Source organism: Ursus americanus, chromosome 27 (genome assembly GCF_024610735.1).
Source record: "Ursus americanus isolate L20-20 chromosome 27, mUrsAme1.1.p, whole genome shotgun sequence".
In the NCBI taxonomy this organism is placed as follows: Eukaryota; Metazoa; Chordata; class Mammalia; order Carnivora; family Ursidae; genus Ursus; species Ursus americanus.
In genome coordinates this window covers 35,782,926-35,927,104 of record NC_142153.1, presented here as the reverse complement: position 1 = coordinate 35,927,104, position 144,179 = coordinate 35,782,926, and positions in this window count along the sequence as shown.

The following is a 144,179-nucleotide window of genomic DNA, read 5'->3' as shown; positions in this document are numbered from 1 at the left end:
CCTTCCAAAATTTCTTAAATTACATTTACAGTTACGTTTGCTTTCAAACTCTTAAGCAATTATCCAAGTAAAAGTAAAAATTGAGAAACCTTTTTGCTGTTTACACGTATAAAGCCAATTTCAGAGATTTTTTTCTAGGAAGAGAGCCCTCTGTTACAGCTGAGTTGACAATCTTGTCTCCTATAGACATTTAGTGGGCAAAACATTCCGCACCTTAACAAGTCCCTAATGCAAACATAAAGAAGACTGATGTCTCAGCAATAACAATAGCACACCATTATGCTCTTTTTTAACACATTTACCGCGTATGATATTGACAGATAAGAGCTTTATGGTTTAGAGCACGCTCCTTGGGGTTCATCTTCTTCAAACGACTTGCCCTTCGGGATTTCACCACTTTCTAAAAGGATAGATTAGATATTTGGGTAATACGGATATACTTTTGTTTACTGGTCTGGTATCACAAACCTTTAAAAAAAAAATGTAACTTGCTTCTCAGCATCATGTCAATGTATATTGTGTAGTTCAATGTGCCTCAAGTTGAGCAGAAGTCATCTGTCAACTGTAGGACTAAAACTGCATAAATTGTTCCCTATAATAATTGATATGCATAAAAGCTCCAGAGGCTTGCTGCATACAGGGTAGGCCTGTCACTCATTTTCTTTACCAACATCTTGTCTGATTGTTTCAGAGTAAAATCTTCCCAGGTGGCCCACTACGCGATGGGGAAAGTACAGTCACCTTTCACATCTGTAAATGAAATCACCTCTCTTAATGAGTCAGGCCAGAAGTGAGCATGAGTTAGATGGCATCCTCATCCATGCATATAAAACTGCAATCTAGAACCAGAAACGCTGCCTCAAAAATACAACAAAAACACTCAAACTGAAGATGATTTCACTAAAGCATTTTAAAAAGGTACACCGTACCTACCTGCCCAAGATTTACAGTAGCTACCAGACGCCCTCAGGCAACACCCTTCAGGAAATAAAAATATAATAAACAGATTTTCTAGAATTAGGACACACATTGAATTGTACGCAAATCATGGAGAATTGCCAAACCGAAAACAAATTAAAAAGGAAATTGTATTTACCCTGGTTCTTAATGCAGATTTACAAATCTGACCTATACAGGTGAGCAATGTTTTAACTAAGATTTCCAATCTGTTTGTGACATACTTCATGCCACAGAACAGTAATTTTACATTTCATTATGCTTATCTTCCAGATGTTTAAAATGTATATTTAATAAAATCATAAAAATCAAAATGTTATGTTTAAATATATTGCCATCAAACTTGTCAAAGCACTGACTATAAAAGAAGGGTTTAATTGTTAGAATTTTGTGAGATCAAAGATGGCATAATATTTGGTCCATCTAAAGACATACTAAACAATTTTATATTAGCTTAAAGGTGCTCTCACCCACCTTTACTCTTTTCCTGAATCTGTTTGTTTGGGTTACTTCCTGCCCAGTAATTTATGTTTACAAAGATACTCTAACAGCAGCACAATAGACACTAACCCATTAAATCCATTCATCGTCTAGCTATTGAGTATCGTCTTGATAACCAGTAGTTAAATGAACAATTGATACAGAGCTGATGAAGCTGCATGGGAGTTCAAAAAGCTCACAGCATAATGCGTAGATACACATACACAAAAATCAAGGATTGTAACACAGTGCTAGGACTAGGCTACCAGCTTATGGTAGACTAGGTGGAACACAACTCAAAGGCTTAGGAGAAATTGCCAAGACAATGGTATACAGAAGGTGACTACGCTTATAGCTGAAGGAAAACAACTTGGCAAAGCATAAGCTGGGGGAGAGCAAGACACATTTTTTGGAATATAAGTCCCTCCATATGCCTGGAACATTTATGCCTATAGTGAAGAGACAGGACATGAAGACCAGGACCAGAAGTTCCTCATGTCTTGGACTACATGCTAAAGAGCTTAAGTTTTAGTCTGAAAGCAGTAGGAGGCCAACTGCAAGAAGATCTTAAGTCGAGTTGTAACTATTTTGTGTTACTAAGAGTTCTGCTTATAGTGTAGATGACAGATTTCGGATCATCATAATTGAAGACAGAGGATATACGTGAGATAATTTGTAACTACTGAACATCAACAGATGTTTATGAGATAACATCAGTTTACCAGGATGTGAAGACCGATCTTTTGTTAGCTTTATTTGTGGTTCTTTTTTTGGGGGGGGAGAAGAGAGGAAAAAAAGAAGTTTAATTGTAAAATGTATTCTCATTGTAAAATAACCCAGGCAATTGAAGTTATAAAAAGAAAGTTCACCATAATCTTACTACTCAATGTTATCATTTTTATCCTTCCACGTTTTCCAATTAATTAATGAAATTTATATTTTTTGTTATATACAAATAACCATTTCATCAATTGAAAGGTATTTAATGTAAAATAATTGGTGTAAGTTTGACAGATTGCCATAGTATCATTAACTTAGTTTTTGAACCTACAAATTTTTACTGATTCTTCTGTTCAATTTATCTGCTTGATTTAACTTATATCCTATGCAGCACTGTAATGTCTGGCAAACTATTTCCACCACAGATGAAATGAACGTTAAATCTAGCAGCAATTCAATTGCTTATATGCATAGACTAGTTTACGTTATTATCAGATAAACAAAGCTGAGCCAACGGTAAATTCAAGTATTTTAAAATGTATTTCAATGTTCCAAACCTAATTTAAAGTTCTAAAGTTTCCTAATAACGTATTTATTCATGTTAATGAAATACAGGATTAAGATATATATTCAGGAAGAGTATGCTTTTGATAGCGCTAAATATTAATGGATTTATGGCAACGGATTGATTTGTAGAGAGCTAATCAAAACTGGACTTAAATTGGACAGTAGGTCATAAATAGGGGGTTATACAAGGGAGAAGGGAAACTCATATAATACTGTAGAAAGATGAAGTTCGGGCTAACACATGGCAAGGAATGATGATGAAACATGCAAATCACAAAGATGACTTCCTGACTGTATCCAGGATAAAGTATCTTCTAGAACAGGAGAGGATCATGAAAATACATTTCCTAATGGGCTGACAAAAATATTGCTTTAAGGCCATGAATTGAGAAATGAAATGAAACAGGTTTTATCTGTTTGAAATTAGACCTTTTCTTTCCACTCAGTTTATGGAGACTATGCTATTTTCTCACTGTAAATTCACTTTCACAGAACCATCTTTTTGAACTAAAACTGATCCTGACTGGGAAGTGAGCATATGTGTTTGTTCAATCAATTAAATTTTTTGGACCCAGAATTGGTAATGCAGAGAGGAAGAGAAGAAGAACACGCTAGTTAGAGGGTTTGTGTGTGTGTGTGTGTGTGTGTGTGTGTGTGTGTGTTTGGTGGTGGTGCTTGTTTTTAATGTGCAATAGAAAAATATATATTAATGTAGAATAAAAACATGGTCTTTTAAATACTAGCTATAAGAAACATTTCTGAGTATATATATGTGTGTATATTTGCAGTTATGTACATATGAACATAAGGGCAAAGAGTATCTTCTGTATTATAAAATCACGTCCTTCTGTAGATGAGTGAGAATTATGTATATTTCCAGGACATGCTTGTTATCATCTGATCAATGCTGCCAGACAAGCTAGAAGATCAGAACCAATTTAGTACAAAGCAGATATTTTTCATTCATTAATTTGCCAATTTTAAGTCAACACTCTGTTTCAAAAACTATTCTAGGCTAGTAACACAGTAGGAAGCAAAACATAAAAAACGTCTCTTTACCTTCCTAACTTTCTTTCTAGTGGACAGGGAACACAATAATCAATAAATCCATTAATATATCAGGTGATAATAAAGGTATGTGAAAAATGTAAAGGAAGATAATGAAGTAAGAATGTTCCAAGTATAAGGGAAAAGTGTTATTTATGGGGCGCCTGGGTGGCTCAGTCGTTTAGCATCTGCCTTCAGCTCAGGTCATGATCCCAGGTTCTGGGATCGAGCCCCACATCGGGCTCCACGGGAAGTCTGCTTCTCCCTCTCACACTCCCCTTGCTGTGTTCCCTCTCTCACTGTCTCTCTCTGTCAAATAAATAAACAAAATCTTAAAAAAAAAAAAAAAAAGTGTTATTTAGGTAAGGTATCTGGGGCAGCCTCTGTGGTGAAGTGACATTTGAGCAAAACGTGAAGGGAACTGGGGAATGATCTTTGTAGGTATGAGGAAAGGGTACTATAAGCAAGGAGATCTGCAAAAGCAAATAACTCTGATGTAGGAGAATGCTTTTAGGCAGTACGCTTTATAAAAAGTTCATGGGATTCAGTATATAAGTGAGAAGTGTGTGTGTGAGGGAAGCAGGAAGAAGAGGAACTCAAGTGCATGCCAGAGAGTGGGGCAGATCATGGAGGGGCTTATAGGCAGGAAGCTGGGAGACCCTGTTTAAATCCATCAAGTGACATGATATGAATGTCCCCTTCCACTATGAACAGTGTCCTAGTTTGGATGGTAAATAATATGGTCCTCTAATAACCTCTTACTACAGTGATTGTAGCTTTTTTTTCTGAGAGTGAAAAAGAAAGGCCATTGGAAGACTTCTATCAGAAATATGCCAACTCTTAAATGTTAAAGGATTACTGGCTGGTGTACTAAGCATACACTGTAGTAGTGACATGGGAAACAAAGGCAGAAGAAAAAATATTCTATTTCCTTACTACCTACAGTCCACTGACAAATCCTTGAAACAGGAAGAATGACATTCCTCTAGGGACTCAACTGCCTCCATGTTAATACTTTGCTAAGGGCAAAAGGCAACCTTAGCTCGATGCCAAGGACCCTGTGAGTCTACTTTAACATATAAAGATTCCTTTATCTCTATCCCCCAAGATACATGTTGGCAATCATCCCCCAAGCATATGGCCCACTGATATACATCTGAAGGGTCTCAAGACTAAAGATGTTATTAGACGGTAATAAATGACCTTTTCCCAACAATAGCTAGCCCGCTCAAGGTCCTGGAAACCTTGCTTCCAAAATTCTCTAGAGAGTTACACCATCCCTAACCCTCTCCCAACTTGAAAATGCATAATGGGCCACTCCTCATGATCCCAGTGCAATTCTTTCTGCCCACAGGTCCTTTCCTGTGCTTTAATAAAACCACCTTTTTGCACCAAAGATGTCTCAAGAATTCTTTCTTGGCCCTTAGCTTTGAATGCTATCGTCTTTTCTACATCAGTAGCACAAAGGAACCTAACTAGTTATAGGAGAATAATGGTATAACCCAGGTAAGATTTTTGTGGTGGGCTGGACAAGATAATTTTTGTTGAACATGGGGAGAACTGGTGGGATTCTGGATATAGTCTGGCAGACTGGATGTGGGGTACTTGAGAAAGAGAGGAGCCCAGGGTAACTCCAAGGGTTTCAGCCTTAGGATGAAGTTGTCATTTATTAAGATAGGGAAGGATTCATAAGGTTCACATTTTGTGACTGGAATAAGTCAGGAGTTTGATTTAGTTGTGTTATATTTGCAATGTCTGTTAGACATCCAAATAAAACTGGATATGTCGGTCTAGCGTTGGGGGTGAGGGGTGGGGAGCAGGGAGGGGAGGCTGAAGTTGGAGATGTGGGTCTGGAGGACAGTATATGAAGGCCTAAGTCTGGATGACATCACACAGAGGTTACCTAGATAGTAATGGACAAGAACTCAATGGAAGACACTTCAATTTTGCAAAGGTAGGGGGATGAACAGAAACTAGCAAAGGAATATGAAAAAATGTGAACTTTAAGGGCAGGGGAGCTAAAAAGTCAATGAAGCACCAAAAGCCATGTAAGCCTTTTTAAGAAAGTGTGAACAAAGTGTCAAAAGAGGATAGAAAATTAGCCAATTTTTGAAGTTTAGAACATTAGTAACCTTAATACTGCTAATTCTGGTGGGGTTATTTTAAGAGCTACTCCAAAGGAACGGTGCACAGTGACCACAGACAACCGTTTTAAGGAGTTCTGGGTGTAATCTGGCAGCAGAGAAATGAAGTAGTATCTGGAAAGGGACATGAGATCAAGGCAGAGTTTTTCCATTTAAGGTAGATTTTATCACAGTTTTATACGGTGGTGAGAACAATCCAGCAGAGAAAGAATTGACATATGATATGGAAGGAAGGTAATTGTTCAAAATTGTCATTAGATACAACAGAAAGAGGAGATAGCACATATAGGAAGGCAGAGTGTTGATCTACGGAAATGGAAGGTAGAAGAAAAATGAACAGAGTTAGGGTTTGTGGTGACTGGAACAATGTACAGGTTCTCCTCTTAATGCATTCTCTCGGTTCATGGGAAGAAAGGTCATCAGCAGATGGGGGAGGATAGGGAAAAAGAGCAGGATTTATATACTGTCAAGGTATGACATAATGGATGTGGGAGAGTAAAAATCCACTAATACTATTGAGGATCTGCCAAACATTTGGGCCTGGACGTCATAATTTTAAAGAAAAAAAATGCATCTTCAGCTGTATGAGAACTGGAAGAAATTGTAATTGAAAAACCACATAGGGGGCGCCTGGGTGGCACAGCGGTTAAGCGTCTGCCTTCGGCTCAGGGCGTGATCCCGGCGTTCTGGGATCGAGCCCCGCATCAGGCTCCTCTGCTAGGAGCCTGCTTCTTCCTCTCCCACTCCCCCTGCTTGTGTTCCCTCTCTCGCTGGCTGTCTCTATCTCTGTCAAATAAATAAATAAAATCTTTAAAAAAAAAAAAAAGAAAAAAGAAAAACCACATAGAATTTTAAACCTACAAAGGAGAGTGCAAGGGGCCAAGGGGTTGGTGTAAATAGGGGATTCCCTATTTACAGAGGGCACAGTTGGAAGGACTTTGGTATCATGTGAGGAGATGAAATATCAGATTAAGGGACAGCAGAGTCCCAGGAGTAGGAGGTCAGCATGATGGGAAAGGTCCTGGGTGGATGTGGGTTTTTGTTTTTTGGGTTTGTTGTTGTTGTTGTTGTTGTTGTTTTTCTTTGTTTGTTTTTTGTTTTTTTTGGGGGGGGTTTTGTTTTGTTTTTTTGAGGGGCAACTGATTTAGACAGTGCTAAACACATGGTGGAACTGGCCATGGTGATACTGAAGTTTCCTGTAGTGGTAAGACAGTACTTGGGAGAAGGCAGGCACAGGGATGCTACTAGAATTCCAGTATCTCTGAGCGTTGTCATTACTACTCTCTACTTCTCAGAGGGAACAGTGAAGGAAGTTGGTACTCAAATGATGGATCCTTAGTCTTAGGGATGGAAGCACATCTGAAACACAGTAACCAAGGGGAGTGACAGAAGCATCATCTGCTGCACTTAATGATTAATACAAGGAGATAAATAGTCCAGAGGCTTTCAAACTGGTCTACAGAAGCTTGGAGAAACAAGTTTCTCAGAGCCACCCTGTGGGACAAGTGAAAGAAAAACATGTAACCCTGCGTCCCCCACTTCCACTTTAATCAGAGAAGCTCTATTCTTGTTGTCAAACAAATACATGGAGGTCTATGTGATTTTTTAAAATGTTGTTATTAAAAACAAGTGAACAAAAAGACCCTTGAAAATCATAGGCCTGCTCTAAACCCATGTTTTAAATCTTGCTTGAGATTATACTGCTAAAACATGTCGAAGTCTGTATTTAACACAAAACATGTTTACTTACAAAACTTAGGCTATTTCCTCATACTTTAGTTCTATACAGCTTCAATTCCCATAGGTATGTAGGGTCCAAGGAAAAGCTGCCCTAAGAGGGGCCACTTTAGAGTTGAAAGTAATAAGAATCCAGCAGATGAGGAAAAGCTCTGTGCCTCCCCCTCAACTGTCTAAGTTACATACTGTGAATATCCCCAATATTTACACTGGTGAAGTAGAGAGCTATTAACAGAGACTCTCCTTTACTTAAGAAAAGTATCTGCATAGTAGGGCAACCTTTGTTTTTTTTTTTTTTTTTTTTTAAAGATTTTATTTATTTATTTGACAGAGATAGAGACAGCCAGCGAGAGAGGGAACACAAGCAGGGGGAGTGGGAGAGGAAGAAACAGGCTCACAGCGGAGGAGCCCGATGTGGGGCTCGATCCCGCAACGCCAGGACCACGCCCTGAGCGGAAGGCAGATGCTTTAACCACTGTGCCACCCAGGCGCCTTTATAACCTTTGTTTTTTAAATCATCTCCTTTCGCCTTCCTGCCAATGGCCTTCCCCTCTTTGGATCCTCAGACCCCACTCCTCTCCTTAGCTCAAGTAAGTTTCCTATTGACTCATTGTCTTTTGGAATCTCATGTCTGTGGGTATTCCCTGTACTGAAGCCTATTAAATTTGATTATCTCCTGTTAATCTTCTCATGGCAATTTGTTCTAAGTCCTGCTAGAAGATCAGAGAGCAGAGGAAGTTCTTTGTCCTGGACAGTTTTATTCTACTATTTCATTGGTTACATTACATTGGTGATCTGGCCAAAAGTTATACTAGAAATCACAAGTGCATTCTTCATGTAAAAGGTCAATTAAGATACTCAAAAAATCTAATTTTATTTAGAAAAATCCATGCTTTGTGAGTTTTTTAGTTGTTTGTTTTTGGTTTTTGTTTTGTTTTTCCTAAGTACCAGGAATCACACTAAGAGTTGTGAAACTTAATACTGGCCTCTTGCCTCTCCCTCTCCGGAGTTAAAAGGCCTAAAAAAAAAAAAAAAAAAAAAAAAAAGGCCTGGAGGAGTCCCTCACAATTCTTAAGTGGCACCCACAAAAAATATGAATTACTAACAAGCTTCTTAGACCTAGACAGAATACCATTCTTGAGAATAGGACCTTATAGTCATCAAGACATGATACCACAGAAGATTGCTAGATTGGAAGAAAAAACACCAGGGTCACTCTTAAAATGTAAATAGTAATGCCGATTGTTTTTAAGGTAACCACCTTCAGAATATCACAGTGAAGTCTGTGAAAGGAACCAGTTGCTTAACAAGTCACTGGGGGAATACTTTGGAATTGAAGTGCTAACATCACAACTAGACATAGTGTAGTATTTATATAAACACCTTGTCAAATATAAGTACATTTTTTTTTCCCCAGTAGACACAGCGGGAACTCTAGTTCACTCCTGATCATTTCGAATAGAGAAAGGAACTAAACAGATCCTAGATTAACAATTTTTGGGAAAACGGCTCTCTTAACACCGAGTCTTACAAAATAATGCCAGCATCCTGATGACAGAATTAGGTAGAAAATGAAATAACAGTGTAACAAAAGATCAGTAGGGAATTAGTGATAAAATCAGCAGGAAATCCATAGTGCTCCTAACAACAGTTCAACCAGCTGACTAATTGCTAAACAGGGTCTGGGGGTGGGGGGAGCCAAGCACAGTGATTCAGAGCAGCAGTAAAATGGGGAGCATCAGCAGGAAACAATGGAAGCTGATGGGGGTCCACTGAAAAGTTAATTGAAGTAACAAAGCTGAGAGCCCTTTAAGTGGGAGAGCAAACTCATGGAGACAGATGGAGAAGTGCAGCAAGCAGGAACAGAAATACCAAGAAGGAAGAGAAAGCAGAGAGTGGAACAGGTGAAGAAACATCAATCTGAGCCAAGCCTCGAATAATTCTTGGTCATTCACATGGGCCACAGAGACAAATGTAGCAGCTAGCTAACAGAGAAAATAGACAATCATATATTAGATGTAGTGTAAAATATGCCTTCGAATGATATGCTAAGACATTTGTAGTCTTATTTGTTTTAATGCTCCATTTAAATTGAATTCATTCAAAGCCCAAACCACAAGTCCAACAAATTATTTTGAGCTGCTACAATTCAGAAAATTATGGTACCCCATGCAATTAATAAATTATGGACACCTGAAATTTTAGACATTGTGTTTGGAAGACACAATTATGTGGGTCAACAAGAAATAGGAGCTTTTCTTCTCACAGGTTCTAGTAAGAAGCCAACTTTATATACAAGTTGCTCATACTCTGCAAATACTGTGGAACTCACTTGTTGACATACAAGTCATGCTTTTGTATATTTTATACAGTGAGACACAGGTGGCATTAGAGTTATGCCAGGTCGGTCTCCAAAGAGGCGGGGGGAAAAAAGAAACCTTAAAGAACCACTCCATTTTTTGGTTCCCACTACAGAAATTCCACATTATAGAGGCAGAAAGGAATACCCAGGCAAAACCAGTTGAGATTACTTCTCTTTCAAATACAATTATTCAGAAATGGAGGTTACTGCAAAATACATTAAAGGATATGGACGTCATTTCATTCTCAGTGCTGAGTTTGGAGACTCATTTCTTTTGTTATAAAGTGTGTTTTCTGACAGGTAAACATGAAACTCCTTTCACTATTAGCATTTCTACAAAATACATGCAATTTGAGAGATACACATGATTTATCTTCAATAAATTTAAGTGTATAAAAAGATCCTGATCATTTAAAAAAGTGTTCACCTATTGTTTTGAAATTTCTATCAAAAATTTAAGAAGTGCTCAAGTCACAGTGTATTTACTTACTGACAAAAGAATTAAGAAACAAAGTCAATCAGGGTAAGTTAATTAAGAATGAATGGCATTTTGAGCAAGTGGAGAGAATAATTTCACAAAATAAACATAGTAGAATCAGCAATTAGATGTGGAAACTTATTTCATTCCTCAAAGAATATTCATCTTAATATGAATTATTTAGTGTGGGTATAGTATGAAAATTTTGAGTACAAAGTAACTTAATGTCAATTTTACCAGAAAACTCAAAACACAGAATTGTAGATCCTATTGAATTCAGATATAACACTGTTAATGGTACCTTAAGATATAAGGCCGATAAAAGTAATTTGATGAAAGACTGAACAGTGCATGAGAGAGCATCCTTTCTCATAGAATAGACTAATTCCCCAAGAGTATAAGCTTTTGAGTACTTTGGTTCACACCATCAGAAATGAGTTGTGTGTAATCTATATGGAATCTGATCTTTAATTTACATTTATGTTAAGCTGATTTAAACGGATTTTTAAAAAGCATGTAAATACCAAACAGTGTACAAAGATGAAAAGAATCCTCTATTTTGAATCATCCTCTTACGTTTTTTATTTGAACTTGACTCTTGTATTGTCATTTCCTGGGATTGTCATTTTGTTTTTGAAGATAGGATTTATTGAATGTTATTTGTCAGATAGTGTGATTTTATATACACAATTGCATTTATTCCTTGTTGTGGGTACTGTCTCCACTTTATAAATGAGGAAGAGTTTAAGGATTAGACATTACATACAGTGAATATCTCCAATATTCACATTGGCGAAGTAAAAAGACATTGATGTACGTCATGTAACTAGGAATCTCATGGCGTCATTTAAGCTATTTTCCGTCTGAACTAAGTTTATAGTATTAGAAAGCGTCTTTAAAACGTACCTCTGGAAAAATCCTAGAGAAGAAATCTGCATTATATACAAAGGATACAGTATCTGTGAAAAGCTTACGTACATGTTTTACCTTTGGATTGTATTCTTATCACCATTTATCCATTTTTTGAAGCTCTGATAAATTCGAAGACAAAGGAAGGGGGAGAAAAGGTCTCTAATAATTATTAGCCATGAGAAACAGTTAAAGAGAACCAGAGTGTGCATCAGAAGACCTGGTTTAGAAATCTAGCCCTTTCAGTTCTCAAATTTTGAGCAAGTCAAATAATCTTCTCAAACGTCAACATCCTTCTCTGAAAAACAGGGTAACACTGAACTCTACACCAGTAACAATTTTAAGAGGTATCAAATGATATCTTGCTGCTTAATTTGCAAAATTAGAAGTTACTATATCATATAAACCTCAGTTTAATTACCATCAGTGTCCTGGATCATCGTACATACTCATTTGCAAATCTAACCTGCTTTTTTAGTTTTTATTCAAAATATCTGCATCACATTATAGAACATGTTCCTGTATGCCAGAAAAGATGGGAAGAAAAAAATTGTGTAGTGAATAGAAATAGCTCTTATTTTGATTTCTATTTCTAACTTTTAAGAAATTGAGCAGCGAACATTTTAGAAAATACAAAAGCTTTTAAGCCTCCTGTGAAATGCTTGCTGCTGGAAGGAAAGGTCTTTGAATATGTACAAAGGAAGAAAACATGGTCCTCTGCACTCCGCTTGCCTCAGAGCTTAATGGTCATACATATAAAAGCATCAAGGAAATTTAGCATGCACATTTTGTAAACTCCTCAAATATATGTTTATGCCATGAATGAGAAGGCTAAATAAATGGATAGAGAATAGAAGTGATAAAATAAACATTTCTACCAGTGCTTGGTGAAAATATAAAGAAATACCTTTTAAAACTCAAATATATTACCTTATGTTTCTTAACATTATAAACACCCACGGTCCAAGGTTATTTTCTCACTAACTGCTACAGTAGTTGTATTAGCAATACAGCTCCGCAAATATTTTTCTCATCCTAAACATATTCCAAATCTAGTTGTTCAGAAAATCTTGAAGGTTTTACATATAATATTGATCGCACATTAAAACCACCTCTCTCACATAGTTTGAATGGTTATACCGAAACATAATGTTATGTCCAAGCCTTCCAAGGTATCATCCTGAAAACAAGTACTTATTTAAAAGGTGTTGATTAAATTTTATCTTGAAACATTTAATAATCCACATAGTCCTTTTTTATTGCAATTAATCAAATGAAAGGGAGGTTTCCTATTAAAAAGCCAACTGCCCCTTTGTCTTTTTGGTCTTTTAGCACTAGTATGCAACTCAAAACCTACACAAGACTTTTGGACCACATTCGCTTGGCAATGAAATGCCATTAACTATTAATGAAGAAGCAAGTGAGAGCCAAAGAACCGGCAGTGAACTCCCAGTACATTTAAGACATTATTATAGAACTGGGCATATGCAAATCATTAACATGGATTCTGCTCTTGAGGATTAAGGAGTATATACATGAGTAAAGGAAATACTTAAATAAGCATTATGAAAGGCAAAGAATATAAGGGAAGCAAAAGAGAAACATGTTTCCTGAGAGCCACTGGAAATACTCATGGGGATGTAGAGGTTTTAGCAAGAAGCTGCAGGTTAAAGAGGATTTATTGCAATCCTGAGAAAGGGGTGGCATCTAGGAAAGGAACAGAAATCTAGGTATAAAAATATGATAACCAAGAGAAGAGCAATTACAAAGAATTTAGAAAATAGGATTACCTGCTGTCACCAGAGGAAAGATGATTCACTACTGCTAGGCAGGCGGGCAGAGGCAGGAGTGCACCCTACCTTAAGGGTAGGAAGGATGGGACTGACTGATCATATTGATGAGGGAACAGAAAGCAAGCTGAGGACAAAGCAGAAACTGACACCCTGCAAACACACCCCCCCCCCCCCCGCCCATGGGACTCCTGGCTGCCCTAAAGGAAAAAGATAGTTAACCTATAGAGACCACAATCCTGCAAGATTTGAGTCTCCCTCAGTTTACAAATGTCTTAGCAGTCTACTAGAGCAAAGCATTTCTATCAATAACCTAGCTTCCAAAAGGAAATGTAAATACAATTGAATGTCTTTGTAACCTGCAGGCATAGACAGATACTTGAAGCAGGCAGTGTAATGTTCCTCCAGGAAGTTCCCAACTATCTTCATGTTAATGTCTTTCTAGAGGGGTAAACAAACTTAATTTGACAATTGCAAGGCCTCTGGTATCCTGAGTGTCTTCTTTAACATACGAAAGTACTGTTCTGAAACCTGCCTTTTTCCTTACCTCCCCCAACCCCATAGTATATAATCAGCCACCCCTCACAACCCAGGGCAGCCGCTCTTTCTGCCCACAAGTCCTGTCCCTGTGCTTTAATAAACCACCATTTTGCACCAAAGGCGTCTCAAGAAGTCTCTCTCGGTCGTCGGCTCCGGACTCCACCCCACAGAATCTCACCTATATCCCACAACCTAATCACTATGTGAGCAGGGACTAGAGAACAGCGAAGCCAAAATGAGGGAAAGGGGCTAGAAATTTTAGTCAGGGCAGACTACACAAAGGGCTCAGTGCAAAATGAAAAGGAAGGGCTCTTTTTTTCAAGCGGGAAAACCAATCTGTTTCTTTCTTCAGTCTTCCTTTTGAAAAGTCATGATTTTTTTCCCCAGTCCATGCCATGTTCCCTTACTTCTTCAGACTTCACTTATGTAACAACTCAGAGACATAAAGAATTTTAAGACATGATCTCAGAGCATCAAAACCAAGTCCATGGCCTTTCTGTGCATGAGGCTCTGTGACAGGACAAAGCTGGTGCTGCCAACAGCCCTGATGTTAAATATCAAAAGCTTAGAGGAAGACACCATGAGTTGAAATGGTAATGTGCACAGAGGAAAGTGTATCTCGAGTATAAAGGTACATCCAGATTGATGCACCCCTTTGATGTGCATTCTAATACATGGTTTTAATACAAGTTTACTAGAGGAATAATGTTATATACCCAGGAAAAACTCCAGAAGGAAAATATGATGCTTGTGAAGGAAGGAGAGGATAGATTTAAGGCCAGTTTGCTTTAACACGGCTGCTGAATATAAGTGAAGGGGTTAAAAAGACTCACAGAAATATATGATCTTGATCCTGGTTGTAAGAATATACATTTGGCAATCGTTAACATAGACTTAACAGTACAAACAGCAGTGAGTGAAGACGGGAGACACAGAATATTCTGGTCTAGGAACTGGTGCCCATCTAGGAGGGGGCAACACAGTTTTCTCAATTTTGAAGAAAAAATGGTTACTCAATAAATCTTTGCAACTAGTATAACATGACTCAGCTACGTTCTGAACTCAGTCCCTACCTTCTCTAATATATTAGTGAAAGAATACAGTTATCAGGCAAAAAACCAATATGAAACAAAATCCGTGGAAGGAGACTCTGTAAGAAGTTTTCACTAGGGTGGCTGAAGAAACAAGGAAGCATATACAGACAATGAAGCCAAGATCAAGGTAAGCACAATTTTGTATTTTGCTGATTTCAATATATAAACCCAGTTAAGCACCCAGGTAACTAATGGATTCATTTAGAATGGTAATTCACAGGTTTTATTGATTTTGAGAATCTGAAAGTAATAGCAATAATTCAAGTTATCTTCCTTATGATTATGAACATTTAAAGTCAGGTTTTCTTGTCCACATATAAAATACGAACTTGGGGCATTGTCAGTAGGACACTGCAGTGGTCATAGCTATTTTCCCACAATTTCACATTCTAACTGTGCCTATCCACACACCCCATACATTCCTCAGATTTTTAACACTCTATTAATAAACTGGTTGGCTATAGGTTGATTTATGATTGCATTAGATATAGAATACATGTCTCTAAGAAACCTATTTTAACAATTTAATACAAGTATGTATGCATGCATGTTTTCTTAAGTGAATATAAACATTAATGTGTATGTATTTTCAGTTTTACATATATAATAGTGTTTATATACAACTATGTATATGATGTGCATATATATTCATGTGTAAAAATTATATATATATTTATAAATGCAAGATATTCTTTATTTAAAAAAAAAACAGAGCATAAAGTAATGTTAGTCCGTCCGCTTTATCATTATGTCCATGTCATAGGCTAATTATTGAGAAAGGCACTCTAATGAAATCACGGCTGGTCTATTGTGAATGTTCTCCCTTTAAAACAGCAGGATTTCTTCTATACCGTATGTGCCATATAATTACTTCACTTGAATGCAATACTTTAATGAAGACCGGTTTAATTAAATTAAATTTCTCCCTTGTGGTAACTCCATCAAAATGCATCATACCCTCATTATAATATTATCTGTAGGAGTCCAACACTATAAGTGCTATAAGGAGGGTTTATTTTAATGAGGGCAGCAATAATAAACTACTTTATCAAGTTACACAATACAATATTGTAGCTGAAAATCTAGTATTAAGGTTCACAGCGTATGCATTTTAGTTCCTAATTAGTTTAGCCTGCTTATGTAGCTTTATTAGCAGTAATGCCATTCAAATAATTATCTTTTGTTTGAGTACTATTTATGACAAGTCTCTAAACTGGTATAATTAAATTTATATAAGAAATTAAACAATTTCTTTCCATTTCAGTGGTTAGCGTCATAGGCTTGGTTTAAACACAAGTCATCTCTATTTCAGAGAGATTTTTTGTTTTTGTTTTTGTTTTGTTTCTGAATTTTTTTGAGCCCAACGTGGGGCTTGAACTCAGGACCCTGAGATAAAAACCTGAGCTGATATTGAGAGGTACTTAACTGATTGAGCCACTCAGGTGCCCCATATTTCAGAGAGTTCTAATTGGACTGAAGATATTGCAACTTCAAAGACTTCCAGCTACACTTTAAGGGCTCAAGTTGGGTTCAAGATCTTCAATAAAGTCCATGAACTAAGTGATTTAAGTGGGATTCAGTGTGGTTACATGTAACTAGAAGTATTCTGAGTGAGCCCAAATTGCTTATGCCTTTGATGGGATGTAAAATGATACCATGCTAAATTATGATTAGGTCTTTTAAGTACACTTAATTGGAAGGATAAATGGATGTACCTTCAATGTATGTATTCCTTAGACAAAATGCTTGAAAAATATAATTTGTTTTCATTTTATAGTTTTATAGCTTGATTTTCATCAAATAATTATCCTCCAGATTTCTGCTGCATACTGCTTTAAAACCTAAGATACAGCACAGTGCAGAGAGGATTCTAGAATCAATTTGTCTGTTTGCTGGTCTCCCTACAAAGAGCTCAGATCCATCCTACTTTCCAACTCTTTTCCTTTCCTCTTGGGATTCAGTTGGCCATTGGGCTCTATTGATCATACCACCTACTTATCATTCTGAATCTGTCCACCCCTTCACCTGTACTGCCACTCTCCCCTTTCTGGTTGACTGGAATATTGAAGTAGATCCTTGGTCTTTATGCATTCAGACTCAGCCCCTTCCACACCATATCTCATATTGCTTCCAGATTAACTTTCAGAGACCAAAGAGACTACACAGTTTCATTCCAAGGTTACACTAACCAAGAGGTAGCCCTACTTTGGACTCTGCCCTTTAAAGGACCTTAGTCTTTATTTCCTCCATCCAGATCGCTCCTGAAGGTGCAAGAAATACACAGAGCAAACAATATGTGGCCATCCAGAGCCCACCACATCTTTGTTACAAGACCTTAAAGCCTCAGCATCATTGATAAAGCTTCTAAGACCTCCTCGAACCTCTTCCCTAGGTCCTCCTTCCTAGGATTGAGAAGTGGCTCAAAGGCATCTGTCTGGGGAGCAAGAAGACAGAATTTGGACCCATGGGCTGGGCTCAAGTTGTTGGAACTGGGGTGGGAAGGGGCAGACCAACTGCCATATTGTCATATGGAACTGAGTAAGCATAAATAGAGTCATAAGATCTCCACAGACATCATTCTATTTGCATTGGTGTGTATATGAGTGCATTGATGTGTGTGAGATAAAATTGTGCATGTGTAATTCAAGGAGAGGGCCTAAGATTCAAATTCATTTTTATGTTTTAATTTAGAGATATTATATACACAGAGGCTGAGGTGAAATGCTCCATAAACAGTATTCATTTGCTTGAAACAAGAGCTCGAAATTTGAGGTGACCACACACTAAGTGCACAGATATTTGCAGAAATTTCAGGGTGGGCATTAGTTTATCTAACCGTCCCAAATTTCAAGTCAATTACTGTTGATAACCATAGGGCTGAGGTGATCCCAGAGGATATTTCAGTTTTATAATGTAGTTATTACTAATAACTATATTCATGGAAATAGAAGGTCCAGATCTAAATGGAGCAAATCCCTTCAACTATAGCCTTGGTTTCCTTGCTTGTAAAATGTTATTTATTGATAGAAAATATATATATTATGACTTGCCTAGTATATAACTGATATTGAATAAATATTTCAGAATTTGATTCTGGATGCTAAATTATTCATTTAAATTAGAGAATATATATAATTCAATTTTTCCTAGGCAAACAAAATTCCTACCGGAAATTCAGTAAGAAAACAAAAGTTCTATGCCTGGATTTCCCAGACTGTTCAATAGAAATGAAGAAATACGAACAGGTAACACTTGTGAACTTTGTATTCTTCCTGAAATTTTACACATGTACATCCATGTCCATCTTTCTGGGAAGTATGGATGGTTGCAAAAATTCCTTGTGTGTCCAGAGAAATGACCAAACTGAGGACCACCCTGTTTTTGTGTACTCCCACCTGTACACTTCCCCAATTCCTCAGATTAAGACTCAATCCCATCCTTCTTCATGACTCCCCTGTAGCCTAAAAAACCCCACACTTCCTTCCTTTTAAGCTATTTCCCATTAATGAACATTCTTCCAAATGCAAAAGATTATATCACGTCATCTCCTTAGTTAGCTGGTGCACTTTTTTTTGCTTGAAATTCAGTCTTTATACATCTTTATACACTTGTTCTGTGTCAGGGTAAAGAGTCCAATACCATTCTTCAATGACTAAGTAGTGGTTATCCATTACTGCACTGAGAACAAGGTGCAAAAAGCAAAAGAAAACTAAAATAGTATGTTCTTTTCTCAATCACAACAGTTTTGGTGCTGCCCCTTCTCAAGGGAAAACATGCTGTTTTAGAAAATACTCATATAGTTTATTGCACTGTTTGTTAACAGAGTAGCCACTAGCTACATGTGGTTATTAAGTTAAGATTACCTGGAATTTAAAATTTGACTCCTCAGTTGCACTAGACATACTTCAAATACTCATCAGCCAATTACGGCTAGTGACCACCACATGGGACAGGCAGATATAGAAGAGTTCCATGACTGTAGAAAGTGCTCACTGGGGGCGCCTGGGTGGCACAGCGGTTAAGCGTCTGCCTTCGGCTCAGGGCGTGATCCCGGCGTTATGGGATCGAGCCCCACATCAGGCTCTTCCGCTATGAGCCTGCTTCTTCCTGTCCCACTCCCCCTGCTTGTGTTCCCTCTCTCACTGGCTGTCTCTATCTCTGTCGGATAAATAAATAGAATCTTTAAAAAAAAAAAAAAAAACAGAAAGTGCTCACTGAAAGTGCTGGTATAGAGCTTCTGGTACTGAAAACTATTAAAGGCATATATTAAGCAAAAGGTACCATGGAAAGAGAAATATATTGGTAGATAAACTACCCAGATCTATCTTCAAATTCTGATTAATTTCAGAAATAGTTTTCTGTATCTATCTTCTTCAAATGAGGAATTTAGACTGCATGATCCCCTCCAACTCAAAGAATCTTACGGTCAACATTGAGTTTTCTACTACTACTGGTGTTTACACCAAACATAAACTCAGGAGGTTAGAGGCATTTTTTTCCTACTCAGAAATAAAACTGAGTGAGTTATAAAACAGAAATAGCTGTAGTATGAAATATCTGATACTATAAAAATAACGCTAATTCTGATTAGGGCTATATGGTGAAGGCTTTCTGGAAGAGACTGGTGAACATGGATGTGAGGGGTGGATGGCGTGTTCACAACAGAAGTAGAAACAAGAGAGTGTATGCTAAATAAACACAAAGAAACCGTGACTGAGAAGTGCAACAAGTGCTAAGAGATTTCTGTGGCTGAAACACGTGTATAAAAAAAGTGTGATGTGTAAGAAATGTGGGGGGGAGGGGAAGCTGATGGCAACAGATCGTAAGAGGACACTGAATTCCTAAATAGGTGTTTGGGATTCTACCTCAGGCCTGTCTGTACCTTGGTCTGCACCTTCTGAGAATAACTTTGTCTACAGTTTGAAGGATAAGACAGGGTAGATAATAAAAAAGACCCCTGATGGCTTTGTAACCAGGCCTGGAAATAAAGTTCTAGCAACAAATAGGGATGGTGAGGTAGTTCTTAAGACTATTTCTGGACTCCACATACCAGAATTGGCAAGTAATTGAGAAAATAAAGGACTGTTCTATAAAGACTCAAATTATATCACAAAGTGAAACTAGAATATATTATGACTCTCCAGTGAAAGCGTTCTTTACTGCCAAATGACTGTGTATGCAGTTCAGGCAATTAAACATGCTCGCACCAGCCAAGAATAGGTAATAGGATCAATTGTAAATTCTCCCTACTTTTCCTAATGACTCAACTTTACCTTCAATCAACATTTATTGACTTCCTACTCTGTATGGTGCTCTAATTGTCTCCAGAGTCACAAAAGATGAATGACAGAAAGTCCCTAACCTCAGAAAATATTTTATGGCTAGAGATAAACATGAGCATGTCATAGGACATATTAAAACCATCTGCTAAGGCAAAAGCACATCTGGAGTGCTCAAAGAGCACTGGTGACAAGCATCTACCCCACAGGAGAACATCAGGATTTGTTTTGCAGAAGAAGGAATGCATACTCTGCTAGGCTTCTCTTCAATGGATGAGTAACTTGGGGGAAAAAAATCTGTAAGAAAGCAAATAGTTCATGAATTTCAGTGACAAAACAAAACAAAACAAAACCATAAAACCATGGGCAAATGCATGCATTCATTGGATGGTGAGAAATGCTAAAAAAGGCACATGTAGGGGTTTGGGGCAGGAGAACTGCTTAGAAACTCTGGCTCTTCTGTAAACATGGAGAGAAGTTTCTACCACTGATCACAGTAATATTCAAAATAAATTACTGTAGCTGCCGTATGGAGGATGGGGAGAGTTTGAGGCATTGGATAGCGATGCCACTGGCATAAATCAAAGATAGTATCAACTATTTCTGGTTACCTCCCATGTATTGTTACTTCAGTTTCTCTGAAATTTACTGCTGATCTGCAGTGCACTATGGCACCATGTCCTCACAATTCTTGTAGCTCTCATGGAAGCGTGACTCCATTTTGTTAGAACTTAAAGGTGACCATTCTTCATATTGGGGAAACAACCACTCATTTTCTGTTGATAAATTTCTCAGTGTATCAAGGGTCTTGTCTAACAGACCTGGTGCTGTCAACCATTTCTATTGAGGATTAGTTTATAATATCCCTTTTTAGGAAGGTGTTCTTTCTTTTTACAAAATATATTTTTTATTTATTTGAGAGAGAGAGAGAGAAAGAGAGCATGCATGAGCAGGGGAGGGGCAGAGGGAGAGGCAGACTCCCCGCTGGGATAAGGACCCTCGGATCATGACCTGAACCAAAGGCAGACACTTAACCGACTGAACCACCCAGGACCCTCAGGAAGGTGTTCTTTCTTGTGTCATTTTATGTAACTTACTTCCTTGCCGTTATCTGTTCACAGATTGCCTCGTCATGTGTTCGCCATGCACAAAGGGAAAGTTTCTCTACAAGCCAGTAATGATGGTTCAAGCCTGTCCACTGTGCGTACTTTGAAGCCATACTTAGTACAAACCCATCTTCACAAACATGAACTAGATACAGACATTTTTTATCAAAAGGTTTCATGGGGTGTCAAGAGAAAAAGACTCATTTATCCACACAGTGTAAACTCAATCAAGTTCTCCACAAGACATCTGTATATCCCTCCCCCCACCCACGAAGTTCCTCTCCAGGGCTTGGTGCATTACTGAAACTCTCTTCCTTTACGCAGGGTCTAAAAATCATTTCTATTACCTAGAACTATTCAGCCACTGCCTTTAGCTAAAACAAACCACTCAGCAAAAAATAAAGTACTTAAGTAAATACAGTCCCAAACCATCTGCTATTCAAGCATGAGCCTCAAGGAATCACCCACACAAACAGGTCCTTCGTCAGGGAGGTGAGGAACATTCTGCTTCTAATAAGAATCTTCACATATGGTCAGAGGCACAGATTCAGTCCTTACTCAAATTCTTCGGTAATTTGGTGTTTGCAAACGGACATTCTGCCTGACAGAAAGGTTTCCCAAAAGAAACCTATTCCTGTTTTGGATAACCAGACATAAAATCAAGTTTGAGCAGTGAAATGATATAGGTTTTCTAGGGGAACGTTTATAAAGATATCTAAAGAGAAACAGAACTAGAAATAGTGATACAGATGGGTTTATAACTGTGCTCTCAAGTTACTTGCAAGCTCTTCAATTATATAAACTCCACATCAAACTTCGGACTTGATGTTTTCATCATTTTTTGTCTTCACATAATTTACCTCTCTCACCTGAGAACATCCTTTGGACTATCTTAACCACTATCAATTTTCAGACACAGAAAGTACTCTCTGCCTCAGATTTCCAGGCTATTTTTAACTGGTTTCAAACTGTAGATATTTTTTCATTAATAACTCACTTAATTTGGGGGTTGTTTTACTGTCTATTTTAATGCTTACTGTCTCATTTTTTTTTTTTTGGTCTAGGTCATTTTGATTTTTTAAGTAAATCTGAAAACATAAGGGATAATAGAAGGTTATAATAATACCATCAACAATACAAGGGAGAGAGAGAATATCTACAAACTTCATCAGTTTGGTGTCTCTATATAGAATCCCAGAAACCCATTTCAGGCTTTACTAGTAGACAGAGTGGTCTACTTCAACTAGCAGTCCAAGAGAAAATTTTTAAATATGGCATTTATTTTGCAATGTACTTGTAAAGAAATGTGCTTATTTTAAATATATTCAGGCATGCATGTAATAAAGAGATATGATCTAAGATCTTTAGTTCAACTGGGTTGTTGAAAGTACACAAAATTAAAACGTGGCCTCAATTCTCAAGGAGCTCGCATGGTAGTAGAAATAAGCCACACAAATTTGTAGTCCTCCCCAGCTAAACTGGGTTGGTGAGGAAAGGGTGAGGGGTGTCAGAAATAACCAGAGATAAAGTTTAAAGAAAACACTAGATAAGCTCAATTTTCTATGTGGATTAACATTTTGAAGTCTTGTAACAAGTGTGTGTTAAATGGGACCCTGAGTCCTAGTCCTGATCTTAACACTTTACTGGTAACATTAAGAGCTGCCTGATTCTAGGGAAGTACACGGTTTCTTTTCAGGATCAGCATATTAGGGCTACCCAATTTCCATGTGAGTCCAACTACAGCCAGGTAAATGTAGTATCAGAGCCAGATGTGATTAATCACAAAGTGAATTGATACTGGAGGATTGCCTGTTTAGCATATGTTAAAAATGTACAGCCAGCTATGTGTATGTGCTAATAGCAAGTACATGCTAATTATATCTGGGATCAATAAACTAAGGGTTCAATAAACTAAGGGTTCTGGGATCAATAAACTAAGGGCATTCAGTTAATACCCAAGCTTCCCTAATCCAATGGTCCTTCCTCTTATGACAAGAGTGCCTGTGTCCCTCCATCTCTGAACACTTATAGAATTAATCTTTGTTTGGGAGCTCTGGGCTTTAAAATGGAGAAAGCACTCATTATTTTTGGCCCAATCCACAGGGAAGACCTTCTAGAGGTGAAGGACTGTGGACTTCCATACTGACCCCAAAGAAATACTCTCAGGAAGGTTTGCTTAAGTTAGATTTCATACTGGATAATATTTTATAGTAGGTAACCTTTTGAAATCGAGCCATTCCCTTATGAATATATACAAGTTGAAAAGCTTGCATTTTGTCCTTCTGCCATACTTTCATCAGTCAGCAGAGGGACTGCAGTGTGGTGACAAGTCTCACCAGGGTTCTGGAATTTGCTCGGCTCTCCCCAGTGCTGGACCACTAATGAGGCAGTTGGTGAATATTTCTTTGCTCTTGTCCCTCACTCCCCCTAGAGAAATGAGGCCAAACCACAGGCTGTGGACAGGAAAACCAAACAGGCTTCCGGACTGGCACTCAAGATCCAACGAGATATTTGTTTTCCAGCATTTTTTCCATGCTTCTCTCCATCCCCAGGGGATTCTGAATATTAATGCTCATCAAATACTGCCAAATGGTACTCTAAGGGAGATGGGCCAGATCATGCTGTTTTGATTGAAGTTAAAATGTAAGATTTCTAATACACCCTGGGTAACTACAGTCTGTAAACCTATCTTTAAGTGATAGGAAAATGCTGGTAAACCCAAGCCAACGACCAGACACTGCAAGCCTTCAGAAATGTAACATACTGGGGCATTTAGGGATCCGAGACACACGTTACACCCCATGGAGGGAACCACTAGTTGGGGGATTTTTAGTTTCGTCATTAGAGGACAGCAATCCCTCCTCTGAAGTGATCAGGAATGGAGCTCATCCAGGAGCCCCGTGGGACACAGCCTTGGACTTGGAACACCTGTTTTGTGTCTGGGGCATCAGCCTGCAGGATCAATGCTGATTTCTCTAAGAGAAATATAATATAAACAATTCAGTGAGCAGGGAAGGGTTCTTGATATCTGACCTAGACCTACATGAAAACAAAGGATTTCAAAGATCAGGCAGTGAAGGGAGAAAATTCTAGGAAAAAGCTCCTCAAACGTTCAAGAAGCTAGAAGCAGTTTAAAAGAGCAAAGGAAATAAATTAGCATAAGTACTAGACATCTTTGAAAGTCTGGCAAAGGTTTTAGGCTTCATTTATGTAGTTCTGTAAGGAGAATTACCAGCAGATGGGATTAAGGAATTCAAGAAGAAGCTACAAGAAAATAGGAGATAAAGATGATAAAACAGAGATCTAAGGTTGAAAAGTAGTGGTGATGGAAAACAAGTGACTTACGACTTATTTGACAGAAGCGCTAGATAATCAAGAGAAGCAGATGTGTATTAAAATATGTAAGTCAAATGAGTTTTTCAATTAATAACTACAAATGAAAGCCCTACATATACCGCATTATTATAAATAAACCCAAATCTTTAAAAAAATCCTTAAAAAAATGCCTTTTCTGACAGGAGAATTAAGAAACTCACAATGATTTGAAAACTTAAGTATAATGAGGCTGAGAAAAACCAGATAAAGCTTGTCGACGACGTGACTTAGTATTAACTTCATAGTTTGATTTCTTAAAGTATTAATTTCAAGTTAAAATATTCTTCTAGCCCCTTTCCCAAGGGAAAACCTGTAATTTAAATATCAACCCTTTTATTGAAAAAATAAGACCATGTGGTAATGGAATTGAAATACACAAGTTTATGATACAAAATCTGCATCAACAAACACACGTGTTGGTTTTATAACAGCAACAAAAAATGCTTGTAAAGGAATATTAAGACAAAGTCTTGGGGTACCTGGGTGGCTCAGTTGGTGAAGCAGCTGCCTTCGGGGCAGGTCATGATCCCAGGGTCCTGGGATTGAGCCCCACATGGGGGCTCCCTGCTACATGGAGAGTCTGCTTCTCCCTCTCTCTCTGCCCCTCCCCCTGCTTGTGTGCATGCCTGCTCTCTCTTTCTCTCACAAATACATAAATAAAATCTTCTTAAAAAAAGACAAAGTCTGCCATTTATTTTAATTTTACCTTTTTATGTACTTCATCTGGGAAACTATTCTTTATACAGTTCTTACATTAATTATATCAACTATGACATCACTAGGTCCTTCCATTCAAACAATTTTTCCATCATTTAGACTATACTTAGGATGCCCACCTCCACCTAGCACAGGGGTCCTGTTGAGGTGAGTACGGTTTCCTTGTGACACAGACACTCAGCTGGTCAGGTCCTGTCGAGATCTGCCAGCTTTGCCACCACATCAGCAGAGCTGAGTCATGCAACAGAGACTCTATACCCCAAAGGCTAAAATATTACTATGAGCCTCTCCAGAGAGGAAGTTTGTGAACCACTGACAAAAATTTTAACATTTCTGGAAGTCTGAGGGAGCCCCAAAATGAAGGGATGCCCAATTTCTCATTTTGTAAGATTATTCTGTTAATAGCATTAAACAATCATTATGGTGCTAATTTTAAATACTGTTTTCTCACTGGACAGTATTTTTGCCATCTGAGAAAATCATAAGGCTTCTCTGTCAGAACATACTACTTTATGGCACAAAGCTGTTCGTCTTACCTTTTTGCAAATCATTATGTTTTTAAGACTTTTAGGGGCCTAGTGCTAATTGAGAATCATTTTCAATAGCGGATTATATTAATTTTCTTTAAGAAATCTCACAAATAGAATGTGGAAGCACAAAGACATAAATGTATTCCTAACATTTTCTGTCCTTAGATTTCTAAGGAAATGATCGCGTTTGTATTGACAACACTTATGAAGGATCTCTCAGAACTTCTACAAGTATGAAACTCCTTAGAGAGAATATAAGGCCACTTGCTTTGTGCTATTTCCCACTCCAACACTCAGAGAAGAGAGCTGTAAGAGGGTCCCTATGCATGCATAGATACTATTCACGTTCAGAAAAATAACCAACCTTTAAAATTAAAAGTGTACAGATAAAAAACATTCTTGCTATTCTTACTGGAAGCTGATGAATAAATATTGCCATAACTAGATTCCCTACACAAAACAGTGAGAAATCCAGGGTATTCTGAGGAAATATATATTCATTTTCAAAAAGAAGTACAGAGAATATTAAAGACTTAAAATGATACTGGGATATAATCTTATTCTTTCTGTATAACCAAACAAACAAACCAAAAACCTCTACAGAAAGTTTCTCAAGCAAGCTCCATGCCCAGCATGGAGCCCAACACAGGGCCTGAACTCACAACCCTGAGCTCAAGACCTGAGCTAAAATCAAGAGTCGGGTGCTTAACCGACTGAGCCACCCGGGTGCCCTGCCTGAGTTTTCTATTATAATTTAAGGCTCAGGACAAGGAGAGAATGCTTTTATCACATTCACTGTTACCTTCTCTCTGCATAAAATATTTGGCAAATAACAGATCATTCAGTATTTATCAAGTAAATGAGTGAATGGGCAAATGCATGGGTGGATGTTCATATAAAAGAGATTTTATTCACATTTAACATGGTTTCCTTTGACTTATAAAGAGCCTTTGGTGGTCACAGCATAGACTCCAGTGACCAGGGTATGTCCTTGTTTAAACTGAAGTGAAGGAAAAAGTTGAACCACTGCCTTAGTTTTATATGAATTCCACTATAAAGTGAGATTTGCTGAATTCCTAAGTAATTATTTTGTATAGCTGCAACATTTGTCATTATATAGTTTAACCTACGAGACTGATGTGAAAATTAGAAACAGTTTTCCTAGTCAGTAAATAAGTATCATTACCATAGAGAGAGTTTATTCCATTTACAAAGTCATTACATGTTTCAATTTTCGGATAATACATACTGGCAGTTAAGAGCTTGGACTCATGAATCAGAACTGGGTTTTTTACTTTACTTACTCAGTCTTTAACTTCAAGAACATACCTATATCGGGAGGCCTGGGTGGCTCAGTGGGTTAACCACCTGCCTTTGGCTCAGGTCACGATCCCAGTGTCCTGGGATCAAGTCCTGCACAGGGCTCCCCGCTCAGCGGGGAGTCTCCTTCTCCCTCTGCCTTGGCCCCTCCCCCCAACTCGTGTTCTCTGTCTTGCCCTCTCTCTCAAATAAATAAATAAAATCTTAAAAAAAGAGAGAGAGAAAACATAGCTATATCTCAATTTTCACATGACTTACCTGCAAGTTTCCTTAAGGAGTAGTTATAAAGCTTAAAGGAGATGAAGAAAAAAGTGAAGAGGGGAGGATGGAAAGAAGGGAGGAAAAACAAAGGTACTCAAAGGAGCAAAGCAATACCTGAAGCAGAGATATTAAGTACCTTAATATCTAGGATTGCCAGATGGAATACTGTCTCAACAGCAAAGGGTAAGATAATGTGTATTGTATACCCTAAAAAAAAAAAAAAAAAGGTAAGCTTAATGAAAATATTTTAATTCCAAGTGAATCAGTAGTGGAAATTTTAAGGTAAAATATAAAATATTAATGATGCTAAGTAAAATTGATTTTAAATATATGAAAATCTGGTTCTTAGCCAGATGCCCCTGAATATGAGGAAGGGCATAAAGAAAAGACTTGAGCTAATTAGAAAGACACTCAATAAGATGTACTTTTGAGATATAAATATACCAGAGGTGAAAAGCGATCAATATTAATTGTAAGGGAGCAATGAAGAGAAAGCACAGGAAACCCAGAAAATGAAAATCCACAGGCATGGCATGACCTAACACAAGTCATATAAAATTGAAGCAAATACAAAAAGAAAAAGTTCAAGGAAGTCAAGATTAAAGATGAAAGGTAAATTGCATAGAATATGAAGACAAATAATTAGATCCCTGACAGAGATAAGCTTCTATAATAAACCCTTTGAGAAATTTTAAACAGTAAAAACAGTTAAAGATATTTTCACTAATTTAATTATTATTGCATGCTAGCTTTGACAAAGGGTAAGTGGTTGCCACACAAATTTTAGGATGGGATTACAACTTTTAAAATCATAGTTAGCAGACAATGTTGTATTATTTTCAGGTATACAACACAGTGATTATAGACTACTCTACATGTTACTCAATGTGCAAAGTGTGGTCCCCATATGTTTTTAAGAATGAATGATATTACACAGTCCTTAGCATTCAGGTAAGATACCACTGTGGTTCATTTTTTGTTATGTATAGAAAAGTTAAAAGGGGCGCCTGGGTGGCGCAGTCATTAAGCGTCTGCCTTCGGCTCAGGGCATGATCCCAGCGTTCTGGGATCGAGCCCCACATCAGGCTCCTCCGCTATGAGCCTGCTTCTTCCTCTCCCACTCCCCCTGCTTGTGTTCCCTTTCTCGCTGGCTGTCTCTTTATGTCAAATTAATAAAGAAAATCTTAAAAAAAAAAAAAAAAAGAAAAGTTAAAAGAGAAAAGATCTTATTTCTTGATCCTTTTATAATGGGGGAAATATAAAAACACTGAGAAATAAATTTTTAAGAAATCAACTTTCTCCTTCCGGCTGTCAGTGAGTAACAGGTACAGGACTAGCACTCCTGCCAAAACCAGCTCTCAAACCGGAAACACAGGAAGCAAATGTGTGCACGTTTTGGCAAAGAGGTAGTACAGGACTTGCTGAGGAAGAGGAAGCAATGAAGTGAGTTCCCACTATCACGCAGGCTTTCTGCCTACAGGCACTCTCCAGATTTCACTGTACGCAAGTGATCCCAAGAAGAGCACAGAAGGCTCCCTAAGCAGAGGGTGAAGTGATCAGAATTGGGTGGGGGGGGGGGTTGCTGAAGCTGAGGGAATCTTGGAGGCATTGCTGGAGAAGTGAGTTACATAAAGGAAAACCTCCAGAATTCTGCAGAGTGGCCTTCTTAGGAATTCTTCAGCCAAATGCTCAACTTTGCATGGGCAGGTTTAGAGGCCCAGCAGAAAAGAGAGAGAGAGAAAGGGAGAAAAGGAGAAGAAAAGAAAAGAAAAGAAAAGAAAAGAAAAGAAAAGAAAAGAAAAGAAAAGAAAAGAAAAGGGAAAAGAAAGAAGGAAGGAAGGAAGGAAGGAAGGAAGGAAGGAAGGAAGGAAGGAAGGAAGGACGGACGGATGACTGAGAAGGTCTGTGCTAAATTCAAGTGAGTCAGTGAGCTACCTTATCAGCAAAAAACATTCTTGGATGTTGAGTATTTCACAACGCATTGGGCACAAATAAAAAGACCTTGAAACTTTCCAGAAGGGTCTCCATCATCTGGACAGCAGAGAAGCAGGGATCTGATGGTGGTGAGAACATCTGCTGCAATCGTCACTACTGTTTAGCTTTATTGATCTATAATCGGCATATAATATTGTCCAAGTTTAATCATTGTACAACACTGATTTGATGGGGGTAAATATTGCAAGAGGAATCCCCAGGAACGTGAGTTAACACATCCATCACCTCGCACTGTTAATTGTGGTGTGCATGAGAACTTTTAAATCTACTCTCTGCAACATTCAAATATGGAATACAATATTTTTAGTACATGCACCACACTGTACATTAATTCCCAGAACTTCTTCCTCTTCCAACTGTCAGTCTGTACCCTTTGCTCACCTTGACCCTACTTCCAATTGCAACTAAGTTTTTCTCCTCCCCCTCTCTTAAAATCTTCCCTCTTTCTGAAGATTCTCTAAGGACTGTTCTCTCTTTGTCTACACCCATGTTGGTCTGTAAGTGAGACCAATCAATGGGAGATGAAGGAAGAGAAGCGAAGACACTTAGTGAAGACGCCAGGTCTGCTTTCTAGGTCCCAGGGCACCTGCTTACGGAAGAGGCTTTCAAGCAGAAATATTCCAATATTGACTAAAATTAAAATAGAGAGGCACAGGCTGTCAAACTAGCAAGACTTTGGAGGGACCACATATTCCCTTCCTTGCAATGGTACTTACTCTCTCAAAGTCCTAGTCCCCCAAATTGTGCTCTATGGCTCTGTTTATTTTAAAATTCTATTAATTTGCCAACATTTAATTTTTTTTCTAAAATATTATTCCTTCAGGTCTTACCATTTAGGAATTTTATTGTTTATTATCTTAATTTTTTCCACCTAGAAATTATTTTATTCTCTCTTTTTTCTTATAAATGTAGCTTCTTTTGAAATATAATTAGCAATCGTTCTAGTCTGTCCTTATTACAGACAGTCATTTAACAAAAAAGTTAATGTCAGGTGACAATCAAATACAATAGATATACCAGGTATAGCTTGTTATAAATATAAATTAATGTGATAAGCAAATAACTACAGAAAAATGAAGCCACGGTGGGTACAGTTGCAGTAAATATAAATTCTATTTCAGGATAATACATATTACCCTTTTAAAGTTTCTTGTAATATTTAATCTTTTTATTCATCTCTTTGTAGACTTCACTGTGTTGAAAAGATCTAAACATTTTTACTTTAAATGCAGAAAACTGTTGTTGATGGAGTTGACAGGTTTTTTAAAGCTGGTATTATTTAACTTTGGCTTTATCTAACTTTGAACAGGTTTTATTTTTTGTTCTAAGCCAAATAATTTTGAGGACTATGCTTCAAAAATGGCATGTAGCAAGGTTTGCAGCTAGTCAGGCCTTATATCACACTTCCATTATCACACAAAGAGTTTGGAAGTTTAAGAGAAGATTTTTAAAAATACTGCTGTTTTAAAATCTTTTATCACAGGAGATTCGGTTTCAATAAAAACTAATTCTTAAGGTTTTCTTTAGCACAAAAGAAGATACTGTGACACAAAATGAAATGAAGTAATGATTTGGGCAAGTGCATAGAAATATCCAGATGACTCACGTGTTAAAAAAAAAATAACCTATTTTCTAAAAGCAATTTTAAAAAGTCTGACAATACTTTATAAAACCTACAGATAGTTTACTCTTTGTCAGCTGTAGATATTGCAAAGTTTGATGAGCTGCCCTATATTCTTGTTGTTCAGTGTCCTTCCTAGACCACATCCTGTGAAAAAGTCCATTGCTTTGCTTTCTTATTCTCCATCTCAATGCTTTCTTCACTACTACAGCTTTGTAAATTGATTGTACAAATGGCCCCAGTTTTTCATGCCTCCCTGTATCCATGTGCTTTGCCTGTGTCTTCCCACATGTACTCAGATTTGGCCATGTCAGCAACCATTAGAATCGTAAATATTATTTTCAGCCTTGCAGTAACACCTACTTAACACAACGGCCCTTATCAGGTCTAACTTTACAGCTTCAGAGGGAGGCAGAGCTCAGAAAACTCTAGAACATGAGTCAATTTGGTTTTCTCCAACTGTATTTGTACCCATCCCTAAATTTTACTCATTATACCAGAGTATATCATCAATATGAGCATTCTAATTAAATAATCCAAAATCCCCTATTACTTTGAATTCAATTAGTTTCTCTTGAGTCCTTGTTTAGAGAGATTCATAGCTTGTAGTATAAGTGGGAAAAAGAAGAGCAACAATCTTCCTTTTCTCCTGTTTCTTCAAAGATAGCCCTGTGCTCCTCTCGGGAAAGCAGTTTGGGAGGGTGGCTCTTCAGGCTTCAAATCTTAGGAAGGTAAAGAAGTTGCAGAATAAAGATTTTTTCTGGAAGTATGGAATTCCCAGTAGTGGTATGGAGCAGGGTAAGAGTTGTATCCTGAAAGACCAGTGCTAACTAACTTCAAGTGACCAGAAAAGGCAGCAGATAGATGAAAAACATGAGCAAATGCACAGGAGAACAATGCCTGTAAGCAAAGTTAGAGAGCCTTTATGCCAGAGAGTGACACCAGAGGCTTGGTAGGCCTTGGGACAGGAAGATTCCTGGTCCTCACTTGTTCTGAGAGATCTGGAACTGTCCTCACACAGGACTTCAAGAGAAAAAGTCACGTGGTAGGATCACAGTTGCAATTTTCCCATTTTGCAACTAATCTCTTCTTATAATACTTTTCCTAAAACGTGTTGCTTCTTGCTAGCACGCTCAAGTGCTATAATGCTAAAATGACGGGGCTAAGCTGAAACCTCAGATATGTTTCATTACGTACCCCTATGTACTTTGTGTCTTCTTGCAGGTCAATTCCTACATTTGAGTCATCTCTATGCATTCTGGACTCCTGTCCCAATCACGAATTAATTCAGCTAGATTAACTCGGATCAGTGAGTCTAAGCAGCTTACTGAGACCAATGGTGATGGATATGCCCAAATGAAACTTCAGGAGAAGGAGGCAAAGATCAGAGAAAGTTTTCTACTAAATAAATGACTCATTCAACTAACAGATTCATGGCGATTTAAAAGTACATATACACATCCAGGGGATGCTAAACACCCTACATACAATACTGTTGAAAAAAATTATGGCACAATCTTAATTAATGTCTAGGACTAAGACATCCACTTTGCTCAGTTACAAAAGGTGATTGTTTTTGAAGACTTAAATGATATTTAAACAGACCTAGATCTCAAAGTTCCAAGTGGATAGAATGTCCTATCCTTAATATAGGCCTCTTTTCAGGATTTTTTGTTAATCACTTGGCATCACAATTAAAAGTCAATGGAATTTAGTAACCTATGTTTTCTAAGTGACTCTTAGTTTATTTTCCCATACCTTGCATGGTTAAAAATAACCAACATCCTACCTCTCCGAGTTGCTAATAAACACCAAATTATTTCTCAATTTAGCTAAAGAGTAGGGCCATTACATTATTCCATAATCTCATGTAATTTCGAAGTAACAGAATTGCCCATTTAGCTGATAATTGTTTTTATTCACTCACTTTTACATAGTACTGTATTCCGCAAAAACCTACAATTACACTTTTATTGCAGTAGCGCAATGGGGCTCTCCTGTTCTACTCAAATGAAGTCATAAAATGTCACAAAGAGAAAAAAAAACCCTCATTTTTTTTAACCTTGATATTCCACAGAGTACCTATTGTCTTCTGCGTTATGCAGTTCAGATAGATTGCAATTACCTTCAGACCACTTGCTTTGTTGGGGAAAACACCCAACCAAGTAGGCTGTCTAGTTGGCCATGATCCAGCACTAGCCAGGTCCCTTGGAAGAGCTCTTCTGCAGATCCTACCTTCTGTAAGGGCCACTCTGAGATGGTTTCTATAGCTAATGTTACTAAGAGCAGTTATCACCTAGCTTTAGGAATTATACTTTTCTTGGTTATAAGGTTATCTTACAGTATCCTTATTGCTGGCTCTCCAATAATGGATATTTCTCAGAAGGTAGGTTTTCTAAGAAGGTATATATATTTATATAGGAACAGTTATGAATTTATCAAATGATTCAAATTTATAATATTAGCCAACATTTGTTTGTGTGCTTTTTAAAGATTTTATTTATTTATTTGAGAGAGAGAGAGAGAAAAGAGAGAGAGCACAAGCAGGTGGAGGGCCAGAAGGACAAGCAGAATCCCCACTGAAGTCGGAGCCCGAGGCAGGACTTGGTCCCAGGACCCTGAGATCATCACCTGAGCTGAAGTCAGATGCATAACCAACTGAACCACCCAGGCGCCCCTCAACATTTGTGTGTTTGTGTGAAATTAACTGCTTTACGTGATATGACCCTCATAATCGTCCTACGTAGCAGGCAGTACATTATTGCCATTTTACAGGTAAGAAACAAGACACAGAAATATTAACTTGCTTAAAGCCATTTACCTAGACATGGCAACATCAGGATTTGAATTCAGGTCATCAGGATTCATCCAGCCATATAACATAGTGGAAAATTTCTTGAACTTAAAACTCCTAATTTTAGGTTTTAATTTTTTTTGTAAAGATTTTACTTATCTGAGAGAGTGAGCAAATGAGAGAGAGCATAAACAGGGGAGAGAGGCAGAGAGAGAGAAGGAGAAGCAGACTCCCCGCTGAGCAGGGAGTCCTCGGGGCTCGATCCCAGGACCCTGGGATCATGACCTGAGCCAAAGGCAGACACTTAACCAACTGAGCCACCCAGGTGCCCCTAATTTTAGGTTTTAAACCAGGCAAATGGCAATAAGCTCCGTGGCTCTTTGGGCAGACACCACTGATGAACCTGTTTCCTCAGCTATAAAATAAGGAAACTGGGGTAGGTAAGTGTATTTTAGAGCACTAGAATTTCCTCATTTGCTCTGCAAATTTGAGACAAGAGATCTTTTGCACATTTTTGAAAAACGCCTGCTTGAGTGTAATTTTCTTCTGCTTCAAGGAAATGCTGTATACTTGACACAAATGCCAGATGCAACCAACATGTTTGTTTTTTTTCCCAAACTCAGGTTTTTATTTCCACTTTCAGAAAGTATAGTGGACATCATTAGATGGCTAATATTTGAAACTTCAAACAGGTAAATTTCCAAGACTTAAAGATCTAAAATACTGCCTGGATCCTGACTACACTGCCCATGTGGTTATGGTCCCACAGTCAAGACCACTTCTTGATGCTGCCCCGAATGTTTCACCTCGTGCTGACATAGACCTGAACCAAAGGTAAACTGTCCCCACAAATCAGTATTCTCTGCCTATCTCTAAATCATTAGTACTCAGATTGGGTATAAAGCCAAAGAGGAAGCTTTCTGCTTCTGCTCGCCTCTTAAGCAAAGTCTAGGGTTGAAGCAGGTTGCAGCCATTTACATCACCTGGAGAGGGAAGGCGTGTGCACCTGTTAGTGGAGGGAATAAAAGGGCATAACCATTTGGGAGTCTAAGAATTCTTACTATCATGGAGGTGACATACGTACTGGGCTTGAGAGATCAGAGGAAAGAACACGATAGGAGTTACAACATGGCTGGTTGGAACCCAGAAATCTAGACCCAGACGAGAACACAGACCACTGACTCTGCAGGTGTCCGTATACACGTAATTATGTTATTTTAGTATACTTCTTATCATGTACACTTCACAGTCAAATGGATCATGCTTTTGCTCAGTTACTCGACATCAGTGAGCGTGCATCTTCTAAAAACTGTAAAGACGTCATCAGTTATCTCAGATCATCTTCAATTATGTCAATGTTTTTAGCTCTTCATCTTAACAATTTCTTGGTTCTGTTTTGTTTGCTTGACTGGGCCCAGACTGGTTTAATTTATATTTATGACTAAGTGCAGAGTCCCCAGTGCTGCATTTTCCATGGGCTCACTACAGATTGTCATTATAACCCACAAATAGATGTGGAATATTTGTATAGGGGTCCCAGGTTTGGTCATTTTAGTTCCTATCTAATTCATACTTTGTTTTAGGGACATTAAAACCTCAAAATTTCAGAAGATTACCAAATAAAAATTTCTACTTATTTATTTTCACAACTTTCTGAGAAACTTTAAGACTTGGATTATTTTTAGTTCTGTTCAGCCAATAGAATCCTAGAAAGCTGTGTTTATTTATTTTTTTTTATGTTCAATTAGCCAACATATAGTAAAAGCTGTGTTTAGATAGGCATTGTTTTTGCATCAAATGCTAATAAAATTGTATTCAACAGTTGGGTGGCAACATTACAGAGATGAAATAAAGGTTGCAATAAATTCGAGTTATAAATATTACCAAATTAAGATACTATTTTATGAATTTGGAGGGAGAAAAAAGCTAACCTCTTAACAGAGAAAATAAGCATAGAATCACCTATTAACTTGTGGTTAGGTTCATGAAAATGGCATTTGAGGGGCACTTGGGTGGATCAGTTGGTTAAGTGTCGGTCTCTTGATTTTGGCTGTGGTCCAAATCTCACGGTCATGGGATTGAGCCCCACCTCAGGCTCTGAGCTCAGTGGGGCGTCTGCTCGAGATTCTCTCACTCTGTCCCTCCCCCGTCTCTCTCTCTCAAATACTTTTTTAAAAAACTATGTTCGGTTTGCCAGCGTACCATACATCTTAAGTTTTTGATGTAGTGTTCAATGATTCATTAGTTACGTATAACACCCACTGCTCATCACAACATGTGCCCTCCTTAGTACCCATCACCCAGTTACCCCATCCCCCCCACACCCTCCCCTCCTTAACCCTCAGACCCACCATTTTGCATCCACATGAATGGACCTGGAGGGCAGTATGCTAAGTGAGAGACTCTGGACTCTGGGGAAAGAAATACCTTTTCAAAAAAGAAAGAAAAATGGCATCTGAACTTTTTTTAAAGAGCAGTGTCTTTCATTTCCTCTTCATTTTTTCTTTAAGATAGATTGATTGATTGATTTATGAGAGAGAGAGAGAGAGAGAACGAGCAGGGGGAGCGGCAGGCAGAGGGACAAGCAGGCTCCCCGCCAAGCAAGGAGCCTGATGTAGGACTCAACTCCAGGACCCTGGGATCATGACCCTGAGCAGATGCTTAACCAAGTGAGCTTCCCAGGCGTCCCGATTTCCACTTTGTTTTGGAGTGAAAACTTTCTGCCCCCCCGCACCTTAAAAAAATTAATATATTTTCAGAGAAAGTCTTTTTACTTGTAAAAACTATAGCGCATTTGTGAAACTCCAAGATCCTGGACGAATGCAATACAGAGAAGACATCAGCAATCAAGTATTTGAAGAGGATAAAAGATTTAAAAAATGCGTGAGACTGTTTAATGTTTAACATTTCTTTTAAATCTTGCAGACTGATGTCTGCCATATTTTTATTTCCAGATTTTGTAAGTTACTTATGTTAACTCATAACGTAAGTTTATGTGCTGCATATTTAAGAATCACTAATTGTCCAAAGAAATAGAACGTTTCTCGTCCAAAGAAAAAGACCGTTGAAATGTGTAGGTAAAATGAAACTTAAGTCTTAGCTAAAAATCCCAATTCTTACCTAGCAACGTTTGCCCTGTGCTAGATAGAAGAATGAAAGTAAAACTGATAGGTTTATGTTATGTTCCAACAATTTAACACCATTTGTTATTTTGTACAGAATCTAAGAATAAAACGCATACCTGAGCAAGGTCAGACCTCTCCTTGCTTCTCCTACTTACCAACTGTTTCTCTGAAATTATTAGAAAAGCTTGATTTGGGGTAATACCTGATTTGCCTGAGTCTGATTTGCCAACCAATTTTTTAAAAGTTGAAATATACATGACATACATTACTTTAGTTTCAGGTGTACGACATAGTGATTTGACCTTTACATACATTATGCAATGGTCCCACAAAAAGTGTAGTTACCATCTGTAAACATACAGTTAGTAACATATTATTAACTACATTTTCTCTATGTTGTACATTACATAGAGACTATTTATAATTGGAAATTTGCACCTCTTAATCCCCTAGGCTGTGTCTCTCATCCCTCCACCCCCTCCCCTCTAGTAACCGTGAAAGTTTGTTCTCTATGAGTCTGTTTAGGTTTTCTTGTTTGTTCATTTGTTTTAACAATCGAACCTTAACCTAACCTTTTGTGTCAATTCACACTATTACCCACTGATAGACTGAAAAGGCTCCACATTGTGGTCTCCACAGGGAAGCTTTTTACTCTCAGTAGCACTTCTCAAGAGGAGAACTGAGAAAAAGGATTAGCAAAGTTTTAGAAAACGTGACTTGGCACGAAGGCCAGTTGACTTCAGGTGTTTAAAGTTAAGAATATACAAGAAAACATTGATTTCAAAGGCTGTATCTAGTTGATTCCCAGATTACTCCCCCTTGGTCTATAAATTAAAAACATTAAGAAGAAAGCAAAAAAATAGACTTGGGTTTAATTTCTACTTAGAGGAAGAAAAAAATAATGAGACTATCTCAAGGAACAGTCAAAATCAGAGTCAAAGCCAACTTATCATGCAGTCTGTTTAGAGTACTCCTATCATTTTTCATACCCACAGTAATGTTCTTTTTAATCAAAATAAGATTTCTATGTTTCAAGCCAATTCTTGAGAAAAGAACACATGCATTTAAATTGTCATTGTACATAACATTTGGATTTCAATTATAAAAGCCTCTCATTATATCTTCATAGACTTTTGATGAATATCCCATTAGGATAACGATACAGTCAGCTGCAATACTGTTTATAATTTTAAAGCCTTTTAGGCTACAAAGAAAGAGCAATAATTTTGTTTCATTTGAGAGAGAAAAGTTCTGAAATAACTTCAGAATATTCAAGAAAGAGACAGTCCTGTTTTTCTCCTCCATGTGCATTTCGTCACACAAATTAGGTTTTATTAGTCTATTCTACCAAATCGCTTCCCTGAAACAACTTATATTAATGTGAAAGATGCCCTGGCCAGCTGTTCCTACTTACTATAGTTACATGCATTCACCGTGCAGGGAAGCCGGGGGCTAATGCCAACACACTATTCCTCAGCACCAGAACCCTGACCCAAAAGAGTTAGCCAGGTCTTCTGAATGCCTTGGTCTTTCCAGCTATACAACAGCTTGAACAATTATGAATAAGAGAACTTTCTAAATTCTCTAAGACTATTTTTTTCTTAAAGATTTTATTTATTTGACAGAGACAGCCAACGAGAGAGGGAACACAAGCAGAGGGAGTGGGAGAGGAAGAAGTAGGCTCCTAGCGGAGAAGCCTGATGTGGGGCTCCATCCCAGAACTCCGGGATCACGCCCTAAGCCAAAGGCAGACGCTTAACAACTGCGCCACCCAGGCGCCCCTAAATTCTCTAAGACTGTTAATGCTGATGAGAGAGAGTCCACTTGTCTGAAAGTTAGCAGATTTGGTTTCATTTAAAATTTCACCAATACTCTGAAGTTTGCAAAATACAGCAGTTAACAACAATACATATATACCAGTCACCCTAATGGGGAGATAACTGAAGAGCATATATTGTTCACTAAAAGACACAACTGATAGGAGACAGACAGGAGTGTGTCTTACAGTGTGAAAATTTCAAGCCTGATTTCTCTCTCTGGTATAGACAGAAATAGCAGAAGTACCAGAAAAAGAGCTCACACTTGTCTTCAAAAATCAACACCGAGCCCATTAAATATTCAATGAAGTACTGTTTAAACACAGAACTAGTGCCCAGTCAAATTTTAAAGTGAACCAACCATGAATAATCTGGGATGGGTCAATGAAGTATCAAGGCCTGGTCTGCTCATGCCCATTTCAGGACAACGTGAAAAGCAGCCTCAGAATGCCTTTGCCATCAGCTGATTCCTTGTTTTGACTTTGTCATAGCTCAGCTTCTCTCCCTGAGGGATCTTGCTCCCTTCTCTCCTCCTCCCCCTCCACCACCTCAGGTCTCAGGTGTGGAGGCTGATCCACTAAGCTTTCTGCACGCTAATCTCAGAGTCCACTTTCCAGGGAACTTGACCAGCAACCCTTGTGAAAGTTCACGTGAAATGGCAAGTCTCTGAAATCCTCATAGTTTCCAGACTATTTCATAGATATCCAAATAACTGTAGCGTAATGGAAAGTGTAATGAACAACTCAAGAGAGTCTGCAGCATTTTCCAAGGCAACTTTCTAAAGGTATTTTCAAAACGATAGGCATAGAGCAGTAAAATCAGAATTATTTCCAGATGTTGGCAACTAAGAATAGCATGATTATCAGTTTGGTATGATGCCAAATTTCATTAACTTTAAAAGGTAAAGGAAAACGTCATGGAGATGTGGAGATACATTGAGAAGTTTTCTTAGTATGGCAAATGGGTAAAAGCAATCACTTCTCAATGCTCTGATTAAGTTAAACCTCAGAAATAATAATGATTATACTGCTGGCATTATCTGGGTACACAAAAATATTAAGTATAGTAGTTGGTGTTATATAATCAAAACTGGATAGAGAACAAGCTAAATAATTGATGATTTCGTTAAAAATTCTGGCAAATCCAAGTTCTAAGGAAGATATCATTATACCATAAAACAAAAGATTCTCAGGACACCTGGGTGAGTCAGTCGGTTAAGCGTCCAACTCTTGAATTCAGCTCAGGTCATGCTCTCAGGGTCTTGGGATTGAACCCAGCACTGGGCTCCCCGTTCAGCAGGGAGTCTACTTGTCTTCCTCTCTTTCTGCCCCTCTACTCCCCCTGTGCGCATGCAAGCGCTCACTTTCTCTCTCTCAAATAAATAAATCTTTAAAAAAAAAAAAGACTCTCCATAAATTTCTGTTAGCTAGAGGGGTCCTAGTCAATAGGAAGTGGCCTCAGGGGACCTGATCCTAATGATGAGTGGTATTGAAAACCACTTAAAATAAAATGAGATATTCACCTTGCCATTATTCACTTGCTACACTAGATTTATGAAGAGTTTTTGAAAATACTTTATTCACGTATCCATTCATTCTTTAGCATGTGGCCAGGAGTATTAGTGTTGTAGAGGACATAAACCAAATACGACACCCTTAGTTCTTAACACTTGTTTGCATAATGAGAAATATGGTGATCATAATAACAATCTCTATAACCACTATAGACACCATTTACTAAATGCCAGTATTTGCCAGCCACTGGGCTTGTATGATTTATGTACATTACTTTTAATTCACATCAACCCTAAGAAGTAGATGCTATTTACCCTGCTTAATAAATGATGAACTACAGGCATGAAAGTAGAGGCATCTGCTTTGTAATGTTTCCTAGAAAATCACTAGCAGCTTTGGGATTTGAAATTAAGTACCTACGACCCCAAATTCCAATTTTTCATTTGCTACCATTCCAATCTAACTCATGACATTTTAAAAAGTAACACAAAAAAATATTAGATTTCAAAATGATTGTTAAGAATAACAAGGACTCAAGGAGTTAAAACAGAAATAAGACAGATATTGAGAAAAGGTTTATCTATTTATTTTTTTGCTTTTTTTCCTTAGGAAAGTCTTGACTTCATCTTTGAGCCAAAAATTAACATAATTACATTAATATACATTATATTATATATTAATACATAATTATATTTCTCTATGCAAAGGAAAAGCAAAGATGAGGTTCCTGGTTTAGGACATTAAGAAAACTAAAATACAGGGTAAAATAGAAATTTATTGGTTTTATTTTATTTTTAAAGATTTTATTTATTTATTTGAGAGAGAGAGGCTGTGAGCATGAGCAGGGAGAGGAGCAGAAGGGGAGGGAGAGGGATAGGAAAGAATCTCAAGCAGACTCCATACTGAGCACAGGGCCTGATGTGGGGCTCAATCCCAGGACCCTGAGATCATGGCCTAAGTGAAACCAAGAGTCAGACGCTCAATGGACTGAGCCCCTAAATTTACTGGTTTTAGAAAACAAGTGTTCTCAGAAGATAAGTGTACATATGTGTGTATGTTGTTGCCCAGAAATGTGCTCACAGGATTATAAATTGTTATTAGCTGAAAGGTGGCAGGGGGGCGTAAATTCACCTTATGCTGTGACAGAAGCTTAAAGGGTCCAGACAAGATAAATAAGCAACCTGACCTACTGTGCTGCATCTTTACAAATAGTGATATTCAATACTGAATAATTACTATTTCGGAAAATGTACTGTGAATTGTTGGGTTCTAATATGGTACATTGGAGAAGGGAAACAACTCAGAGCCAAATATACAGAGAGAGGCTTAAGGATGTTTTCTGTCTGGGGGTGCCTGGGTGGAGCAGTCATTAAACGTCTGCCTTCGGCTCAGGGCGTGATCCCGGCGTTCTGGGATCGAGCCCCACATCAGGCTCCTCCACTAGGAGCCTGCTTCTTCCTCTCCCACTCCCCCTGCTTGTGTTCCCTCTCTCACTGGCTGTCTCTCTCTCTGTCAAATAAATAAATAAAATCTTAAAAAAAAAAAAAAAAGGATGTTTTCTGTCTGATCTAATAAGATCGTCACCTCTTTCTCTCCCATTCCACATGGAAATCAGGTATAGAGACAAATGAGACTTGACCTTTGGCTGGTGTACAGCTAGGCCAAAGCAATCTCCCTCTGCAAAGAGAACAGTCTCATATATCAAATGATGAATATTTTTATCATCAAAATGATAAAAGCCTAGTTATTCTACCATATAGAAGCCCTTACACAAGAGAGAGCTCTCAAGTGACTTCGAAGAGATATAACCATGTCAGATTCTGCTAAGCTGGGACAGAAAGGTGGCAAAGTTACCCAGGACTGGTAAGATAATATCAACTTAACTGTCTTCAATAATATCAAAATCAGCTAAAGCCCCTAACAAAGCTAACTCTTCTGCAAAACCATGGATTTGGATTCTAAATCCCACAAACAGGACCTACAATACTCATATCAACTAAACACTAGCCTGTAAAGATCTCACACGGAGGATCAATGATCATAAGGCTGGGCTTTATACAGGGACACGACAAATCACCGGGGGCAAAAAGTAAGATTCCAAGTCTCAGCTTCTCCATTCCACTTCTGTGGGGGAGCACTGCTTGGTATGGACTGATGACAGGCAGAACCCTTGTTGTATAAATAGAAAAAGGTAAGTGAGACACCTTCTTAACTTATCTCGGGGGAACTAATGTTTCCAGGTATGTTATTGTTATAGTATGAAGATTAAGTGTGTAAAATTTTATAAATGAGATTAGACATAACTCTTTAATTAATCGATGCAATTATAATTATGTAATTGAGAAAAAGACAATTCAAGTGACTAGGACATACTTCTGAGGTATGAAATCAACTATATTTTCTCATCCATTAATAACTGACATGGCTGAATCTATTAACAACTACTTCTTTAGTTAAATTTTATCACAGAAGCTAAATTGAGAGTCTTCTGATTTTTATCTGCATCCAAATATTGCAACCCACAAAACATAGTGGAGAAGCAATTGCTTACTTCACTATAAATAATAATAAACCACAAAAGTTTTCTTAAGAAACTTTATAAATGATATTATTAATCACAGAAAATTTTATTCATTTTAAATTCGCTTAATGAAGCCCTAAGAGAGGGCTATAATGTTAGACCTGATGATAATTTCTGGCATTTACATTTCTGAAATAATGACACTGGAGTGTTCACTAGAAATAATACCATTTTTCTAAATAGGCAGGCTAATTAAAAAGCAGACAGCAGATATTGACAATATTTTTCTTCCCTTTCCTTTCCTTCCCTTCCCTCCCTCTTTCCTTTCCTTTCCTTTCCTTTCCTTTCCTTTCCTTTCCTTTCCTTTCCTTTCCTTTCCTTTCCTTTCCTTCCCTTTCCTTTCCCTTTCTTTTCTTTTTTTCTTTCCTTCCTTCCTTCTCTTTCTCTCTTCCTTCCTTTCTTTCTCTCTGTCTTCCTTCCTTTTCTTCCTTCCTTCCTCTCCTTTTCTCTTTCTCTCTCTCTCCCTTTCTCACTTTCTTCATTCCTTCTTTTCTCTCTCTCTTTCTCTCTTTCTTTCCAGTTCTTCTCTCTTGCCAGGCAGTCACTCAAAGGAAAAAAGGAGTAAAGGTAACATTCAGCGAGGCCCCTTTAATGATATTTCCCCATATGTTTCATTTTCTCTCAAATGTCACTGAATAATTCAGTCTCAGATATCCCTAGTGATAAATGGTTTCTTTAACAATGGCTGTTAGGACTCCATGACCACTTCGCTTATACCTCCAATTTAATAGATTAGAAACCAGAGCCAATGAGGGTTGAGCCTGAGCGGTTACAGCTGCCTCAGAGCCCCCCATGGAGTTGACCAGGCTTTGCTGGGCCTGGGTCCGTTTTGGACTCCTCTGTCCACCCAGGGCTTCAATACGTGTTGATTCCTAATCAGTACTCTGCATGCCTATTAAATGCACTATTTGCCTCAGCATTTGCTTCCGAAGGTCCCAACCTGCAACACTGTAAAACACTTTCACCTAAACTACAGTCCATATTCCAATTTTCTCAACGATATCCTTCATAGTGTTTTTCTTTCCCTCTCGAGTACAAGATTCAAGTTTAGAATCACATATTACATGAACTTATCCTTTGTTTCTACTCTTTTGATCTGCAACAGTCTCTCAGTCCTTCTTTGTCTTTCATGGTATCTGTGTTGGCTTTGGGTTCTTTGTTTCTCGTTTGTTTAAATAGAGGCGAGTTATCTCATAGGATAGGACGTTCCTCAATTTAGGTTTGATCGATATGTCATCATGATTACATTCAGATAATGTATCACCATCCAGTTGAAAGCCTTCCGATTCTTTCTTTTGAAAAACTCAAGCCAATGGGGCGCTTGGATGGCTCAGTTGGTTAAGCTCAGGTCTTGATCTCAGGCTCAGGTCTTATCTCAGGGCCCTGGATGGAGCCTCGCATAGCATCACATGAGGTTCCCTGCTCACCAGGAGTCTGCTTCTCCCTCTCCCTCTGCCCCTCCTCCTACTTGTGCTCTCTCTCTCAAGTAAATTAATAAAAATTTTAAAAAAGAAAAAAAAAAAGAAAAACCCAAGCCAATGGTTGGTTTCTGCCTGGCTCCCAACCAAAGAGCACTAAGTGCCTATGCAGATACTTTGGAACAATTTAGCTCGGGATTTGGTTCTTAAGATACGGATATATTAGAGATCTCCATGTTGACAATCTGAATGTACCATATCATTTTGGGCTAGTTTTGGGCTTTTCAATTCAGTTAAAGGTCACTAATTTGTCCCTACTTCTAGATAATGGTTTTAGTTCTCTTAGTTCTCTTTAGTTCTCTTCTCTTATACCTTAATTTTTCAGAGCCAGTTGAACAGGAGCACCACTGCGGGCTTGCTGGGGGTGTGCGATACCATAAGCTATCACAGAGAAAGAAATATTCTATTCTTGTCATTTTATATATTTCCAATTATCCATTATTTAAAACCAAACAGTATAAACTAGTGTGCATTCTTGGAGTCTCAAAAACCCACCTAGTATAATTGCTTACAAGACTTTTTTCAAGAGCGGAACGCTCAGGGACGGAATGATTAGTTTGTTAGCACTGTGAGCTTCAGCGAGAGGGGCTGTGAGCTAATGAAGGATGAATCACTCCAAATCGTGAAATACACACACATATTTCTTCCACTTTTTTCATTTTTGCTAGAAATCAGCACCTCTAGAGTAATAATTTCTTGGATTTTTCTACAAACATCTGAAGACATAAACCCTAGTTCTTCCATAGACTCCAAGGTCACTGACCTCTGGCCTTGGGACATGCGTGCTACTTCCTTGGTCTGAAATCTCGATACTCTTGCTGTGGACACCCATTTCCATCTTTCGGGTTTCAGCCCACATATCACATCCCATAGAGGATTTTCCTTGTTGTCCCTTCCTTATTCTCTCACTGCTCTTTCTAATTTGTTTGGTCACAACGCAGTCTTTACAAGTTTTCACTACACATTTCTTTCTTTCTTTTTTCCTTCTCTTCCTCCCTAGATTGCAAGCTCTGTGAGGACAGGGAGTCTTGCCTCCCCTCTGCACTGCACTCCTTGTACACACTGCATACACAGCAGAGAGTAGAAAATCAGTAAACGTTCTGAATGAAGACGTCACCAGGAGAGGTAATACATCTCATTAAGGGTGATTTCTTTCCTGGGAAAATGGCAATTACTCCTGCCTTTACTTTAGGACTATATATTTCTTTTTTGTTTGTTTGTTTTTAAAGATTTTATTTATTTATTTGAGAGAGAGAGAGATTGAGAGAATGAGTAGGTGCAGAGGGAGCAGATCCCCCCCCACACACACAAAGCAGGGAGCCCAGTGTGGGACTCGATCCCACGACCCTAGGAATATGACCTGAGCCAGAGGCAGATGCTTAACCGTGTGAACCACCCAGGTACCCCTGGACTATATACTTCTTGACAAAGCAAAAGTAAAAACCTTCACCCAATTCACCCAATGAATTAGATCGATATTCCAAGTTTGTTTAGTTTTGTCTTTTGTTTTGTTTTTTTGCTTCTGATCACAAGAACTTCCTCAAAAAACCACATAGCTGCAGTTAACTTTGGTTTTAATTTTTAAATTAAAAATTTTATATATATGAAAAATGCTTGTCATTTCAAAATATTCAATTGTGATAGTACCTTTCACACTATTTGATAATTGCTGGTGTCTCTTAATAATGTATAAGCTCCATGACATAGGAGCCTTCTCTTCTTCACAGATGTCTTCTCAGGGTATAATCCACTAACTAATTTTTTCTCTGAATAAAGGAGATAACTTTATTTTTATATACTTAAATTAAGCTTTGGCCTTAAAGGTATACCTTTTACTCTAAAATGACAATAGTTACAATAATACAAATATAATTTAACAAGGTCTCATTGATTTCTACTTTTAGAAAAGTTCATATAATTATGTACTTCCTTTTATTATGATTCAATATATGCTGACAGAATGAACTGTCTCTGAAATAACTAAAGAAACCTAATCGAAATAAACCCATTTTGTCATATTTGTAATTATTGGCTATGCAGCTAACATCTAGGAATTGATTCGTAAAAATTAGTATAAAGTGACACATTTCAAAGATGTGTCATAGTGATTACTTAAATAAACACTTTACTAAAAATATTTCTAATTATTGAGGGGAATTAAAATAATATTGTTCTCACTTGTAGGTAGGCATGGAATCTAAAGTCTTTTTGATTTTCCTAAATGAAAGATATTTTTGAGAGAAACTGAGTAAATTTTGTTGGTTATTCCACACTTTACAAAAACTCTGATTATGTCTTGTTAACCTGGTAGGATAAAAAAGCAAACCAAAACGTCTCAATATTTCCTGTGGATTTGTATTCCTACAATTATTACATCTGAGTCTCATTTAACTTTCTCTGAGACAAATCAGCATACTCACAAAAACTGTAATAAAACTAAAGTTCTCAGGGATTATACTTATTTCATGTTAAATGAACTGAGATCAGAAATCCTCCAAGGACTCCTCCCCCTGAATATTTTTTTCTTTTTCTTTTTTTTTTTAAGATTTTATTTATTTATTTGACAGAGATAGACAGACAGTGAGAGAGGGAACACAAGCAGGGGGAGTGGGAGAGGAAGAAGCAGGCTCCCAGCGGAGGAGCCTGATGTGGGGCTCGATCCCAGGACTCTGGGATCACGCCCTGAGCCGAAGGCAGACGCTTAAGGACTGAGCCACCCAGGCGCCGCCCCCCCTGAATATTTTCATTTTCAAGTTGATCCAGTATGATCACATATTATACTGGTATACTGGCCACGAGCTTTTACTTCTTGGCCTGACTACCCCTTCAACCATATTTCCCAATGTCTGTTTTGTGGTGATTTTCACTGAAAAGGGTGCCATACAGCAATAAATTTGGGGAACAATACCTTAGCATAAGGGGAATTCTACATTTAAGACAAAATAACTGTTCAACTTTATTGACCACAGAATCTTTTGTTTTCTTTTCTTTATTTATTTTTTAAGTAATGCCCATGAGCATCTTAGGCAACTAATTTTAAATGAAAATGTTGTGTTGTTTTTTGTTTTTGAGGGAGAGAGAGTGTGCATGGGAGCAAGCAGGGGAGGGGCAGAGAGAGGGAGAGAATCTTAAGCAGGCTTCACACTGGGCTTGATCTCACAACCCTGAGATGATGACCTGAGCAGACATCAAGAGTCAGACACCTAACAGACTGAGCCACCCAGGTGCCCCTGAAATGCATTAAAAAAACAAAACAAAACAAAACACTGTGCTAGAATCATGCTTTCTGTATCGTTCGCATCTCTACCTAATTTCAGTGGTGAACTTAATTTGAATGTGAATCTCTACAATACGGTGACAGGTTTTTTTCACAGTGACATTCTTTATTCAATGACACTACATTCTCAAATTCCATCTCTGATTAAGCTCAATTATAGCATTTAGATATAAAGATGGAAACTCTTACAGTAATTTTATGGATGTTGCATTTGTCATTTTAACCATTTCCCCTCTGTGATCTGCTGCTGTGATTAGAACTACAAGTTTTACTACAAACTCGAATGACTGATAGAGCCGCATTAATTCCTCATCTCACTCACATCAGCTCTTCTGGTAGCTTTTGACATCCAACTACCTCCACTTTTAAACTTTGCCTCTTTAGCTTCTGTAAAGAAAATCTTTTCTCAGTTGCTTCTTTCTCTAATTTTTAAACTCTTTTCCCGAGCGCACTTCCTCCCATGATTTCTGAACACTGAACATGGTTATGTGCTCAGTTCCACCTTCTCTGCATCCATTTTGCTTTATTTGTTCATTATTCATTCTAAGCTTGAGGTTTACTCTCACTTTATAGACCCAAGGACAGTGATCGATAGCCTGTATTTCCTCAACCGCACCAACACGAAGCACATTTAGGGGTCAAGGCCTGGAACCCTGCAGTCGGCCACACCTGGTTTACCCTGCTTCCCCTTAGTCATGTGCAAAATGATGACAAGAGAGGTTTTTCCAGGAATTAAATGAGACAATGATTATGATCAGAGAATGCAGGGAGAAATAAGTCTCTGATGTTTAAAACAGCATCTGTTCAATAAATATTTATTGAATTAATATTAACTTTATTCTAAACTGTACATGTCCAACTAAAACAAGCTATTCCCTAGTGTATGTTTATATGTTCTTGGGATATAAGCATTAACTTTATAAACAGCTCATCTCATCTCAAATTTTTTTTAATGTAAACAGATATTAAAACATCAAAGGGTGCATTATAAATCATTTTATGAGCTGATTTTCTCTGTTCCTAACACTTAGAGAGTACTGGTCTACATAAATTGTTAATATAATCTGCACTGAATAAATTTGTACATGGTTAATGCAAGTGATAAGAAAAAATTACCAACTTTCTCCTAAATCTTTAATTACTTTAAATCAGTGTTTTATCTATCATCATTTAATCTTAGTTGTGTGAATTTACTAATTTATCCTAATGCTTTATACTTTGAATCCAAAACTTTTTTCAAATAATGTGTATTTTTTCTTTGTTTCTAAAACAATGTTGGCTGATATAAAAGAAGAAATTATTTGTTTATACTCATCTTTCAAACAAAATGAAAGAGAACAATTGTATAGTAATAACCAAAGGGCAGGAATCTTTTTTGTTTTACTTTGTTTTGTTTTCTTTAACTTGAGGAAGAAACTACAGAGGGAGAAAAAAAAGAGAACCACTGCTTCTTTCTAGACTTGTCTAAATTTTATTCTTTCTCTTTAATCCCGCTATTATGAAAACAGAGACCTCAATTAAGCATCTGTGTAAAACATCCATTCAGAATAATCTTGGACTGCCACAGAATATAACTAGGGTTCAGGCAAACAGAGGTGACTTTCATCATGGGCTTCATTGTAAACATCCTTGCACCAATCAGAAGACATTTGCTCAATTTCTTTACTGAAACATTCTAAGTGTTTCCATTTCTTTCAGGTAAATGCTCTAGCTGATTTTATGGTACTATCTATCTGACAGCTGACTTGTTAAAATAGCAGTCATAATAGCTTGCAAATTCAGATTTTAAAAATCCCTGCTTTCTAAAAAAATACTGTCTTTCAAACAAGTTACAAGATACAGAGAACATACTTTTAACAAAACATGATGAAACAACTTAAAGACTTCAAATCGAGATATAAAGTAATTTGACCACTTACTCACTTCTTAATATTTTTAAGTATGTCCCATTTGTCAGGCAGTATGTCAGAGTTGGAGAATAAAAAGATAAATTGAAGACTGTTCTTTCCTACAAGGTCACAATATAGGAGAGAGACAATGGTGTGACAGATCGTCAAGTCACTGGAGCAGAGTTATGTATATTCCTTCAAAAAGAGGTATGTATATTGCAGGGGGAGCACAGAAAATATCACACACACACATACAGATTTTAAAAAGGCAAAGACAGGAGACTTTCAAGGGTAAATTATCTTTTATAATTGGGTACTTAAGAAGAAGTTTGGGATGCACAAGTCACTCCTAGACAAGAAGGTCAGGACATACAAGCCAGGGGAGCAACAACTTCAATGACAAGGACATGCAGAAGGTCATAGTGCAGTCCAGGAACAAACGTACAAAAATGCATTACATTTATATGACTTAAGTGAAATAAATATGGAGGGGTGGATGTTACCCAGAATTTTAAGCAATTCATTTACTCTTGCATGAGAGGCTTGAGGAAACATAGACATTCCTCAAATGACCATTTTATTTAGTCTTTGGCAAACAACAAATTTTCTCTCTTCTCTGGCAACATCATTCAAAGAATTCTGCAAGGAGTAAGACAGTCCTCTGATGTTTGAAAACAAAGTTCTTTGGATGAATTTGCTAATTCAATGGGAATAAACTTTATCATGCTAAGATGAAACAAAGCTGACAAGGAAATTTTTTATTTTAATTTTTTAGGATGTGATGATTTGAATAGGAATATTTTGAGGAAAATGAAGTAGTTGATATTACTTAAAAGAAGTTTAAATTTAAATAACTATCTTTGGAGGATTAAATCAATGAAAGAACCACACATTAGACAGGGTAGAATGTAACCCTTCATTAAGTCCTATAAAAAGACGGAACAACACAAATTTTTAGGACAGCACCATCTTTCTGCCCCTCCCTTCCATTCTTCAAGTCCAAGACACCTTTCTCAAAAATAGACCGCCTTAATGGAGATACTGATTATCTATTGTTTTTCTTTCTAGTTTCAGAGACTTGTATGAGGAAGTCACAGATATTTGTGAAACCGGACTGAATATATTGCCAGCATATATTTTAGAGGCAAATGACCATGTTGCAGATGAATTTTTCACTAGATATTACCTACAAAAACAAACTTTAGAAACAGTCTCCTTTTATATCTCACCCAGGTCACTGTGGTGTAGTGGAAAAAGCAAAGGACCTATATTAAGATAAGAAGGGGATCTGAGTCCTATGTGAGCTAAGGCCTGACACTTTGTATTTCTCTCTCTCAATGGAAATGACAGTACTGAGTTGCCAGGTATCAGGGAAATACACAACTGGTGGACATAGGGAGATATGGGAACAGTGATGCTGAAAAAGTAAGTAGAAGAGAAAAAAACACTGAAGAGCATGCAATGCTCTTCTCTTTAGATTAAAAATTCTATACACATTAGGTTCCAAAGAGAGTTAGAAAATTTATATTTAATTTTGAAAGAAGGACATGCTAAGGCACTACATACATAAAAGAAATAAAAATGAAATTTCTATGGGTTTCTTTCATCATAGAAGGTAAAATACTGTTTTATTTTAATTATACTCCACAAAGAGATGTGTTTCTAATTGGTATTCTACACATATACAGCTTTGAATAGGAAACAGATGAGCGTTCAAGAAACCAAACTTTGCATATATCGAATCACATTTCAAAGGTGAGCTACTAATAAAGTACAAAGCAGCTTAAGAAAATTCATTTTCGCTATTTAAATCCAGGCACACAAAAAAAGTAATTTACACTGAGCAAATTCATGTTATATTTCTCCAAAGTCACAAAAGAAAACGGGGAAAGGTTAGAAACTGAATACCATTCATTAAAAATTATCAGTTATATTAATTACTGCCATTAATTTAAAACTTTATAAATTCTAAAACTTTATTTTAAATACATTTTGATTTGGCAGAATATGTAATCTGTCCTGTTCTATTGTGTTGCCTACACACACACACACACACACAGATATCAGAACCATTCAATTATATTTTATTTGAAAGATTTCCAAATGACATTATCGTACATACATATACATACATACTCTCTCTGCCAAAAATATTCACATTATCAATGTGCTTAGAACTGTTCTTTATTTATCATAACTTACATTAACATATATTATACAGCCAAGAATCACAGGCGTAAGTGAAAAGATTTCATAAAGAGAGGTACTATTTGCCTGGTACACCTACTCAAGATAATAAAATCTTTTTAAGAAGTCTTATTACCTCAAAATAATTAAATTCAACAAAAAATGATGAATAATTTTTAGGTTTTCATTCATAAGTATCTATATCCTCCCAGATCATATTCATTACTTAATAAATCTGTTAATCTGATACTCTCTCTTATTCCACCCACATAATGACTCTAAAGTTCCTCTAAGAAGCTAAGTCAAGAAACTGACTGAAGTAGAAATGACACGGAACTTGCAGATATGGAGATATGGGAAATGCTTTCTTTTTAGTCTTGAAATACAAGAGTCAAAATTCAGTTTGAGATTTGGATATTTTTATCATACTACTCTATGAAAACCAATGTAATTTTTAATTATTAAGGATACTGTATAGTTTATTGTAGATTGAGCTACACTTTTGGAAGATGGCACAATTCTTTCCAATGGGATATAGATTTTATTTAAAATAATAATAATATGTTTTTCAATATTAATTTTATGTATTATGCTGTTCCATGTTCTTACAGTTGAAAAAAAACTTTGAATTCACATTGTTCTCTTAATTGGAATAACTGTCTTCCTTTTTGAAAACCAGTACAATATTTGTACATTTTGTGCTACTAATATGATCATCAAAGAGTGTGTTGATGACATCTTTAAGATTCATCAAGTTTTCTAACCATAAAATGTTTTGATCAGTTATTACATTCTAGAAACTACCCATGAAGTATGGAATTCAATCACTGCAACCAATGTCATTCTAAGCGAGCCAGAGAAACAGGACTTTATCATCGCACACAAAGCAGTTTTCTCCTAGAACACCACTGAGCTCTAACATTCTCATAAAATCCTTCCCTTTTGTATTCCAGATTAACAGCCTCTGTGGGTGTCCCTTCAGAGCAAGCATCAGCTGGTGAAGCTTGTGCCTCAGAAGTTAAACTCCTGGTCATGAGAACCCAGACCTGTTCTTTTTGTCTCTCAGTTTTTGTTTACTTTGATGAGATGGTCATTGAATCCCTTTACAATGGTGATGTTATTATTACTTCGTTAAGAGACAGAAATGGAGTAACATTTTATTTATTTTTCCAATTAACAACTTTTTAATGAAATAAAAACAAAATAAATGCTTTTATATTAATTCATTTCTCTTGGCATGAACTAATTGCACAATAGAATTTACATACATTTGAAAACCATACTAAACTCTTTCAAGTTACTAGCTTCTACTCAAAGCAATGGTTTAATAAGCTCAGTGTGGACAAATTATATAATGGGACAAATACATAAGAAATCCTTTTATATAGGTTTTTCTCCATAATAAAAAGTATATTAAATTAACATTTCTTGTCTGTGCATTATATATTTCTTAATTCCTAAGTTTCTAATTTTTTTAATGTTTTTTTATTATGTTATGTTAGTCACCATACAGTACATCCCTGGTTTCTGATGTAAAGTTCGATGATTCATTAGTTGCGTATAACACCCAGTGCACCATGCAATATGTGCCCTCCTTACTACCCATCACCTAAGTTCCTAATTTTAGCCATAATTTGTCAGGAATTTATCAGGTATAAATATCATATTATTGTAATTTATATTTTCAATATTTGGCATGCCTATCTTATTTAAACTTGGAAAATTGGCAGTAAGTTTAAATTCTAACTAAATTTCAATTCCCAATGTTGCATTCATTAATCAGTGATAATTTACACTAATATAAGTTCATTGATCTTATTCTTCAGGCTCTCCCTTGTGAGTAATTTCATCCTTTAGAAGACATTATTAGATACATTAAGCTGTGGTATTCTATTCCAACAAATGAGCCTGGCTTGACTGCTGGAGAAACACCCAATTAATAATGACATATAAAGTGATTTGTATAATTTTTCATATTGTAACATCTAATTTATCGCAATTCTGGAAAAAAATCCATGTGTAGCCATTCAAAGATAAATTATACATCATCAGAAATTGTATATCACTAGACTATTGATTAAATCAATTGAGACCTACATGTATTTCTCATGTGTTTTCCTTTAAATGTGCTGAGCCTGGAACTGTTGCTTTCTTAAGTATATCTTGAACATCTAAAAATGCTTTGGACCTAAACTTTCAATTTATTAATGCAAATTTGACTTTTTTTTACTCTAGAAAGTTTTTTTTTGTTTTGTTTTGTTTTTAAAGATTTTATTTATTTATTTGACGGAGAGAGAGACAGCCAGTGAGAGAGGGAACACGGGCAGGCGGAGTGGGAGAGGAAGAAGCAGGCTCCCAGTGGAGGAGCCTGATGTGGGGCTCGATCCCAGGACTCTGGGATCACGCCCTGAGCCGAAGGCAGACGTTTGACGACTGAGCCACCCAGGCGCCCCGACTCTAGAGAGTTTTGACGGAAATTATTAGCCTTGAAAGTAAGGCTCTTCCAAGAAAGAAAGAAAGAAAGAAAGAAAGAAAAGCACACACACACACAAAAAAACAAGAAAACAAAAAAACTACTTAATGTCTTGTATTGCCAAGAATTGTTTGCTTTTAACCTAACACAAATCATGACCACAGGGGAAGAAAACATCATGGTGTCGGGATCTATCCACGTGGTTTCATGTTTTTAAATAAGAACTTAAATACTGTGACTACTATTCCTACTACTACTAGAAAACCAGCACCTTAAATAGATACTATTATTTGAATCTAAAAACTACTCTATAAGGAGCACAGGAGATAATATTCTGAGATACCATGTTTCACTCCTCTTTTTATATTTCTTTATACTCTGTCGCCTTCCACCCATTTATTCAGTAGCATTCATCACCTCAACAAAGAAAGAGATAAAAGATAGAAAAAAAATATTTCAAACTTGAAAATTTAGGCTTTCGTTATGCTAAAGTCCTGACAGTAGACTAGATACAGACAAAACTCCAGACTTGATAAAAGACCCAGAGCAGGGAGCAGAGACAGAGGTAAAACAGAGAGCAGAGGCATGGAGGAAGACAAGAGGAAAGAAAACCCTACCCTGCAGAGAAGCCACACATCAAGCAGGCTCCCAAAAACCCCACATCTGGCATGATACAGGTGGAGAAGATACCCTGATTCAGCAGGAAGACAGCTGTGAGTCACCTTTCAGACCCAGCTCAAAAGGATTTAGAAAGAGCATCATGATTCTAGGACAGTCAAGAGAACTGAGGGTCCCACCGCTGGGAGAGAGGTTATTACAATGGCCTTTGTGAATTGGTCATCGAAAAACTGATGGACACAGGAGTATCTCAGCAAATCCTCCTGTGAATTCATTAATTCGTTAACATACTGAATACTTTTTCAACTGCACGCACCACTCGAGATAGTGAGGTTATATCAGTGATAAGAGAAACAAACAAACAAAAAAATGTCTGTTTACCCTTTTCTTATGAATTTCCCCAGAAAGAAGAACTGCCAGAATCTTGGAGAAACTCTTCCCAGGTAGGGTAGATTACTCCAAGAATCAGACGGATCTGAGCAGATCAACAAGTGGCACCACTGTATACGATGGAGCCTCCTCAATCTCTTCATCTGAGCCAATGCACTTGCCTCCTCACCTGCTACAAATGTCAGCCTCTGATCACACACAACTGTGTCCCTCACTCGGGAATAGTTCCCAGTTGCAGAGAACCACCTGTCCCAGTATGACAGCGCTCCCACGGGTGGCCAGTGGCCAATGACCAGCCAACACAGAGTTACTCAGCCTCACAGCCCCAATTTGTGCCAACACTGAGATTCCATCCTAGCTGCAGAGTTCCCTAAAGAATTAGTTGCAATCACCTTGAGAGAAGCTTTTCCTTCTGCCTGCTTGCCTTTTGTACTTCCTTACAGATCTGGAGATCTGGCTCCTGAAAGCACTCCCCAAGGACAACTCCCCTTCTGCATGCAACTCACCATTTCAGTCTGTTTTTAGGGAATTCAATCAAAAACACAAAGATAAATGGTAAAATCAGTTTAGTCCTGAGGACCCCAAGGCAGCTATGAATATTACTGGAAGGGAAGAAAAGGAGTCTTGCTAAGAAAAAAGATTTCTGAGCTCTTACTCCCATCCTGATGGCAAAGTGTACCATTTTTCAGTTTTACTCTAGCTCCTGGGAAGTCTCTCCACCTCTGCTTATGTGCTCTGCAGAGAAGCCACAAGAACTAGCCCTATTCATTCCTTCAACCGGCTGGCCCCATGCGCTCCACGTTTTAGATATAATCCTGGCAGAACAGACATGGCATGAATCCCTGAGTTTTTGATATGAAGGTTCTAACATCCATGGTACTGGGAGATTACATTAGAAAATAACTATTATTCTAGAAGAATAGAGAAACTTATTTTTTAAATATCTCATCTGTTGACTGAAAGGTGTGCCAGTTACAAAAAATGGATATTGATCATTCTGCATATGAAGAAAAACTTCTGTATATATGTAATTTACACAAGTTCATCTTGATTAAAAGTGTCAGAGAAAGATGTGAACCCAGGCCTATTTCATTCAGTCCTCGTTCCTATCACATCACTAGGTGGTATCAAACAGCTGTAAATCGTTATTTCCATTACCTAAAACGGTTTTTATAATTATCTTTAGTTTTCTATGATTTCCCAGGATTTAAAAGTATATATATAACCAACGTTTTCTCACATAACACATGAGCAATATTCTCCAAATGACATTTTTATTTAAATATTTTCTTGCACATGTAGTTTTTAGATTTAGAGCAGGGTAGGGTTAAAAATTCCAAATGTCTTTTTATAGGTTTTTAAGTCTTTCAAGGATCAGATATACTTTGGCTGCTTTAATTTTTTTTTAATTTTACTTTGATTCTGCATAAATGGAAGAGTTTAGCTGTGTCTACTTTCTTCAATCATTTCATCCCCAAACAAGTCTCCTTGAGAGAGGATGTATGAAGGTATCATCCTATTTATATTTAATAATATTAATAATATTTAATATTTCTTCTTCAAATCAAAAGTTTAATAAAAAGAGTAAAAAACAAGACTTTTGAACTTAAAAGTTTGAGAATTTCTCAAACAGCAAGCTGAGAAAATATTACCATATCTAACCAAAGGATATCATACCTAACCCTATGAACTACAGCAACCTGAAAGAATTGGGGGACCTTCTTCTTTTAGGAAAAACAAAGAAACACATCTCACCAATGACTATTGTACAGATAACACTTGTATTTTCTTATTAAACATACCAGGTAACTGACATTTGTTTCTCTTTTATCAGAATCTGATATGAATCTTTAATTTCTTAATACATTCTTTCATAAAAGTATTCATCACAGAATGTTCATGAATTTGGCTTCTAACATATTTCCAAGGTTTATTAAGATAACCCTTGAATGACAGCTTTTTAAAATTTATTTTCTTTTTTTAACCACAGAGAAAGCTACGTAGATATGTAACAGTACTTTGATATTAAAACCACTAGTCACACTGCACTAATACATAAAGGTCTGTCTCTTTGTGTGTATATGTACATACATCATCTCCTTAGCAGAGAATGCTAAATATTATACTAAATATTGAATAATTTATGGCATATTCACCATATTCACTTTATTAAGTACAAAGTAATGTATCTGTGCTTTGAAGAATATAATGGAAGATTAACAACATTCAAAGAAGTCAAACCATGTGATGCCTTTTATATCCTGTGTATTAACTTACTTGCCAAGAATGATGCCCTAGAGTATATTTGTGATTATTTCAATTTATACTTTGGAATTAAAAATCTAGTTTTTGCTTATTAGTGTGTTACCTAATGTTAGGTTACAGTTTATGCCTAATTGTTAAAAAAATATAAATTATTTCAAATGTGTACAGAAAAAATAAATTGATTTATTTAAAAGTTTAAGATTATACTAAAATTAGTATAAGGTTAAAAAATTAATAAACCAAAGGGCCATAATAAAAAAGATGGACTTTTGAACAAAATGAAAATGATACTGCTGCAACTTCCAATTATGATAACAGTGTGGGTCAACTCTGAACATTCTGGGAGGTGAAGAGTAGTCAGAGTTTGGTCAAGCTTACATTTAGTATAGGAGAGATGAATTTGTATTCTTCTTCCTTGCCTTTTTTTTTTCCTGTTCATTTTAACTAGAGATAAAGAGAAGGAGGGGATGAAAAGGAGAAGATGGTTATAACTTCCTAAGAACACACCAGAAGTATTTCTCTCTGTCTATGAGAAACAAACTGAGGGCCTCAGAGGGGAGGGGGGTGGGGGAATGGGATAGGCCGGTGATGGGTAGTAAGGAGGGCACGTATTGCATGGTGCACTGGGTGTTATACGCAACTAATGAATCATCGAGCCTTACATCGGAAACCGGGGATGTACTGTATGGTGACTAACATAATAAAATAAAAAATCATTATAAAAAAAAAAAAGAAGTATTTCTTTCTGGGATTTCAGGATGAGCAGAAGGAATGCTAAAATGGAGAAGTGTGCTAGATTAAGGACCAAAGAAGCAATACCTAAGGGAGCAGGAGTATTACAATGATGAAACCGCAAATAAACAAATATTTGGAACTGAGTCCTCTGAGGACGAAAACAGAATAAAACCATCTATTTCCTTGACTACTCAAGTCTGCAAGGGTTTTTGAACCATGAAATTCTAAAGCAATTTATATCTCTGAAATTTCTGAAACTGAAGGATAGATTCAGGGTTCTTAGAAGACTAATAGTAACTAGCAGTCTGGTGAGAGCAACGGAATTTTAGAAGCAGCAAGGCAATTTAAGTTCAAGATCTACTTTAGTAAGGTAGTACTTTCATGATCGTTCATTTTTTTTAAATTTTTATTTTGTTATATTAGTCACCATACAGTACATCCCCAGTTTTTGATGCAATGTTCCATGATTCATTATTTGCGTATAACACCCAGTGCACCATGCAGTACATGCCCTCCTTAATTCCCATCACAGGCCTATCCCATTTCCCCACTCCCCTCCCCTCTGAAGCCCTCAGTTTATTTCCCAGAATCCACAGTCTCTCATGGTTCATTCCCCCTTCTGTTTACCCCCCTTTGTTCTTCCCTTCCTTCTCCTACCGAGCTTCCTATTTCTTAGGTTCCATAAATGAATGAAACCATATGATAATTGTCTTTCTCTGCTTCACTTATTTTGCTTGCATTATCTCCTCCAGTCCCGTCCATGTTGCTGCAAATGTTGAGAAATCGTTCTTTCTGATGGCTGAGTAATATTCCATTGTATATATGGACCACATCTTCTTAATCCAGTCATCTGTTGAAGGGCATCTTGGCTCCTTCCATGATTTAGCTATTGTGCATGACCATTCATTTTTATATATATCATATCAAAGGTCTATATCATTATATGTATAAAATAATCACAGATTTATATAGACCTATGAATATATACATTTTACATATAGGCATAAGTATATGTGTATATATTCATATGTATTCATATATTCGTGTGTGTGTGTGTGTGTGTGTGTGTGTGTGTGAATAAGATGTAGTTCTTTGACACAAACCAAAAGAACTGGTTACCTTTGTGTACATGAGTAATTAAGATCTGGAGAAATGTTTAGATTTATTTTAATAATTTAAAATTTTGCTTAAACAGAGACAAAAGCCAAATAAATGTTTACGAAATATTCAGAATGGCTACATCCAACTCACTCACCTTATACAATGAAGTAAATATCTAATTATCAAAGCAGACATATTCATCACCCCACTTAATTTCCCATTCTCATATTGTCTTAGTTATTCAGACCAGTTAACAAATCTAGAACTTGGAGCTGTCTTTGACTCTTTTCATTGTTGTTGTTGTTGTTCTCATTGTTGTAAATCTCCTAAAGATAATCAAGCCCATGATTCTGTGGGCTCTTCCTTAAAAATAAATATCAATTTTTCCTGTTTTCAGTGTGTCCATTGCTAACAGTCTTATTCCAACTTTTCTTATCTATTTACATTGGATTATTATAAGAAGCTGAATTTGTAGCCTTTAGTCATTCATTATTTCAACCTGCACACCATTATGAAATTAATATTTTAGAACATTGAAGACACTCACAATATATATTTCTCTCTGGTTCTCAGATCACCATATATACTGTGCACCCTATTGTGGTAAGAAAGATGAAAGTAAAAGAAATTATGTAAGATAGATGATACCAAGAGATATATATGCACATGTATATGTGTGCATACACACATTAATCAACTCAGAAAATTTGGTGATCATTTGATCAGAACCACTTAACATATTAGCCATGATAATATTCTGTGGAAATCTTAAACCAAGCAATTTGAAAGAAATCATTGTGAACTTGTACCTAGACTCCATTATACATCATAGCATCGTCCATTCAACCTGGGGAAAAATTGATATATTTAATGAGAAATCAGGATAATATAGGTACGTAGGTAGGTAGATAGATGCACAGATACACAGATACATGAGAAATACTATAAAGTGGAATAAGGAAAACTTTTACACTTGCTTGTTTTTATAAAGTCAACCTTAATTAATCATTCCCATGAAAGGAAAAAGAGAATGGAAAGGATATTTTGGTAGGAAATAGCAGTTGACTTAGAAATATAAGGTCTACGGGGGTAATGGGAGTTTTGGCCTCAACTGCAGCTCTTTTCAAAGTCTGTGGAATAACCTCCCTATTGAAATAAGAATTCCCATTTCATGGATCATTAATTTCTTTTTCAAGTGATTAAGGATATATTACAGAAGAAAGTCCTACTCAGACCGAGAAACAGGACATTATAAAGTCGCCTTTTCTATCTATTAGGTCCCCAAAGGTTTTATCTTGTCTGCTCTTGACCATCTCCAGTTGCTCATGTCTACAGGGAAGAATATTCTTTCTAGTTGTTCTTAGTGACAGAAACATTTTTCATAATACTTACATTTTTATCTTTTTAAAACTTAAGATCATTATTCCTTGTTCTAAGACCTTAGCCAGATTAAATAAATCTTCCTTCTCTTTTATAGCATACCATGTTATCGTATTTCCTCATTTGTCTTCCTATCTCTTAATCATTCATATTAAACATTCTTAATTTTTATTATTAGATCATCAGCCTTTTTTTCCTTTTATCGCCATCCTTTAAGCTGACTCAATTTTTTTCAATGTGTCTTTTAGGTTAAAGAAGAGATAAGAGAGAAAAGAAAACAGGAGAGAAGTATTTAAAAGATACATATTTTCGTTATAAAAGACACAGCTCTTACATGGTTTCTTCGTAACTCAACTGATTTTCAATGGGAACACGAAAAATTTATATCTAACCATCAACTTGTATTAACAGTGAAAAAATTTAGTCAAGGGTTTCAGGAGTTTTATACCTGCATACGACTTACTATCCAAGAAGACCCTAAGAAATCATTAATAAATACCGGATTAACAGCATGATCCAAAATGTAAAAAGAGAATGTGGCTGTGTAACCAGGGATTCCATCATACTGCGATTCTCCTATTTTCAATGTCTGGGTTTTGGGGGTGTGTGTGCATGCGTGTGTATGCCCGTGGATGTGCACGTGGTTTAGTAGTTGCAGTTCTGTGGTTATGGTATTGTAATGACAGTTACAGCCATTGTTACACCCATTGTTACAGCCATTACAGTATTTCGTCAACTTAGTTTGCGGAATTTTTATGTAGAAAAAACCCCGACCAGAATAAACTTCTTTGGAGGTGGATAAGGACTGTAAAAATATAGACATTTTTACTATCATATCCCAGGAAATGATGGCGAGAACTACCTCTCTTAATTCTCATTAACCTATTGTCATGCGTCAGCCCTGATTTTCTTTTCAAAACAAAATAGAACTAGAAACCATAGAGAAACCTTTCTTTTGAACCCTCATTGAACACAACTTCATTCCATGTTTCCTAACATGTGGTCGGGTGCTTCCACATTATCCGACAACTTTGACCATATTGCTCTCTCATTCTGGAAAGTTTTTTTCCCCTCTATTTCTGTTTCTTTAGGCCTTTCAGGTCCAATTGCACTATCTCCTCCCTTACGTAGGCCTTTTTGGTGTTCTCAGCTCCTTCATTTCAACACGTTCTGAGCACACCCAGGACAATTTTCATTTGACAGATATTTATGGCATATTACTGCATTCCGACAAAGAGTTAAGCATTTCACTACTTACAGAAAATACAATGATGAGAAGATGTTATCTGCTCTTATAATGCTTATATTCTAACAGTAAAGATTGCAGTCCATCAGATAATCACACAAACATATATTAAGGATTAAACATGATAGATGTTATGAAGGAAAATGAGCTCCCTGCTGCCTGCTCTTTTTATGGTTCCTGCCACATTTCAGCAGCTGGAAATGGGTCTATGCAGTTGCTTCATTGAATCTGGAAGCACTTTAAGAACAGGGATCAGGTCTTCCACTTCTTTACAGCCTTCATGGTGTCTAGTGGACAGTCTATAGCAGGTACTCAATAAATACATGTGAAATTCAGTGCAGGTGTGCTCACTGGAGGGTTTTTTTTTTTTTTTTTTTTTTTTTTTTTTACAGTAGCAAAGCAGTTTGTAGACCGTCTGTGTTAGGTGCTCATTAAAATGCAAACACCTCTGAGACCTTTGAATCAGAATCTTTGGTGGAAACTGAAAATCTAAAATTTCAATTAAGCCCCCAAGTGATTTTCTTGCACACTATTGTTTTGGGAATCACTGGAGCAGAAGATACAGAGCACATGTTTAGAGAATAATTCAATGCTTGAAAAAAATATATTTAATACACTTTGTCCACATACTATGAAAGTAAAAGACTTTTTTGGTATTTATTTGTGTTATTCTTGAAGCTGTTTTATAGGCATACTATATTACAGATCATGTGTTTTCCCAAGGCTCTCAATGAGATTTTCCTATCATGTGTCTATAAGTGAAATAGCAAATATTCCTAATTGCCTACTTAACATTCCTTCTCTCTGTCTTTCTCACTAATTGAGTGCTGATTTTTACACTGGGTGACAAAGTGCTTCAAAAGTAATAATCTCTCCTGGCTACTTTGCAGCAAGAAGTATGCATGTGACCTGGTTGTGTCCAACTGTGTAAGCAGTTGTCCCTCAGTAGGATTTCTGGGAAACATTTTTTAAAGGCATATCTTTTTGCCCTTTTTTCTTGTCTTTCTTTTCTCCTGGGAATGCAGATATACTGGACAGATGTGAAAGTCATGCACCTTGGAAAATTGTGAAGCAGGGAGAAAAAAGGTACGTGGAAGGTTGATAACAATGTGCAACACATGTCAGATTTCCCATCTCCAGACTTATTGTTATGTAACATGTATGTGGACCTTTCTTACCTCAACCACCATGTTGGAATTATGTCCCTGCATTTTTATTAGATATCCCCAGACAAGACAGTGGTGGCAGGCAGCGCAATGATCTCCCCAAAATGTCTCCATCCTAATCCTCAGAACCTGTGAATAGGTCTTGTTACATTGAGGTTATAGATGGAATGAAGGTCAGTGATTAGCTGATAGGAGATTATCCTGGTTATCAGGAGTGGGACCAATGTGATCATAAGAGTCATTAAAAAGCGAGAGGGAGGCAGAAGCAGCACTGTCAGAATGAGGTGATGTGAGAAAAACCTGAGCAGCCATTGGTGTTTTAATGACAGAAAGGAGCCAGGTGCCAAGGGAGGCCAGCAGCCTCTAGAGGCTGGGAAATAAAGGAAATGCATTCTCACCTATAGTCTCTAGAAGGGACACAGACACCTTGGTTTTTGCCTAGTGAGACCCATTTAGACTTCCAACCTCCAAAACTATATGCAAGACAAAACTTTGTGTTGCTCTGGACAACTGAATTTGTGGAAAATGTTATAACTGCAATCAGAATCTAATACAACATCTAATAAAATAAGATAACCTAATCACTATTTAGACTTTAAGAAATATGATACTAACTAACATTTAAAAAATAATATGCTCAGGGTTAACTTATCTATACATATTAAAGTGCAAGGCAGCTGAAGAGTATCATGAATAAAGACTATTCTACTGTAAAACGATTCTTTGCTAAAGGAACACAAATTATTGCTCTACATGTGATAATACGTTCTCTACATAAAGATAGAGGCAATATAATTAAAGTGTTCTGTATCAAATTAATTAGATATTGTTGACTCATTTCTCAATTACAAGCTGGGAGGTAAGATGGAGCTGAGTGGTTCAGCCCTACATGGCCCCAAATCACCAGGGCCTAATTATCAGCTTTATTAACACAGAGTAGAGTTAGCCAGAGTTTCAGTTCTCAGGAAATGCAGGACTGACTTTGTGAAGACCAGCCATCATTCAGAAACTCTGACTTATCCTCATCTTGTCAAAGACGCTTGACTCTCCTGACATCTTTCTACCTGATTATTTTGAGTAACCTCGGAGGGTAATCAGTCTTTCCTATTACTGGTAAAGCTCTTTTTCTTTTCTTTTTTTTTCCCCAGACACATCTAGCTTATTTGAAATTCTCTCCTTGTCCAAGCCAGCTCAGTTTTTTTCTTTAGAGACTAATTTATGAGAGAGAGAGACAGAGAGAGAGAGAGAGAGAGAGAGAGAGAGAGAGAGAGTCTTAAGCAGACTCTGTGCTAAGCACAGAGCCCATCATGAGGCTCCATCTCAGGACCCTGAGATCATGACCTGAGCTGAAACCAAGAGTCAGATGTTTAACCAACTGCACCACCCAGGTGCCCCTAACCCACCTCTATTTAAACAACTGTAGACAAATGCATCTGCACTCTGTGTACAGATACTGACTTAAAAGAGGAAACAGTGCACTTCCATATATACAACACTTACATCCACACTGTCTAGAATTTAACTTGCGCTAGATAAAACAATTATATTCACCAAACTAAGGTAGTCCCCTGGTTATTTCTAATTTTTTTTTTAAGATTTTATTTATTTATTTAACAGAGATAGCAAGCGAGAGAGGGAACACAAGCAGGGGGAGTGGGAGAGGAAGAAGCAGGCTCACAGTGGAGGAGCCTGATGTGGGGCTCGATCCCATAATGCCGGGATCACGCCCTGAGCCGAAGGCAGGCGCTTAACCGCTGTGCCACCCAGGCGCCCCTCTAATGTTTTTAACCAAGCAACTGAACTTGTCATTGAGGATGATAACTACAAAGGGTAATGTATAAGAGAACAACATAGAAGTAAAAGATTGTGTACTATGTTCAATGAGCTTTTGATTTTGCTTAAAGAAAGAAAAATACTGTTTTTAAGCTAGAAACATTTGACTATTCAAGCACATACACATTAGTGTATAAATAAGAAACATGAAACAAAAAATCCTCAATTCATTTCAATATTTTATGAATTCTTACCATCGGTGCTTTTTTATTCAGGATTTATCGCAATCTGCATAAATAATATTATTAGGTTTTTTGTTTGTTTTCACAGATTCATTTATTTACTCACAAGCTCCTGAATTTAGAAAAGTTTCTTAATCAGGGAACTGAAAATTAAAACACTAATAAGATACTACAACACACCTATTAGGACAACACCAAATGCTGGCCAGGACGTGGAGCTGCTGGAGAGGATGCCCATTGGCACAGCCACTCTGAAAGACAGTTCGTCTGTTTCTCACAAAGCTAATTATACTCCTACCATATGATTTAGCAATTTTACTCTTTGGTATTTACCCAAAGGTAATGAAAACTTAGGTACGCATAAAAACTTGCCTATGGACATTTATAAGAGCATCATTCATGATTGCCAATTCTTAGAATCAACCAAGATGTCCTTCAGCAGGTGAATGGATAAATAAACTGAGGTACCTCTAGACTATGGAATATTATTCAGCATTAAAGAAGCCATGAGAAAACATGGAGAAAATTTAATCGCATTTTACTATGTGAAAGAAGCCAATCTGAGAAGGCAATATATTGTATGATTCCAACTTTATGACATTCTGGAAAAGACAAAACTACAACGACATTAAAAAAAAAAATCAGCAGTTGACATGGGTGAAAGGGTGGGAGAGAAATGAATAGGCAGAACACAGAGGATTTTGAGGGCAATAACAATACTGTGTACGATAGTAGAACGATGGGCACACATCATTATATATTTGCCTAAATTTACTGAATGTACAATACTAAGAGTGAACCCTAAAATAAACTATGGACTTCTGATGATTATGATGTGTCCACATAGGTTGTTCTTTGTAAAAACTCTACCACTCTGGCGAATGACGTTAATAATGGGGAAGACTATGCATGTATATAAGAAATAGTTGGGCTATCCCTGTACCTTCTGTTTAATTTTGCTGTGAACATAAAAATACTGTAAAAATAGCCTATTTAAAAAATTATAAGTTTCTTAGGCTAAACTTTAAATACAAGGTGTTAAAATCTTCTTTCTTATAACCTAATACAGACTGTTGTTCTGGAATTAATTTCAGAACATATTTTCTACCATAAAAATGTGTGATCATTAAAGAATTTAAGAATTGTTAACACTATTTATCAGATGTATGAAGTTATATTTGGTTCATGTTCAAAATTTTAGGCATGGAATAATTTATTGTTATTTTATAACTTAAATAAATTTGTTTTGGCAAATATTCTCATTTTCTCCTAAATGTTTTCTATTCTCTTATTTTGAGTCGGAAGAAATATTACAAACCAAGTAGACCAAATCTTTAATTGTAGCACTGAAGAAATTAAATCTGGGAAAGATAAGATGGTAAAGGTCACCCACCTAGTCTGTATTATGACCTTGGTTCTAGCCAGTATTATAGCTTCATTACAGAAACCTACCCATTACTCTTTCTCAAAGACAGCTCTGCTTTTTTATGTCATTATCACTAATATATGTTCTAAGAAAAGAGACAAATATTTAATTTACATGCAAATACTTCAATTCAAATATATTCACTATATGACTTTACTAAAAGGGTAAATACTTATGGATGACAAATTTAAAGATGTTTCTTATGCACAAATAATCCATTGTAATAAGTCTTTTCGATTCAGTTTATGGACACCGTCATAGTTCTTTATCAAGTTACAGAAAGGGGGGGCCAACTGAAAACATCTTGTTGTTTATTTAAATAACCCGAGCTAGGACTGATAATTTGTGTCATATTTCTAAATTTAAAATTCTACTCAGGACTAAAACGAATGGTAAGAAACAAAGCAGCAGAACTTTTCATTTCCAAATACTGAAGACTTCGTAAATTTAGTAATTTAGCCTTATCCCTTATAATAAGTAGATGAGATTCTGAACTATTTTTAGACTTTAGCAAACATGTTTATTGTGCAAGCAATGTCATGATTTTCAAGGACTTTATGATCATTAATTCAGCTAATCTTCATAACAACCCTATCAGATAAGCATTATTATTATCTGTATTTTACAGATAGAGAAATTATCTGTCTAGTAAGTAGCAAATTCAAATCCTGGAAGTCAGTCCAAAATCCATGCTCCTCACTAGTATGCTGTGTTACATCTCAATTTTACTATATTGTTTTCATATTAGAGCCCAATAGATAAAACAAGCCATACAGATGATCTGAAAAATGATTAAACAAATCTGAAATCAATTGAAAAATACACTATGTACTATTGAATTTAAAAATGAAATAATCAATAGTTTAGGCTTTACCTTTAACTTATTAACAACATTACCATGTATTTATATGTACATTTGCAAAATGTTTTAAATATGTGATACTTTGTACGGTAACTAAACTGTATTTCACCGAAAATATATTTGTATACTATATGGGCAGGAGAAAAAAATAATCAGAATCAGGGTAGAATCAAAAAGGATTCTGACATACTACAGAGAAAGACGCAATAACAGGGTAAAAGCAATCTGGACCTCTTAGGTTCAAACAATTGTTTGCTTAAGCACAAGAGAATGACTTCACAAGGACACACCAAAAGTACATTTCAAGAGGTTTAACTAACAGTTCAGTTTTGAATGAAGACTTTGAGAAAAAAGTTGTTATTGTCAAATTAAGCTTATCAATAGAAATGAAATCTCTAGAATGATAAAGGACTACCTCTTTGCTGTTCCTTGAAGAGAGCCTTTGCATTTGCTCTTTCTCCTTCTCAAACATCCTTTCCCAGATACCTCTTAGTTCACAACTCCTATCAGTTATGTCTCTACTTAACATACCCCTTACACAGTTCTCTCGTTACTACCATCCTGCTAAGAAGAATACGCCCTTTTATCTTGTATCTCCTGTACTGTTTTTAATTCATAGCACTTGTTTCTATTTATTATTTATTTGTCTGCTTGTGTATTATCTTTTTCCTCCAAAAACTAATCCTCTGAGATGAAGAAACTTATTTAATCAGCACCTAGAAGAGACGCCTGACTTACAGCTAGTGAGGAATAAAAATACTAATCAAATGGATTGAAGTCTAAGATAGAATAAAATTTAAAACTTAAAAAGTATGATCACACTAAAAAGTTATCTTTAGGAAACAAAAATACAATTAAAATGAAACACAGTCTGGAAGCAGAGAGGCAGAGCCAGCAAGCAATATTTAGCCTGTGTAATAATGGGAATGTGCCCCACACCACAAGCATCCCGTGGTATGTGGGTAACTTCAGTGTCACAGCTGCAAATGTAGGACCTGGTTATGAAATGGGGCCCTCGAGGCTTAGTTGGTCATAAATATAAAAGGTTAGACTCTGATGCAGGGAGGGCTAAACGGAGATAGAATTCAATGTAACATGAGCCTGTAAACCAAAATTTGAAAACAAATGAAGAAGATACAGCTAATAAAGAGAGGGAAATTGGATAATTAAGAGATAAAATCATTCAGTATTTTAAAAAATATGACAGATGAGTCTGAGAACAAATTTAAAAATAAGTATCTTTAAGATGCTAAAAGATAAAGGAATATCATCTGCTAAAGAGAACAAGAAATAATGAAAACAAACAGGAAGAAATGAATCAAGAATATGTGGGATGTAAAATGGAAAGGGTGGGAGGACTAGTTAGAAAGCCTCTAAAGAAAAAATGAGGTCAAAAAAAAAAAAAAAGAGAGAGAGAAAGAGAAAAAATTAGGTCAGGGTAAGTATTCACTGAGCTGAGACCCACAAGGAGTGAGACACTGAGCCAACAGTATTCCTTGAAAAACACTTTTCACTAACACCTGGTAAAAATGTATTTGATGTACTTTTGGAATAGCAGAAAGACAGTGTAAGGGAAGAAAAGAAGAGTGGAAAAAGATGTGAGACAGATATTTAGGGGCCAAAAATATAGTAGTTATTGAAAGGCTTTAAGTCTAATAGGATTTCCATAAGGTAACTGAAGGCATGATGGAGAAGTAAAGAAAGTAGGCAAGAAATGTCCTTCACTGAAGTCAGAAATGAAGCCTTGAATTGAAAAAAACACTCCCACTACAGGCCGAAAAAATAAAATTAAATCAACGCCTCAGTCCTTCTTAAAAAGCCACGGTATAATGAGACAAAGAAAAACTCCTCTAAATTATTAGACAGAAAATATAAACAGAAAAAAAGCTAATGAAAAAAGTCAATAATTATGCTCACTATAACATAAATAATTGTCCAAAGTTCACTGGGCAAATGGCAATTGTTATAAAATACCAAAGTAAATACTAAAACACTAAAGGAAAAAAATTAAATAAAAAATACCAGATCTAACCTACGATTCCAAAGTAAAGGCAAAAAAAATACGATTTTTATCCATACAGAGATTAAGAGAGTTTAACCACAGAAACCACCTCTGAAAAATCTACTACAGAATATGTTCCAAAAAGAATAAAATAGATGCAGATGGACTTTGGTCCCACAATATATAGAATCTATTTGGGAATTTAATTAATTTTTGAAATTAAATAGTAGCTTTTGGCATTTAAAAATGCTGCGAAATTATGATGAATAATAAGAGAGATTAGGAAAATGGGTGGTCAGATAAATCATCATAAGGTTCTTGTCACATTCTAAGAAAGGACAGAGATACTGAACAACTTCACACTGTTTTAGAAGAGAAAGATAGTTGCTACTATGGTAAAAGTTTTAGATAAAAAAGGCTGAGTGGAAGCATCCACTAACATGTAAAACAGAGAAGAATGGGGTGCCTGGGTGGCTCAGTTGTTAAGCGTCTGCCTTCAGCTCAGGGCGTGATCCCGGTGTTATGGGATCGAGCCCCACAGCAGGCTCCTTCGCTGGGAGCCTGCTTCTTCCTCTCCCACTCCCCCTGCTTGTGCTCCCTCTCTCACTGGTTGTCTCTCTCTGTCGAATAAATAAATAAAAATCTTAAAAAAAAACAAAAAACAGAGAAGAATGAGTGCAGAAAAGAAGAAACCAAACAAAAGCAACCAAAAAAGCAACCAAACAAAAACCTGCTGTTCAAGATGAGTCTGCACACAAAAATTCCACTTCACAATCTGGAGTGGCACAGTGGACATTGTGGAGTGGGAATCTTGGCATTCCAAAACTATGTGAGCTTGGATCATTTATGTTGCCTCTCTAAACCTCAGTGTCCCTTTTTTCAAACTGTGAATTACAATGCAATTTCCCCTCTAGGCTTATTATAAATAATAAATGAGATAATGCACATTAAAACAACAGAGGAGAGAGAAGGAGAAAGGAGAGACCAATAGTGTGGCCTAAGAGAGGCAATCCGAAGGTCCTCTTAATTGCATTTATTATTTATTTATAGTGAGTGGGGAGTACAAAACATGTACCTTGACCCGGTATATCTTGGCTTAAGTTGTGGATAAAGGTAATACATATCTGACACACTTCTAAATCTTTTTAATTATTTTATTTTTAAAATTATTTCAAAGTTGTAAGGTTGTCAAATATTTCACATCAAAATCAAAGTAGTGTATTGTTGAAAATTTTGATGATTTCTGGTTGACTTTAAGTAAATAAAAATGAAAATAATTATGTGCTTTTTATGTGTACTTATTCTAGGCAGTCTAGTCAAATTAACATTTTCATTTTAAAAGCAAAACAACAGAATTAGATACTGTAAAGATTAAATACAGACTTCTGATATAGACAAAATGGTATAGGCATGTTTTTCTCTGTATCTCCTTGCTAAGGGCAATTATAAATCCTGGAAATAACACAAGGAGCAAGAAAAAGGAAAACTCTAAAAGGTGGTAAGAAGTAAACTGGTTTGGGACCCCAGTACTTGAGAAACAACACAGGCTGGGTATTTTATGCTCTCACGCCCCAAAAGAATGATCCAGACCCCATGTTTTCTGTCCTCCAACCTCACGACAGAAGGAAGCTCTGGAGGGTCCACTCCCCTCCTGGATCAGACGGGAGTCCCTTTGACAACACCATGATGTCAGACACATTGACAAGGGGAATTAGTTGGGTGCCTTGCTAACAGTAAGTGGCTGGGAAAAGCACTGTCCTTCCCTACCATACATGATACTCCCTCCAAAGCAAGAGATACTGAGGTGGGTTGTGAGTGTGGTTGGGGTATCAGCCTGAGAAGCCTCTTTGACCCCGTGGGCCTGAGAATCACCTCTTTTTCAGAGGCTCTGAAACAAAGGGGGTGGGGTTGTCAAGGGACCATTTATAGGGAGATCGAACCACAACAATGCCCAACTTGGGAAGTTCTGACCAACCTAATCAGGGAGGATCACACTGTTAAAAGGACGGAGATAGGGAAGCTGCTTCATCCCTGCACTTGAGACTCCCTTCGCCAACAGCAAACACCAGAGATTCTGAGGACATGAGAAAGATAACAAGGGAATATTATGCACAACTTCAAAAATATGGAACAATTCCATAAAAGCTATAAATTCAAAACCTAATTAACATTAAATATTTCACTTCAATAACCCTACAACTAAAGATACTGAAATTATAATTAAAAATTTTTTTAAAAGCTATTTTCAGGCCCAGATGATTTATTGCAGAATTGTATCTACATTTAAAAAAGAAATGATACTGATTACACAGAAGGTAGAGAAGGAAGGAGCAGTTCCTTACTCGTTTTATGATGCCAGTGTTATAAAGATAGTAAAGATGACAAATACAATACAAAAAAGAAAAGGTCAGTATCTGTCATACACTTAGACACTGAAAACTTCAACATAATTTAAAAAACTGAATCAAAAAGTGGATTTTAAAAAGTTATACAGAATGACAAAGTGGATTCATTCCAGGTTTGCATAGCTGGGTCAACATTTAAAAATCAAATGATGTAAAAACACTGAGTCAACAAGGTGTAGAAGAAAAATCCTCTGATCACATCATTTGCGGCAGATAAAGCATTTAATAAAACTTAACATCCATTTATGATAAAAACTCTTAAGTTAGGATTAGAGCAAAATTAACCTAACTTGAGAGAAAATATCTACAAAAAACTGAGCTAAGGCCACACATAATGGTGAAAGACTGAATACTTTCTCCCTAAGATGTGGAATGAAGCAATAATGTCTGTTGTCACCACTCTTGGTCAATATAATACTGAGCATTCTGGCCAATGCAATAACGTAAGAAAATAAGTAAAAAGTACACAAGTTGGAAATTTAAAAAATTAAGTTTTTAATATCAGAGAAAATAACGTACAAAAACTTGAATCTACAAAAACAAATCATAGAACTAGTAATTGAATTTAAAAAAGTCATAGGATACAAGATTTAAAAAATTATATTTCTATTTCCCAAAAATGACCCCTCAGAGTACTATTTAAAAATCACCAAAAGTGGGGTGCCTGGGTGGTTCATTCAGTTAAGCAACTGCCTTCAGCTCAGGTCATGATCTTGGGGTTCTGGAATTGAGCCCCACCTTGGTCGCCATGCTCAACAGGGAGCCTGCTTCTCCCTCTCCCTCTATCTCTTCCCTCAACCCCCATTCATGCTCTCTCTCTATCTCTATCTCAAATAAATAAATAAAATCTTCAAAAAAATCACCAAAAGAAAATGAAATACTTAGATATACACTTAAAACTTGTATAAGATCAGTATTCTGAAAATTGCAAAACAGTGATAGAACATCTTTTAAGACCTAAATAAATGATAAAACTTAACCATATTTAAGGATCAAAAGATTCAAGACAGTAAAGGTGTCAATTCTCCTCAAACATACAGTTTTAATGTAATTTCAATTTCAGTAAGCATTTTTTATAGTCAAAGATAAGCTATTCTAAAGTTTATATGAGAAGGTGCAGACCCTAAAATAACTATGATAATCTTGACCAAGAAGAAAAAAAGAGTGGGCATCACTTGACTTAACATGAAGGTAAAATTATATCTATAGATACAATGGGCGAGACAGTGCCATACTGGTAGAGGGACAGACACAAAGGACAATGAAACACAAAGAGAAACCAGAAATAGATCAACACAAATATGCTCAGCTGATTTAAAAAAAAAAAAAATTTTTTTTTGAGAGAAAGAGCACAGAGGGAGAAGGAGAGGGAGAAACAGACTCCCCTCTGAGTAGAGAGCCTGATGCAGGGCTCAATCCTAGGACCCCGAGATCATGACCTGAGTAGAATGCAGATCCTTAACTGACTGAGCCACCCAGCCTCCCCTCAGCTAATTTTTAACAAATTTTTAAAAGCACTTCCAGGAAGGAAAGATAGACTTTCCAAAAAATAGTTCTGGAGTAACTGGAAACCTATGAACAAAAAGAAATGAACTTTGACCTAATCCTTTACCTTATTCACTCAAAACCGATCATAGACTTAAATATAAGACATAAAACTCTAAAATTACTTGGAAAAAAGAAGAAAAAGTCATTGAGATCTAAGTCTAAGCAAAGAGTTCTTAAATTTTCATGCACCAAAAGCATGATACCGAAAAGGGGGGGAAAAAAGTAAGTTAACCTCACAAAAATTACAAAAATTTGCCCTGCAGAAGATTCTGTGAAGAGGATGGAAAGATAATTCACAGACTGGGAGGAAATTGCCAAACAAATATCTGACAAAGAACGGGTATCTAGACTATATTAAAGAACCCTCAAACTCAACATTGAAAAAAATAATCCAGTTATAAATGGCAAATTAAAATCTAATTAAGCCCAATTAAAAATAGGGAGAGACTGTTTAATGGGTAAGAAGTTTGATTTGGAGTGATGGAAATGTTTTTGAACTAGATAAAGATGATGGTTGCAAAAACATGGTGAATGTGCTTAATGCTACTGAATTGTGTACTTTCAAATGGTTATTTTTATATTATGTGAATTTTATCTCAATAAGTAAAGTTTTTTAAAATGAAAGAAATGACATGAAGAGAAATTGCACTGAAGACTGTATACAGTCAGAAAATAAGCTCGTGTTTGACATCATTAACTATCAGGTACATGAAAAGTAAAACCACCATGAGTTATCCTTGTACACCTAGCAGAATGGCTAAGATAGGGGCAAGACCAAATGCTGGCAGAGCTGTGGAGATGTGGATCACTCCTACACTGCCGGTGAGTAAAGCAAAATGGTACCGCCACTCTGGAAAGTAGGTTGGCATGTCTACAATTACTATACAACCCAGAAATTTCTTGAGCATTTATCCCAGAAAAATAAAATCTTATTTTTCACTGAAAATGCAAACAAGCCCAGGGGAAAGGCAGAGGAAGAGAGAGAATCCCAGGCAGACTCCCTGCTGAGTGCAGAGTCAGGTGGGGGGATCGATTCCATGACCCTGAGATCATGACCTGAACTAAAATCAAGAATTGGCCGCTTAACTGACTGAGCCACCCAGGGGCCCCTAGAACTTACTTTAACAAAAACAATATAAGCACCTGAATCTTCAGATTATGTACCATGTAAAATCATGTGCAAAGTTAAAATGAATGGTAGTAAGTTACAGATTATTTGAAATAGTCTCTAAATTTGTCTACTGATGAATACTTTACTATCTTGATGTGCCTGTCCATTAGTTCTATAAAAAAGAAATCAGTATTTATAAGCTATAATTTTATCTTTATAGGATATCTTCTATGGACAACTGTCTATTTAAATAACAGAGACAACAAATTAAATACATTAGGTGATGATTTCAATTTCTATCTGCATACATATTTTTTAGAGTAAATATTAAGAGTAAATATTAGCTACTTTCCCATGGTTAATTAGTTTTCTGTCCTTTATTTTGGGTACACACTCACCACAGAAAATAATTGAAATACAATTATAAAGAAATATATTATCAATGGTTTGTGTTTTGTTCAGCATTCATAAGAACACATGGTGATAAAATATTTTATTTTCATAATAGCTTTACCAGTGATATGTCTCAAGTGTTCTGTGCCCCCCATATTTGGAACAGAGTTGTCATTCCTGTCATTACAACATGAGATCCAGCGATACAAACTTTGCAAATGAAGACTGATGATGAACTTAGAAACATGACTAAAAAAGACAAAATTTCCACTTAACTGTTAACATAAAATTTAATTTAAAGATGATCCTTTTTGTTTTGTTAGATTTAAATCATCAGCATTCAAAAGTCAGTTATGTTAGAGAAAGAACACTTTCACCAGGTGTCTGGGATTGCCGTGGCCACATAAGCAGCTGTGTGCCTCAATTTCCACCTTTTAAGTAAAGGGAGATGAATATATGGTCTCTAGAGTACCTTCCAGCTCTGTGTTCACAAATGAACAATCACAGTGATTCCATTAATTCCAGGAACAGGTGAGAGAGGAGTTTTAGTAATTGTTTATAAAAAAATATGATTTTCTCTAATAAGTCTAGAAATTTAGATCTAGAAAGTGTCAGCATGTAACAGCAAGAAACTATACTGTTAAAAATATACCTAAAAAATCTGGGAAGTCCTAGTTCAGCTTCTTCATATCATCTGCTATTTTGAAGCTATGAGTACCAAATTTTTCCCACTTACCAAGAAAAGCTAAGTTCATTCAAGTAATATTTAATTGTGATGAAGGAGGAAATTGTTCCTTCAGACACACTACAGGGAAAATATAAAATAGGAAATATGCAAACAGCCTAGCAACAGATATAAATATCTATAAATATAATTAGTAACGAATAACACTAAGATTATAGAGAGGTAATTAAAAAGGGAAGAATCAAGAGTTGACCGAACGTTTAATAAATGTTACATCTGTAAGTACCATAAGTGTGTTTTGAAGGAAAAAAGTTTATTGGTAAGACAATAAGAATCTCACAAATGTATTAAAAGGAATATCAAAAATTATTTAAATATAGAGAAAGAGTTTTCTGGTCTCCTAAGCAAATTCTAAATATGGCCATGTACACTTTATTTTCTTGCTTCACAGAGCAGTGCCTGTACTAAAGGGGTGTTTAATCAAATGCCTTGGCTTTTGCTGATTTTTCATAGCTGCCAATTGATATGTCATAAATTTTTAGACACATGGAATATGGGACCATGCTGCATATTATAAACTGTCATTTAACAAACCTGACAGATGGTACCAACCTAAGATTTCATTTGATAATAGGGCCACTGAAATCTTTGCTTCATGCAAAGAAACTAAAACATGTTAAATAAATCATTTTATCAATGAACTCAGCAGGTTTGTTTGAAGGTTCTATCGATGTTTCTAAATGACCAAGCCAAATTAATTAGGAAACTGTGTGAACAGAGGTATTAAACGCAGGAAATACTATTATGTAACTACAGCCCCTATGCTAACTGGAGGACACCTGCAATTTGTTAGGCTCTATTATGTGCCACTTAATTGACATACATTATTGCTAATCCAGAAAACATAATTTAGTGAAAGGCCAAGCTGACATGGCAATATAGGTGGTAGAGTCCAAAATCGAACGCCATACAGTTTCCTTTAAAAATTTTAGGCTTTCGTCTACACGAACACAAAACAATGTTTCTGTTTAAGAAACATATTTTTATTTTTTTATTTTATTTTTTTTAAAGATTTTATTTATTTATTTGACAGAGAGAGAGACAGCCGGTGAGAGAGGGAACACAAGCAGGGGGAGTGGGAGAGGAAGAGGCAGGCTTCCAGCGCAGGAGCCTGACGTGGGACTTGATTCCAGGACTCTGGGATCACGCCCTGAGCCGAAGGCAGATGCTTAACGACTGAGCCACCCAGGCGCCCCAAGAAACATATTTTTAAAGCAAAATTATTTTATGGATTCTATTAATTTCATGTTATCTTACACCAAAAAAAAAAAAAATCAAATTTGAAGTCCCCTGTACCGTTTTGATATCCCTTCTATTTCAACTCTCCTCTGTCCTCCATCAGTAAGCCCTCCACTCTACTGAATGATTCCAACCATCCTAAAAGTTTGCTCTGATCTCTCCAGTCTTTACACAGGCTACTGCACATTTCCCCACAACCCTTATTGAAAAACTTCTCAAGAAAAGTTGTCTGGGTTTTCTTTCCCCAGTCCACACCCACCCCCCCAACACACACACATACCCCAATTCATTCTTCAACACACCCTAATATGGCTTTTTCTTCCTCGTCTAGCCACCACTGTCAGTGATACCAATACAGATGGGCATGTTTCTATTTTCATCTTATGAAATCGCTCAACATCACTCCACATATTTGAAGACCTCCTTCTGCTTGAAGCACTGAACTGGTTTTTGAGAGACCATGCTTGCTTAATTTTCCTTCCATGTCACCTCTGGTTTTTGCTCTTTCTCCTCCTCTGGCCCTCTCTGTCCTGGAGGTTCTGAGAGTTCAGTCCTGAGTTCCATTCTCTTGTCTCTCACTTCTTTGCATTTAAATCCCACTCTATGATCTGTATCCTCATATCACTGTCAGAGCCCTAGCCCAAAATATCAACATGCTTTCTTGACTTGTACATTGAAACGTCTGGTCATTCCTTCCTTCAAACCACGTATGGTCAGACACCAGATGAAGTTCTTAATCCCCACTGTATCCTTACTTGATACTTGCATCTCTCTGTCAATGTAAGGGGCTGCATCATCCACACCTTTGACTCTTTGCTTTTGTCTCCACCCAAATATTACCCTTCCCCAAGATCTATGCATCCTACTTGAACAAAAAGTTTTGAATATGTCTGCTTTTCACCATCCTCCCTAGGGTGTCAGGATGGTTGAGTGGTCTAAGGTGCCAGACTCAAGCTTCGCTTCACCATCCTCCCTGCCTCCTTTTAGTTCCAAACACCACCCGATCTAGAGTTTTCCTCCTGCTCTTTCTCATCCATCCCACATAGCACGTGGAGATTATAAAAAATATGAATCAAATAATTTCACCCCTTTCTCCTTCAAATCTTTTACTCATTTCTGTATTTACTGTATGTAAAGGAAAAACCCAATCTCTCTATTAGGGCTTATAGTGGCCCTAAAGAATGTGACTTTCTCCTGTCTTTCCAAAGTAATTCAGTCCACTGTTTCTTCGCACCCAGTCCACAGTCTACACTAGCCTACCTTCTGTTCCTTGAGCAGACTACACCTCTATGTCTTTGAGATTTTGATATTTCTTATCTTTTTGCCTGCATCTTTCCATTAGTGGTCTTTCCTTCTTAGAGGAAGCATCTTTTCCCTTCGTATCACTGATCGTGATCAAATTATCTTATTTGTTCACTCAGGATTTTATTGTACCTTTTTTGTTATTTCTTTCACTGAAATGCAACTTAAATGAGAGCTTTTACACTGTTATATCGCTGTTTAGTAAGTACTCAATTAATAATTGATTTAAATGCATAAATAAATCTTGAAAAAGCTAACTTAGACCAAATATTCTCCTTTTACATTGGTTTTGTTTGCTTGTTCAGTTTGTGTGTAGATACTGAAGAACCTTAAGTAACTGAAAAGTATTTGAAGACCCAGGTCTGCGTCCTGATCATGCAATTTGAATGCTGTTAGCCACAGTACCAGCGGGACACAACTAGCATGTTATAAAAATGACACAAAAGACATAGATGCTAGTGGTGGGTACACTGTTCCCATAATGTTGGTCCAATCACAGAGCGCCGAGGTGAGCAGGAAAAGGAGGGCAGACAAGCAGACCTACAGACAGGTCACCTGTCTTGCTGCTGAGCAAGAAACAGGCAGGAGCTTTATCTCTTGGTTGTAAAAGCAAACCTCTCCTCAAGCAATAACACAGAGCTGACAAGCTACCAAGCAAATAATGTAACTGTCGATGGCTTAACAGACGCGACGTGCGTTTTCATGTTGTGAGGGCCACTGGGTTATAAATTATTTCTTTTATTTAATGTTGTTTTGTGTCCATTAATTCATTTAAGTCTGCTGCAACTATTTTGAGCATGGACAAAAATGACTCAAATGATAAAAGATTGGGAACAACTGCTGTAAATGCCTGGTAAAGATTTAAGGAGAAATGTGTTTCTCTAAAATTCACCTAAATACGTGTAAAGAATCAGTAAACCTGCTTGCCCCTACAGAATTTACAAAATGCGTGACATTAAGTAGTTTGGTTCCTGGATTTTTCTTATGTGTCTGATGTCCAGAGACAGTTTCAGTTCAGATTTCCATAGATTTGTATCAAGAAGTTAAAAAGTCAGTGTAAGGATCAGGTTAATAATAATTTAAGAGTACGCTAACAAAGCAGAAGTCAGATAGTGGACGTTTCTGTAAAAAAACAAAAAGGGAAATAATAAGGGGCATCTGGGTGGCTCAGTGGGTTGAGAATCTGACCTCAGCTCATGATCTCGGGGTCTTGGGATCAAGCCCTGCACAGGGCTCTGCACTCAGCAGGGAGTCTGACTGTCCCTCTCTCCCTGCTCCCCCCCTCCCCAGTTCTCTCTTTCTCAAATAAAAAAAAAAATAAAAGCTTTAGAAAGAAAAAAAAAGGAAATAATAAAAACACATGAAGAAATCAACAATTTCCAGGTGAGGTGAAAAAGAAAAACACAAGAAGAAAAGATGTTGGGGCGCCTGGGTGGCACAGTCCTTAAGTGTCTGCCTTAGGCTCAGGGCGTGATCCTGGTGTTCCTGGATCGAGCCCCACATCAGGCTCCTCCACCAGGAGCCTGCTTCTTCCTCTCACACTCCCCCTGCTGTGCTCCCTCCCTAACTGGCTGTCTCTCTGTCAAATAAATAAATAAAATCTTTAAAAAAAAAAAAAAAGATGCTGTTTTTTTTCTATCTTCCAAAGAAGGCAATAGTGTATAAAAATTAAAAGTAAATTTTCTATGGGTATATGTTTTTCTTTATAAAATAAAAATTCATAAATATGAATAATAATGTATCCTATGCTGAAAGCTTGAGAATTATTTAAAAATAACTATGTCACTTTGAAAAAGGCAAAACAGTAGGGACAGAGAACACGTCTGTGCTGGCAGGGGCTATGGACATTAGGGGACAAAGGGACACTAGGGGATTTGGGGGCTGACTGACCATGGTGGTGGTCCTATCATTTTGCATTTGTTAGGATCCATTAAACCATACTACTAGAAAGGGTGAATTTTATTGCACACAAATTATAACACATTACGACCAACTTAACAAAAGTATCACATTAAACAGTTAAAGGAAGTTAAACCAGCATATACTTCTTAGAAGTAGTACTTATATTTTAGACACATTGAAAAAATGATAAATCATGTATGAGCTGTCTATAGCTACAGTTCTCTCTAATCTGTACATTTTCTCACAGCATGTGAGCAACTATTGCGGGTGTGATAGCTTCGATTCATAATTTTTTAAAATTTATTATGTTATGTTAGTCACCATAGAGTACATCATTAGTTTTTGATGTAGTGTTCCATGATTCATTGTTTGTATATAATTGATTTAATAATTTTACATGCGAATGAAAACTAAAATCCTCTTTACAAAATTTACATTGGTTCTAATTGTATGAGTATATGGATAAGGTCAAAATTCAGATTTGCTGCTCCAGATGAATTTGGTCCATATTTATAAATATTTGTTTTAATCATCAACTTTCTCAGTCTGAAAATATGCAATGAATAAAAATGTAGCCTATGCCAAATGTGAACAATTCTGATAGAATGCATTCATTCTGTAGATAAAAAGGAATATCCATGACCACTTAGAAGTAATCTGTCTTTATCTTAAAAATTCCTGTCAATGAAATTAATTCAGAGTTTCTTCTTATTCCTATTCGGAAGAGTAAGATTATTCCATAATTCACTTCGGTCACTTAAAATGAAGCTGTTGTTGCTTTCAAAGGTTTTGAATGAAGAACATTTCATGGTATTTTGATGATCCATTTCAAGGCCTGTTTAGACATACAAACGTATTGATAATTCTGTACTCAACTGGATAACTGCCTTGTGTTCTATTTGTTGACTCTAGGATCACAGAAGAGCTTTTAAGTTTTCTGAATACTGCCCCCTAGATCAACTTCTAGGGAAATGCTTGCTCAGAAAGGAGTTTAAGAAATAGGCTTATAATGTAAAATTAAATGAAGAGAGATTTCCAGGGACGCCTGGCTGGCTCAGTCAGTTAAATATCTGCCTTTGGCTCATGTCATGATCCCAGGGTCCTGGGATGGAGCCTGCATTGGGCTCCCTGCTCAGCGGGGAGTCTGCTTCTCCTTTTCCCTCTAACTGCCACTCCCTGTGCCCCCCCCTCTCTCTTTAACAAATAAATAAATAAATAAATAAAATCTTTAAAAAAAAGAGAGAGATTTCCATAATATTTAATTCTTTCACAGAGTTCTCTTTATGAAGTGTAATATTTGGCATTATGCCCCTCTGGTTCTTTATCTCTCGTATTTTCTTTTGTTTTCATCTTTAATAGTTCTGTTCAAGTTTCCAGACTACTCATTCCCCAGAACAGGAACCAAATCTTCTTGTTCATGATGACATCCTTGCTCCCACCAGAATGTTTAGGGAAGAGCAGGGCTCAATAAACGTTTAGGGAATAAATAAAATAGTAAATGATCTCAGTACTAAAAATATTGGAAACTTTTAGTCTGATTGACTTTCTGGCTATTTGTCTTTTAGAATGAGTTTAAGAAACCTACTGGATTCTGTTGTTATTTTTTTCAATATTTAATATTAGGTTTCATAACACATGCCTAAGGGTGACGGTGTATTGCTGAGCTGTAAAGTTGGTTACATCTTACAAACCGGAAATCCGTTAGCGAAAGACTATCTTACAAGTCAGAATTGAAGTCGTTTATAATCCAAAAACAAATGTGTGAGGAACTGAAGACAACCAAGTTCCTCAACTAGAGAATGAAAAATAATGTAAATCAAGAGAAACATGACAGAAGGCAGATACCTTGTAGTTCATAAACATGCCTAATCAGAGAGAGAGAGAGAACAAAAACAAAACAAACTAAAATTTTTTAGATTCAATTTATAGTGTTCCTAGAGATCTCTTTCAATCCCCTACCATCCACATAGTAAACATAGGCTCTGTTTGGAGCTAATATTGATTCTGAAACACCATTTTGAATTCATTGTAGAACTGAAACCCAAATCACACATACTAAAAAAAAAAAAAAAAAAAAAAAAATCCTAGTAAACCATTCCAAATAAGGAATTGAACAAAATAGATGAATCAATCTAACCATGATCTATTTCAGTACACACGTCTGTACATCAAACATTTGCCTCTATGATTTTCATGCTGCAAATATTTTCAAATCTTTGACCCCTGAGATTTCTGTACTGGTTAGCATGCAGCTAAACTGCATTCCAATGACATTTGCATATGTAGTGTGATTTGGTAGACTAAACCCCAAGATGCTGCTCTCAAAAGAACAAGCACTGTGTTTACTTGTGAATTTACGGACTTTACCCACTTTAAATATGAAAAACATGGAAAATTCTCTTTTGGGGGTTTGTAAGAATAGTTTTCTCTTCACATGGCTGAATGATATGTAAATACGATTTTTTTTTTCACTTTAGTCTGTGTGGAAGTTATATAGATGTACCATAAAACACAGCAATAAGCAATGCTATGGATTTGCCCGGTTTCGGAGTAACCTTCCTGTTTACACTTTTTAGGGTGGGAAGGATGGAACGGAAGTAGCCTGCCCACCAATCAATTATTTATAAGCATAATCATTAAATCTATGATGGTCAATAAGTCTCTGTTGGATATTCCTGTGAACACAATTAAGTACAAGTCACAGTGCTGGCTCACTAGGAAATCAGGTTTGACTTTTAAGGAAGAAACACACCCTATCTGTGAAAGGTTAATTTAGTGGCATAATTTGTTTTTTTTTTTAATTTTTTAAATTTAAATTCCAATTAGTTAACATACAGTATATTAGTCCCAGGTGTACAATATAGTGATTCAACACTTCCATATATTGTCTGGTGCTCATCACAAGCCCTCCTTCATCCCCATCACTTACTTAACCCATTCTTCCACCCACCTCCCCTCTGGTCACCATCAGTTTGTTCTCTGTAGTTGAGTCTGTTTCTTGGTTTGCTTCCCTTTCTCTCTTTTTTCCTCACTTTGTTCGTTTGTTTTCTTTCTTAAATTCCACATATGAGTGAAATCATATGGTATTTGTCTTTCTCTGACTCATTTTGCTTGACATAATACTGTTTAGCTCCGTCCATGTCACTGCAAATGGAAATATTTCATTCTTTTTTACAGCTGAATAATATTCCCGTTGTGTGTGTGTATCTTCATTATATATATTTTTTCCATTATATATATAAGTGTGTGTATATTCATCAGTAGATGGATACTTGAGCTGTTTCCATAATGTGGCTATTCTAGATAATGCTGCTTTAAACACTGGGGTACAGGTATCCCTTTGAATTCATATTTTTATATTTTTGAGGTAAATACATAGGACTGCAATTGTTGTATCATAACTTTTTGAGGAATGTCCGCATTGTTTTCCAGAGTATCTGAACCAGTTTGCTTTCCCACTAACAATGCAAGAGGGTTCCCCTTTCTCTACGTCCTTGCGAACACCTGTTGTTTTTGTACTGTTGATTTTAGCCATTGTGACAGGTGTGAGGTGATATCTCATCATAGTTGTGATTCGCGTTTCCCTGATGATGAATGATGTTGATCATCTTCTCATGTGTCTGTTGGCCGTCTGTATGTCTTTGAAAAAAAATTAAATTAGAAAAGCAGAGAGACATTTCTTCAAGAATTCAGTGACTAGAAACATTATTTGGCCTTGGTGGCAGGGAAGTTTTCAACAAACGGTAACCTAGTACTAAAATATGGGGAGAGTTGTATGACAGAGAGAAGGGTAGGGCAAAGTACAAATTTTAGATGTGAAAGATGCAGGGAACAGACACTTGGAGGTTCTGGATGCAAACCGAGTTTTTTAAGAAACAGTCACAAAGTTTGGCTGAAGCAGTAATGTCTCATGGCCTAAGGTCATGGCTGTTTGACTTCTATTGGAAAGGTAATGTAAAAGGAACCTATCTCCCTATTACATTATACACGTGAATCTCAGAAGCCAAGCTCACAGAAGTCATAGAGGATGAGGACAAAAGTCTTTGGTGTTATTCTCACAAATTCTCTCCTTTCTCCATCAATTTTCTCCATGCAGGGATCACATACGTCCAAGATGGCCAGAATATCTGCCTTCCAGAGCAGAATGCAACATAAAGGACAAAGCAGATGACCCCAATAACCCAGGAAGATGGACAGGCCTGGGAAGCAGGTTTTTTGAGATATAAGTATTTAGTTTGTAGAACCTTTCATGTCTCTCTGTGTGTGTGTGTGTGTGTGTGTATTCTGGATATTTTTATATTCATTACATAAAATAAATTACTTGTGATAAATTCCAATCATCTTGACTAAATGGAGGAGTTTTCTCCCTCATCTGCAGTAAAAAAATTCAGTCTACTCCTCACTGTCCAGGGAAAATGGTAGGTGCAATATTAATAAAGAATTATGAGACCAGGTTCATCATAGCGTTGGTCCCTGCTTATCTCCATCCAGCTAATTCTTTAAAGTGTGACTTTTCATTTTTTAAAGATTTATTTATTTTAGAAAGAGAGTGAGAGAGCAAGAAGGGGGCAGAAGGAGATGGAGAAACAGAGAGAGAGAGAGTCTTAAGCCGACTCCCTGCTTGAGGGCAGAGCCCGCCTCAGGGCTCCATCTTGTGACCTTGAATCACCACCTGAGCCAAAACCAAGAGTGTCAGGCTTAACGGACTACACCACCCAGGCGCCCCTGAAGTTTGTCTTTTCTAATAATAATAGCTATACTGGTAAATATTTATTATATGCTTACGACATGACTGGAAATATACTCAGTAATTTTATTAATTAAATGTATTAATTTACTTAATTCTTTTAATCCCTAGAAACTCATTCTCTTTCTCCCTCTCTCTCTCCTCCTCTCCAAAGAACATGGAGGTTAAGTCATTTTGCCAACGTCCCAAATGCAGAATCCACGAAACCGATACTCTCGATTAAGAGACGGCACTGGGTGTTAATACGCAAGTAATGAATCATGGAACTTCACGTCAAAAACCAGGGATGTACTGTATGGTGACTAACATAATATAATAAAAAAATTAATATAAAAAATAAAGAAAAAATAAAGAAACCACACACACACAAAAAGAGAGAGACGACGCTGTCTCTTTGTATAGATTTCAACGTTTTAAGCCATGATAGCCATAAAATCATGTAAATCAACTACAGGTTTTCTGTTGTTGTTACTTATAAATGAGAAAATTACAACTAAATAGCATCTGGGAGTAGGTGACCTGATGGAGATGGAGAAATGGGAAGCAGGTAGTAAATACATTCCTTTTACAGACTGATTTCAAATATGAATATATATGAACTTTAATTTAGCACAGAACATTCTGTGATGTTCTCATCTCTTTTGACCCAACAGCTCCCCACCAGTTATTATGAGTCTCCCCATAAATGCAGTGCTACTGTCTGTTACCTCCCCTTTTCCCGCTGAAACTTACCTGTGCAGGAGAAGAGGACAAGGCCTCTTAACTTGTACCTATGAACCTCCACTGAAAATATTCTGAGGAATTTAGGAAAAATATTTCTGCCTTCCAAACTAATTTGCATCAGGAACTTGGGAAATAACCCTTTCCTTTCTAAGGCCTTAGCCCTTTAAAATGTAAAATTGTACCATATGAACCTAGGATTATTTTCCAACCTTAAATGCTATATTTATTACATGTTTTAAAAACCCTCCTATGGCTTCTCTTGACAAATTACACAGAGCAAAATTCTTGACATGATTTACAAAGCCCTGCATCATCCTGTGGGCTATTTCTAGTCTGTGTTCTGCTTTCTAGCTATGCATTTTTTCTTCATTTCTCTAAGAGGGCCAGCTCCTCCTAGCCTGAAAGTCTTGCACATGCTGTTCCTTCTGCCTCCTGGAAAGCCTTGCTTTCCTCCCTTCTCAACCGTGTTCAGACAATTCCTATCTGTCAGTGCTCTGTTTAAAGGTTCTCAAGGAAGCTTCTTCTGACTCCGTTACACTCTCTCATATTACTCTGCACTTCTCCTTTATAACACTTACAGCAGTCATAATTACTTAATCTGCAATTAGAAATTAAACATCTGTGTCTTCAAACAGAATGTAATAGAGCTGCTGGTTAGCACTGTTTCTGTGTTGTAAGCACTGAGGAAATATTTATTACAAAATCAAATAAATGAATATAAAAGGAACCAATTAACAAAGCAACGTGTCCCACATTTGTTCCAGGGGCAATACTTCTTATAAAAGCAATATTTCTTCTCTTCTATTTTTTGCCATCTAATATCAAGTAGAAGTAGTTACAAAGTGTGGACTTCATATCTATCTCATTTCTAAAGAACACTTTTAGCAAAAATATTAAATATCTCTGGTAACCGACAGCAGCATCAAGAATCACCTATGCTTTATAACAAAGGAAAAGAGCTGCCGGCTCTTGAAGAAGATGCTTCTTTGCCAAAAAAGTAAATGTTGATGTATTTTAAAATTCACCTACTCTCAAAAAATGTTATTATAAAAGCTAAATTTAAAATGATTACTATAACCGGCTCTCAAATTGAGTATCTGTTTATTACAAAAGAAAAAGTAACAAAGTAGAAATACAAACAGTGCATAAGTTACCGTAAGAAGAAAAAAGATAGCATTTCTAGTTCATTATGTAGTGGAGGGCTGAAAGCTGCATGTTTCGCCCTCATACATGACAGAACTAGTAGTACTTTCCTCATTTGCACTTATATGTAAAAATCCGCAGGACTCATTTTCATGTCGAGGTATATGTTTGCAGCTTGCCAACGTGCAAATTAACAAATTTCTAGCGAACGGAATTTCTTCCTCCTCAAAACACGTGTATTTCTTTTTTCCTTCACTGCAAACTGAATATGCCTGTACGACTTCTATCTCGCAGGAGTTCAGCATCCCGCCTACACAGGACATTCGATACAGGGCACTGGGACCCAGAGCCTGCATGCGTCATCAGGAACCTACGCACTGTCAGCCCTGCTCACAGGTGAGGCTGGAGTGAGCCTACCTCCCCCGCCCACATTGCTGTGATCGCTCCACTACGGTGACCATCTCTGCATCTTCTCCGATCTGGCTGCTCCTTAATATGCAGCAAGGAAAAGGGCACCTCTACCAAAAGCTCTTCAGTAAGGTGACTCTTTGCTTTGCAGACTTTCTCCTCCTTGCTTTGTCCACCTCCTGTTCCACCCTTTTGACTGTGACATACTTTCCCACATGAGTTCTCTTTAGTTTAAGAGTAAGGAAACAGTAACCTAGCTCTCTTCCTCCTCCCGCTCTCTCTCTTATTTTTTTTTTAAAGAGGATTTTGGAATCTTCAGATGGTGTCCCATTGAATGACATCAAGCCACAGTGCTAATCCAGAATGTTCAAAATACGAGGGAGAAACAGGAAGTGTAGAGCCAATGCCAATGTTCAGAGTGAATACCCATGTACCACCCAGACTGCGGGTGTCTAGGGGCAAAGCCGTTAATACAGCCAAGGGTGCACCATCCATGTTTTGTCTGAACTTCTGCTGTTTCAACTATTAAAATAGATATGCTCCTAGCGCTCTCCAGGCTAAGATCTTGTTTGAGATAATACATATTCCAAAACAGAAAACTTCAGAGCTAACTAAGAAAACACATTGCATTAGAACAGCGATAAATGGTTTTATGATAATAGCATATAGGATTCAGCCCTACTTGTGACGTTTTGCCTGTAAGTTATTCCAAAGATACTCAAGAATGTTCTAGTTCTGAGCAAGAATGAGTATTTGTTTAAAACCATACAGACAAAAAATTTCAAGTCATTTATCTATTTCATTAGAGCCATATGCAAGTAGGTAATGAGGAGCTCATGAATAGCTTACTATTTCTTGATCACAAAATTGTTTCGTTTTAGAAAACTGATTCACTAGAAGATTATAACATCATTATTCCTTTTATTTTTTTCTAAATGAGCTATCACTCACTTAGTAGTTGTTGAAACACAATACTACTGCTAACTTTGTGTAAGAGTAGGGAAATAATCATGTGAATTTTAAGATTTCATTGACACGTTAATGGCTACTAATCTTGCAAAAAGGAACGCGTGAATACATTTTTTTAGTGTGCCTTTTCTGTCAAATCCTTTTTTTTTTAAGATTTTATTTACTTATTTGACAGAGAGAGACAGCCAGCGAGAGAGGGAACACAAGCAGGGGGAGTGGGAGAGGAAGAAGCAGGCTCCTAGCGGAGGAGCCTGATGTGGGGCTCGATCCCAGAACGCCAGGATCACGCCCTGAGCTGAAGGCAGACACTTAACTGGGTGGCGCCTGGGTGGCGCCCCTGTCAAAATGCTTTATTTTAAGAGTCTACAATCTTTATGTTTCCACACACAAGTACACCTTTTATTTAATAAATATTTATAATGAATTGTAAGAATAAAACCTGCCTTACATGGGGCGCCTGGGTGGCACAGCGGTTAAGCGTCTGCCTTCAGCTCAGGGCTTGATCCCGGCGTTATGGGATCGAGCCCCACATCAGGCTCCTCTGCTATGAGCCGGCTTCTTCCTCTCCCACTCCCCCTGCTTGTGTTCTCTCTCTCGCTGTCTGTCTCTATCTCTGTCAAATAAATTAATTAAAAAAAAAACCTGCCTTATAAACAATATAACATAAAATAGCATTTTGGAGTTTTTAACTAGAATTTTGAAAACGTGTCAATTCATTAACTCCTCATTCTTTAAAAAATAACCATCACACACCCTTTTCTGCAGCTCATCAAAAAGTGATGGCTGCTTGGAGATCTGTAGTGTCTCAACTACTTAAACTCTTTGTCCGTGCATTTGGTAAAGGATTCCAACAGAGATCACTGAGCAAACAGAGTAAGATTAGTGCAGATTTTTTAATATTATTACTTCATAAGTGACTGATCTTTGTATGTAAGAAAGGCTCAAGCATCCTTCTTTTAGAAAGACCACAAAAGATTAAAATAAGAGATAAAAATAGAAATAAAAATAAACACATTGAATTCTGTTTTTTTACATGCTGCCTTTACGTGACTAACATTTTCTTTGTTTGAATTTTTTGATTGAAGAAATGGCTTTCTTACAGGTAACAGTATTTCCTTTCGGGATAATATATAATTATTTTAATTACTACCATGATATCTAGGTCTGTGAAGATAATATTAGTTAAGGAGTGGGCTGAAATATAAAAGTCAAATTATTGAAAGTAGTCCTGCCATTTGTCTCTGTGTGTGTGTGTGTGTGGGGGGGGGGGTGTATATAAATTTCCAGAAGGAAGTCAGTACTTATTTATTAGAGATTCGAAAGAAAAAGGGTTCTTTTTTGGGGGGGGTGTCAAATGAAGGGAGGCCATACAACTTTTATAATCCAAGTTATATTCAATTACAAAGAAAGTAAAGTGACATTTACAAGTCTTATAAAGAACTATTTTAAAAAGAAGCCTGGTCTCAATTTACAGAGTTCATTTATATGTTCATGTACTAATCAAAATAGTTATTAATTATGTCAAGTGAGCAAGTATTGCATATACAAATGTTCTAGAGATCTTTTTTTGCTAGGAAATTTCCTCAGTATTGTACTGCTTTTATTTTAACATAAAGCAAGATCATGAAAAAATGCTACAAACAGAAAATGTGACAAAATTTTCCATTTTAAACATACATTTTTTATCCCTGATTCTATTATGAATGGTGTTTTAAATTATCTATCTTTCCTCTTAACACATGCTAATTCCTGATTGTCTCCAATCCAATAATGTGCCTCCACTTCTCTTGGTGTGTATGTTGGTGGGTGGTCGGTCTATTTATCTGTCTTTCTATCTTACCCAAGTATGAAAACAAAATGAAGCAAAAAATAGGGGCCCATAGCTGCTTCAGAATTAGCTCAGTTCTGGCATCACAGACCCAACCCTGATTGGAATAAACAACAGGCAGGAGATATGTAGAAACTAGAGGAGGCCTAGCATGGAGAATGAGCAATAGAAGATTTGATGGTGTCCAGATCAGCAATAATCTTACAACAGAATCCTGTAGACAAGTATGGAGAGAGAAGAGCCCCTGAGCCTGGAAGTTTCCCCTTCACTAATTCATAATGGGTCAGAGCAATACATTCATATCCATCTAGACATTACTCATGAAATTCTGAAGAGGATGCTATAGTGGATTGAATTTGTCCCCCAAAAATATCTCCCCATGGCCTAACCCCTACTTCTGAAAGTGCCCTTATCTAGAAATGGAGTCTTTGCAGATATAATCAAGTTAAGATGAGATCATACTGGATTAGGATGGGCTAGCCCCAGTGACTCGTCTACTTATAAGAAAATGACAGGACACACAGGAAAGAAGGCCTGAGGAGGAAGTGATACAGCTTTAAACCAGAGGACGGGAAGGATTTCCAGGAGCCCCCAGAAGCTAGGAAATGGCAAATGATTCCTTCCTAGAACCTTCAAAGGCAACTTGGTCCTGCTAATACCTTGCTTTCAAACTTCGCACTTCAATAACTCTGAGAGAATAAATTTTTGTTGTTTTCAGTGACCCAGTTTGTGGTATTTTGTTAAGGCAGCCTAGGAAACTAACGCAGGTGGGTTTTCTGTCATAATTCTTAACTACACAAGTAAGTTCTTAGGTAATAGGTAAACAAAGACAGATATTATCCAAAGTGTCTGTGCTTTTGACTCTATGCAGAAATAAAACCAGTCTGGAGTGAGAACATCTCTCACCTAGTTCATTTAAACTATAATCATATGGATTTTACTTTTGATCTGTAAAAAAAATATATATTGTACAGTCACTTCCAATTTTTCCTCAGGCAAAAATAATCCATACTTCAGACTAATTAACTTTTAATGTAATATCTTAATTACAACTTTCCGTCAGTAAAACTCCATATATTTAAGTTTATGTGTATGAGTATAATTTCTTTATGTCATTTCAAATGTTAGAGTTCTGTTTCTGTTAGGATAAAAGATTAATATCTCCTCTTTCAAATCACAAATATAATGAAGAAAACGTAATTCTCCTCCAGGGTTTTTTCCAAGTACGGAAAACTCTTGCTGTATTTCTCCACAAAGAGTTCTGGTTACATAAGTCTTATTATAGTTTGGGGAAAGTGTGGAAATTTAGGCCATCGGCTAATGTCCCAGCTAATGTGGTTTCATTAAGATATTTGCAAAATATCATAAGGAGTTATAGGTAAGTCAAGCATTTCTAAGGGCAAATATTTCAAAATCCAATATGAATGAGTTTGGAATTATCCATTGTACTAAATCTCTTCATAATCATTCTTAATGAGGAATTGACTATATTAAGGCAGGTTTTTTTTTTTAAATTTATCTTATTTATCAATTCAAAAACAGTCATACTAAAACAGCAATTTCACTTTAAAAGATACATTAAGCACAGAGAAATGGTACTTGTGTCTATGAAAATAATTATGCTCCTATTTAATCGTTTTTCCAAGCATGTTTCTGAAAATTATTTTTATATAACTTTGAAATCAACTTCATTAAAGATGGTTCATTGGATAGCTTCTTTTGTGGGGGGAGCAAAATTCAACTCACTGGCAATAAAATTTAATCCACAAACAAATACAGCTTTAACATTTTTAAGATAAACCATCAGTCAGTTCAATATAAAATTATGTTTTCTTATGATGAGCTAAAGCAGCAAGTAACTTGAGAGTATTATCTTAAATCACAAAGACACATATATAATGTGCTTCAGCTATGTTTTCATCCTTAACCAAATCTTAATAGATCTAGAACTCATTTTATCTTTTTTTTCACATCAATTGAATCTCTTTTTGTGTTTACTAGATGGAGAATAAAAGCCCATATAAGTTTCATCAACTATAAAAGTTACTCTTGGTTTGAGACCCATTTTCAATGAAAAATATAATGCCTCCGTGATTAACTAGTATGCAACACAAAGCTTGGAAATAAAAACACAATATGACTTAACTGGATATATAGTAAGTATCTAGGTAATGATAATAAAAAATATATAACAAAAAAACTACTGTTTCTGTAGCACATTGTAATATTTGCACAGGGTTTCAAAAATTCTATTCTAGCCTTTTCGGGCCACATTTCTTAGACTTGTGCACAATATACTAATGTATGCCCTTCCGGAGAAGTTGCAAGACCTATTTTTTGATCTCTAGCACATTCTGAAAACACAGGTGATAACAGAAGCAGGCAGTACAGTACCAATGGATCTACTGAACGAATAATGAGAAAAAACAGTAACACTGCAGTCAAAGTTCTGCAATTCTAGGTGCACATCTAAAGGACTAATGCAATGTAGTCATTTTGAGTCTCGTCGTTTCAATACAAGAGTCTGTTTCTATCTTTAATCTTCTAATTTCAGCAAATTAGATGTAAAACTCTCCTCATTCATTATAGGTACAGAATGATCAAAAGAATAGAAATTTCATCACAAAGCTAATTGCACTGTCAAATGACCTCATACATAATGAATCATTAAAATGATCTATTCTGAAATAATTGTATGCTGCTAAAGGTTAAAATAGCTTTAGCATGTGGTAGAAGAATTGTAACTGAAATAAATTTCCACTTCATATTGCATTTTCCAAGTATGAAATGAGTGGATGATATTTGAGTTTTATAAACTTTATCTAATGAAAGTGCTAATATTTTTTTGTGTGCTGAAAAAATAAAATCTCCCATGACATAAACATCATGAGGTTGATATGAAATAAACTTTTAAAATACCATCAACATTGATTTTGGGTAATTAGCTCTTTCAGATCACGGATCTTTAATTACAGTTGCTCAACAGAAGTTACTTCACCCCCAAGGAATCAAGCATCAAGTAGGAGAAATCGTATTATTTCCTTCATGTTTCCAATAAGGACTTCCCCATTAGTTTTTTTGTTTTGTTTTGTTTTGTGTGTGTGTGTGTGTGCGCAAATTCCATAAATTTGATTTGCCTTGCCTGTCTGTACAAATTAATATAAGATATAAAATCTCCAGCTTTTACTCTTATTGAATCAAGATGCAGCCAGTTTGCCATTCAGAGCAGATGGAAATGGAGTTCTGGAATTCCATTCTGTACCATAAGGAGGAATAAAGTCCAAACAGAACATGATCAAGTTCGTATTAACCCATGAGATCATGTTGACCAATTCTATGGAAGCAAATTTAAATAATGATAAAATCACAAGATAAAGATAAGATAATGGTTATTATATAAAATACAAGATCATGAGAATAAAAAATGTTGATAAATCATCAGTTTTCAGCCATCCAAGGTGAGTGAGGGATTGTCACACAAAAATTGCCTAATAATGACATCTTATCCAGTCAAAATGAGATTCAGTAATCATGAAGAACCTACAATTTAAAGCATTTATTTTCCAATTGAAGTGATTCCTGGTAATGATAAAGCATGATTGCTGTCACTCTTTTGAGCTGAATCAGAAAGTATATAGTGATTATGTTAATAATACAGTTTTCAGGTTTAAGAGTATAGTGCATATGTTTCTCAAAGCTTATCCCTAAATATCAAAGTCATTCCATTAATGGTGACCTTCAGCAATGAAACAACAGACAAAAGCAGAGGAAAACTCTAAAACCTCTTGGTTTTGGGAGTTGATCCAGGCAAGTAAATGTTTAGGACTTTGGAGAGGATCGGTCCGGTAATGGTCTCCAATGGTTCTCAGAGAATAGCATTTGACTTAAATATTTTAATAGTGGGGAAAAAAACCCACAAATTTTTACTAATAATTAGAGGAAGTACCAAGATTGGAAATGGATTGTGTTTCACAAGCTGGTTAATAAATTGTCCCAATCTGCAAAATGATTTTACCATGAAAACAATATTTATAACAAGTTCCCAGAATATTCCTTATTTGAATTAAGATGTAGAACTTAGTATACCTTTTTTTTTATTTAAAGAAAAAACCTTATTCAAAAACACAAATACAAGAAACTTAAAAAGAGCTAATGCTTAATTAAGAGCATGTTTATTAAGGAAAAGGCCCATTATGTTCTGTCCCTACCTCATCTTTTACTATCTTATCTTCATTCAAGTCACACTGCATTCCAATTTCCTCATAGACCCTGCTCTTTCCTGCCTCCATTATATTTGCAAATGTTGTTTTCTCTATAATTCCTCACTTTTCACCTGGAAATGCCTTACCCATCCTCCACTTTAGATTAGCCCACAGTAAAACCAAGCCAAGTTTGTAGCATCATCCTCCATGGCAATAAGTATAATGCATCATGACTTATCTTTTTTATGATTCTCTCTTTTATTCAATTGTGAAATTTTTAGGTAGGGCAGGGACCATATTCTTACTGTTCTTGGTTTCTCTAAGCAGTGAGATTAGCAATATCACCCTCTTCATTTGATCCTTGCCTGAAGGACGGGTTAAGGCCTGTATTCTACGAAGTATAATTAGGATAAAGTATCTTTATATAAATTTTAAAACTCTTAAAAATGGATAAAAAATGTTAGATACTTATGTGGTATGTTTAAATGATGACAAAATTAGAAACTTGCAAAAAATAAAACAATCCAACTAATGGGTAAATCTTAAGAATATTATGGAAAGAATACATGAAGAACTAGAAAGTTATTATTTTATAATCCTGTGAAGGACTCAGCTTGGTCACAAATTAGATGTATAATAATGAATATACCAAAGAACCTCACCAGGAAGAAGCCATTCAGAGTAATATTTTTATGTACAATATGTGTTCTAGACTAGGATTCTAACAATTAATACTCTATGAGGAATGGAGAAACTTTGTTCCAGGAAAATGGAGAAGAGCAATTAGATGGAGACACGGCATATTCTTTACCCAGAAAGACAAACTGATAAATGTTTACATCAGACCATAAGGAAAAAAATTACATCTAACACCAAAGTTTCTAATGTTTGCATGGCATTCACCATAGGACTGTAATAACTCTATGAAAAAGGCCTAACACATTAGGGATTCTTAGCTCCTAGGATACTGGTCTTGGGGAAACATATCAAGGCTTGTAGTTCTTCATAATTCATATGAGATGCATGCAAAATATTTTGTTTTAGGCCTTTATTTATAAAAGGTGATTAAGATGCGACAATAGCACCTTTAGGTGGCAGACAGAAATGTGTAATACTTCGAAAATGGATAAATAGATGATTGGATAGCTTTTAAAAATAAAAGATAATACACTGTTTATTGATATAATAGAAAGATAATGTTAATAGAAAAATGAATCTTTTGAAAGAGTCCTAGACAGTTCAGAACTTTGGGTATTTTTATGCTCTAAGATTTAACATAATTGAAATCCATTAATTCTGAGAAATGTTTATTGGGTATCTAATTGTGCCAGGAACCATTCTAGGAGCTGAAAATACAATTGTGAAAAAAAATTATCTATTTTTATACAGTTTTCAGTGTAGTGTATGAAGATTTAAAAAAGTTAAGTGAGAAAGAAGTGCATTTAATAACATACTAGGATAGAGAACTAAGACACATCATAGAGTAGTACTTTCATAAAGTAGGAAAGTAGGAAAGTAGGAAAGCAATGACTAAAGCCAGACAAACTGGGTTGGACAAACTGGGTTGGACTAAGTAGGAAAGTAGGAAAGCAATGACTAAAGCCAGACAAACTGGGTTGGACTACCAATTTCACCACTTTCTACTTGTATGAAATAAGACAAGATTCTTCGACTCTCCATGCCTTAGTTTTCCCACCTGTAAAGTGGATGCAATTAAATATCTACCTCATAATATTGTTATGAGGATAAAATAAATAAATGCATATAAATACATAAAGGAGTGCATGGTACCTAGTGAGTTCTATATAGATATGGCTGTTTATACATTATGTAAGTATCATTAAGATATTAACTACTGCAAATTATTCTACGAGATCAACCTTTTACCATTCAAAGTTCCAATAGGTCTCTTTTACTGAACTTATACCTCTGATTCCAAAATTTCTTCGGATGAATAGATATCCAATATTCAAGACAAATTAGAAGAGAACAAGGTATGGGTGCTTGCCTAAAAGGACAAGTTTTCTATAACAAAATTTAAGTTAGAATATTTAAAAGAATACCCAGTGTCCTGAATTAATTAGAACACAGGCTAAGAAGGAACTCGGAAGAGGTCCATGGCGCATGATAGAGGTGTCATTATATGTCAGTGTGAAAAGATGAATTTTCAATAAATGGGGAAAAAACAGAATTAATTAGTATGCTTCATATCATAAATATAATTTTTGTTGAATATAGACTTAAATGTAAGCAAAAAATAAAAACAAAATAAACTTGTAACACTACAAAAAGAAATCTTTATACTTTTTGAAGTAGAAAATAATAGTTGCAATGCAAAAGTAGTGCCAACTATAAAAGAAAAGACTGCTAAAGTCTTCCATATAAAAATGAAAAAGATATTAGAACAAATAATCAGAAGTTTAAAAAACAAGAAAAACTTAGGAAAAGATGTCTGAAAAATATACAAGAAAGATTTGATTACCAAATTAAGAATTACATATGCACCTTAATTAGGAAAGACATATAATCTAGCAGGAAAAAAACGTAAAGAAAATGAACAAGATCTTTCTGGAGAGTGATATCATCAATGTGATGGAATAGGCATTTTCTACCAGCTTCCCCTTAAAGAACACTGATTTAAACAATCACCCATGTATGAGAGTGCCATTGTGGAAGCTCCAGAACACCGAAAGAACAGAAAGCAAAGCAAAACAAAACAAAAACAAACAAACAAAACCAACAAAAGCAAGAGTGAATGAACTGAAGGTGATAAAAGGAATGGTTTTACTTTACCCATGTCACCCCTCTTCTAAGGCAGCATAGCTCCATGCTCAGAAGGGAGACCATTTCGATCCCTGGTTTCTCCACAGGGAAAAGGGAGAGCATGTGAGTGAGAACCCAGCTTCCCCAGCTCTGCAGGACACTGCCAAAGAGACCCACTTCTTTCTCATCCTATCTGGAATACTGAGGTGTGCTACATGCCTACAGGATGGAGCAGCTGGAAGACCAGCAGCCAGGACACTCAGAGGGCATCAAAGGAATGCAAATTCTACTAAATCCTTTGCTGACTCCATCAGGTCTCACACCATGAGCCAACAGGAATGCCTAGTCCATGGATCCCCCAACTGGCCCATGGACATACCCAATGCTTCACATGCCTTACCCACATATCCCCTCATTGGATGCAGGGCTGCCTGTGCATGTCCCCAGGATAGAGACAGCAAGCTTTAGCAAATGGCAAGCACGCATGTGCAGATAACTGGCCTGACTCTGCAGGATTGGGAGAAAGCAAATAAACTTGAGCAACTAGCAGCATCTTAGGAAAAGCAAGAAGGAAGTTATAAGCATTTGGCCTGGCTACACAAGACTGAGAGAAAGCACCCAATCTTAAGAATGAGAGACTATGGACTATGAGAAACAAACTGAGGGCCTCAGAGGGGAGGAGGGTGGGGGAATGGGATAGGCTGGTGATGGGTAGTAAGGAGGGCACATATTGCATGGTGCACTGGGTGTTATACGCAACGAATGAAACATCGAACTTTACATTGGAAACCGGGGATGTACTGTATGGTGACTAACATAATATAATAAAAAATCATTAAAAAAAAAAAAAAAAAAGGATTTCTTTCCAGAAGTGAACAAGATGTGTGGAGAAGGAATATACATAGAAAAGCTCGAGAAAGATTTAGAATCCCAAACAGGATGCAGGAAAAGTATTTCTCTACCAAACCCAGTCAGTAAGACTGAGGAGGTGACTCCTTCTTCAAATGTGAAGAGAACAACATAAGACTTCGAGGAACATGAAAAATTAAGGACATGACACCACCAAAGGAACACAATGACTGTCCAGTAACCAATACCCCCAAAATGGAGATCTGTAATTTGTTCAATAAAGAATTCAAAATAGTTGTTTTAAAGATGCTCACTAACACACAAGAAAACACAGAAAAACAATTCAATTGCATATGGAAAAGCAAATCACAATTCCCACAGGAAGTTTGACAGAGATCCAAAAGAAAATGTGGAACTAAAGCATACAATGAATAAAATGAAAAACACTCCAGTAGAGAGCATCAATATCAGACTGGACCAAAATGAAGAAAGAATCTGTGAAGTAAAGGCAGGTCACCTGAAGTTGTCTGGTCAGAAGAGAATAAAATTGAAAGAAGGAGGGAAGGAAGGAAGGAAGGAAGGAAGGAAGGAAGGAAGGAAGGAGTACAGAAGGCAGGAGGGAAGAAGTAAGGAAGAAAGGAAGGAAGAAGAAAAGAAGGAAAAGAGGATGGAAGGGAGGAAAACTAATAGGAACCGTAGAATTTATGAAGAGAAACAATTTATGCATTACTGAGTTTGAGAAAGAGAATGGTGTGGAAAAAGGACAGAAAGCTAATTAACAGAAATAATGGTTGATGATTTCTCCCATTTGGGGAAAGATTGGGAAATACAACATTATCAAGCTTATAGATCGCCAAACAGATTCAATCAAAGAGATATTCACCAAGATGTACGATAATAAAGCTATCTAAAAATCAAGGACTACAGGAGATTCTTTTAAAAGCAGCAACAGGAAAAAAATCCTCACATAAAAGGAACCCCAATAAGGCTATAAAAGGATTTTTTTTAGCAGAAACCATGTAGGCTAGGAGAAAGTAGGATGGTATGTTCAACATGCTGAGAGAAAAAGAAAGCTGCCAACTAAGAATATTTTACCTAGAGAAACGAAGAAGAGATTCAGACTTTCTCAAAGAAAAGCTGAGGGAGGTCATCGCCACTAGACCTACCTACAGAAATGCTGAAAGGAGTACTTCAAGTTGAAGTGAAAAGTTGCAAATTAATAACATTAAAACATATAAAAATATCAAACACAGCGGTAAAGGTAAGTACACAAACTATGAATACTCTAACACTGTAATATGATGGTGTGTTATAATCACTTAACTCTAGGAGAAAGGTTAAAAGACAAAAGTGTTGAAAATAACTATTACTACAATAATTTGCTAATGTATACACAATATACAATATGTAAATTATGACATCAAAATATGGGAGGGTAAAGAGGAGAATTTTTGGATGTTACCTAAGTTATTACTAGTTTAAAGACTGTTATATCCATATGATGTTTTACGCTCATAGTACTCACAAAGCAAAAACCTATAGTAGAAAAATAAAAGATAAATAGAAGAGCATCAAGGCACATCATTATGAAAAATCATCAATTCACAAAGGAAGATAGCAAGAAAGAAAGATAAGAAAAAGGGAAACACAAAAAGAAGCAGAAAAAACTAGTAAGACAGTATTAGTAAACCTTTACCTATCAATAATTACTTTAAATGTAAGTGAATTTAATTCTCCAATCAGAAGGCATAGAGTGGTTGAATGGAAAGCATATAAGAAAAAACAATGTACAAGACCCAGTATATGCTGCTTACAAGAGACTAAATTCAGGGTGCCTGGGTGGCTCAGTTGGTTAAGCATCTGACTTCAGCTCAGGTCATGATCCCAGGGTCCTGGAATCAAGCCCTGTATTGGGCTACCTACTCAGCGGAGACCCCGCTTCTTCCTCTCCCTCTGGCTCCCCCTTGCTTGTGCTCTCTCATGTGTGTGCTCTCTCTCTCCCTCTCTGTCAGGTAAATAAGTAAAATCTTTTTTAAAAATGAGACTAAATTTAGGCTTGAGGACTAATATAGGCTCAAAGTGAAGGGATGGAAAAGGGTAGTTCATGCAAATGGAAACCACATGAAATAGACTTTAAGAGAATATTTATGTCAAACAAAATAGACTTTAAGACAAACACTGTAATGAGACAAAGAAGGTTTTGTATAATAATACAAGGGTCAGTCCAACAGGAGGACATTTGTAACATGTCCTCTACATAACATTTGTAAATCTTTATACACTCATTATAAAACCACCTAAATATATAAAGAAAATATTAATAAACCTGAAAGGAGAAACAGTAATGCAATAATAGTAGGGGAATTCAATACCTCACTTTCATCAATGCACAGATCATCGAGACAGAAAATCAATAATTGTACTTTAAACAAAATGGCCTTAACAGACATATACAGTAAGTACAATCCATCCCATTGCAGTAAAGTACACATTCTTCTCAAAGTCACCAGAACATTCTCTAGCGTAGATCATAATGTTAGGTCACAAAACAAGTTTTATCACATTTAAGAAGTCTGAAATCATAACATGTTTCTTGTCTGAGCACTTTGGTATAAAACTAGAAATCAAAAACAAGAAGAAAACTGGAAAACTCACAAATATATGGAAATTAAATAAAATACTCTTAACAACCAATGGGTCAAAGAAATCATAGGAAAAAAATTTTCAAAAGTCTTGAAACAAATAAAAATGGAAACACAACATCCTAAATCCTGTAAGACATAGAAAAAGCAGTTCTCAGAGGAAGTTTATAGTAATAAATGCCTACATTAAGAAAAAAGAAAGATCTCAAATATATAACTTAACTTTATAGTCAAGGAACTAGAAAAAGGAAAACAAACTAAGCCTAATTATCAAAGGAAGAAAGTAACAAAGATACAGCGGAAGTAAATGCAACAGAGACAAGGAAACAATAGAAACAATTAGTAGCTGGTTTTTTGAGAAGATAAACAAAATTGACAAACCTTTATTGAGACCAATAAAGAAAGAAGATTCAAATAAAAATCAGAAATGAGAGAGGATACATTACAATTGATACCACAGAAATAAAAAGGATCGTAAGAGACTACTATGATCAATTAAATGTCAATATTTTGGATAACCTAGAAGAAAATAAATAAATTCCTAGAAATGCACAATTTACCAACTATGAATCATGAAGAAATAGAAAATCTGAATAGGCTATTAATGAATATGGATTTTGACCCACTAATCAAAAACCTTCAAGAAAGAAAAGTCTAGGACTTGATGATTTCACTGATGAATTGTATCAAACATTTAAAGAAGACTTAATGCCTGTATATCTCAAACTCTTCCAAAATATTGAACGGTAGGAATATTCCTACTAAATTCATTTTAAAAAGTTAGCATTACACTGACACTAAAGCCATGTAAAACATTACAAGGAAAAACAAAAACAGAAAAACTACAGGGCAATATCCCTGATGAATATAAAAACAAAAATTCTCAACATAATACCACATACAAAATTCAACAGCACATTAAACAGATCATGCACCTTGATCACATGAAATTTATCCCTGACATGGAAGGATGGTTAAATATACAAAATCAATATGTGATAGACCACATTAATAGAATGAAGAATAAAAAGTGTAACATTACCTCAATAGATAAGAAAAAGCATTTGACAAAGTTTAACATGCTTTCATGATAATAATTCTCAACATATTGGGTATAGAAAGAATATACTTGGACATCTGAAAGACATATATGATGGGACACCTGGGTGACACAGTTGGTTAAGCATCCAACTCTTGATTTCGGCTCGGATCATGTTGTGAGATCAAGCCCCTTTAGATTCTCTCTCTGCCCCTCCCCACCTCTACCCTCTTTCCATCTTAAAAAAAAAAAAAAAGCCATATATGACAAGCCTAGAGCTAACACCAGACTCTGCGTAAGGTGGAAAGTTTTTTCTGTAAGATTAGGAACAAGTCAAGGGTGCTCTCTCTTGTCACTTTTATTCAACATAGTACTGAAAACCCTAGCCAGAGCAATTAGGAAAGAAAAAAGGATTTTTTTTTCCATTTTGCCATCCATATTAGAAAGGAAGAAGTAAGACTGTCTCTGTTTGCAGCTGATATGATCTTATAAATAGAAAATCCTAAAGAAACCACCAAAAACTATTTGAACTAATAAATCGGTAAAGCTTCAGGGTAAAAAAATTAACATGCAAAAATCAGGTGCAGTTCTACATTGCAACAATGACTATCTGAAGAAGAAATCAAGAAAATATACCTATCACAACACCGTGCAAAAAATTAGAAATAAACTTAATCAAAATGGTGAAAATTATTTTTATATAGTAAAAAATTCTAAGAAACAGGACAAATGAAGAAAAAAAAATAAAGAAAACATCAAAGAATAGAAAGATATCCCATGTTCATAGATCAGAAGAATTAATACTATTAAATGTCTATAGTACCAAAAGCCATTTATAGATTTGATGCAATCCCTATCAAAAGTCTAATGCCATTTTTCACAGAAATAGAAAAAAACAATCTTAGAATTTGTATGGAACCACAAAAGACCCCAAATAGCCAAAGGAATACTGATAAAGAACAAAGTCAGAAGCATCATGATTTAAATTATAATATAAAGCTGCAGTATACAAAACAACATGGTACTGGTAAAAAGACAGATATATAGGCCAATGGAATTGAGACCAAAAATCGACCCTTGCTTATATGGCCATCTTGTTTTGACAAAGGAGTCAATAATGCTCAATGGAGAAAGGATGGTCTCTTCAATAAATGGTATGCGGGAAACTGGATATTTAAAAAAAAATGAAATTAGACCCCTATCCTACACAACTCACAAAATATAACTCAAAACAAATGAAAGAATTACATGTAAGACCCGAAACTATAAAACTCCTAGAAGAAAATCTAGGGAAAAAATTCCTTGGCATTGGTCTTGGCAATGACTTTTTGAATATGATGGTAAAAACACAAGGAACTAAAGAAAAATAAATAAGTGATACCATATCAAACAAAAAAGGTTTTGCACAGCAAGAGAAAAAACAACAACAAAATGGAAGGGTAATCTACGGAATGGCAGGAAATATATCCAAATCATATATCTCACAAGGGGTTAATATCCAAATATATAAGGAAATCATGCAACTCAGTACCCAAAAATAAATATAAAAAAGCAAAACACATAATTTAAAAATGTGCCTGTGACCTGGATGGAGATTTTCCAAAAGAAGATATGCAAATGGCCAACAAATACATGAAAGGGTGCTCAACATCATCAACCATCAAGGAAATGCAAACCAAAACCACAATGAGATATCACCTCGCATCTGTTAGAATGGTTATCATTAAAAAGATGTGATGATAAGTTTTAGTAAAGATGTTGAAAAAAGGGAACCCTTGTACACCATTGGTGGGAATATAAATTGGTACAGTCATTATGGAAAACAGTATGGAGGTTCCTCAAAAACTTATACAACTACCATATGATCCAGCATTTCAGCTTCAAGGGTGTACATTCAAAGGAAATAAAATTGCTATGTCAAAAAGATTTCCAAATTTCCATGTTCACTGGACCATTATGTACAATACCCAGGATATGGAAACAACCTAAGTGGACATGGATGGATAAATGAATAAAGAAAATGTGAGATACACACACACACACACACACACACACACACACACACACACACACACACTGTGGAATAGTATCCAGCCATAAAAAGGAAGGAAACTCTGCCATTTGTAATAACATGGATGGACCTTGAGGGCATTATGCTTAGTGAAAGAAATCAGACACAGAAAGGCAAATTCTGTATTGTCTCTCTTACATGTGGAATCAGAAAAAGCCAAATTCATAGAAACAGAGTAGAATGGTTACTGTCTGGGGCTATACAGTGTAGGAAATGGAGAGATGTTGGAAAAAGTTACAAGATGGTCATCCAGTTATAAGATGAATAAGTTCTTGGAATCTAACGTACGTAAAGCATGGTAACCATGATTAACAATACTGTATTATATACTTGAGAGTTGCTATGATAATATTTCTTAAATGTTCTCATTATGAAAAAATACAATTTTCTGACTGAAAGATATGTTCACTAATCTGTTTTTAAAGATTTAATTAATTATTTGAGAGAGAGAGAGAGCACAAGTGGGGTGAAGAGCAGAAGGAGAAGCAGACTCCCCACCAAGGAGGGAGCCCGATGCAGAACTTGATCCTGGGACTCTGAGACCATGACCTGAGATGAAGGCAGATGCTTAACCGACTGAGCCACCCAGGCGTCTCGATGTGTTAACTAATCTTATTGGTGGTATTTATTTTGCAGTAAGTACGTGCAAAAAATCATCACATTATAAACCTTAACTTACGCAATGTTATACATTAACTGTATGTCAATAAAGCTGGAAAAAGATATTAACTACTTACAAAAGAAAAAGGCAGTCATTTATTACCCAAATGGTAATAAATATATAGAAAAAAAAAGCTAATAATGACAATATACAAAGAAGCTGGTAGTAAAGAAAATGCAAATTAACACAACACTAAGACATCATTCCTCACCTACCAGATTGGCAGAAATTTAAGTGGCCAACAATATCAAATGCTAACAATGACAGAAGGTGAGTGAATATATAAAACACTGCCAGGGGAAGTATAATTGGCATAACCACAATGGGAAGAAAACTGGCAATGACCAGTAGAAGTGAAACCTTACAATGTTGCCATTCTATTTCCTAATACACTCTAGTGCCATACTGTGCAGGGTGGTCCATGGAAAGCTGATGCTTGAGTACGATTTTGAGTACGCATTGAGGCAGAGGCGTCCATGTTACTTTAGACGCCTGAGATAAACCAGTGATAACCATGTCAGTAAACTCATAATTCTGTTCAGCTGACATTTTTTCAGATGACTTTTTTTTAAGCAAGACTTTCTTAATGAAATTAGCAGTGTGCTAATTTACACCCTGGCTCATGTTCTTTATGTCCTCATTATGTACTCTGGGTGGCACTGCTCAGGCGAATTTCTCAAACTTTTGCACAAGGAGACATGTACATTAATATCAAGGATAACATTGCTTGTGATGGTAAAAACTTTTTTTTTCTTTCAAATGTTTTTCAAAGGAGAAAGTTACTTTTAAAAGGTTTCCAAAGGAGAAAGGAAAAAAAAAAGGCAATTTATTCATTCAGTGGGTTACTAAAGAGTAATAAAAAAGAATGAACTAAATTATTCTATGTCATTCATTTATATTTTTAAAATTAATATTAAATGAAAATAGTAATTTTTTAGAATGATGTGAAAGGCAACATGCCTCACATACAGAAGAGAATTAGCATGCACAAACAGGACAGCTACGTATATGCATTTATTTAAAAATAGATGGGCTCTAATTAAGCTCATGCCAAATATTGCTGGAGGAGAGAAATGGATGAGGTTGGAAATTTCAATTTTATTTCTAATCTTTTATTTCTTTAATTAAAGGACAAGAAAATGTATCAATGTTTACGACTTCAGCTTGGGGTTGTTTGGCAGCGTCTTATGGGAAGGTAGTATTTTGTCATGCGTTCAGGAGGGATGAGTTAGAGCCAGACTGTGTGATCTGAATTCACTCCCTACCACTTAGTACCTGCAGGTCCTTGGAAATATTACTTAAATTTATCTCTCAGTTTCCTCATCTTTAAAAGGAATAACAGCAATAACTCACTGATAAACAGATTCTCAATAAATGCTAGTTCTTATTAATCTTTATAATGTTACACATCAATCTTTCTTTTTTTTAAGTGAAACTGCTTAGGAGGTAAATATTAAAGACAAGCCTAGTAATCCAGATCTCAAGATTTTAAAGAAATGCTACATGAGAAAGACGGATGATTTGTAGAAAGAAAAGGAACACATCAGGTTTGAATTTTAGTGATCATTTATTTTTAAATGATTGTGATCAAAGTCATAAATGGTTTCCCAATATCAGTTTTCTTATGAGAGCAAAAGAGTATTTTACCACTATCCTGTAAGTCTGTTGTAAGTAAATTGCATGAGTTCAACAAATACACACGTTTCCTTTCCTTTTTATTTATTCTAAAAGAATAAATAATCTTAGAAGAATATTTAATTTTAAGCTACTTATAGCCCCTTCTTTTGGGTTTTTAAAACATTCCTATTGTCTCTGAAGGGTTGTCTTTGCATATTCTCATGTAACTTCATTTTTTAAACAAAGTTTGTTGTAATGGTCAGTGCTAAAATTATACATCACAGTTCTTCAGTGAATTTTAGATATTAAAAACCTCAGTACTTCCCAGTCTTCAGTCTAAGTATCATTTCTTGGCTAATTATTTTCTATAAAGGTTACTATCACTGCAATCTAAATTATGTAGTTACAAGTTAGTTAATGTTGAAAATATTTTAGAGCCTTGGGTGGCTCAGTAACTTAAGCATCTGTCTTTGGCTCAGGTCATGATTCAAGGTCCTAGAATCGAGCCCTATATCAAGCCCTCTGCTCAGCGGGGAGTCTGCTTCTCCATCTGTGTGTGCTCTCTCTCTCTCTCAAATAAAATATTTAAAAAAAGAAAGAAAATATTTCATAGCCTTAATTGTGAACAATTGGAAGGTTCTTGAACTGGCTAATGTTTACGCTTAACCTTCCTCAAGGTAGGTGTGATTTTTTTTTTTTTAAGCATGCTTGTATTTTGGAAATTTTCTTCAAAAAAGTAGAATGTGAAATGAATCATTCAGCCCTGGATCCCAAAAACAATCTCGTGGCCCAGGACAAGTTATACATACATGAAATTTAGATGATAAATTATGAATATTAGATAAAATGGGCCACTTAAAACACCAAACACGACAGAACATCTGATATGCAACAACTCATAGCTTAGTAAATGCCCTAGGAATATTTAGTAAATAACAATTCTCAATCTCATTCCAAAATCATGAACTGGATTTTATGCAGAAATTGCATTTGAGCTTAAAAGTTAAAAATTATATACTGTTAGTAAACTGCTTAAATTTTATTTCTGTACCTCTCTCAGCCAGTTTTTCCCCCTCTAGACATGAAATGTGCATAAGCACTGTGTGTGTGTGTGTGTGTGTGTGTGTGTGTGTGTGTCTGAAAGAGAGAGTTCTTTTTTTAATTGACCAGCTGATTAGCGTAGAAAGGACACTTCAAAAAATCAAAACAGAACAGGAGATGATTTATTTAAGCAATACTCTTAAATTCAGAGGAAAAAGTAAAAAGAAGATGGAAATACTGAGAAAGCAGCATTAGGTATGGAAGACACTCGAACCTCATAATTACAGGTCTTATAAAAGAAGAAAACAGAAAAAAAAAAAAAAGAGAAGCAGTGATAGTATGCAACTAAAGACAAGTTTAGTAGGCTGAAAAAAATCTGGGCGCGGCAAACTGAAAAGGCTCATTACGTAAAAGGCAAAATAAATGTAAAGAGATTCACATTTGTACATATCTTGGGGAAAATCTCAATGGAAGGGAAAAAATGCTCCTACTGGCCTACAAGTAGAGAAAATAAAGGGTGTCAACAACCAAAAGGCATACATAGTTATCATTAAATGCTCTGTGACAAGAGAATTTTAAAAATATTCGATGGGAAAATGGTTCTTATTTAATAACTTTACGGTCACCTAAACAGTTGGAGTGTAAAAAACAATGGAACTTTATTTTCAGAGACGATAAGTTTTAAAAATGAGAGATGAACAAAATCTAAGAATCAGGAAATACTGAAGAATACAATGACTTGACAAAAAAAATAAAAATTAAACCAAGACCATGACAGTGGAACTATAAACAGATTTCCTTCACAATTAGAGTTCCCTCAGCAACATTGGATGGAGATGGCAATGTCAAACTCTCTTCAAATTTCTGACAAAAAAAAAATTGGTTTGAACATATAATCCTAGTCTCTGTCAAAGACACATTCAAAAGAATATAAGCATAAATGGGTTGCATGGGAGAAACAACGAATTGCACCCCCTAAAAGAAAATTCACAATGTAAGACACAGTAAATGGGTCAAGAGAAATCCAAGAACAGGGCTTTAAACAGCAACAGTGCTGTAAGGCTCGTTTATTCCCCAATTATCTTTACTTAGGGCAAATTACTAGAAATTTACTCTGGGAGTTGGGATTGAGAACAGGAAACGCATGTTAAGATTGGGGTTGCAGGTGGGAAAGATGCCAATTAACTCTAGACATTGATTTTTACAAATGTTTACATTATAATGTTCAAAAAACAATACCACTTAGAGGGTAAGAAATAAGGTAAAAATTTTTTAAATACTAGAGAAATGAAAACAAGAAATCTAAAGAAACACAAAAGCTAACATTGCCAACGAAAAGGCAAAAAGTACATAGGAAACACAAAATACGTGTCATAAATTCAAACAAAACAAATTACAATAAAAACGAAGAAGTATTAAAAAGAATGAGATGGTTACATGAACAGACACGGAAAATTCCTCAAAGTAAACCTGTTAGGGAAATGTGATGCAGAATGGCACACTTTGAGGGCAGAGAAGAATAATGATAATGGAAATGTGTGTGTGTGTGTGTGTGTGTGTGTGTGTGTGTGTGTGTGTGCATAGAAAAAGCAGAGGAAGGAGAAAAACCATCACCTGGGGAGGGAAGTTGGGAGGGAAAGAGGGTAGGAGGGAAAACGAGAATGTGTGGAGGTGTATAGTGTGCACATACATGTGGGTGTGTGCAGGGGATTTACTTCATGCTTTATTCCACGTACACCATATATATTTTGTGTGAGCTTATTATATAAGAATGACACCTTCCATTATTTCTTGTGTAACATAGGAACAGAGCAAAATGAAAAGAAAAATGAGAAAGTCATCAAAGTTAAGCCACCCCAAAAGACTCTAGCCCCAGAAGATTTTATAGCAGATTCCTGACAAGTATTTAAATCTGCATGCTTTTATAAACGGTGCCCTATTGTTTCGCATAGAAAAAAAATCCTGTGATGTATTTGAGTAACTGTAAGAAAGGGAAAGTAACTCTGCCATCAGAAGCTAGCAAAGAATGCAGTTAAAAAGAAAATTACTGTCCCTTCTATCTTTTAGGTATGCTTACCAAAATGACAGATAAAATGTGAAAAAAATATAATCCAAATGCATATTACAACATTAAAGCAAAGAAATGTGATAAGGATCCTGACAAAATTTTTAGAGCCCATTAATAGGTAAAGTAAAATGCTCACCAAAGAAGGCATTTGTTTGATTCTCTAACTCTTCTTCACTACCAATGCTAAAGCAAGTAAGTGAGTTTCTGTAGATAATCAGTAAGATATGTTGAGGACTTGAGTTTATCACTTCTCCCTAATAAAACCCCATTAGAGTGATGGTAAAGAAGGAAAAGATAAATTTCTACACAACAAAGGAAATCAAGAAGCAAACAGTAAAGGCGAGATATTTCAAGACATCCCTGGATGATGAAACACGAGTGGATACGGTACAACTTGTGAAGCCTAGAAGAGAAAGCCAGAGCAGATAAAACACAAAGGGCCAGGAACATGAGGAAAGATCCCAGTGAGAAATGGCAGCATATGTGCAAGCTTCTTGTGAGTTGGGGAACCTGACAACAGTCCCTGGCCTACCTTTCTCTACTCTGGTTTGCAGAAAATTCAATAGTCACATGTTTATCCATGGCAAAAACAAAATTTCTTACAAGCAAACCAGCAAAGGAACACTGAAGAAATTGTTCTGAGAAACTTCAAATGGCTGGCTTGGGAAATGTTACTCCAGAGCAAAGCCTTCCTCATTTTGGTATTGTTGCATTCCTGGAAAGTAATATCTAGCTGCCCCAAAGTCTGTTTGATAACAAGATTTTATTGCTTAAAGAGCTCACCATTGCTGGGTTTTTTTAGTATCACCTTATTCTAAGAATAAAGGGAACCAAGTATCACCAGACAGAGAGGAAGTATCAACACCAATATGTTCGTGAAACTTGGGAACACAACTTCAGGAAACACACTGGAGAGCAATTTCAGACAAAGTTTTAGAATTTCAACATACTTTATGGCAAATAAAAATGAGAAAACTATACAAAAGTTCTGTGTGCTTCACTATCTCTCCCTGGGGAATTATTTGCATAGGGAAAATAAGTACCTTAATGAAATGGAGAAAGATTCTAATTATACAAAATTAACTCACAGGGAGGTTAACAGGGTATTTTATAATTTATCTTTATATTCTAAAAGATGGCATTTGATCTGGTAAAGGTAAAATTAGACTAAGGGACAAATACCTCAGAAAATAATCATTCTTAATTATTGAGAGTTAAATATTAAATAATTTACAAGCATTATCTTAATTGAAACATTAGAGGAATTATTAAATCTAGAAATTGATGCTTTTCTAAATATAATAAATTTCAGTACATGCCACCATGTATTATTAGCCTGAACTTAATAAGTGAAATAGATAAAACCACACACACCAGGAGAGCAAAAATGAAAAGGAGTGGTGATCTCACATGCTAGCAAGGATGTAGAGTAAAAAGCAGTCTTGCACTGCTGATAAAGGTGAAAACTGGTACAAACCCTTTAGAAAACAGGTTGTCCGTCTCTACTACAGGCAGTGATCTGATTCCCTGCCACATACTTTCAGGGAAATCCCTGCCCCGCAAAATAGGTTCAGATATACTCCATAAAGCCATGCACAATAATGATCTTATTAGCAGTGTTATTTATAATAACCCCAAACTAGAAACAACCCAGATGTCCATTAGTCAAATAATGAATTGAAAATGGTATATTTACATACTATGATGCTATAAAGAAATAAACATGTAAAGCAGCTATGCATACCCAACACGTACAAATCTCACAAACACAACATGAGCCAGAATCATACTGTATGATTCAATTTATATAAAGTTCCAAAATAAAAATAAATAAAGTTCAAAAATCAGCAAAAGTAAATTTACAGTTAAGGAGTGATATTCTTAAGTTGTAAAGTACAGTTAGTTGAAAACTTGGGGCCTGAAAATACAAAGAAAAGAAATTATTATTTAAAAAGTCAAAATAGAGGTTTTTTGTTTGTTTGTTTTTAAGAAGGAGAAAGGTTAGTATAGTTTGGAGGGAGAATACAGGGCACTTTTGGTATAATAACACTATTTTGTTTCTTCATGGGACAATGGTTACAAAGGAGTACACATTAACATAATTCATTAAACTGGTATTTAATGTTTTTGCATTTTATATTTAACATATTTAACAATAAATTTTAAATAAAAGCAAATTATATTATTTTTGTGAAACACTTACCTTAAAAATGTCTTTACAAAGCTATAATCATTAAGACAGTATGGTACTGGCACAAAAGCAGACATAAAGGTCAATGGAACAGAATAGAGTACCCAGAAATGGACCCTCAACTCTATGGCCAACTAGTCTTCGACAAAGCAAGAAAGAATATCCAATGGAAAAAAGACAGTCTCTTCAACAAAAGGTGTTGGGAAAATTGGACAGCCACATGTAGAAGAATGAAACTGAACCACTTTCTTACTACACCATACATAAAGATAGACTCAAAATGGATAAAAGACCTAAATGTGAGACAGAAATCCATCAAAATCCTAGAGGAGAACATAGGCAGCAACCTCTTTGACCTCAGCCCCAGCAATGTCTTGCTAGACACATCTTCAAAGGCAAGGGAAACAAAAGCAAAAATGAACTACTGGGACTTCATCAAGATAAAAAGCTTTTGCACAGCAAAGGAAATAGTCAACAAAACAAAAAGACAATCTACAGAATGGGAGAAGATATTTGCAAATATCTTAACAGATAAAGGGCTAGTATTCAAAATCTATGAAGAACTCAACACCCAAAAAAACAAATAATCCAGTCAAGAAATGGGCAGTCATAAACAGAAATCTCTCCAAAGAAGGCATACAAATGGACAACAGACACAAGAAAAATGCTCAACATCACTTGGCATCAGGGAAATACAAATCAAAACCACAATGAGATACCACCTCAAACCAGTCAGGATGGGTGAAATTAACAAGTCAGGAAATGATAGATGTTGGTGATAATGTCCCTGAAAAAAGAGGAACCGTCTTACACTGTTGGTGGGAAGGCAAACTGGTACAGCCACTCTGGAAAACAGTGTGGAGGTCCCTCAAAAAGCTAAATATAGAGGTACTCTACAACCCAGCAATTACACTACTAGGTATTTATCCAAAGGATACAAACATAGTGATTTTAAGGGATATCTGCACCCCAATGTTTATAGCAGCAATGTCCACAATAATCAAAATATGGAAAGAGCCCAGATGTCCATTGACAGATGAATGGATAAAGAAGAAGAAGTATACACACACACACACACACACACAGGAATATTACACAATCAAAAAAATGAAATCTTACCATTTGCAACCACATGAATGGAAATAGAGGGTATTATGCTAAGCGAGATAAGTCAATCAGAGAAAGACAATTATATGATTTCACTCATATGAGGAATTTAAGAAACAAAACAGAGGATCATAGGGGAAGGGAGGGAAAAATAAAGTAAGATGAAGTCTGAGAGGGAGGCAAACCATAGAGACTTTTAACTATAGGAAACAAACTGAGGGTTGCTGGAGGGGAGGGTGGTGGGGAATGGGGTAACTGTGTGCTGGGCATTAAGGAGGGCACTTGATGTAATGAGCACCGGGTGTCATATGCAATTGATGAATCACTAACCTCTATCTCTGAAACTTAAAAAAAAAAAGAAATTTCTTCTTAAATATGTCATCACATCTATTCTTTTTTTTAATGTTTTTTTATTATATTATGTTAGTCACCATGTCACATCTATTCTATAACATATGTTTGGAATAGGTCAATCCTTATTAATAAAGTCACCAATATATATATGGAATCTGGCCATACTTTCTGTATCAAACTTTAATTCCAATTTTCATGTGACTATAAACAGGCTAGTATTTAAATTTCAAAGAATTGAGAATTTTTGTATCACTTATAAATATATTTCTGGGTGAAAGATATTTCTTTAAATCTTCATTTGCAAAGTTCAAACTATTATAAGTACATATGCTTCATATTCTTCAAGCTACCTAATTTGAAGTTTTAGGTAAATTTTGTTGATCCATCTAATCATTTAATGATCCATGCACTCCTTTGGTTATCCAACAGATACTAACTGGGATGCCCAGGGTACTAACACAATGTATAGTATTATTATTATTCATTGCATTAATTCATTACAATACAACAACAGAGAAGTTGGGGCAACTAATCTACCAGAGAGAGCTGTGTATGAAGTTGAAATTGGAGGTAAGTTTTAGGTCTAAATGTGAGTCATTCAGCTGGAGAAAGATTTCTTGGGTCACTAAAATCCAGTTTTGGAAACAATCAGAAACACTGAAACACTGAAAAATACACCCTTGGGAACAACTTGGTGAATTATTGTAAATATATCCTGTTGTTTCCATGAGCTTGAACACCGTTTAAAGTTAGACGATCAAAATGATATAGAACCACTTTATGAAGAAACTACTTTAGATGTCATATATGATTATTAAAGTTGATATTTAAAAGAATACTGTCACCCAATGGCACTTCATTTATATGGAAACAGATTTCTCTAACCAGATGCAAATGAATTACATATACACCTTACAGCACTAGTCATTTATAAAAAAGGCAAATTCAACCATGTTACAGGTACTAAAAGTAATTGAATAGAATGACTTGAAAATTTCTAATAAGCCAAATGCAATTTAATTTGACAATAATGACCTGAGGTTTGGATTCTGGGAAGGGGGACATTTGGCTTGTTGGGAATGGTGGATCACTCAGTTTCAACAGATTAAAAAATAATTCAGCTCAATGTGAGCATTAAAAGATATGAAAAACTAAAGGGAGTCTAGAAGAGAGTAACTACTAGTATTTCCATGTGGCTGAAATACAGGAAGTTTACAGGGAATATAGAAGGAATGACAGAGGTATCTGAAAAGGTCTAACAAGGAGGAAAAAAAAAAACACATTTGAAGGACTCTTGCTGGGAACTGTGGATTTCTTTGTTCACTCAACAGTGGTGGAAAACTAAGCTCTATGAATGTAGGTTTCTGAGTGGATTGTGTAATTATCTCTAAAATTATTTTTTAAAGATTTTATTTGTTTGTTTGTTTGTTTTAGAAAAAGAGAGTCCGAGCGGGGGGAGGGGGTGGGGGGGCAGAAGGAGAAGGAGAGAGAATCCTAAGCTGACTCCAAGCTGAGAGCAGAGACCGAAGCAGGGCTCCATCCCATGACCCCGAGATCATGACCTGAGCTGAAGTCAAGAGTCAGATGCTTAACCTACTGAGCCCCCCAGGCGCCCCATCAGTAAAATTATTAACTACAAAGTTAGTTACTTTATCATAATACTTGCTAATTTCTAAATGATCATTGAAATGAATAGCCCTGTCTAAATGGTAGTTAAATCCAAAGGACGTAAATTATGTAACAGTTATACAGAAAACCATACATACATTGAAAATGAATAACAGATATTGCTTTTAGAGTAATGTTGAGCTGGGCAGACTTACAGACTTATTTAAATTCTATGACCCATGAATTTCTTGATTCACACAGAGCACAGGGAGATAGCTCCTGAGACTACCTAATATGGTCTCCCTTGATTTGGGAAGCCAAGGGCTTAAGAAGAGAGTCTGAGTTTGTCCATATGGACAGATCAGGTGAGTTGGAAACTTAGATTCCCCAGTGAAGAAGATGCATTGTCAGAAATATTTTTACAAAGAGGCTGGGAAGTCCAAAATCAAGTTGCGGGCACATTTTGTGCCTGATAAGAGCCCACTTTCTGATTCATAGATGGCCTTCTTTTCATTGTTTCCTCATATGGTGGAAGGGGTGAGATACTCTCTCAGGGCTCTTTTATAAGGACACCAATCCCCTTTATGAGGGCTCTGTCCTGAAGATCAACTGGTCACCTCACCAAAGACCAAAGCTTCACCTCAAAATCTTAACGTTGGGGATTAAGTTTCACTGTACAAACTGAACATTCAGTCCATTGCAGAATCCATCTGCTGAAACTGGAAAATTTAAAACAGCAGACGGTACTATAACCCAATCAGTTTTGAGTTATGCCGAAATATTTTTAGTTAATTTCCAAAGTGTTTGAAATAACGTAAATTTAGAAGTAGTCTGAAATGAGAAAAATACTGTCATGTTTACCTTTTATATATGATTATCATTAATTCAAATATTTTTTTTAAATTTGTAAATTAAAAAAAAAGAAGGCTTAACATTCGCCTACAAAGAAAATACCAGTTATGAAATGTGAGGATTGGTATTTGGTCTTAAAGTCTTGCCACTAATATTGGCATAAATACTATTTTTTTAAAAAAATTGAAGTAAGTGTACTGACATATAACTATTTAATTACTATTCAGGTCTGAAATTTTGAGTACTGAAATTTGAAATCTGAGTATTGAAACTGAAAATTGAAAATTGTGTTTTAGACCCACATTCTTTTGTCTTGACAGGCCTTATGAGTTGAAGGATATGAAGATTGAGGATATTTTGTACACAGGACTAGGACGTAAGGGAGTTTTATTTTGCAATATTTCCTGAGCTCCATTTTGGCAAAACTGCATTGAATTTGCCCTAGCCTATTTCCAAGATTAGTTTAATTCTCATTTTTAACAAAAAAGAATTTTCAAATATATTCATCAAATTTCAGATTGCTAGTTTATTACAAAACTTTATTTCAAAAACATGTCTCTTCTCAAAAAGAAAGAGTTGTTTATACCATAAAATAGTAGCTAGCCAGAAGAGGCATGGATATTTTTAATAATCCAGCTTCACATATAGTCAACTAAAATAGCATACTATTAGACTTTCCAAAAGGGAATAACAGCAGCCCGGTACTTTACCAGCCATATGTTTCAGATAAAGTTTAGAAAACTCCTCTTCATCTGTTAAAGTAGATTCCTTTGTGAATTATCAGAGGGAACTTCTATAGTTAAGTTCAAATGTCTTTGGTGGATTACAAGTAAAGAATAAGTAATGCACATACTTGGGAAAAGAAAAAAGAGAGAAATCGTTTCTAAAAAAATCTCTTAATGGCACTTCTCTAGAATGTAAAAGCTTGAAATATTAGAAAATGAATTATAATAAATAAACCTAGTATCTTAAATACTGAAGTTGATGTCACACTATTGGTCAATATCACTTGAAGTTCAGTCTGAGTCCTTGCTTTGTAGAAGGCTCTGGTACTTTGAGTGCCTGCAACAGGACCATCACATGTGAATACTTAGCAAGTACTGATGCATGAGTGGTAATTTGAGAAGCAGTGCAACCAGAAAACAGAGATTGCTACAAAAATCTCACAATATGTCTGATTAAAGGGTTCAAGGTTAAAAGATTAAAGCATTTTTGACAAGTGAGGAAAAATTACTCAAGAACAATTTATGTCTCTGAAAAAACAAACAAGGACTATATATAAGTTTCTCCTAAAGGGCGCTTGAATAATCATGCACAAAACAGTATATACAGAACATGGTATACTTGCCCTGAATGTAACAGTGTGAGATAAATGGTCCGGGGGACCTACCTCCCAAAAACAGATCTGGGACATTCGCAGCTCCTGTAATTCTCAAGATCAGATCCCTTCTTAAGCGTCTAACTTGCCAGAATACAAACATGCTATCATATAAAGTTTCCATGCTATAATTAGTTCCTTTGTGCACCTTACATAAAACAGTTTGTTTCTTAGATCAGTTAGGCACTTACTTAATAAGCTCTCAGAGGGACAGGAGTACAGCAAATAATTTGAGTAGAGAACTGAAAAAAAAAAAAATGCAGCCAGAGTTGCATGAGGAAGAATGAAGTTTGGAAGAAATGGACTTCTGGAAGATCCAGGCAGGAAGCTGTTTCATTTTATCTATGTATCTCTGAATACAAATATATGTTGATTCAACACCCACTTCAAAAAAGGAACAAAAATATTTAAAGTAATATTTTAAAAGCATTAACTATCATGAGAAACTTGGGTACTATTAATTTATCCTCCCACTGAATGAAATCTAGGGTTGGAAAGCTTTGTTGGCCCAAAGCATAAATTGGGAAAAAACAAACAAAAAGCAATGTCTTGTTACTTTCAGGTTAACTTTTTAGGTATATTCTAATGTGGTGTCTATGAAACCATGCCCAGTCCCTTACTTACATCACTTAACCATTTTTATGTGTACTGTTACCAAATACATACACAGTTTTGACAAGTCAAATGATGCTTTAAGTCCAGTAACATCCAGGTGCGTAGATGCAGGAGCCACTTTCAAAAGACATTTGGCTGATTCTTACAGTATTTACCATGATACTTCTGAACAAAGTGCTCAAACAGCTGCTTCATGGTTTCTCAATTTTAAATACCACGCAGTACCTTCCTAGAACGAAAAGGGAGTATTGGATTCTTTTACAGCACACACGCACACATGCGCGCACACACACACAGGTGCCCTCTCTTCAGCCTCTCAAAAGATCTATCACAACTTTTTAAAAGATATATTTGAGAAAGAGAATGAGCAGGAGGTGCAGAGGGAAAGGGAGACAGACACTCAAGCAGACTGTGCACTGAGCCGAGAGCCCGACCCGGGGCTATCTCAGGACCCTGAGATCACAACCTGAGCAGAAACCAAAAGTTGGATGCTTAACCAACTGTGCCACCCAGGCACCCCATTTCTATCACAATTTCTAAGTCAAAAATCAGACTTTCTGTTTCTATCCCTACAAACTATTATATAAAACTGAGCCATGGACAATGTTATGGAGCATATACATTTACATAACTGTTTTTGAGTTGATTCTTCAGTTAAGAAGTCCTAGTTTCTTGTGTGTGTGTGTGTGTGTTTTATTTCTCTATGTACTCAACCCTTATACCTCCTAACACTGACAGAAATGTTGTCTCATAATGTCTCATAAAGACATGAAAGCAAGTTTTCAATCTCATTATTATTATTGTGGTTGTCATCTATTTCTATCTTTTAATGATATTGTTCTATGTCCAGTTTGATTCCTTTTAAAGCATACTGTATAATTTCATTTGGAAATCCACTAACATCACCTTGACACTCCCTAAACATTATCCTGAGAAATACTATCATTTCCCTCCTATGCTGAAGCTCAGAGTCCTGTATCCTATGTGTTCCTCTTCATTCATTCATTCATTCATCCATCCATCCATTCATCTTTGAAAATATCTTCCTGTCATCTTCTGAGAACATGTACAGAGGATGAAACATTTTTTTAAAACTGATTTATGTGAAAATTATCTTCATTCCACTTTCATAGTTTGGTGGGGTATAAAACTCTAGGTTGGTAACTGTTTTACCTTTTAAGTATTAAGACCCTTTTTGTATGGGATCTATATTTTCTCTGAAAAGTTTTGAGATTTTCTATGATAGTCTGAAATTTCACAATAATATATCATGAAGGAAACATCTATTAAATAAGGTACTTGGTGGTTCTTATCAAAGTAGAAACTGCTGTCCTTCAGTTCTGAAAAAAATAATTATAAAACTTAGTCATTATTCTACCTCCTATCAACTCTCATCCTCCACCATTATACACACATTCGGTTTTCTTATCCTAGAATTTGATATTGGACTCATAAATTGATACTTCAGTTTTCTTAATCTCAGTCTATCTTTGTTTACATATCTATTATCTTTATTCTGTTTACCTGAAGACTTCCATTTTCCACCTAAAATTGTGTCTTCTAAATTTTGGCTATCCTGTTTTAAATCTTCAAGAGTTCTTTGTTGTTCTTACATACATTCCTTTATTATAGCATCCTAATTTGTTTATTGGAATCAACATCTACTGTTACAACTTTGAGAATAAATTGTTTCTTTGTTTAAGTAGACTACATGCCCAGTGTGGAGCCCAACAGAGGGCCTGAACTCAGGACCCTGAAATCATGACCTGAGCAGAAATCAAGAGTCGGACCCTTAAAAGACAACCAGGTGCCCCTCGAGAATAGATTTTATAGCCCTTTAACAAAACCTTTATTCTATTCCTGGCTTTATTTTTGTTTCCTCAAATTCCATTTATCTATTTTCTTGCTTGGGTGTATATTTTTCATGCCACAGCTTTCCAAGTGCATGATGATTATTAGTTGTTCACCCTAATGCAGAGTAAGGCAACATAAACTGATTGGTGCACAGTATTTGGAGGTGGAGGGGTATGTAAACTGGTAGGATTCACTAAGGAGGGAACTCTCCAAAAGAAATTTGGCTTGAACCGTTGAAAAAACCTAAGTGCCCATTGACGGATGAATAGGTAAAGAAAATGGGGTATATACATGCAATGGAATAACACTCAGCCACAAAAAAGAATGGAATCTTGCTATTTGTGACAAAGGTGGACCTTGTGGGCATAATGCTGATGAAATAAGACAGAGAAAGATAAATACTATGTAATTCCACTTACATGTAGAATATTTTAAAAAGAAAAAGGAAAGGAAAACAAGCTCATAGACACAGAGAACAGATAGTTGGTTGCCAGAGGTGTGGGGTGGGAGGTGGGTGAAATGGGTAAAGGGAATCAAAAGTTATAAACTTCCAGGTATAACGTACATAAATCATGGGATGTAATGTACAGCATGGCGACTATAGTTGAAAGTTGTTAAGAGGGGCGCCTGGGTGGCACAGTGGTTAAGCGTCTGCCTTCGGCTCAGGGCGTGATCCCAGTGTTCTGGGATCGAGCCCCACATCAGGCTCTTCCACTATGAGCCTGCTTCTTCCTTTCCCACTCCCCCTGCTTGTGTTCCCTCCCTCGCTGGCTGTCTCTATCTCTGTCGAATAAATAAATAAAATCTTTAAAAAAAAAAAAAAAGTTGTTAAGAAAGTAGATCTTAAAAATTCTTATAACAAGAAAAACATTTTAACTATGTACGGTAACAGATATTAACTAGACTTGTTGTGGTGATCATTTTGCAATACATACAAATATTGAATCGTCATGTTGTACACCTGAAATGAATATAATATTATGTATCTTTTATACCTCAATAAATATAAATCATCTAAAAAGTCTATAGATATGACATACATAACATATAAATAATATATTAGATATAAAATATAGAGCCAAAATTAAATATCTAGCTAGCTAGCTAGCTAGCTAGCTTTGAATAATGTTACTTAGCCAAGAAAGAAAAAAAGTATATGGTGATATGGTAAGCTAAGGGGTATTTTACATAGATTTTGTTAGGGATGTCTGAGAGAGAGCTAAGTGAAGGGAGAATATGCAGGCAGTTGTAAACAAAGATCTGTTATAACTGTTATAAAAGTTATCGCTGAAACCAGGTGATGGACATAAGTGCCAAGGAAGACAAGCAGATGAAGGAAAGGTCACTTTAGTCACTGAGCATAATCTAGACTAAAATCCAAATTAATATTTAGAAATTTCTTTTCAGTTTCTAAAAATATCTTCCATGTAAGCAGTAGCAGAACAACCATCAGAAAAGACAGTATTGAGTGGGGAATTTGTCATATTGTAATTATTCAAAAGCATTCACACTTAGGATAAAAACAATAAATTTGATTGAGTTGATAATAAAATGTATTATCTGCAGCATTCTAAGCACTAATTCATAACTAGTAAGTACCAGGCTTAATCAAAGAGCCGTTCATGTCACAGATTTCTACTGTGAGATATAAAAACCTCCTAAATAATCCTAAAGTCCTTCTGGAAATCAATGGCAACTTTAGTAAAGATGTGGAATTATTAAACTTTTACATATATCATACACACATAAACTATATGTGTGTTTATACAAATATATGCTTAGATGTATGTACACAGACTTACCCTTGAACACATATTTAAATTTGAGGAGTCAAGGAAAAAAAATTTTATGTGGGACATAACATGCCGGCAATTTGAACCTAAGTCATTTAAAGTTCCCATCTGGAAAATTATGGAAGTCAAGATTGGAAAGATTCTCATTTGTATTCAAAATTAAACGTTTATATAAGGCAAATGAAAAGTTTACTCATGTGTTATTTTGTCGTCTTGACATTTTATATTTCTAGCTGTGGTTTTAAACACATCAACTTCTCACTATAAGGAAAATGTGACTGTTTTCTGTCACTGCCCCTGAGCTGTGGGACTAGAAAACACAGTGTGTGCCAGTGTTCTTCCCCGATGTGTCCTTATTGCACTGGGTATGGATATTTAACAGTAATAAAATGAAATCCACGTTCCCCACTATGCAGTCTTCATCACTGATTATATTAAAAACTATGGAGGAGGTTCAATATAGCATATTGGCTATAAGAAAGCACCAGGGATCAGAATACCAAGGTTTGAATTCTGGTGGTAATGCTCATAAACTATATGAACTTGCTTCCTCTGTTAAAAAGCAGCAAATAAAATTATCAAGTGGCTTTATAAGGTTATGATGGGGAAAAATATGAAGCACTTAACACAACACCTGGCATATAATAAATATCCAATAAACTTTAGCTACTATAATGTAACAATCGCTGATGGTAAGAGTTTACACTGACCCAGGCATCACTGATGGTAGTACTATGTCCTATTTCTAATGTGTCCATTGCCTTGCAGAAAACAATTTCTTGTTTGATTTCCATTTCTTGTTATGATATGAAAGTGATTTTACATGATAAGCTACATTGCCCTGTTTCTGAATTTGAGCTATTTTGCATTTTCTACATTGCTGATTAAGACTACCAGAACTGGAGAAGGGAAGATGTACTTCAGTATGTATTTAATAAATCAGGACTTGCTTGCAATAATCTAATAATTCTGAAATATAAAGCAAGCAAAGAAATATTTTCTTGATGATTTTCCTTCTATTAATTACAGAACAGTCACTCTGAAAAAGGGAATAGTATAACTTTTACACATTTGATTAAAACATTTGAAAATACTTAAGGGGTACTTTTCTAAGTTCAGGGTATAGAAAAACCATATGTGGTATTTACCCATTTCCCTAGAAATAAATGATCTGTGTTCTGGGGTGTGTGTGTGTGTGTGTGTGCGTGTGTGTGTGTGTGTGTGTGTGTGCATGCTTGCTAATTAGTCTTTTGTACACACCTGAGGATGCCTAGAATAAAGGATCTGCATTATGAGTATATGTCACTGATATCCACATTCAAATACAAGTTCTGTTTTGATGACTTTAAATTAATTTTTATCAACTTTTGATCATTTTTCTAAAAGCTTCACAAAAAAAAGAAATAATGTTATATCAGCAGTGATAACCAAAACTCTAGGATCTATTTCAATCTCCAGTGTAATAAGGCAGTAATAAGGAGGATTTTGGTAAAATGGTGAATTGAACACAAATACTTTCTTTTCTGCTGCCAACTCTAAATCTGCTTCTCTTGATTCAAATTCCTGCTGGGCTTCTGCTAGGTGGGTTGGATTCACAGGGTGTAGGGGAGCTGAAGATGAAAGATTATAGCCCACTAAGGAAACCCAGTAGACAGAGAGAGGGAGATAATTCAGAAGAGAAGAAGCAACTGGCAAAATAAGAATTCTCACATAGACAAAAAATAATTTTCACAGAAAACTGACAAAACAAAATTACTAAGAGGATTCAAGTACAGGACAAACAAAACAAAGCAAAGTAAAATAAAGACAATAACAGTAAGCCATGATTTTCCAAATAACAATATGAAAGGTACATCATGGGAGGGGGATGAAATTCACTGGGCTTTCTTATGGAAGAGTTCTATCAAAGTATGAAGAAAAACATAAAGAGAAAAAAAATCTTGAGGGACAAGGTAAAATGGTATGACCTGGAAATCTAAGACATAAATAACAGGCATTTCAGAAGAAGGGGAAAAGACAAATGCAAGAGATGCATTAATTAAACAAATAATAGGGGAAGATTTCCTGACGTGAGGGCTTGAGTCTGTGGGTTGAAAGGGCTCACTGCAGTCCAGATTGGATTGATGAGAAAACCCCCCACCTAGACATATATGAAAATTACTGAGCTGTGAAAGTAGAGAGAAAATCTTACAGGTATCCAGGGAGAAAGGACAAGTTGGCTAAAGATTAAAAGAATCACATGGTGGTTATCCATCTATGTTTGAAGCCACTAGACAGTGGCATAGCATCTCTAGTCTCCTGAGGGAATAGCAGTACAAACCTGGAATCCTAACTACAACAATACAATTTTCCTGTCTGAGCAAAATAAAGTTTTCAAATGTAGAAGTTGTAAAGTAAACCACACAGATACTTCATCTGAGAAAAGTAACAGAGAACAGCATATCCAAACAACAGATGGCCAGGAAGAGAGAAGTCGAAAAGATGAAGAGAAGAAGAAATAATCATGGGTTCTGAGTCTTGTGCTTCTCTAATGCACACACAACCCCCACACACTCATGGGTGTTCTAACAATTCAGAGCAGAAGAATAAAGAAGATATACTGAAACGGTAGAATATACTACAAAGAAAATTCTAATAATGGCCCAGAACACAATATACTATAGGATCCAAGTAAACCTAGGTATTGGGGAAGGTGTGAGGTGGGAGAGAGACAACAACAATCCAAATGTTTCACTTGATAGACGGAGTATGGGAGAGCAGGGGGCAGGACAGAAGTAAACAAATTCTCCTAGTCTTTTCCAGCTGAAGTTGGAGGTCCAGTTGAGGACAGAGAAGGAAGATAGCAGAGCTTTAAGAATCACTGCATATTTATGGAAAATAATGTCTTATTTTAAAAAAAAAGCAAATAGAAAAATACACGTAGAGGTTAAAAGGAGAGGAAGATAGGCCTGTAATAGATCATGTACAGAACTTCCAAATTAACAAGGAGAAATAAACAACTAAAAAATGAAGAACCTAAAAAAAAAAAAAAAAAAGAAGAGCCTAAAGCAAAAATGAGAAAATAACAAAAGAGGAATCACCAATATAATATTATTAAGCAATATTCAGACTGAAGGAATAAAACCATGTGAGTCAGTTGTTATAATTAAATGAAATTCCCCTTAAGTATCCTAGACTGTCACATTAAATTAAAAAAAAAAAAAACAAGGTATCTGCATGGTTTTACAACAAAAATATTTAAAACAACGCTATAAAGGAACATTGAAAATGTAAAGATGATGCAAGAAAAACATACAAATGCAAAAGAAAGAAGAGCTGCAATATGATTTTCACAAAAATCATAACAGAATGTGGAAAACCCTAAGCAGTATAAACAAGAAAACCCTGTAAGTTTAGAGGAGGCAGAAGTGACAAGGATGACATACCTCCAACAAACGTTAATTACCAAACAACATGGCATCTACCTTCCAGAATAGGACAGATATAAATCATACTTGGAAGCTTCGATAAAATTCTTTCATAACTGAAAAGATTCAGTATGCTTCAAACATAAAGGATAAGGAGAAATGAACAGTGCTTGATTTAACAGGTAGGTATAGAACTCTACAGCCTTTGAACAACAGTATGTGTGTGACTGTGTTTGTGTGTGTGTGTGCGTGTGTGTGTGTGTGTGTGTGTGTGTTCTATGTCTACAGAATAGTTTACTTGGAATGAAAACAACAATAAACAGATTAAATTGTCCTTGGATCAAAAAGAAATCACTAACTCGCAGGAAAGTAATGAAAAGGCGGACACATTCTACCAAGACCGATGAGACAGCTTTAAACGTTAATGTTCACATGTTACTTTTTTTTCTTTCATTAAAGAAAAAAGATGGAAAACTAAAGTTCAATATGAACTTTAGTATGAATAGAAGCAACTGGAAAGAGCACTACAAAATATAACAAAATAAACAAGATAGAAAAATTAATAAGGTTAACACCTAAAACTAAGAAAATAGGAAAAAAAGAACAGAAAGAATATAAAAATGTTTAAATGTGTTTATAAGATAAACACCTTACAAGTCTGAGTAGTATTTTTAAAAGGGAGAGGAACTAAAAGACATACCAGGAACAAGAAAAGATAAATACACACAAATACGGGACAGATTAGAAATCAGAAGAAAATGCTATCCACTTTAATGGCAGCAGATCTGAAATTTCAGAGAAAATGGATAGTTCTTTTTCAGTTTCTAATATTACCCAAGAAGAATTAGAAGCCTTGAATAGCTCTGTCACCAAAGAGACTAGGAAAGAGATTAAATATGTACCATTGAAAATGGCATTAAGAGCAACTAGGTTAAATAAAAACAAGGAACTAGGTTCACAAATGTCTGATATAATCCTTAAAGGAACCATAATTCCCATTTTACTTTCAATGTAACTAAACTTAGAAATTTTAAGTTCTCAAATTCATTTTATGATCTAGTGTAATTTTGATTAAAAAATGAAAACTTGAGATTATTCCCACTTACTGCATAAGCAAAACTGCTAATTAAAAGATTAACACAAAGAAATGGATTAACACAATAATGCATGATTACCAAGTGAGATTTATTTTGGAAATGAACTTAACCCATTTCGGTATATGAATTCAGGTATTTCCATTTAGAGTGTTAGAACAGATTTTGTCATTGCTGTAGTTGTTTAAGATTTGTAAGATATTCTCAAAATTTGTAGAGAAAAAAATGTCAAAATAGCTATGAAAATGGTGTGTGTGTGTGTGTGTGTGTGTGCGTGCGTGACATAGGTTTTCCTTACCAGGATCCAGAGCATACTTCAAAGGTGTATCATACGGATATGGGGATATCTAAAAACATCAATGGAACATAATTTAACACATGGAAAAAGATCCCTATATAATCAGTATATGGCAAAATTGATACTTTCACCCTGTGAGAAAGGTATAGATTCTTTAATAAACTACTTGCACAATTAATTATTCTCATATAAAGAAATATAAATGGACACCTATCTTTTAATGTACACAAAATTGAATGTTGGATGGATTAAAATGAAATATGAAAAATAAAACTATTAAAATCATTCAAAAATATATGCCATAATATATTCAAAATATGAAATATCCCACAATAAAAATAATTTGTAGCTACAGTCATATAATTGAACACATTCCACAGACATAATAGTGAACAAAAAACACAGAGCAATATACTCTCATGGATGCATTAATATGAGACCCCCATACAGAACTACACAATACATTGTTCAGGAATATGCATATATATGTTTTAAAGCTATACATAAAAGCAAAGGGAGTATTCATACAAAAATGCAAGATGTTGATTATCTGCAGGGAGGGTAAAGATGAGACATGACTGGGAGAGAATGCTATAGTAATTAGGCTGCTAAGATACACACTGGTGTTCATTATATTCAAACATTATGTATATCCTATATATGTAAATAAATACACTATTTCCTTAAGAGATATGGTCACTATTTGATATATAATAATATGTTGATATACAATACAATATGCATAACATAATGCATAAAATATATTTATATATTATAACTATAATATATAAGATTTTGTTATATATATATGTAATGGGTCTTATAAAAATTTGGAAGGTTACATGTCTACTCTAAAGATAGGGGATACTTTCTTAGTCAAAAATGGAAACGCACAAGTTGTAGTAAACATATTTTGTCTAAATAAGTATCATCGTTTTTGTACAGCAAATGATGTCATAAACAAATACAACATGGGTGGCTCTATTTCTAAAGAAAAAAAAATAACTTTTCCCCTATTGCCTAACAGAAATATAAATAAAAATGGTTAAGTATAGAATTAATCCACAATAAGAAAATAGAATAAAACATGGGGAATTTAGGTTTTAAGTGCTGGAAGTGCAAGAAGGATTTTTGGCAAGATCAGAGTACATATTTCATTTACTTTCATTGATTTCATCTATAAAGTTCAACTTCTATAAAAAGTGTTCTGACATTTCACGTGCTGAAACAATTCCATTCAAACAGAATGACCAAAAAAATCACACACACGCACACATACACAAACAAGTAGAGATGATTTGTAACAATTACAGAGAAAACTTTTATCAGTTCTCTGGAGGAAAATGATACAAATAATCTAATTGCAAAAATTAAATACCAGAATTATTTTTAATTAATGGAAATTAAGAGCTGTAACTTAGGTTTTTTAGTCAGTTCTCTGATGATCACAGCTGATCTCTAACTGTTCAAATTTTATGCCCCTTCTATTCTGATTAGCATCACTTAACTAAGAATTTATTCATCTGGTTTGAATATCAAATCTTTCTGTCAATTTTCTCTGAAAAATCACCTAGAAAATTTCCATCGATATCATAGAAATAGTTTTCTTTTTCAGAACTGAGAAATGGGGTTCTTTATAGTCATCCATATGCAACGAGGGAGTAATTATTTTCTGTGTTATAATTGCAATATGAAACCGACTCCTCATTACTTCTTATCTAAACACTGAAGTATAACATTAGGTAGTTTCTGATAAAAGCAGTCATAGTCTTCAAATACCCCACGGTTTGGAAGGGAAGCTGAAGAACAGGGAGGCATGTGGCTTTGAGATGTGCTTTTCCTATCCATACATAAGAGTAATGGAAGTATTTCATAAGTCTGTTTTAGGGCTCGGAATGTTAACGACTTACACTGATGCTGATGTACAGCCTGCCCAATTTTGAATTCTTCAAAGGTATGTCTGAGACCCCTTTTCATCAATGAAAGGTACATACCCTCGGTCTGTTTCCTGGAGTCCATAGTCTCTCATGGTTCATCTCCCCCTCGGATTCCCCCCCTTCATTTTTCCCTTCCTTCTCTAATGTCCTCCATGCTATTGCTTATGTTCCACAAATAGGTGAAACCATATGATAATTGTCTTTTCTCTGCTTGACTTATTTCACAGACTGAGGGTTTCAGAGGGGAGGGGGTGGGGGGATGGGCTAGTCTGGTGATGGGTACTAAGGCAGGCACGTATTGCATGGAGCACTGTGTGTTACATGCAAACAATGAATCACGGAACACTACATCAAAAACTAATGAAGTACACTGTATGGTGACTAACATAATTAAAAAAAAAACCTTCATTAAATCTAAACAGGAAAAAAAATAAATTAAAAAAAAAGAAAGGTGCACACCCTCTGGATCATATATATTTTTTTGAAGATTTTATTTATTTAGTTGACAGAGAGACAGCCAGTGAGAGACGGAACACAGCAGGGGGAGTGGGAGAGAAAGAAGCAGGCTCTCAGCGGAGGAGCCCAATGTGGGACTCGATCCCAGAACACAGGGATCACGCCCTGAGCCGAAGGCAGACGCTTAACGACTGCGCTACCCAGGCACCCCTGGATCATATTTTTTTTTTTGTATTTTCCCCCTGTGAGTATTTATTCTCACTTTAATTTGGGAGCATCAAATCTACACTTTTATATAGAGCACGAACATCACCGAATTATAGAAAAATCTTGTCTGTCTTTCAGAGGTTTGCAGTGAGTTGATTTTAAGAAGAAAATTAAAGCTTGTTCCACTCTCCATATATTGGATGACCTAGTGGCTTTGGCTAGGTCCTTTGGACTTCAGCTCCCTTGGGTGAATGTATTGGGCATCCTGCCAAGCCCAGCAATCTGTCTGACAAATGATGATTACACCGAACCCTAAATAGTCAGAGGTCCTCAGATCAATCCAGTCAGGCCAATTTTATTTTTTAATGCATCGCTATAAAAATTATCTTCTGAAAATAAGCCCCAGACTAAATTTCTTTTTTCTGCGTAAGTATAAAGAAAAGGTGCTTTGTGGCTCTATGTAATTCAGAGATTATTATTGTCTCTTCTCCTTTTAGACTAAGCTTCAATATTGCGGTGAGAGTGTCTCAGCACTCTGACAAGGTTTCCTTAGCTACAAAGACAAAATTCTGGAAGATGATTATTTCTTTGGGACAATGTCCTGATATTTTTGTTATAAAAATATTACCAAAAGTACAGTAATTTCAAGAGAATAAGAAGACAAACACACAGCTAAAATATACAAAGATCTTTTGAAATTCAACAATAACAAAATGGACAATTTGATTGAAAAATGGGCAAAAAGCCTGAACCTCACCAAAGAAGATATACAGATAAGATGGCAAATAAGCACATGAAAGGACACTCAACATCTATGTCGTTAGGAAACTGAAATTAAAACAACAGTAAGATACCACTACACACCTATTAGAATGGCCAGAATTCAAACCAGAGACAATACCACCAAATGATGAGGACGATTTGGAGCAAAGGGACTCTCACTCATTGCTCATGGGAGTGCAAAATGGTACAGCCACGCTGACAGGCAGTTTGGCAGTCTCTTACAAAACTAAATATACTCCTACCAGCAACTGCTCTCCTTGGCACTTACCCAGATGAGCTGAAAACTATGTCCATACAAAAACCTGTACACAGATGTTCATAGCAGCTTTATTCAAAACAGTCAGTGGCTGGAAGCAACCTACACGTCCTTCGGTATGGGAATGGATTAATAAACTATGGTACATCTAGACAATGCAATATTACTCAGCACTAACAAGAAATGAACTAACAAGCTAGGAAAAGCTTGGAGGAACATGGAGGAACCTTAAATACATATCTGATATATAAAAAGCCAAGCTGGAAAGGTTAGCTGCTGACTGTTTCCAACCATATGACATTTTGGAAAAGGTAAAACTATGGAGCCATTAAAAAGATCAGTGGCTGCGAGGAGTTAGAGCGGAAGAAGGAATTAGCAGGTAATGCACAGAGGATTTTCAGGCAGTGAACCCATTCTGCGTGATACTGTAATGGTGGATACATGTCATCAGACATTAGTCTAAACCCACAGAATGTGCAACACCAAGGGTCAACTTTAATATAAGCTATGGAATTTAGCTGATAAGGATGTGTCATTGTAGGTGCATCAGTTATAAACAGTGTACCACTCTGATGGGGGATGCTGATGGTGGGACAGCTGTAGGTATTGAGGGAAGGAATATTTAGGAAGTCTGGATTTTCTGATCGATGTTGGTATAAATCTAAAACTGTAAAAAACACAGTCCACTTTAAAAAATGTCCTGTGACTTTTGAAGTACATTTTGGAAATAGTTTTAAAAATATAGAGGCTCATTCAACAACCAATACTGCTATAGTTTTTGTTTAGAGTAGAGCAGGATCATTTTTCAATTCATAACGGACCAGACTGAATCCTATGAAGTCACTGGTTTCAACTTTTTGACCTTCAAAAAGGGCAACTTAGTATGTTACAATTCAATAAAAAGAGCACCTAAAAACTTGTGTTACTCTGACAAATTTAAGTATCTGTTAATCCTTTCAAATCTATCTCCTACCATTCCCTGGATTCTATTTCCTTAAGTCACTTATTAGTCCTGCCTCACACTTGAGTCTGATCGGTATTTTACTTGAAATTTTATCTGTAGATTACCAAAATATATTGAATTTTAACGTACACTGAAGAAAATGAATATTTCAATCTCATAGCAGTTCCCAGTTTCTCAGTAACTTACACACTTTTTTGATGCTGAGACTATGCTTTCTCTGTATTTCGTCATCTATTATTTTCCTAACTACAACATCTGCATCCAGTGAGCACTTAAAAAAGATATTCTGAATGACAATTGATAGCTATGCCTTCAGAAACCATCACTATTTCTTGCCTTCAAGATACAGCAACATCAAAAAATTCTCCGTAGGACTGGAGACTCCTTTACAGCCTTGACCAATCACCTGAGCCACGTGAGTGATAATCATAAAACTCTTCACTCTGAGTTTAGCATCTGTCTACTACTTAAGAGGGCACAGAGAACATTCCTGGTAATGCCCAAAGGCGGTTTCTTGACATCTGGCAGCAATTTCTCTATCCGTGTTTTGAGGCCAGAAGGTGACAGTTGAGAGAATGTTTGACAACAGCGCACTATCAGCACTTTAAATCTGTCCATGATGATGGGAACATCAAGATCATCATGGAACTGTAATAAACCCTTGCAATAAACGTTTCTCCTGACTATGAAATGATATTTAAACATGACAATTATCTTTTTAAGATTTATTTATTTGAGAGAGAGAGTGCCTGAGCAGGGGGAGGGACAGAAGGCAAGCAGACTCCCCACTGAGCAGGGAGCCTGATGCAGGGCTGGTTCCCACAACCCTGACATCACAACCCCAGTCCAAACCAAGAATCTGATGCCCAACGGAGGGAGCCACCCAGCCACCCCTAAAACGTGACACTTCTTAAACTACTCGGAAGAAAATTATTGTATTTGAAATAGAAGTTAAACAACACAAAAGTCCATTTATTATAAAATAAGAGATCTTATGGATGATACGTAACTGGGCTTTTTATATTTTATCTATAACACAAGCAATGCCCAAAAAATATCGTTTAGAGATTTTAACATAATTTCATTGCACTCCAATTCAGAAGTTCTTATAATATATCTGAGTTTCTGTATAGCGTATTAAAAAGTGAACACTGCAATGTTTTAATCACGGGCTCCTGTTCATATATATATATATATATATATATATATATATATATATATATATATATATATGACTGCATATATTTAAATATTAAATCGTACCCTGAAACTGTTGTATTTTTCGCTTTGCGTGGAATTACTGTATCTTTTATCGATGGGAAAGGAATGTTTTCTATTGCTCAAACATCATTTCCAGTAAGAAATATGTTAATGTTAGAAAATATTTTAAGGGACAATTAACATAAAATCCATTAGCTATCACCCACTACCTCCCAGAGAGAAATGAATACGGATAGTAAACAGTGTGCACACATGAATGGACGGCTTTGTTGAGCCAGTGCTTTCCAAGTGCTGGATTGACTTCTGGCTCCATCTCTTAACTCCAGTCAGTCTCTGTCAGTGACCTTTGGCCATCTCCAACTACTCAAGCTGCAAACAGACTAAAACCAATTTGTTTTCCTTATGTTTTTAAAGCCACTAGCCTGGTATGCTAATTAGAAATAAATCGCTTGACCCATAAAAGAAACGGCAGGAAACCTGAAATGAAGGCATTATCCAACACTTCATGCTCCTTAGTGATGCCATTTTAAATATTTCAGACAGCCTATAAATAATTAAAACCTCACCACAGCAAATTATGTCCTATTATGCAAATAAATAGCCTCCTCCCCAGTTTCATTAAAGATTCTAAATGACAAGCTGAGCAGTTTAAACATAGCAAGGTATTGCAGTGAGGCGAGAAATCTTTCAATATTTTTTTTTAATTGTTAGTGCCAAGTTTCATGTGGATTTTTACTCTAACACTTTCATTTGCATGAGCAAATAAACCTTTAATAAACCTTTTGTAAGTGGAGGAAATGCATCATTTAATTAAATTTGATTTGTTGTGAAACTATTGTGCCTCATGAATATTTAAAAGCCACAACCTCTCTCTTTTACTAAAAAGAGTACACTATATTAAGTAAGGGATCGATTTTCAAGAAATTGACAGTCTCTGCGAGATTGAACATAGAAAATCATCAATAAATGTTGTGGGTAAACTTTTTAATAGAATGACATGCCTGTACATTATATAAATTTCAGTAGCACCTCCTTCATGTCAGGTGTTAGGTATACTTTTTTAAATCAACAATATAAAAAAACAGGTTAAGTATAAATGTTTCAAAATTCGTTTGTAAAAAATTTTCAGTCTTATTTTCTGTTTCTTTAAGGCATTTTCTTCATGCTAAATTAAAAGAACCCCAAGGTTCATATAGTAGGATACGATTCCTGTAAAACACTGCAGGGAAAATAAAAAAACTATTTTTAGTTTACAAATGCCCTATATATCATACAGAAATGCCACTGAGTAGAGAAATGAACTCTAGTAGAAGTATATAAATATCTTTGGCCATAAATGATTAAAATATTACATTCTCTGAAGCATATCCTCACATTTTTACTTTAATTAAAACATTATAAACATCAAAGGAAATTCTTCTATAATTGTTTTCCTGGCAATCGATTATCAAAGCAATATCTGTCACTTTCTAACATGGCTACAGAGAATTGCTTATAGCGGTAGTAAATGTGACTTTCTCTCACCTAGACTAGAGAGTTTTCTAAATACCCCAGTATAATGTTTATTGAGAATCTGTGAAGGCTATTAGAGGTTGGATCAATATAGGTAGCCTAAGATCTTGCTTGTATAAATTCTAAATGAAAAATAGGTAGATTTATCTCCTCAGAAATGTTAAAACGTGTAAATGATAAGTTATCAGTTATTACTATTAATATGAATATGAATAATCCCCACGATAGCTCTATTTTAAAATGTTCTGCTAAATTATGTCCATTATAGGTTGAAAAGTACTCCTTGATCTTTTTAGAAAATAATTTTGATGTTATCGTGATTTTTGGAAATCCATGAAGGCTGCTGGGATGGCCAATAGTTAATGCAATATAATGCTACCTGCTAAATAAAGAAATAGTTCATCAATTAAAAAAAAAAAAAGAATGGCTTGAACTTTACCAGTTTCCTCAAACTATCACCCATCAACCTAATGCCCAACAGATAAATTGCCACTTATTTTGAAAAAGTAAATTCTTTCCTCTCCATCCACATGCATTCACCAAAACCTGATTCCACTCATTTATCCTTCATTCTGCTCTCAGAAAACAAGTCCCCTTCTATCATTAATCCTTCAATAAGCTTTTCATTCCATTGCCTTGTTTCCCCTCTAGGTAATTCCTCAATCATAAGGAACTTGTTCTATTTTATTTTCAACTTCTCTTTGTCTGCCAACTCTCTTAATTCTCTCTTCCCATCCAAACAAATGAATAAGCAAACAAATCAATAAATGAGCCCCACATAGACAAATGAGATCAAGAGGGAAAACTTGCCCTTTGCTCTGTGCTCCCGGACCAGCTACCACTGGTTTTTCCCACTCTCTGTTTGTAAATTCCACATTAATACACATTAATATTTTAACTTTCTAAATTTCCACTAACTACTTGATCCACTTTAAATAGCTTCAGCCATTAATACTGCCATGGACAGCATTTCCTTCAATAATCTCCTGCTTTGTGAAGTCAGTATAACACTGTTCTTAAACTCCTTGTGGTTTCTGACACTCAGCAATTCACAGTCTTTTTTTTTTTAATTTTATTTATTTATTTGTAAGAGAGCAAGAGAGCAGCAGACATAGAGAGAGGGAGAAGCAGGCCCCCGATGACTAAGGAGCCCTATGAGGGGCTGGATCCCAGGACTCTGGGATCATGACCTGGGCCCAAGGCAGACACTTAACCAACTGAGACACCTAGGCGTCTTGAGAAAATGTCTTTCTTGATTTCCTGTATGACTCTTCCCCAGTCTCCCTCCTTCACTGCTTCTCCTTTGTTCATGGGTCCCTTTTCTGGAATTATGGTCCTGTCTCCTAACTCTACTCTGAGGTGACAAAATCCATTCCCATGGATTTAACAACGACTTCTATAAGCCCCACATTTCTCTCTCTGCTATTTTATGAATCTAAATATCCAGTTGCCTGTCAAGGAATGTTACTTAAATGCTCCCTGAGTCTCTAAAATGTCTTAATTTCATCCCATAAATACCTTTAAAAAAATGTCTTCTTCTGGGGCGCCTGGGTGGTGCAGTCGTTAAGCGTCTGCCTTTGGCTCAGGGCGTGATCCCAGCGTTCCGGGATCGAGCCCCACATCAGGCTCCTCTGTTAGGAGCCTGCTTCTTCCTCTCCCACTCCCCCTGCTTGTGTTCCCTCTCTCGCTGGCTGTCTCTCTCTGTCAAGTAAATAAATAAAATCTTTAAAAAAAAATGTCTTCTTCTGAATGTCCAACTACTGCTTATTAGTCCAGGATTTGGGGGGAAAAAATGGAAGGAGAGTTTACTGCCAGATGGGATATGTGGATACATACACAGATAATCATCAACTGAAGTGGCCTTCATCACTTCTAATCTAATCTAATGACCCAATCAGTTTCTCTTTCCCTGGCCCGTATTTGCTGTTGATCTGCTGATGACAGCGATTTCTTACATTGAAAATTTTTCTGGTTATTCTTCTGAGTAAAATTTTTAATCGTTCCCTCTTGTGCACAGAATAAAAGTTCAAATTTCTTAGCATGGCACATAATGTTACCATAACTAGACCCACTGTTTTCTGTTTTGGTTGTCTTCCCCTCCCCACCCATACCCGTTTCCTCCATTGTTGGCCTGTTGCATTCCCAATAACACTCCAACTCCTTCTTAGACACTGCCTTTACCATGAAACCTTCCTTGGGACACCAGATGCTGAGTAATCACTATCTTCTCTGTAGAGCTTCTGCCCTTCCACTGAACCTTTCTCACAATCCCACCATTATGTAATCAATTGTTTACATGTATTTCTGCCAACTAGACTGAGAGTTTCTTGTCTTTGTATACTGATGTCTGTATACTGGTATCTTCCATATGTATCACATATTCTTTACTACACGATCTAAAATTAACCCGATCTGATTATGCATTGTTAGTTACTGAGAAGAAACAGAGCAATCAAATCCACAGAAGGAAGCAAAATACAGAAAAGAGGAAATTAAATGTTATGGTTTCATAATACCATGAAAAGAGCACTGGTTTTGGAGAATAAGATACAGGAACTCAAATCCTGATTCTGCTTCTCTCTAGTCTTCCATAAACATTCAATTTCATTGAGATGTAGGTACCTCACCTGTAACTGTGGAAAATAATGCTTTATAAAAACTTAGATTTTAGGTGTAAAAAATCTGTCCAATGGGACCCGATAAGAAACAGTAACTGGAAACAAATGGTATCTACTACTATTATTTTAGATTACTTTATGGCAATCCCTCCAAAGAAAAATCTCTTACTAATGTTATTTGTTGGTTAAATTGCAAAATTACAAATTCTCTGAATTGGATAAAATTTTGTGTCAATAAAGTACAGTCTATTCTTTGGGAGTTAACATAGTAATCTCTAGAATATATTTACATCTTTTTTATGATTGAATCCATCCAGTTATTTGTATATCCTAATTTTTTTGTTTTTTCATTTGTTTTTATATGAGAAAGGAACATTATTAAATAGATAGATATGATTAGTTAGAATCACTAGAAAAAAGGGTAAGAAAGTAAGAGCTGGAAGGTTCTTAGAAAGGTAAAGAAACGTTGATCCTACTCATAGATTACTATGAAACCGTGAGCCAAGAATTAAACCATTATAATATAGTATAAACATAAATAATTCTTACTGATAGCAATAATGCTGAGATCATGCCAGTTAATGGTATTAGTGATAAAAGGTTATCATGTGTTAAGATATAGAGAATGCAATGTTAAGTTGGGCTGAAAATCGCATGTTGAGGAAAAGAGAGTGAAAACACTATTTGTCATAATCCATCTCTTAGACTAAGATCAGCTGAGAATCTGCACTAAGGGGAATTCACAAGAACTATTCAAAATACTTGTCTTAGCATTAAATAATTTATCCTCCAATTTACATTTGACCATAGTCAAACATTAGTGTTCGACCTACTAAACATACCTTAGAATAAAGTTTATTACTGTTGCCTGTTTGTTTCTTTTGTGGCTTATATTTTTATAATAAAAAATTATCATAACCATAATACTGGTGCTATTTCCTATCAAATATAATAGCTTCATACTCCTTCAGGCTGGTTAATTAGCTCTTGTACAAACGAACCTACATTTTATGACAGTTTAACATGGTAAAGTTGATTTCTCATTTACTGCAATGGTTAATTGCAGGTAATTCCCGTGTTCACTTATATACTGTCACTCAGGGAAGCAGGCTTCTGCCTTCTGACAGTTACACATTTCTTGAGGGCCTGTGCAGTCAGTCAGTGGATGGAGAAAAAGCACCAAAGATGAGGGGTATGAGGGTTTTCAATGCAAGGCCTATAAGCGATGCCTATCATATCCTCTGACATTCTAGTAGCTAGATCTCAGTCACATGGTTAAATTGGACTTAAGATGGACTAGGGGATGCACCTTCCTTGCTTAATAACAGGAGAAGTAAAGCACATCACATTGAACAGGTAGGCAAGCCTTCCTATAATGGTTAGTGTTTTTGTTTTCAAATCCAACCAACTCTTACCTCTCAGCTTTTTTTTTTTTTTAAGATTTTATTTATTCATTTGAGAGAAAGAATGAAAACACGAGCAGTGGGGAGAGGCAGAGAGAGAAGCACACTCCCCACTGATCCAGGAGTCTGACACAGGGCTCGATCCCAGGACCCAGAGAGCACAACCTGAACCGAAGGCATACGCTTAACCATCTGAGCCACCAGGCGACCCTTACCTTATAGTTTTAGCAATGACACCCTTGCTTATCATTCTTTCTCATATTATTACTTGTCCCTTTCAAGTAATGATAACACTAACAATAATTGCCTCATATTATAACATAATCTCATATTATTTTCATATATATCGTTTTACTTAAGCCTCAAAATATTCTCTTGAAGAACAAATTATCTAAATTTTGTAAGAAAAGTAACTAAAGAACAAGAGAGTTCTAAAATAATGATAAGCAGTCAAGAAAAGGCTAAAATTGGTTTTCCAAATAGTTCTTGTGGTAGATGAGTGATCATTTTTTTTTAAGTGCTGATTTTATGCCGTATTTCATGTACCATAGAACCATAATTCTTTCTTATGTAAAAAGTGAGTGTACTTTCAAATATATATATCTTTAAAAAATGTTTATTCCCTCAACATAGTAAAGGCCTTACATGAAAAACCCACAGCCAATATCATACTCGATGGTGAAAACTGAGAGCTTTTCCCTTAAGGTTAGGATACCCACTCTTACCACTTTCATTCAACATAGTACCAGAAGTCCTATTGCTACAGCAAGTAGACAACCTAAAGAAATAAAAGGCATCTAGATTGGTAAGGAAGAAGTAAAACTCTCAGTATTTGCAGATGGCATGATACTATATATAGAAAGCCCTAAAGATTCCACCAAAAAACTAGAACTGATAAATGAATTCAGGAAAGTTGCAGGATATGAAATCACTGTACAGAAATATATTGTATTCCTATACACTGATAATGAAGCAGCAAAAAGTGAAATTTAAATTTTTTTTTTAAATCTCATTTACAATTGCACCAAAACAGTAAAATACCTAGGAATAAACTTAACCAAAGAGGTGAAAGACCTATAGTCTGGAAACTATAAAACACAGATGAAAGAAATCCAAGATGACACAAAGAAATGCAAAGACTTTCTATACTCATTGTTTGAAAGAACAAATATTGTTAAAATGTCTATACTACCCAAAGCAAACTACAGATTTAATCCATCACTATTAAAATACCAACAATTTTCACAGAACCAGAACAGACAATCCTAAAATTTGTATGGAACCACAAAACACCTCAAATAGCCCAAGCAATCTTGAAAAAGAAAAACAGAACTGGAGGTATCATAATTCCAGATTGCAAGTTATATTACAAAGTGGTAGTAATTAAAACAGTATAATCCTGGCATAAAAATAGACACATACATCAATGGACCAGAACTGAAAACTCAGAAATAAACCCATAATTATATCTGGTTAATTAATCTTTGACAAAGGAATAATGAATATACAATGGGAAAAAGACACTATCGTCAACAAATGGTGTTGAGAAAACTGGACAGCAACATGCAAAAGTATGAAACTGGATCACTGTTTCACCATACACAAAAATAAACTCAAAATGGACTAAAGACCTGTGAGACCCAAAACCACAAAAATTCTTAAAGAGAGCAAAGGCAGTAATCTCTTTCACATCAACCATAGCAACATTTTTCTAGATATGTCTCCTGAGGCAAGAGAAATTAAAGTTAATATATGTATACACACACACACACACACACACATATATATAGGAACTACATCAAAGTACAGTTTCTGACAGTAAAGGAAACAATCAACAAAACTAAAAGTAAACCTACAGAATGGGAGAAGATATTTGCAAATGGCAAATCTGGTAAAGGGTTAGTATCCAAAATATAAAGAAAACTTATAAAACTCAACACCCAAGGGGTGCTTGGGTGGCTCACTGGTTAAGCGTCTGCCTTCGGCTCAGGGCGTGATCCTGGCGTTCTGGGATCGAGCCCCACATCAGGCTCCTCTGCTATGAGCCTGCTTCTTCCTCTCCCACTCCCCCTGCTTGTGTTCCCTCTCTTGCTGGCTGTCTCTCTCTCTGTCAAATAAATAAATAAAATCTTAAAAAAAAAAAAAAAACAACACCCCAAAACCAAATAATCCAATTAAAAAATGGGCAGAAGACATGAATAGACATTTCTCTAAAGAAGACATAGAGAGGGTCAACAGACATATGAAAAGAATGCTCAAAATCGCTTATCAACAGGGAAATGCATATCAAAACTACAATGAGCTATCACCTCAGCCCTGTCAGAATGGCTAAAATCAAAAACACAAGAAACAAATGCTGGCGAGGATGTGGAGAAAAAGGAACCCTCTTGCACTGCTGGTGAGGCTGCAAATTGGTGCAGCCACTGTGGAAAACAGTACGGAGGTTCCTTAAAAAATTAAAAATAGAATTACAATCCAGGAATCACACTACTGGGTATTTATTTCCCAAAATACAAAAAACACTACTTCAAAGGGATACATGCACCTCTATGTTTATTGCAACATTATTTATAATAGCCAAACTATGCAAGCAGTCTTAGTTGTCCATCAATAGAGGAGTGGATAAAGAAAATGTTGGGAGATGGAATATTATTCAGCCATAAAAAGGAATTAAATCTTGTCATGTGCAACAACATGGATGGATTTAGAGGGTATAATGTTAACTAAGCAAAATAAGTCAGAAAAAAACAAGTGCCATATGATCTCACTCATATGTGGACTTTAAGAAACAAATGAGCAAAAGAAAAAGAGAGAGCAAGAGAGAAACAGTGAAACAGGTTCTTAATTATAGAGAACAAACTGATGGTTACCTGAAGGGAGGTGGGTGGGGGATGGGGGAGTTAGGGGATGGGGATTAAGGAGTACATTTATGATATAACATAAAATGAAATGATAAAAACATTTATTCCAAGTCAATTTTTCTCTTAATATAATCTTAAGGGTGTGGCATTATATTTACATTAATTATAATCTTAATAAATAAATTATAATCTTGATAAATAAATATAATCTTAATAAATATACACTTAAATAGGCATTATTTTTAAGCCTATGGATGTCTTTGAGAAGAAACTTCAGAGTAATGTGTTAAAAACCATTAGAGATCACAATTATATTTAAAAAGTCACTTTCCATTTTGAAAGACAGAATCCTTGAGCCTTTTCTCTTTGGTGATGCCAACTTTTACAAACTGCATGAAATAGTTCTTATATTTTAACTATCTTAATAAAATGGAACCATCTTCATTTCTAATTTTTTGTGTTTAAATGAAGTACTTTAAGTTAAACTTGTCCTGCCTTTTCTCTTTCAGTAATTTAAAAATGCACTTCTGTTCTTGATTGTGACTTTCAACTGCCTGCTATTAATGTTGATAAAAAAACACTGCATTTTAAAGTTATGCAGATTTTTCCTTTACTCCAGAACAGAAGTCAGAAAATATGAAAAAAAACTATCACTGATATATTTGGCATTTAAGTATTTAGCAGGTTTTTTCCCTTCTTGAATTGAAATAATTACTTCTGAAATTGTACTGCATATAGTTTAAATGGAATATTTTAAATTGTGGCTAACCTTGACATATTTAATTGAGCTACTTATTTTTAAGTTTTAGTTTTTTGACATAAGAATGTTGACTAATTTATAACTGCTTAAAAATCTTTATTCATTTATATATTTGTTCTTGAGAAAGATTAGTAGTCCAACTTTACTAACTGCAGAACTCTCTGCCCTGTGTGCTAATTTTAACTTTGCTTTCCTTGAAATTCTTATTTCCCTGCTTCTATTAATTTATTCACTTCTCATCTCATTTATTGATACATTTTATAAGCTGCTACAAATTCTGTCTATTATGAGATATACATACTTAGGTAAGCCTAATTTTTTTTTAGCAGATCCAAAATGATAAATTACAGTTAGTCATTAGTAGTCTCTGCATAGCTTGTACTGAAGCTCTTAGAATATTTTGCTAAGAGGTGAGTAATTCCAGTATAATTTAAGAGAATAATTCAAACACACTAAGTCAGTTTACTGTTCATTAGGAGTACATATGTGAACTAAGCTACTCAAAATATATGTTCCTAGGGTACTATCACAACCAGATTATACAAACAACAGATTAAGTTAAAACATACTTCTATTTATTTGTAATCAGAAATTATTTTGAGCTAACTGGAGATGCACATGCAGTGTATGAAATAATACAAAAGATCCCATGTACCATTTACCTGGTGTCCTCCCAATGACAACCTCTTTCAAAGCTACGCAGTACAATATACAACTAGCCCACTGACATTGATAAATTCAAGATGCAGAATATTTCCACCATCATAAGGTTCACTCATTGTATAGGATTCTTGGTGTTACCCTAACAAATTACTACAAATTGGGAGACTTAAAACAATGGAAATGTATCCTCTCACACTGTTAGAAGCCAGAAGTCTAGAAGCAAGGTGACAGTAGGGCTGCAGTCCCTCCAAAGGCTCTAGAAGGGAATCTTTCCTGCTTCTTCCAGCTTGTGGTGGCTCCCGGTGTCCCTTGGTTTGTGGCTACATCATGCCAGTTTCTGCCTCTGTCTTCACATGGCCTTTTCTGTGTCTTTGTCTTTTCTCTTTCTTATAAAGACACTTATCATTGGATTTTGGGTCCAGCCAGATAATCTAGAATGATCTCATCTTGAGATCGTTGATTAAATATGCAAAGACCCCTTTCCCCAAGAAGGTCCTATTCACAGGTTCCAGAAGTTAGGACATAGCCATGTCCATGTTTCTTTGAAAAGGCCATTGTTCAATCCACTCATGTTGACAGGGTATAACTTTTGTTATAGTCACACAGACCCTGAGACTCTGTTAATTTTTTTTTCTATGTTTCTCTGTTGTTCAGACTAGGCAATCTTGTTTTGTCTCATTTTATCTTCCAGTTCATGGATTCTTCTCTCTGTTTCCTCCATTCTGCTGTTGAGCCTAGCCATTAAATTTTTTATATTGATTATTTTATTTTTAAATGCTCAAAGTTCCCTTTGGTATTTCTTTACATCTCCTATTTATGTTTTTGTTTGTTTGTTTGTTTGTTTTTTGCAGGCACATTCTAATTTAAATGCTCATTGAGGTATTTTATCATGCATTTGATCATGGCTGTTTTAGAACTTTTTAAGATAATTCTGTAACTCTGTTAACTTGATAGGTGCATCGTTGATTATTCTTTTCACTGAGTTTTAGGTCTTCCTGGATCTTGGCATGATAAAAGATTTTCAACTCAAAACTGGGCATTTTTTTATTATATTACAAGATTCTTATTTAAGCCTTCTGTTTCAGTTGGCTTTCTCTGATGCTATTGTGCCAGAAGAAGGGGATGGGCACTACTTCATCAGTGCCAGGTAGAGCCAGAAGTCTGGATTCCCACTCAGTCCACCTTATAACTCCTGATTGGACTCTCCACGAGGACTCTATTGATCCCACCTCAGGGGGACGTAAAGGGATCCCTCCCTGCATAATGTCTGCTGTTACCTTGGTGAGGATGAAGGGGGGGTTTTCTAGTCAGACAGGATGAAAGGCTAAGTGCATCATTTGGCCTTCTCTTGCATCAACCTAACAGGGTTTGGGGGGCACTTCATTACAGCCTCAAAAGAAAGGAGCTCTAGGTCCCCACTTAGCATCTCTTGGTAAGGGTAGGAGTGGGGCCACGGGTGATGTTTGGTTGGGAGTTGATGGGTTATGTCTAATGTGTTTATGTCTTGCTAAGCTCCCTTTTCCTGGTCCTTTGGCTAGAAAGAGCAGGCTTTCACTGTAGTATATCTTTGCCTGTGCCCATTGGCATTTCTGAGCTGCTGGCTTCTTCAGCAACAAGATGCAAATATGAGATTAAAAAAAATCCAGGGAACTCACTACCAAACTTTTCCTTGGGCTCCAAGGCAATAGCTGGTCTGACTTCTTCTTTCCCCTTTCCAAGTCTTAATGTTTGTTTTACATATAATTTCCAGAGGTTTTAGTTCTTCCTTTAAAAAGGAAGAATACATCTCTGACATGTTCCTGAGAGCAGAAGCTCATTTACAGTTATTTTTAAAAATTAGATTCAAGGAGCTTTTTAAAACAAATGCTAATTTGCTATGTCACATACCCCTAATGAAATATATGTGCTTAATTTCTCCATATTTTGAGTTATCTGTATTAGAGATATCTGAGCTATCTGTTAGGGCTATCAATTAGTAGCAGTTATTTGTATGTTTTTGCATTTGAAAATTATACTTTTTAAATCCAGTAATAATTCCTTTAAATCCAGTAATAACAAATCAAGTAATAATAAAATTATTTAAAGGTTATTATTATCAATATGATAGTAGAGGTGGGTTTTATTGGAAAATTCATGATCGTTTTGTCTATATTAACTTTATCCTTCAAGCATTTTACAATGATTATAAATCAATACTGTTTTTATTTAAGAATACACAGATAAATCAAACATATTATAAAGCATTATTTTATACAAAAAAAAAAAATGTATGCCATGCTCCCTTTGCTTAATGACCACATCATATTATACATCATTCTATCTTGTTTTGCAGGCACATATATACCACACTTAGTGGGTATATTCACCCATATGTCTTTCACTTTACAAGTCTTTGTTCATAGTGTGGAAATATGCATAATGTGTTTAGAATTGCTCAAATTAAAGTAGCCATTCTGACTTCAGAGCTTTGCCTGACACTGTCAGTTTTCTAGATTTGGCTGTGTGCTGTTTATTTCTCTTACTGGGAGCAAAATCTTATGCAACCCTTAGGAAAAAAAGATCGGAAACCAACTCAGAACTGTTGGTGGTGAATGCAGAGCTTGTGCAGAGAGTCATACCTAAGCCTTATTTAGATGGTTAGGGGTAAAGATCAAAGAGTTGGGCCAGTTGTTAGGATCCAGTCTTCCTTATAATCAAGGCGTTAAATGGTGCAGTTTCACAGTTTAGGGGTTTGGCTCCTCTGGGTTAGAAAAATGTCTTTCCAGTTCCCATTATCTTTTTAAATACACATTATCACTTTCTCCTGAGCCAGTCTTTCTCTTCTCTACATTTCAGTCTGGTTCCCTTAATTCTCCTTAGGTATAGACCAATTCCATGTTCATTTTTTTATTATCCTTTCAAAATATATCCACTTTAGGCAAGCTTGCTATGTTTTTATATACCAAGAAGAAATGACCTAATAAACAATTTGAAGCAAACATTTCAGTAACACTTTGGCAGTCTAGTTTCCAAAGATATATAGTGAAAATTCACTCTGAGATTCCTACACTGAAACCTTGTTTCTTACATGTGAAGTAAATGCAATTGGCATCAATTTGAGAATACACATTTTCTGTAAATGTATTTTGGTACAGATTCTTACAAAAAAGGAAGAATGTAAAAACTCTACTTCGATGTAGTTGGTGCCAAATTGGCCTGGGT